The sequence below is a fragment of the Zootoca vivipara genome, chromosome 8 (assembly GCF_963506605.1).
Source record: "Zootoca vivipara chromosome 8, rZooViv1.1, whole genome shotgun sequence".
NCBI lineage: Eukaryota > Metazoa > Chordata > Lepidosauria > Squamata > Lacertidae > Zootoca > Zootoca vivipara.
In genome coordinates this window covers 1,627,285-1,734,626 of record NC_083283.1, presented here as the reverse complement: position 1 = coordinate 1,734,626, position 107,342 = coordinate 1,627,285, and the positions used below count along the sequence as shown (strand labels likewise).

The window sequence follows — 107,342 nt, the reverse complement described above, 5'->3', positions numbered from 1 at the left end:
CAGTACTCCAGGTGAGGTCTGGCCAGAGCAGAATACAGACTAGATGACCCTTGGGTCCCTTCCAACTCTACGATTCTATGAGGAAGGGGCTATTGGTGGCTACTAGCCAGGATGGCTGTGTTCCTCCTCTACAGTTGGAGGCAGCAATGCTTTTGAATCCTGGAAGCCACAGGAGGGGCGAGGGATCTCGTATTCAAATCCTGCTTGTTGGTTTCTCACAGGTTCTGGTTGGCCACAGTAAGAACAGGATGCTGGTCTCAATGGGCCGCTGGCCTGATCCAGCAGGCTCTTCTGATGTTATTGCCAGCATCAAACATAGGACTGGCTAAATGGCCTTCTGCAGGGATCAGCTGAAGGGCAGTGGCTTCAGCTCAGCTTCTGCAGGGATCAGCCCCATGATCAAGATCCTGATCTGGCTGCATCTCTGCCTGACCTGCAGCTGATGTTACTTACATGTGCCATCAGGTGTAAGGCCAGCAGGTGTGGTTTAGGGGAAGTGACCTTGTGGGCCAAACTGGCCCCCACACCAAGTCAGATCTGGCCTTTGGACTGGAGGTTCCCGACCTCAGACACAGCACAGAGTTAATCTAAAGAATGAACAGGGTATCGTCGTGGCCACTAACTTGTTCTTGTTTAGTCGTTTAGTCGTGTCCGACTCTTCGTGACCCCATGGACCAGAGCACGCCAGGCACTCCTGTCTTGCACTGCCTCCCGCAGTTTGGTCAAACTCATGTTCGTAGCTTCAAGAACACTGTCCAATCATCTCGTCCTCTGCCGTCCTCTTCTCCTTGTGCCCTCAATCTTTCCCAACATCAGGGTCTTTTCCAGGGAGTCTTCTCTTCTCATGAACTTAGATGCATCTAAAAGAGGATGCGACAGATTCAGAGAGGATAAGTTTACCTACGAGATTGCCTTGCGCAACATCTGCCCACTCAGCCGCTTCAAATGGTGGCAAAACTGGCCCTTTTACAGCTGCCACATGATACCTGACCAGCATTTGTAAGAACTTCCTCTTTTAGTAAGGCAGCATCTACCCTTTGGAACTCCCTGCTTCTTGACACCAGGCAGACACCTTCACTGCAGTCTTTCTGACGCCTGCTAAAAATATTTTTGTCGAGACGAGCCTTCCCATATGCTTAGAAAGCTGGTGCCAGTTTTAATCTGTCCCCGGCCTACTGTTGCCTTAACTTTTTAAAAGTTTCACATTATGGTGTATTGCTTGATCCTTTTCGTAAACTGCTTTGAGGGGTGGTGGTGGTGTTTACAATCAAGCTGGGTATAATTTTCACAAAATAATGGAACTCCTAAGGGTGTCGGCAGCTATACTGTCAATGCCACTGTGCCCTCAATTGGCAGCTGTCCTCTTGCCCTGGTTGTGGGTCTCCCAGAGTCCTGGGAGTCCTCTGGGACCGGCTACTCTCCGAAGGAAGGAGCTGGATTCCCTTGGTCTGATCCAGCAGCAGCTGAGCTCTTCTGACATTCTTAAGGCGACAGAAAGTTCCCGGAAAGTTTGTTTAGAGCTGCTGGGATCAGAGTGTGGACAGGTAAACCGAAGTCTTAAGACCTTGTCTTCATGCCAACTTCTCCCCTGTCTCGTGTGAGATATGATGAGAAAGATTGCAGATTATATAAGGAGTTTCAGCTTGAATCACCTTTGAACAGTCGCCTCTGGCTGACATCCAGAGGTTCCCTATGACTGGTGTGAGGTCAAGGAGCAAATTGTCCCTCCTCCCGGAGTGTTTCGGGATATTGCCCTTCTCCAGGTTGTTTTCTGCTGCTCCAGAGACGCGGACACAGAGCAATGGATTCAAACTACAAGAAAGAAGATTCCACCTAAACATTAGGAAGAACTTCCTGACAGTAAGAGCTGTTCGGCAGTGGAATTTGCTACCAAGGAGTGTGGTGGAGTCTCCTTCTTTGGAGGTCTTTAAGCAGAGGCTTGACAGGCATCTGTCAAGAATGCTTTGATGATGTTTCCTGCTCGGCAGGGGGTTGGACTGAATGGTCCTTGTGGTCTCTTCCAACTCTATGATTCTATTCCAAATTATTGGAAATGGTGAAGGTGTGGCCCCAGTGTGTGGTAGCCACAGAAAAGTCAAATTTCCATGCTAGGGATCATTAGGAAAGGAACTGAAAACAAAATATCATGATGCCCTTATACAACTCTAGGGTGCAATTGGAGTACGGTGTACAATTCCGTTCACCTCGCCTCAAAAGGGATATTGCAGAGTTGGAAAAGGTTCAGAAAATGAGCCAGGGGACGAAGTGACTCCCCTCTGAAGAAAGGCTGCAGCATTTGAGACTTTTTAGTTTAGAGAAAAGGCAAGCAAGAGGCAACATGGTAGACATTGATATCATTATGCATGGCATAGGGAAAGTGGAGAGAGAAAAGTTTTTCTTCCTTTCTCATAAGACAAGAACTCATGGACATCCAATGAATTTGAATGCTGGGAAGATTTGGGACAGTCAAACTACACGGCACCTCGTTAAACTGTGGAACTCACTCCCGCAGGAGACAGTCATGGCCACCAATTTGAATGGTTTTAAAAGAGGATGAGACAAATTCATGGAGGAGGAGAGAGCTACTGATGGCTACTAGCCAGGATGGCAATGCTCTGCCTCCATAGTTGGGGGGGGGCAGCAATTCTTCTGAATCCCAGTTGCTGGAGACCCCAGGAGGGGAAAATTGTGTGAGTCCTGCTTGCTGGTTTCTCTTTGGGGGACCTGGTCAGCCCCTGTGAGAACAGGATATTGGACTAGATGGGCCACTGGCCTGATCCAGCAGGCTCTTCTGATGTTCTTACAAATTTCATGAGAGATTTCTGGTATCTAAGATAAGGAATTCTCAGCAGGGATTCTTGCTAAACCTTCTTCCTGCCTTCCCCCTGGATAAAACTTCCATGCCGTTCACTTAAAGTACATGGCTTCCCCGAAAGAATCCTGGCAACTGTAGTTTATCCCTTGCAGAGCTACAGCTCCTGGCACCCTTAACAACCTATCAGGGCCGGCTTTAGGTAGACCCCCGGAGGCGCGGTGCCAGTAGGTAGGGCGCCGCGCGGCGAAGCCGTGCGAAAACCATGCTGCGTCCTGCGACGGCGGGGGCGCCGGAGCGATCTCCACCCCTCAGCGCCAGGGCGGCCGACCTGCTCGAGACTGCCCTGCAACCTATAGCTGCTGGGGTTCTTTGGGGGAAGCACTGTGCCTTAAATTTAGGGTGCGGCTGTGGTGTCAGTACTCAAGTTTAGATGTGGCCTGAAGGAATGTTGACCTTCCATTCTTCTCCATGCAATCTTCTTTTCCATGCATCCATTAATGCCGGCAGCCCAGCTGATAAATTGCACAGCCCATCCATCACCAGGACATCTTGTTACGTACCTCCCTGGGCTCAGCTGGGTCTGGCCTGGCTGGCAATGGGCACATGTGCCCGCAGCACAGACACACGACACCAAGCTGTTGCTGCTTGGTTGGGATTCTTAAATGTGCTGTCCCTTCCAAGGTCACCTGCATATTCCCGGAGGACTGACTTTGCTGCTCGTCTTTATATACCCGACCTGAAGAATATGGAGCTGATGATTCAGCAGGGGGAACACAGCCCAGAATAAGTAAGGCGGTAGTACAAGAATACTTGGCTAGTTTAGATGTATTCAAGGGCCAGATGAACTACATCCAAGAGTATTAAAAGAACTGGCAGAGGTGATTTCAGAACCACTGGCAATAATCTTTGAGAATTCCTGGAGAACAGGCGAAGTCCCAGCAGACTGGAGGAGGGCAAATGTTGTCCCTATTTTCAAAAAGGGGGAAAGAGGGGACCCAAACAATTACCGCCCGGTCAGCCTGACATCAATACCAGGAAAGATTCTAGAGCAGATCATTAAGCAAACGGTCTGTGAGCACCTAGAAAGAAACGCTGTGATCACTAAAAGTCAGCATGGGTTTCTGAAAAATAGGTCATGTCAGACTAATCTGATCTCATTTTTTGACAGAGTCACAAGCCTGGTAGATGAAGGGAACACTGTGGGTGTAGCCTATCTTGATTTCAGCAAGGCCTTTGACAAGGTGCCCCATGATATTCTTGTAAAGAAGCTGGTAAAATGCGGGCTAGACAATGCTACCATTCAGTGGATTTGTAACTGGCTTACTGACCGAACCCAAAGGGTGCTCATCAATGGCTCCTCCTCATCCTGGAGAGAAGTGACTAGTGGGGTGCCACAGGGGTCTGTCTTGGGCCCAGTCTTATTCAACATCTTTATCAATGACTTGGATGATGGGCTTGAGGGCATCCTGAGCAAGTTTGCAGATGACACCAAATTGGGAGGGGTGGCTAATACCCCAGAGGACAGGATCACACGTCAAAATGACCTTAACAGATTAGACAACTGGGCCAAAGCAAACAAGATGAATTTTAACAAGGAGAAATGTAAAGTACTACACTTGGGCAAAAATAAAAAAAAAAAATGAAAGGCACAAATACAGGATGGGTGACACCTGGCTTGAGAGCAGTACATGTGAAAAGGATCTAGGAGTCTTGGTAGACCACAAACTTGACATGAGTGAACAGTGTGATGTAGCAGCTAAAAAAGCCAATGCAATTCTGGGCTGCATCAATAGGAGTATAGCATCTAGATCAAGGGAAGTAATAGTACCTCTGGTCAGACCTCACCTGGAGTATTGTGTCCAGTTCTGGGCACCACAGTTCAAGAAGGATACTGACAAGCTGGAACGTGTCCAGAGAAGGGCAACCAAAATGGTCAAAGGCCTTATGAGGAACGGCTTAGGGAGCTGGGTATGTTTAGCCTGGAGAAGAGAAGGTTAAGGGGTGATATGATAGCCATGTTCCAATATATAAAAGGATGTCATATGGAAGAGGGTGAAAGGTTGTTTTCTGCTGCTCCAGAGAAGCGGACACGGAGCAATGGATTCAGACTACAAGAAAGAAGATTCCACCTAAACATTAGGAAGAATTTCCTGACAGTAAGAGCTGTTCGACAGTGGAATTTGCTGCCAAGGAGTGTGGTGGAGTCTCCTTCTTTGGAGGTCTTTAAGCGGAGGCTTGATGGCCATACGTCAGGAATGCTTTTGATGGTGTTTTTGATGGTGCTTTTGATGGTGTTTCCTGCTTGGCAGGGGGTTGGACTGGATGGCCCTTGTGGTCTCTTCTAACTCTATGATTCTATGCTGCCAGAAACAGCCAGAACATTTTCCCACTGGTGCTCGTGGTCTCCAGATCATAGCATGAGATAAAGCCAACGGCTTTGGCAGTGTTGGGAAGAGGGTGTGGGAGTCCTAGAGACAGTGGCTAGGGAAGTTTCAGGACAGATAAAAGGAAGCATTTCTTCCAGTAGCGCATGTTTAAACTGAGGAACTCCCTCCCACAGGAGGCCGGGGTGGCCTCTAACCTAGATGGCTTTAAAAGAGGATGAGACAAATTCACGGAGGAAGAGAGGGCTACTGATGGCTCCTAGCCAGGATGATTCTTCTCTGTCTCCAAAGCTGGAAGTAGCAAGGCATCTGAATATCAGTTGCTGGAAGCTGCAGGAGAAGAAAAGGCTCTTGTGTTCAAATCCTGCTTGTGGGTTTCCAGTTGCCCACTGTGAGAACAGGGTGCTGGACCTGATGGGCCACTGGCCTGATCCAGCAGGTTCTTCTTTGCCCTGATGTGCTCCCTGCAGCTTATTGCCTATACCTCCCCAGGTGGGAGCCCTTTGCCTGCTGCCTGCCCCCCCCCCATTATCAGCTGTTGACGCCAGACTTCTGCAAGAAGCGTCGATAACACACCTCGTAAATGCAGTCATGGGGCTCAGACTTTACCAGTTGGTGGAGTTCAGCTGGCAGTCACCTGAGTGCAAAGATACCTGGAGCATGGAATAAACAAATGGCGCGGTTTGAGGGTCAGCGGGTACCTAGTGCACGAAGTTCAGCCTCTCTGAGCAGATTAGATGCCTAGCAGTCCAGTTTTAAAAATCATCTATCTTTTCAGGGAGCAATCCTAACTGCCCTTTCTCTCCATCTGCAAAGCCTAGTGGGGCTTTTCAGTAGTGCCACATCTGTACAACAGCCAGGGCAGAAGGCAGAGGTGGCACCCAGAGATCTCTTGGCTACTGTTGGCGGATGCTACTTCTGTCCACTGGTAAAAGGCCAAGAGAGGCCTGCCGGTCAATGCCAGCCTCCCACCCAGCCGTTCACCCCGAAACAAAGAAGGTTGGCTTAGTTTGCTGGTTAATTAATTAATTTCAACGGGGGCAAATGCATGGTTCTATGCTTATGCAGGCACTGCCCCTTTTCGCGACTTTAACCAACATAAAAGCCTCATGACAGTGAATCTCCTCCCTTTTCTCCTCCTTCTCAATACCGGTGTGTGTGTGTGGGGGGGGGGGGAATGGGTCTACGGTCTGTCCTGTTCCTGTCCACCCTTCCCGCCTCTCTCTCTTCCTGCCTGTGGAGCAGGGGCTCTCCAGTGCTGCCAGAGCCCTGGCACTCCTTCTCTGTCTCCTGACTCACCCCTTCAGGCTCCTTGCTTTCCTGACTGCTCGGAGCTGCTTCTGATGGGGGGGGGGGGTTCTCTGTAATCCCTCCCCCTTTCACAAACATAACAAAAGCAGTCATGAACAATAAATAAAACATCAAGAAGTACACATGCAAAGTAAATCATAAGCTCTAAAACAAAGATACATAGTTTGTTTGGAGTACTGTGTTCAGTTCTGGGCACCACAGTTCAAGAAGGATATTGACAAGCTGGAACGTGTCCAGAAGAGGGCAACCAAAATGGTCAAAGGCCTGGAAACAATGCCTTATGAGGAACGGCTTAGGGAGCTGGGTATGTTTAGCCTGGAGAAGAGAAGGTTAAGGGGTGATATGATAGCCATGCTCAAATATATGAAAGGATGTCATATGGAGGAGGGTGAAAGGTTGTTTTCTGCTGCTCCAGAGAAGTGGACACGGAGCAATGGATTCAAACTACAAGAAAGAAGATTCCACCTAAACATTAGGAAGAACTTCCTGACAGTAAGAGCTGTTCGGCAGTGGAATTTGCTGCCAAGGAGTGTGGTGGAGTCTCCTTCTTTGGAGGTCTTTAAGCAGAGGCTTGACAGGCACATGTCAAGAATGCTTTGATGGTGTTTCCTGCTCGGCAGGGGGTTGGACTGGATGGCCCTCGCGGTCTCTTCCAACTCTACGATTCTATGATTCTATGATACAAATAAGTAATTTGTATTACTTATCCCCCCCACCAAACAATACCCCAGGCCAAGCAGCCTCAGCTTCTGCTGCTGGAGTCAATCAGGGACCCACCCAGATGGGCAATGATTGTGCTGCCTGCATGCTGAGTAGAGCCCATGGCTCTTTTAAAATGCTCTTGGGAGACCAGAGCAGCTCCACTTTCTGAGATTTCCAAGGACAAGGCAACTCTGGGCCTATATAAGTCCTAAGGAGCAGATGCACCATCTGGTGGTCACTACCGGATGTGACCACTTCGGTCTGTTTGACTACAGTACAGTGGTCCCTTGGTTCTCAAACTTAATCCGTTCCGGAAGTCCATTCCAAAACCAAAGCGTTTCAAAACCAAGGCGCGCTTTCCCATAGAAAGTAATGGAAAACGGATTAATCTGTTCCAGACTTTTAAAAACAACCCCTAAAATAGCAATTTAACATGAATTTTGCTATCTAACAAGGCCATTGATCCATAAAATGAAAGCAATCATCAATCTACTGTAGTATAAAATAAGACAGTATTGTTGATGATAAAAATTTAAATTATTTTTTTTCTTACCTGCACTGATGTTAGTTGTTGTTTGGATGGGGGGCTTTTATCCATTTCCGCAGTCACACACTCGATCAATCAGGAGCTGAACTGGGTTCCACACAGTCACAAAAATGAATTAACTGAAAAAGCCTCAAAAACAAAACCACAAAATAAATAGCAAAAACAAAAGCGCCAAACTTAATCTGTTCCGGAAGTCCGTTTGACTTCCGAAATGTTCAGAAACCAAGGCGTGGCTTCTGATTGGTGCAGGCACCCCGGAAGCAACAGCCGACAGCTGCATCGGACCTTCGGCATCTGAAAAACGTTCAAAAACCGGAACACTTACTTCTGGGTTTTCGGTGTTTGGGAACCAAGATGTTTAAGAACCAAGGTGTTTGAGAACCAAGGTACCACTGTGCTTACAGGTAGCTCTGGAAATCAGTTGCCCTCCAGATGGTGCTAAGACTCCAGTCCAGCTTCCATCAGCACCAAGCAGCATGGCCAGTGGTCAGGGATGATGGGAGTTGTAGTGAGAAAAACAGCTGGGGACCCAAGTTTGGGAAAGCCTGGACACAGCATCCTGCAGCAGGATTTGTCCCAGGCCAAGGGGTGAGAAGGCTGTGCCCTTGAGTCATAGAATCATAGAATTGGAAGGGACCCCAAGGGTCATCTAGTCCAACCCCCTGCAATGCAGGAATCTTTATGCTTGTGGCAGGCAGAATCTCAACAGGTGGACCATCCCGCCTGCTACGGATAGGCAACCCTGGATCAGGAAAGTAAAAATTATATACAGTTTATCCATCATTGTTGAGATACCCTTGTCCCAAGCAAGTCTGGGACTAGGTTTCTTAATCTGATAACACTCATAGTCTCTCCCTGGACTTTTGCTGTTTCAACCTAGGTGCTACCGGTACTGTACTCATCCTGCATGGCTGCTCTATAGTTTTGTTTTTCATCTTTTGATTTGTGTCTGGAGTAACAGTTGTTCTCTGTTTTAGAAATGTTATAAAATTAAAAATACCCCAAAAAAGAAGAAAAAGTGAACAGTTACATAATCAACCTATAATTACCACCACCACCTTTCTGTGAGATTAACCGTATTAAAGTCTGGATTTCCGTGTTTCTAGGTGGTTGGTGCCCAGATCTTAAGAATTGAGCGTGGGCCTCAGACTCAGATGAGGGAGTCCCAATTCAGGTTCCCTAGTCCTTCCGGCTTGCCTACCTCAAAGGCTTGTTGTGAGGGCACAAATGGGCCTGCGCATGAATGAGAGCTCCTTGGGATAGAAATGCGCAAGCAAGTAAACTGATAAATACATCTGAGTGCAGGAAAGGAGCGAGCGTCGCCGCGGGGTTGGGCTAGATGACCCTGGGCGGCGCCAGGTCCCTTCGCGAACGCGGCCCTGGGGCGAGGGGACTACAGCGCCCACAATGCACCGCGCGCCCCGGCCTAGCCTCCCGGAGGCCCCGAGAGGCGGGCCAAGATGGCGGCGGCGCCTGCTGCTCTGAGGCGGAAGCCCCGGCGGTGAGTCCTGCCCTGGGGGGGGCGGGAGGACAAGAAATATGAAGATTATTGTGTCTGTTATTGTTATTATTGATTAAATCCCCGCCCGCTCCCTGTGAGGTGGCGCGTGGTCTGGGGTCTTTCCCTCCCCCCTCCCCCCAAAATGATACCCCTCCCCCTTTTATTCGCTTTGGAGTTGGGGGGCGCACCCCATGGAGCTCAGTCCAAAGGCAGGCAACACCCTCCCCCCCCCCGGGACACGCTCCTCTGCCTGTGTTCAAACACACCGGGGGTGGACTAGATGTCCTTTGGGATCCCTTCTTATCCCCCCCCCCGCAGCTCCTGTGAGAGGCCCCTTCTCGATGGGGGGGGGGGTTGGGGGCGAGGGGCATGCGCACTTCCTCGTTTTTTAAGGTCGTGTGAGTTTTTCTTAAGGGGGAGGGTTGAGTTTTTGTATCTGAGCCCCCCCTTCCCCCCCCGTTTGCCACCCCATAAAATTAACCTTTATTATACAACAACTTACATATAACTTAAGACAGTACATACAGTTTCTCATTTAACATAACACCCCATTTAACTTCCGATTCACCTCATTGTACTTTTCTACGTTTTGTTAATCTATACACATTTCATTATTATTTTACTTTCCCATTGTTTATCAAGAAGATTTTGCTATACATATACTTTCTCTATGTTTCAAGATTCAGTCTAGGTCTGTCAGGAGATTTACATTATCACAATAATTTTTATTTACATATTTAAACATATTTAGGGAAGCTTTTAATGTTTAATAGATTATTGTATTTTAATATTCTGTTGGAAGCCGCCCAGAGTGGCTGGGGAAACCCAGACAGATGGGCAGGGAATAAATAAATAAATAAATAAATAATAAGGCATTCTTTAAATATTACCCAATCTTTGCTAACTTTCTGATTTGATTTTCCTCTTATTCCCCCAGTCATTTTTGCGAGTTGTAAATACTCTATCATTTTCGCTTGCCGGTTCGTTTTTATGGGGATACTGGCGCCTTTCCAATTCTTTGCTACTAGCCGCTATGGTTGTGTACATGAAAAGGGGTCTGAGATTTTTTAAAAATCCCTTCCTCCTCCCCCCTACCTGCCTCCCCCCCTGCTCCAAGTTGGAGTGGAAACCAGCTTGTCAGTTGAGCCATTGCCTCCCCCCCCAAAAAAATGGGGTTACTGTCTCTTTCCAGGAAGTGTTTCTTGGAGATTTCTAATCAATTTGTGCTGGATGCTTTCTTTGAGATTCTTGCATTGCAGGGGGTTGGGCTGGATGACCCCGCGGGGTCTCTTCCGACTCCACGATTCTGTGATTCTGCCAGCATCTGCTTGCTTTGTTTTGGTTTTAAAAGCTCCCCCGCCACCTGTCAGTTAAAGACTCCCAAGTGAAAACAGAATAAAGAAAGGACCAAATTTAGAGAATACGGTATTAAGGTATAACCAAAAAGCAGGGAAATTATTATGCAACAAACCAGAAGAGGAAGTTGAGGGATGTCATAGGGGGGAGGGGCTTTTTGGGTTTGGGTTTATATCTGAGATGATGTTATTGTGATGAAGATACAAATGTAAAAATCAATAAAAACTTTAATTTTTTTTAAAAAAACTCCCAAGTGGAGAAGTTGGGGCACCCCTGTCCCCCCAGATTCTCCGCAGAGGGAAGTGCAAGGCAAAGCAGGAACGTTCCAACTTCTTGCCCCCCACTTCCTGTTCTCTTGTGGCAACTCAAGAGCCTGGGCTGTTAGAATTGCAGAGTTGGAAGGGAAGGGGCCCCCCGAGGGCCATCTAGCCCAGGCAGCATCCCCAAGCTGCGGCCCTCCAGATGTTTTGGCCTACAACTCCCATGATCCCTAGCTAACAGGACCAGTGGTCAGGGATGATGGGAACTGTAGTCCAAAACATCTGGAGGGCCGAAGTTTGGGGGTGCCTGATCTAGCCCAACCATTGCAGGCAAAACATCCCTGGCAGATGACCATCCAACTGATGCTTAAAAAACACCCCACTGCCTTCCAAAAACACAGGCTTCTGTGTCTACACTGAAGGAGTGTCTTGGTCAGGCACCTCCAAACTTCGGCCTTCCAGATGCTTTGGACTACAATTCCCATCTTCCCCAATCACTGGTCCTGTTAGCTAGGGATCATGGGAGTTGTAGGTCAAAACATCTGGAGGGACGCAGTTTGGGGATGCCTGGTCTTGGTATTGCTAAGGGAACCCGGTGAGCAAAACCCAGCATGGCAGAGCACCCTTGGTTGTAGGCAAAGGCAGTAGGAAAACGGGGCAAAAATCACATCTAGCTTTTCAGGATATTGCCAGAGAGAACAGCTGCCATGAATTACAAGAAAACAAGAAAAGTCATGGTTTTCTCAAGGAACACTAGGGCCCCTATATGGCGCATGGACAACCAGCTAATTGAGCAGCTCAAAGTTTTCAAATATCCTGGCCTTATTTTCCAGTCTATGGGGTCATGGGGAGCACACCAGAAATGTCCAAAATTCTGACCCGCTTTTTCCACACAAAAGGTGGTAAACATATACCACCAGTCCTGGAAGTGTTCCAAGCTGAACCCCTGGCACAGTTATTATATGGGGCTCAGATTTGGACAGGCACTCGCCTTGGATCTTGATTCAAAACCCTAAAATCTATTTTAAATAATTGACTTTTTATTTCTATTCTTTGTATATCGTATTGTTGTTTTATTGCTATGGCTGATGGCTGACGCAAATAAAGATTCATTCAATCCCACCTCGCCCAGTCTCCCACTCCCGCTCTTCCTTGAGATTTGCCAGCCTCACAAGAAGCTGCTCTGGTCCTTCGTGACTTTGGCTAGCTCAGCCAGCCTCGAGCTCTTGCATATCCGTGTATGAGATGGCGCCCATTTCACAGATGACGCAGTAACTTCTGTGCTCTGCCTTGAATTGATTCAGACCTTGTCTTTAGGCACTAGTGAGTGAGTGGAGGGGCAGAGGGCTTCTTCCTCCACCCTCTTCACCCCAAATGGAAGCCTAAAGGGGTGCCTTCAAACAGAAGCCCCAACCTCTACACTCAGAGTAGGGCTGCTAGAGGGGAGGCTGGGCTCTCCATCCCTCCTCTGGGATTTCTGTTTTTTCATTTCATTTTATAATGTTTCTCTTCTTTGGTGATCACTTGTAGCCGAGTAAGATTGTCTTTCATAAACACGGTTTTAACAGTGAGTCCAGTTCTGGATCCACACGTCCTTCCACAGTGGGGACATTGGTTTCCGGGTGGGAGTTGGTCACAGTGTGGATTTGCCAAGCGTGCCTTCCTCTTAGCGTCTTTCTCCCTTGCGTCCTGAGTTCGAGTGCCTTCAAAGCCCGTGACACCTTTGGTAAAGGCTGTTCTCCAATTGGAGCACTCGCAGGCCAGTGTTTCCCAGTTGTCAGTGTTTATACTACATTTTTTAAACAGAGAGAACAATTGTAACTGCAGACAAAAATTAAAAGAAGAAAAGCAAAACTCTACAATAGGCATGTAGAATGAGTACAATTCTTCTTCATTTCATTTCTATACGGCTTTATATTTTATAGAAAAAAATCTCAAAGTGGTTTACAGCCCATTAAAACATCAAATCAAACAATCCAGAATAAAGCAAATTCAGGCTTCAAGGAAAACATTGCAGATCCTTCTCTTAAGTGACATTTTGCTTTCCCCTTATTTATTTACCTGCTTCATTTATATAGTTGCCTCAGCAGAAGTACTCTGGGAAGCCAGTGTTAAAATAATGAAGTCCAATTAAAGACTATCAAAGTTATCAGATTATGAATATTTGCGGACATATTGACAAGGCTGCTGAATGGCTGAGTAAAAGCCCATGATCCTTTTACCTCTCTTTAGCTACTTGGATGGTTGGTGAGAGACAACTGAGAGGTAACTAAATACAGTATCTTTATTCAGCCTTATGGAACAATTTCCTATTGTTGCTTCACTATAGAACTCTTCTCAGCCAAGACGGTTCCTTTCGGTCCCAAGGAACAGGCATTTATTACCTATAACCCACAATACACACTCAGGTTGTTTTTTTTTAAAGTACATCTGCCAGTATCGATGTATCCTGGTGGAGTTTAACAGAGCATGATGTTGCTCAGGGTTTTTCTCTGGAGACTGTGCTGCAATTGAAGTGACCCCAAGGGACTCCTCACCTCCTCACCAGGCAAGTGCCGTCGCTGCGTATTTGTAGAAGCCTGCCAAAGTGTACAAATAGGTTTTCTGCATTAAGTTATCAGTGGATATACTTTCCTAAAACATTTGAGGGTAGGTACTTCCAGTCTTTAGCTGACCAAAATGGCATTTTATCTCATTTCAAGGCTGTGGACTTGGTGAACGGTTGCCCAGATCCCTAGAAATGTGATCTTCATTCCTAGAACCATTTGAGATGTTTTGCCCTGAGCACAGGTAGCTCTTTGGAGTTTAAAATAGTTCTAAATTGTCGTGATTTCCCCCCACCTTCTAAACAGTGCCCTGGGAAACGCCCTGGGGCTTGTTGGCACTGTAATCACAGCAGAGGCAAATAACAGTTCTGCCGTGTTGCGAATGAGGCTGGATCGAGGGCTGTGCCCTTGACTGCATAATTCTGTGCCGTCCTTCCTCTTGTGAGGAACGTCACACTAAGATGCTGTGTGTCCTGCCAAGGTGGGTCTCTCTCTCTCTCTCTCTCTCTCTCTCTCTCTCTCTCTCTCTCTCTCTCTCTCTCTCAGTGACAAGGCGTGAAGGGACAGGGGCTGCTTTGTTCTCCGTGGGGTGCTTGTCAGGACTTTGGCACAGCTTTGGGTGAAAGTGCGGGTACTTCGTAGCATTGGGTGGTGGTGATTCTAGGATTTTGTGAGATAAAATGACAGCATGGAGTGGCAGTTTCTCTGATGGTGTAGTGGGAAGGTCATAGCGCGATGCGGTTTTTGGCTCTAGAAAAAAAATTGTGCAGGAAGGCAGGAAGGATTTTTAAAAAATCTGCCTTAAACAGTTCTAGGAAAATATTGTTGGGAATTTCTAGCTGGGCATTTCAGAACTTCTTCCACAAAGAAAAGGACATGTGCTCATGAGAATAAACCAGTCTCCTTTTTTTTTTTGAGCATAGTATTGGAAAGCTCTGTTACTGAAAAGGATGCAATGATCCAAACTCAGCTTTGATGAAGAAACATTAAAGTAAGGCATTCCCCTCCCCAAGACTATATTATTATTACAAGCTGCCATTAATTTTCACTTTTACAGCCCACACAATGAATCTTTTAAAGATTGCCGTTCTTTTTCTCCCTTTTCTCTTTTCACATGATGTCTGGAAAAGAAAATGTATTTTGAGGATTTTTTTTCCGGAACAGGTGGCATTGGTGCACTGTTTAAATCGGGGCATTTAAACAAAAACATATATTTTTTTAATTCAGTGGAGGTTGTGATTAAAAGTCAGATAAGGCAAAAAGAAAACCATAATTGGATGGAAAGCCAGTTAAAAGCATGGCTGATATATAGGTTAAGTCACACAGACTGCTCTGTATACTACATATGAGGTGATGATGCATATGGCTTCGCCTTTCCTAAAATAATATAGTTTTGTTTTGTAGCAAGTAGAGTGGAAAGTGTAGTTTTCCAGTCAGCTGTCTGTCTGGGTAGATAGCAGATTGCACCTCTGTAATAATGAATATGTAGAGGTCTTTAGACAATTTAAAACCACAGTCTTCCCCCCCCCCCCCGCTTGCTGTTAAGACAGTTTTGTAAGCCTGTTATGTAACGTTACAGTAGCACTGGGGTGAATCCTGACCCCCAGAGTCCCAACTCCAACTGTCCATTAGCCTGTGCAATTTAGATCCTGTCTCTGAGTGAAGATGGGGAACTGGCGACACGCTTTCCTGGGTACCATATGAGGCATCCGTATGTTAAGGGACATGAACTGTTGGCTTCCCTTCTGACTGTTTCATTCAGTTAGTTCTTTTCTGTCACTCCGCAGTGAAAAATAAATGTATGTTGGGATCACCAGAGCAGCAGAATCCTCACAGTTGCATCAGATTCCAACCTTTTGGTTCCAAAACTGTATTTAGCCACTCTGTAAGAAACATTTACAGGCTAAAGGAGAGCAGATGTAGCTTGAATGCAGATTTGGTTTAAATCAGGCATCCCCAAACTTCGGCCCTCCAGCTGTTTTGGACTACAATTCCCATCTCCCCCAACCACTGGTCCTGTTAGCTAGGGATCATGGGAGTTGTAGGCCAAAGCATCTGGAGGGCCGCAGTTTGGGGGTGCCTGGTTTAAATGCTCCAGAACATGCGTACCTGACGAGGGAGTCTGCTGCATCGCACCCATGTGGTGGGAAACATGAGCCCCAGCATTGAGCACTGGGCTGGATTTCAGATCATCAGAACAACTGCTTGTCGTAACACTCTCGTACAAGGTGCCCTATGGCCTAGAATGCTGCTGAGCCATAAAATCCCTTATCTACTTCAGTCCATCTGAGTATCAGTTCTAGGATTCTCAAACAGAAGCTCCCAGAAATTAACAGCTCAAGTTATTAGCTATTGCGTGGATATTAAAATCTTCTGCTTCCTGCCCACGTGGTTGCATGTCCTTCTCACACATGTTCATTTTGTTTTGCCTGCAAAATGGATCTTTGAAAGGCCAGCAGTAGATGAAGCACCACTGAATACTCCCCATCTGGTTTCTTTATGTCTCAGCCTAACTGACTTAGCAGGGCTGTTGTGAGGATAAAATTATATAATCGAGTGTACACTGCCCTGTCAAATCCTTGGAAAAAGAGGACATGCATTTGATAATGTTATTTTGCTTCTAGTAATAGAACTTGTTGTACGGCAGGTTTTGTTTCATGCACCTTAGCGTGTCCTCTGTCCTTCACATTCTGCTCCATTCCCGCAATACTGTACTCCATCCCACTTATTTTTGTGCAAGGCAAGATGTGGCCTGAGAGATACCCAGCTGCATTTCCCCTTGTTTTTAACCTCTGTCGTTGTTGTTGTTTAGTCGTTTAGTCGTGTCCGACTCTTCGTGACCCCATGGACCATAGCACGCCAGGCACTCCTGTCTTGCACTGCCTCCCGCAGTTTGGTCAAACTCATGTTCGTAGCTTCGAGAACACTGTCCAAACATCTCGTCCTCTGTCGTCCCCTTCTCCTAGCGCCCTCCATCTTTCCCAACATCAGGGTCTTTTCCAAGGATTCTTCTCTTCTCATGAGGTGGCCAAAGTATTGGAGCCTCAGCTTCAGGATCTGTCCTTCCAGGGAGCACTCAGGGCTGATTTCCTTCAGAATGGATAGGTTTGATCTTCTTGCAGTCCATGGGACTCTCAAGAGTCTCCTCCAGCACCATAATTCAAAAGCATCAATTCTTCGGCGATCAGCCTTCTTTATGGTCCAGCTCTCACTTCCATACATCACTACTGGGAAAACCATAGCTTTAACTATACGGACCTTTGTAGGCAAGGTGATGTCTCTGCTTTTTAAGATGCTGTCTAGGTTTGTCATTGCTTTTCTCCCAAGAAGCAGGCGTCTTTTAATTTCGTGACTGCTGTCACCATCTGCAGTGATCAAGGAGCCCAAGAAAGTAAAATCTCTCACTGCCTCCATTTCTTCCCCTTCTATTTGCCAGGAGGTGATGGGACCAGTGGCCATGATCTTGGTTTTTTTGATGTTGAGCTTCAGACCATATTTTGCACTCTCCTCTTTCACCCTCATTAAAAGGTTCTTTAATTCCTCCTCACTTTCTGCCATCAAGGTTGTGTCATCTGCATATCTGAGGTTGTTGATATTTCAACAACCTCCGTCAGAGCAGCAATATTTTAAAGAAATGTTTTAACTCTGCCTTTATGTTTGGGGGAATCAGCAACAACACATGGTCGAGCTAGCTAGCTCATTTTACGTATGTTCATGGCTTTTTTTTGGACATTCATTAAGATTGAATTTTGATTATGGTATGGCCGATCACGAAATCAGAGGCATTAATTAAAGCCACGCTGCTCATAGACAGACATCAGAAGTGTACCCATAAAAGCCTGGCGATCCAGGGAAGCTGTTACAAAATTGACACCACCCACAGGCATAGTTTCGCTTCCTCTGTTGTGTTCCTTTGCTTCTGTACACATGCCCTGTTCCCACAGTTGCGCAAAGAGCCAATTATCTTTTCGGTTTTGCCTCAAAGGGTAAAAAAGCTACGAACATACGTAAAATGAGCTAGCTAGCTTGACCATGTGCTGTTGCCGGTTGCCCCAAACATAAAGGCAGAGTTTAAAAAATTCTTTAAAATATTGCTGCTCTGACAGAGGTTAAAAACAATGGAATATGCAGATGGGTATCTCTCGGTCTGTCCATCCCCTGCCTTCTTGAGCTCTGTACAAGATCACATTAAGAAAGGAATGTCACAGGGGATGCATGTTGATTGTGAGGGATGCAGAAAACATAGTTCCTGTATAGAAAACTAAGGCATAATTCACCTCGGAGTTCTGCGCCAACTCCCCTGTGGCTATCAGGAGCTTCAGAAAAGCTGTGGTTGTGCACTTGCTCAGCTCTTTTCCATTTCATTGGGGCTCGGTCAGAAAAGGGAAGCATCCACTTGAAGTGCATCCTATTTCTCTACTTGAAAGCTTCCCCAAGGCAAGATTTAGAAATGTTTGCACCACTGAACTCTGGCGTGTATGCAGTTGCTCTAGAAGACCCTAAGCTAAAATGTATTAATAACCAAATTTAATAGCGTTAAGCTTACTAAATTAGAATCATAGAGTTGGAAGAGACCACAAGGGCCATCCAGTCCAACCCCCTGCCAAGCAGGAAACACTATCAAAGCATTCTTGACATATGGCTGTCAAGCCTCTGCTTAAAGACCTCCAAAGAAGGAGACTCCGTCACACTCCTGGGCAGCAAATTCCACTGTCGAACCTTTCACCCTCTTCTATATGACATCCTTTTATATATTTGAACATGGCTATCATACCACCCCTTAACCTTCTCTTCTCCAGGCTAAACATACCCAGCTCCCTAAGCCGTTCCTCATAAGGCATCGTTTCCAGGCCTTTGACCATTTTGGTTGCCCCCCTCTGGACACGTTCCAGCTTGTCAGTATCCTTCTTGAACTGTGGTGCCCAGAACTGGACACAGTTCTCCAGGTGAGGTCTGACCAGAAGAGAATACAGTGGTACTACTACTTCCCTTGATCTAGACGCTATACTCCTATTGATGCAGCGCAGAATTATTTGGCCTTATATCTAGGAGTTGGACGGTGGTACCCTAAACATGGGCAGTTTCTCTTTTCTGATAGAGTGGAGCCTGTTTAAGACTTCTGCCGCCTACCCTGTGATCTTAGGCATGTTTACTTGGGGGAGAGAATGCTATTAAATCCAGTGGGAGTTGTTCTCATGTAATTGTGTATCGGACTCCGCCTGTCGAAAGGTCTGGAGGCACATGGCACACCTTCGTTCAGAAGCTAAGCAGGTTTGGCCCTGCGAACAGCCTGGGTGGAAAGACAGCCTGGCAGCCCAAGGGGAGCTGCTCTGAGCTCCTCCAAGACAGAAAGGGCCATCAATGTAAGATCTAAATATTAACTCCTGGATGATCGGAGAGGACCTCTTCTCCAGGTTCCCTATCACCTGGGGGCAGTGGTTAGTTGTCAGGGGAAAGGGCCTTTTTAGCAGTGACACCCCAATTTTGAAATGCTCTCCCAATAGAGGATTTCTCCAGTGCCTACTCTGATGTCTTTCTGGAGCTGGGCGAAGACTTTTATATTTCCCCAGGCTTTTGGCTCTTGCTGATCTGTTTTGTTCTGGCCTTCATTTTATATCTTCATGCTGCTTTGAAAGATCTGCCTTGTTTCCGAATGGGAATTCTGACTGATGGGCAGGGTATAAATTTTCATAAATAAAACAAATTTATTTCCTGGGAAATAAATCTCGCCAAGTCCAGTGGGACGACGTTTGCCTTGGACCACAACCTTTCTGCTCCTGCAATTGATGGGAAAGAAGAGAGAGCTATGAAGGGCAACAGTACTCCATCTGGCTCAACCCCTTTTCTGGCTAAGGAGATGTTTTGTCTGGGGCGGGTGGGTGTTCTTTCACCTTCTCAGACTCATCTCTGTATCCATAATTGGATTGGGGGGATATGGGTTCAAGTCCCAGCTCCACTGTGGATCTGTTGCGCAGCCTCGGACAAGTTCCTCTCGGCTTTGGTTGATAAATTAAGATAGATATGTAATTTGTAGTACGGTAATTCCAAACACTGAAGGTTGGCAAGAAGAAAACTGCCTTTAAAAGTATGCATTCAGTGCAGCAGGACGGAGCCAGGCAAGGAATGGAGCAGGGCAGCTCAGAAGTGCTTGCTGTGGTTTCCCCTGCTTCCTTTTCTTCATCTTTAAAGCAAGACTGGCTTATCCATTAAGTGGTGGACCACTTGACATTGGCAAAAGTCCCCAGGCCAGGCAGTACAGCTGCACTGTTTGCTCTGTTAGGTTTTTTTTTCAGGCAGTGGAGTGGTTATTGTCAGTGGCAATGCCATGTGAGGCTTGTGAACAGGGCCGGATTTAGGTTTGACGAGGCCCTAAGCTACTGAAGGTAATGGGGCCCTTTTTATGTCCAGCTGTCCTTTGTCAACAACAAATTGTCACTGGTTTTTGTGTTGAATATATGCTATGTGGTCATTTATGGACCTCATAGGTATCTCAAGCCATTTGCACATAACAAAATATGTATTTTATCAAAGTAATTGTGGAACTGAAATACAATTAAGTATATTGTATGGATTCAAACTTCAAGAAAGAAGATTCCACCTGAACATTAGGAAGAACTTCCTGACAGTAAGAGCTGTTCGGCAGTGGAATTTGCTACCAAGGAGTGTGGTGGAGTCTCCTTCTTTGGAGGTCTTTAAGCATAGGCTTGACAGGCATATGTCAAGAATGCTTTGATGGTGTTTCCTGCTTGGCAGGGGGTTGGACTGGATGGCCCTTGTGGTCTCTTCCAACTCTATGATTCTATGATTCTATATTAATACAGTAGTGATTTTTTTGGGGGGGCAAGAGAGTGGGGCCCTAAGCTATAGCTTGTTTAGCTTATACGTAAATCCGGCATTGCTTGTGAACAAGACTAGGGGCTGGATGGGTTGTCTCTGGGGGCTGACCGCTTAGCTCCATGCGCTGTCGTCAATGGAATCTTACTCCCTCTCCACTGTTTAGCGGGAGTTAGTTGTAAGCCTGTTAAGAGCATCAGCTGCACCAAGTCAGTGGCTCTGACGTGACGACTTTCTTTTTTCTCTTGCAGTTTATCACATGGTGGAAAATAGAAGCCGAGCTTCACATCCACAATGCCTGGCAGTAAGTATGGCAACCTGTTGAAAATGTAAGGCGCTTGCACTGAGAATTTGAGATTCGGTCCTTAGGAGGAAATCTCTTCTGAAAAAGAAAAGCAGAAACAAAATGTGGCAGGTGTGATGCATCTTTGAACGTGGAGCTCTGGCTTCAGACGTTGTAACAGACGTGCTCATTGCTATCCAGAAATCTATTAACTGCCTGGATTTTAACTGCTGTTGTGAATACTCCTAGCAGTTAGAGGGCTTGAGTCTTAAGCTGCTCTGCAAATGTAGCAGTCAAAGTGGAGCTCCCTCCAGTGCAGAGCTAAAACTGCTATTTAAATACTTAGTGGAAAATAAAATGGACACTTATCGGTAAAATCTGGCTAACTTTTTTTTAATAAAGACATTCATCATAGAAAGGTCAAGAAATATATATTCCCACAATTGAAACGAAAGCTTGATGAAGAAAATAACTGGTGTGCAGTTAGTACTGAGGTTCACAATCATGCAGTCTTTAGATGTGGCTGCTATAATTAAAACATGCACAGAAATGGGAAATCCATTGTAGTGATTACTGGCCAAGATGGGCAAGTAGCTCAGCTATTTGTATTCTTGTGCATCTTTATTTTTTGTATGCCTGGATATATCTCCCTTTTAAAAAAAATCAGTCTTTATCCCTGTTTAAAGTTTTTTTTAAAAAAAAAAATCTAAGTTATTCAAAAGCTCTGGTCTAGGGAGAAAAAAAGGTTACCTCTCTTTAAAAGACAGACCGTTCATTTTCAAGTGTGACGCCCTTTTTAAAAACACCTTGTTCAGTGACTTAGAAACATCAATACTTTTCTATTCAGATATTTCTAAGATGCTTTGTGTGAGAGAAGCCTTGATCCTTCTTGCAGAACTAGTGAAATACAATGGCCTTTGATTTCAATATTTCTCATACTTTTGTGTGTGCACATGAGTACCGCAGCCTTTCCTTCTGTAGCTGGCGTTGTGTCTTGGCTGCCCTTGACAATGGATTAGAGAGAGAGAGAGAGAGAGAGAGAGATCCTCTTAAAGTACCATACGCTTTTCAAGTGTGAACAATGTATTCCTTTTATTGAGTGCAGCAGTTGATCAGCGTCACTCAGGCTAGGAAGAGAAGGAGCTCTTTCAACATAACAAACAGCGACATGACATTGACTACACAGCAGATGCAACGTTACGGAAGAAATGTTCTGTACTTCTGGAGCGTTGGCGGGCTGCTAAAGTGAATGTCAAGCTTAGGGCTAATAGCATTTGGAGGTTGCTTGCATGGAAGTGGTGAGCTCTTTCGCTTTCTCTAAAACTGTATCAGAAATGATCTTCAAACAGATTTAGTTATTTATTTGCTGTTTATGTTTATACTCTTGCCTTCCTCCAAATGGAGCCAGGGAGGCCAACAACAATTCAAACCATTCAAAACCATATTCTCACATGTATGTATGTGTGTGTGTATAAAAATTATAATTAAGCAATTCAAACACTGAAGACAGCATCAAGACCTCTCTTGATACACTGTACAGTTAGGCACCAAATGCTAGCAAAATTAAATGTGGTTTTAGGCGATGTCACCAATATGGGAGAGAATCTGATCACAGCTTCGTTCCATAAGAAGCGGGGCCTTAACTGAGAAGGCCCTGCTCAGCACCACCTCCTGGTTAACCTTGGCCATTGGTGACACTATGAGCAGAGCCTTCCCAGCAGATCTCAAAACCTAGGCTGGGGGACAGTAAGGGAGAACCTCCTTGAATTGGTTATGGTGGCCAATAGGCAAACAGTGCAGAGTTCAGTCTATCAGCATTTTGCACTTATTGCAGCCTCTGGACCATCTTCAAGGGCAGCCCCATGTGTAGTACATTGCAGTAGTCCATTTTTAAAAACGTGTAGGATGAGCATTCAGTCTAGGTCTCTTGGTTCAGGAGTATTGAAAGCCTGTGAATGCAACAAAGCAGTACATTACTGGTCTCGACTACAATAGGTTGTAGTAATAATCATGATGGAACCAGAGGAGGAGAAAGGTTATATGGCCCCAACTCATAATTCTTGGTGGGTGTCTGAGGCCCCGCAGTTCAAAAACACCCCCAAATGCCAGTATATTTTAATCATGTTTTTTTTAACTGGCTGCGCTATTCTGCAAGGTTACTCAGTTGTTACAACTTTTCATAGAGTCATTGTTTTGGAAGAGAGGGGGGTGTCTAGTCCAGGATAAACTACAGTCATACCTTGACATCCGAATGCTTCGACTTCCGAAGGTTTCGACTTCCGAAGTCGACAACCCCCGGAAGTCTTTTCTCGCGCACGGCACATGCGCAGAAGTGAGAAATTGTGCTTCATGCATGTGCCGAAGCGGCGCTTTCAGAACTGAAAACCTCGACTTATGAAGACGGCCGCGGAACGGATCGTCTTCGTAAGTCGAGGTACCACTGTATAGCATCCCTGACCCATGGCTGCCTAGCTTCTGCTTAAATACTGCCAGCAAAGAAGGGGAATTGGGCTAGATCAGGCATCCCCAAACTTCAGCCCTCCAGATGTTTTGGACTACAATTCCCACCATCCCTGACCACTGGGCCTGTTAGCTAGGGATCATGGGAGTTGTAGGCCAAAACATCTGGAGGGCCGCTGTTTAGGGATGCCTGGGCTAGATGGCCCTTGGGTCCATTCCAACTCTACAGTTCTAAGAGTCTATAAGAGCCTCACACTGCCCCAGATGGTCCATTCTTCTTCTGCAATATAGGTCTTGGCATTTAAAAGTCTCTCCTAATGTTCAGCTTCCCCATGGTTTTTATTCATTGGTTCTAGGCTTGTCCTCTCGAGCAACAGAGAGCAAGTCTGTTCCCTTCAGATACCTGAAGGTTGCTATCATGCCATCCCTTAATCTTAACGTTCCTCAAGAGAGCAATCTCAGGTACCTGAAAGGTTATTGTACAGAAGCTGCAGCAGCAGCAGCAGGAACAGGCTGCTATCTAGTCCGGTGTGCTATTTGATGCCTGTCCTCCTAGCCGCATTAAACACCCAGCCCTCTGCACCAATGTGGGTGGCTGGGTTACAGTGTGTACCCGTCTGAATGACATTTATTGCTGCACAGAACCGTATTAGCTTTATTTCTGCAAATGTTAATGCAGTGGTTTTTTTATGGGTAGTATTTTGAGAGAGTTTATTTCCTTTCTCCTTTTACCCTACACTTATTCAGCTGTAACTAATAGACTTATCTTCTTCTTAGGACAATGTCCTTCCAAAGGACAATGGAGAAATGTCCTTTCTCCATTTGTGTGTCTCATTACAAGGTGGCTAGGCTAAGTTACATGCATGTCAGGTGCACTGACCCCGGCCGTGTGGGGCCAGGCGCGCTCTTTCATTTCCAGAGCTTGGCGTTGCTGGTGCAATTGGATACGTTGGGTTCTCATGTACAGGGTCCCTTGGCGCTTCGGTCACGTGCAGGGCTAGCTAGATAAGTGTGTGCTGCCTGTACCTGAATTTGACATTGCCGAGCCTGGGCAGGAGAGAGCCGGGAAGGTGTAGAGGGGGCAGCTAAAGAAAGGTGGGACTGCAGAACTGCCAGGAGGGAACAGGATGAAGACGTACGTGGCAGTTCCTGTGGCTGAGCAAGATAAGTCCTATGACTACAATCCTGAATGGGAACCAGGCCCATGCGTGTGCCTTGGTGGGTGAATTCTTCAGAGCGCCTTCTCTTCCCCCTCCCTCCCTTGCCCCTGTTTTGTTATTTTGCTGAGAAGGAGCATTGCTTTCTCTTGAAAGTTTGAAAAAACATCTGTATATTCAAACCGTCCTCTTTCTCTTCTTAATATCTTCAATGCATGCAGTTCAGTATTTGAGCAAACCCACTGGGTTATTTCTTAGTTGAAAGGGGGGCGGCAGTGTGAAGAGAGATGTTAACATGACCCTCTTGTTCAAACATGGAGTAAACTGTGCTGTTGATTTTACTGCAGATATAATTCTAAGCTGCTTTTTGCTTGTTTCCCTACATATGTCTCCCCAGATACATATTCTCCAGGTATATAAGTCTGTTCTTACTGTGTGGACCAGTTGCTGGCATGTACCATAACTGTATACACTTAACATTGGCGTTGCTGCCTCCTTGCATGGTAGCATAGCGGTTTTCTTGGTTTGATCGAGTGTAACTGCTCTGTGTGCTGAAATCTTGGGGATTTGACCAGTTGGAAGCTAATGCTGCTTGCCCCATATTAGACAGAAGGAAGGAATTTGCAAAGGAGGAGAGGGAAGGCAACTACATACAGGAAATGACAAGTGTGCACTTTAAAATTAACATTTCTGAATTCTTGAGTGAGATGTTCTAGATCAGGGATGGGGAACCTCAGGCCAGAGGTGGCCCTCCTAACCTTTCTGCCTGGCCCTTGGAATGCTCCCCAGTGCTTTTGCTGGGCTGGTTTGTGTCCTTGAACTCCCAGAATACCTCTCTTGCCAGGATGGAGAGGGGTGGGGTGAGGGAGCGTAGTAGAAACTTGCCTGCAGAATGGAAGTGAAGCTTACCTGCACTGCTGTGCCCGCTTTCGTCTCCAGCCCCGCCCATCAAAGGCACGTGGCCCCCAAAAGGTTGCCTAAAACGGAATGTGGCCCACAGGTGGAAAATGGGTTCCCCACCCTCGTGCTAGACTACGTCTCTAGTTTGATCCGGCTCATACCCCACTCTTTCCCATTTCCGAAAGCAATATTCAACATAGTTTACATAGTCTGCTAGTGTGCAGGAACCGAGCTCTATAACTTAGGGGCTGCCACAGAGAAGGCCCTGGCCTGCCTCCCTGCCAAATCAAACAGGTCCCGAGCTTCTTGGTGGATTTTGCAAGCTGAACCTCTGCAGTGCAGCTTATTCTCAAGAAACTCTGCCTTGGGTTGCAGTCGAACTTATCCTAATGAGCTGGGATTTTGCTTTATAGCAAGGACAACCAGCAGAGTGTCCATGTTCTTGGACTACAGCGCCTATCATCTCTAACCACTGACGGTGTTGGCTGGGGATGATGGGAGCTGTAGTCCATCACCATCAGGAAGGCATCCCCATTGGGTCCCTCTGCTAGATGCTGATGCTGCCGGGCAATGTAGCTGCTATGTTTTTGGACTCTCTTTGGGAATGTGGCTGTGGCCGCTTCCACGATGAGTTCCTGCACTTCAGAATTTACCACTGTGCCATTGGTGATCAGTTTGAAGAACCCAGAAGTTAGATATTACAGTGCTGCTACCTTGGGACCAAGAGCGTATCTTTGGCTGTTTTCATGTACAGTAAGTCCACCCATATATTCAAGATCCTCCACAATCAGTTGAAGGGATCACAGACTAGAGTTTGGCTCTATCTCCAGGCTTTGAATGTAGCTTGCCAGGGAAAGACCCCTTTACAGATGAGTCCTGAGCAGGCTTTTTACGCAGATGAATTCCAACTTGGGAGAAAGGAGGGATATAGATATATTAGCATAATAATGATGTAAGACCCATAGAGCAGAGCAGAGCAGAGCTTAGTCCCAGGCAGCTGCAGCCTTAAGTTCAATTCAGCTGTTTTTACTTTGTGCAGATCTTTCCCTTGCATGCTCCATATATATATATATATATATATATATATATATATATATATATGGGGGAAATGAATATCTTGCATTTTTTTCTGCTAGTGAATTGGATACACTTTCTACCCATCTTTCCAAACTGAGTGTGGTTTTGGGAGCATGTGAAACCACTCCTTTGATTTCAAAGGATGTCCCCAAATTTTGTGTAGGCTTCAGATCTCCTTGCTGTGCTTTGATTTTGTGTTTTTGTCTTGTGCTTTTATGCTGTGAACCGCCCTGAGATCTACAGAGGAAGGGCAGAACGCAAATTTAATAAAAATAAATAAGTAATATAAAAATTTTCTGTGCACAAGCTACTGTAATAACTTCTGTATGTGCATGCTGCTTTTTTTTACGGCAGAGACTAGATTGTAACACGTACATAATTATATGTGGGCTTAAAAGTCACCACATCTATAAGCATCTTAAAGTCCATTGTCTGCCAAGGTGTATCTTGTGATCTAAAACTGGCTTAAAGCTGCACAGCTCCCCCCCCCCCCAATGTTCATGAGGCATAGGCAAACTCGCCCCCCCCCCAGATGTTTTGGGACTACAACTCCCATATTCCCTAGCTAACAGGACCAGTGGTCAGGGATGATGGGAATTGTAATCTCAAAACATCTGGAGGGCCGAGTTTGCCTATGCCTGGTCTAGGATGACTCTGGAGAGGAGCCAGTTTTCACTGCTGCCCTTCATTCAGCTTGTGCTTCCAGTTGCTGCTGTCCCCACTATTAAAACCATTGTTAAAATTCCTGAACCCACCACATCTGTGGGGACACTTTCTCACAAAAGTGTGCATGTACCTGAACCTGTGAATTGTGGATGTGGGTGTCATTGCGAGTGGAGATTCCATTTTGAAAAAAAGGGGCCCCATCTCCACAGAGTTTGGTTCTCATTGCAATTGTGGTTTTTTCCCCAGGAGTCTGCTGCTGCTGTTCTGCCTTGCGCCCCCGTTACAAACGCCTGGTAGATAACATATTCCCCGAAGATCCAAAAGTAAGTGAGCCCTTGCAGTCTGTGTTTTAATTTGGGGTGGGGGGAGGGGTTGTATGGAGTTTTGAGGTTTTTGTGTCCAGGCATTATTTTATTTTTATTTTTGGCTTTTGTTTAAAGATGTTATCTTGGTAAGGTTGGCCAGCTGGCCACTTCAGCATTGTGAAATCACCCAGGTTGTGATGATGCGAAGTCGACTGCTCAGTAAGATGGCACTAGTTGTGGGCCTGGATACAGCCGCACACGTTGTATGAGTTTCACACAATATACCGGTAGTTTAAAATGTATGCTTTGCTTGGACTAGCCTCATAAGTCTCATAAAATGAACTGCAGTAAATACCAGCTTGTACAATGCAAACCATTTGAATTTAAAGTTGTTCCCTTGAACTCTCACCTGCGCAGGATGGCCTGGTCAAAGCAGATATGGAGAAGCTGACCTTCTATGCCGTCTCTGCTCCTGAGAAGCTTGACCGGATCGGTGCCTATTTAGCAGAGAGGCTCAGCAGAGATGTTGTCCGACACCGCTGTGGGTAAGACTTCTGCTGACACCCACTTCAAATCTTGCTTCTCATTTCCCCCCTGCCAGTACTGGCCTCCTTTCCTGTGGCAAATGAGAATCACCCCAAGCAAGGAGGCTGTGTGATGTTTGTAAATGGGAAGAGGGTGGCTCCCCCCGCCCCCGCTCTTGAGCTTTCAGTTTGCCACAGAATATCAATACAGTGGTACCTCAGTTTACGAACACCTCGGTTTACGAATTTTCGGTTTACGAACACTCCTAACCCGGAAGTTAGTAAACCAAGGTGCCCAAGGCCTACTGAGCGTCCGATGCCTTCGGGGAGGCCGGGCCTTCGCTCCGATGGCTCCTGGAGGCCCGGAGCGAAAGCCCGGCCTCCCCGAAGGCATCAGAGCGAAGGCCAAACCTCCCCAAAGACACCGGGGCGTCCGATACCTTCGGGGAGGCCGGGGAGCGCTTCCGCGACTGGGTTGCAGACATGGAAGCGCTCCCTGGCCTCCGCGAAGGCATCGGAGCTGGGACTTCGTTCCGATGCCTCCCAGAGGCCGGGGAGCGCTTCCGCGACTGGGTTGCAGCCACGGAAGCGCTCCGTTAATTTGCTGCTTTAGGTTTTTTTTTCATTGTCTAGAACGGATTAATCCACTTTCCATTACTTTCAATTGAAAAGTTTGCTTCGGTTTATGAACGCTTCGGTTTATGAACAGACTTCCGGAACCAATTGTGTTCATAAACCGAGGTACCACTGTAGCAGATAATATCTGTGCAGGCCAGCTAGTAGAAAGGTTTGTGGGCTTTCCTAGCAAGCCTGTGCTCACCTTTTTGCATGCAGGTATGTCTTCATTGCCATGGAAGCCCTAGACCAGCTGCTCATGGCTTGCCATTCTCAAAGCATCAAGCCGTTTGTGGAGAGCTTCCTTCACATGGTGGCCAAGCTACTGGAGTCCGGAGAACCGAGGCTGCAAGTCCTGGGAACCAACTCGGTGAGTGAACACTCCTTGGGTGCCCCACTTGGTTCTGCCACGGTCTGGAGTCAGTTTAGTTGCCCTGGCATGGCCTTTGGGGAGCTGCGCAGAAGATATGGCTAGGAAGAGCCAGAGGGGAATGCAATTACTTCCAAACCCCTGGTTGTGTGACCAAGCTTGCAAGGCTGCGTACCTTCTTCCCTGGTTATGATTCTGACTAGCCAAATGTCGTCCCTGAGCCTCCCCCGCCCCTGACTGCATACCATGAAATGGATCATGTCCCTCTTAAAATTGAAGTGGGTGATTACTGGAGACAGAGCCTTTTCTGTGGTGGCTCCTCACTTTTGGGAGATCTCCCCTTCGAGGCCCCCCTCTGTCATTTAGGCACCAGGCAAAAACATTTCTGTTTCCTCAAACTTTTAAAGAACTGCTAACGTAAGCATCCTTTAATTTAGGGGTGGATTGATTTCACCCTCAGTTTTAATCTGGCTATTTAGTTTTGTTAGGGCATCCTAAGCAAGTTTGCAGGTGACACCAAATTGGGAGGGGTGGCTAATACCCCAGAGGACAGGATCACACTTCAAAATGACCTTAACAGATTAGAGAACTGGGCCAAAGCAAACAAGATGAATTTTAACAAGGAGTAATGTAAACCCTTGGGCAAAAAAAATGAAAGGCACAAATACAGGATGGGAGACACCTGGCTTGAGAGCAGTACATGTGAAAAGGATCTAGGAGTCTTGGTAGACCACAAACTTGACATGAGTCAGCAGTGTGATGCAGCAGCTAAAAAAGCCAATGCAGTTCTGGGCTGCATCAATAGGAGTATAGCATCTAGATCTAGGGAAGTAATAGTACCACTGTATTCTGCTCTGGTCAGACCTCACCTGGAGTACTGTGTCCAGTTCTGGGCAGCACTGTTCAAGAAGGATACTGACAAGCTGGAATGTGTCCAGAGGAGGGCAACCAAAATGGTCAAAGGCCTGAAAACGATGCCTTATGAGGAACGGCTTAGGGAGCTGGGTATGTTTAGCCTGGAGAAGAGAGGGTTAATGTTATGTTATGATAGCCATGTTCAAATATATAAAAGGATGTCATATAGAGGAGGGAGAAAGGTTGTTTTCTGCTGCTCCAGAGAAGCGGACACGGAGCAATGGATTCAAACTTCAAGAAAGAAGATTCCACCTAATCATTAGGAAGAACTTCCTGACAGTAAGAGCTGTTCGGCAGTGGAATTTGCTGCCAAGGAGTGTGGTGGAGTCTCCTTCTTTGGAGGTCTTTAAGCAGAGGCTTGACAGGCATATGCCAAGAATGCTTTGATGGTGTTTCCTGCTTGGCAGGGGGTTGGACTGTGGTCTCTTCCAACTGTATGATTCTATGAAGGGGGAATAAGAAACATCCCAAACATCAGGTGGATTACGGCAGGCCCTGATCAATGACTCCCTCGGAGACACAGGTTAGGAAGAAAGAAACCCTTCCCTCTGGCCATGGTTCTTGTGGATGGTGTGAGTTGGCTGCTGGGAAAGCCTGCAGGAGGTGTAGGTTTCCCTTTGACTGGCCTGGCACCTAGAGGACTGAGAAGACCCTTTTCCTCCTGCCCATCTGATGCTCCATTAATATTCTTTGCTTGCTTGTCTTTGAGACTTTTCTGTGCCACCTGACAGGGCTAGAAATGCACTCTTTATATTTCTCCAGCAGATCTGTTCAAGCCTTTAAATAGAAGCTTAGCTTGCCCTTTATCTTCCGAGTGAAAGATATTCTGTTCCCTCGTCATCACCGCTGCATTAGTGATGAGCCCTGAGTGCCTTCTGCTTTTGCACTCTCGACTGTTCTGCCTCTGATACCGTTTCACAGTAACAGAATCCAGTCTCCAAAGTGTTAGGAGTGTATTGCAGCAAGCCTAGGAGTAGCTGAAACGGAGTCAAGAAAGTTTTGAGAGTCAGGCCTGGTCCGAGGATAGGGACACCCGACAGCTAAGTAAACAGGACCGATGTGAGGATAAGGGTCTTGTGAGCCCAGGTTGGTTCAGCTCGAGTGCTGTATCAGGGATGCTGCAGGTCTGCCTTGGGTTACTTTTATGCATTTAAAATATTTGCATCCTCTCTTTCGATTTCAACAAAATGTACAAGGAGCTTCCCAAACAACACAAAACCTCATTTAAAACCCAATAAAACCAACATACCAAATCAATAACACAGCAGAATAGAGCCCAAAACAGCAAAGGTGCTACAAACAAACCAGTAACATTTCAAGGCAGCTTTTCAAAAAATGACCACACTACTTATTAAAAGCCTGGGCGCACAGAAGTGATTTGCTTCTACAATGTGTCCAGGGGACGTATCTGAAGAGGCTACTTCATAGATAGAGGTGCAACCACAGGAATTGCCCCATTGCTAAGTGCCTGAGCTCCAGAGGTGAGGCAATTAGAGAAGGGTCCCCAAAATAGATAGGAACTACTGGGTAACATCCCAACATTTGCCCTAGCATACTGGATTCAGCAGCAACAGCAGGCTATCAAATTATTAACCTGGTGGTTTTTTGGAAAATCAAGCTTGTTCAGCACACTCCCTGTTGCATACTATTTACCAGGTCCTGGAGCATTTCTAGAGAGTTGTCCTGATGTGGTAAAAATACCAGGTCTCGCCACATTGGAAGAAAGGTTTGCCAGGGGGGAAAGACCTGGGGTTTTTTAAAGACAAGCGGCTGCTTTGCTCTGTGGGATTGAGATCTGTGCCTTTTGCTGCCGGTGCCCTGAAGATTTGGGGTGTATGAAGAGAGGATTGCCCTCCTGGGAAGCTTTGCACCCGACCTCTTTCCCCACCAAAGAAAGGGGATGATGATGATGATGATGTAAGGGATGTTGTTGTTCAGTCATTTAGTCGTGTCCGACTCTTCGTGACCCCATGGACCATAGCACGCCAGGCACTCCTGTCTTGCACTGCCTCCCACAGTTTGGTCAAACTCATGTTCGTAGCTTCAAGAACACTGTCCAACCATCAGAAATGCTTAGAAAAAAAGATGGATGAATAACAGACATGATTTTGCTGTGTTTCCACCCACTGCATGCAATAAACTATGAATGGTGCTACTTTCTGGATAATTTCAACTGTGGCTGGGGGATTGCAGCATTTTGGGGCTGGGTGATGCCAACTTTCTGATTGCTTTGAAGCTGTTGAATCCTCTCCGTTTCTCCTTCCTCTTCTGCAGTTTGTCAAATTTGCAAACATTGAGGAGGACACGCCTTCCTATCACCGCCGCTATGACTTCTTTGTGTCTCGCTTCAGTGGCATGTGTCACTCCTGCCACAATGACCCGGAAATACGGGACGAGTAAGTAACAATGTGCGACGAAGGGATGGGAGCACTTTCCGGTATCTGCTCTCTAAATTTCCAGGCTACTGAGAATCTCTGCGATGGCAAAGCCCAGCATCTTCCCTCCATTCATGCTCTGCCAAGCACCGTCAGTGGAGTTTAATTCATATGCCCTTTTCAGAGAGTATCGAGTCTTTCTGCTGAGGCTTGCCGGGGAAGCCTCTGCCAAACCAAAATGCTCTTGTAGCTTAAACCAAGTATCCAGGAGTCCATGAAGCTCAATACCCAAATGATAGTCATCTGAGATGGGCTGTTACCCTAGGGGTGGGGGCAAACATAAGTAAATAATAACCTGAGCCACTTTGCTCTGGAAAATGTATTCATCATGTTTTTAATCTCTCTGAGCATTGAATTGTTAGAGGGAACATTCTGCCAGTTGGAAGCTAAAGAGGATGTGGAGAGTGCTGGTGGACTGGTTTTTTGGGGTTTTTTTTTGTAAGAACAAATGCTGTTTGATTGTTTAAATGTATATTCATAAATCAGCACTTTAAAGAAACACAGAAGGTGGCTGGGGCACTAGAAGCATGGCAGGAAGGATGAAACTGGCATAGAAAATGGCTTTCCTTGCCAGGGGCAGGTATGTCCATCATTCGTTGAATGAGGTTAGGGTGAAACAGGGCAAAAGAAAAGAAAAAGTCATGCTGGCTCCTGTTTTTATATGCTTGAACCTGGACCTTTATGTCCTCCTCATGTGTCTTCATCAAGTATATATGCCTGCATAGAGGTACTTGCTCCTGGGTCTCAGTAATCAGATTGGCTACCCCTGCTGCCTTTGGGCTTAGCCTCTGGGCTTTCCATCTTCCATAGAACTGTAGAGTTGGAAGGGACGCCCAAGGGTCCCCTACTCAAACCCCCTGCAATTCAGGGATCACAGCTAACATGCAGGGATCCTGCAGCTTTCCCTTCTATGAAAATGCCATTGTTTATTGTGCCAGGATCCGAATTGCTGGGATCAGGGGCATCCAGGGGGTGGTTCGCAAAACCGTAAACGATGAGCTCCGAGCCACCATATGGGAGCCCCAGCATATGGACAAGATTGTTCCCTCGCTGCTTTATAACATGCAGAAGATTGAAGATGTCGACAGGTATGCCCGTCTCTCGGGGGGGGGGGGCTGGGCCCTTTGCTGGCCCTGAGGAGGAGGGGGTGGGTTGGGTGTGGACAGGAGGTGCTGTGGCTGCGTCTTCTGTCATGGCAGTGGAGCACAATGTCAAAGCCTGGCAAACCTATCCAAGTGTGTGTGCCTGTTTTTGCAGCCGGATTGGGCCACCCTCCTCTCCAACAGGAGGCGATAAAGAGGAGAACCCAGCTGTGCTGGCTGAGAATTGCTTCAGGGAGCTGCTGGGCCGCGCTACCTATGGGAACATGAATAATGCTGTGAGACCAGTCTTTGCGTAAGCATCTGTTTACTTATGTACTTAAGTACATTTTTACCCTGCCCTTCCTTCCTAAGGAGCCTGGGGCAGCAATGCTAATGTTAAATGTAATGTAACAATGTAATGTTAAATCAATACAACAACAATCAAAACAAACTTAAAAACAATTAAAAGCAACCATATACCCCTGCAGCTTGTGATTTAAAGGTTGGCAGGAACAGTATCTTTCAGCCATCAAATGCCTGAGTAAAGAGAAATGTTTTTTCCTTTCCCTTCAATGTTAATGGTGAGGACCACAGGTGCACCACACCAGGGAGGGCTTTTCACAAATGAGGAACCACCACCGAAAAGGCCCTGTCATGGGTCAGTGCCGACTGGGCAACAGCCAATGGCAGCAGCAGCACACAACGGGGTCTCTCCTGCCAATTCTAAGGTCTGAGAGGGTTGTGTTGGAAATCTGCCGAATCTTCTAAGAGTTTCTTGGGGGCAGGAAATGCCTTTGAAATAGTTGGCAAAACTCCCTCAAGGCTGGTTTTGCTTTGGCTGCCGAAAAGTCCTGAGAACACTGTTTCTCTCAGCTGTTCTGATCTTCCATATTGCTATATAACCAGTGCTTTTTGGGGGGGGGGGATGCAGGGGGACGCATACCCTTAAACATTTTGTGAATCTAATAGGTTTGGCCTCATTGAGGGGCGGTATTTCAATATGAGTAGGAAAATGAGAGTACCCCTAAACTTTTTTTAAAGAAAACAAGCACTGTATATAACTGTCCTGTATACCTGAAGGAGCATCTCCACCCCCATTGTTTAGCCCGGACACTGAGATCCAGCGCCGAGGGCCTTCTGGCGGTTCCCTCACTGCAAGAAGCAAAGCTACAGGGAACCAGGCAGAGGGCCTTTTCGGTAGTGGCGCCCGCCCTGTGGAACGCCCTCACATCGGAGGTCAAGGAGATTAACAACTACCTGACATTTAGAAAACACCTAGAGGCAGCCCTGTTTAGGGAAGTTTTTAATTTGTGATATTTTAATGTATTTTGCTATTTGTTGGAGGCCGCCCAGAGTGGTGGGGGAAACCCGGCCAGATGGGCGGGGTATAAATAATAAATAATATGTCTGTGTCCCATGAGCCAAAAGCCAATCCTGAAGGTGTTCTTATCCAAAAGAACAAAAAGCAGCTTGGTGTAGTGGGCAGAGTATGGACTTTGACTGTGTCCAGTCCTCATTCAGGTTGGCTCTGAGCAGGTTGCCTAACCTGCCTTCCTGGATTAATATCAGGATAAAAATAGGATGGCCCTATGTGTGCAGGATACAGTGCATTTCCACTTAAATCCCCCCCACCTTCAGCTTCAATAAGCAATGCTGTATGTGATTATATGGGATCCCCCCCCTTCCTCCTATACAGACCTGCCCGTGCTCCTCATTTGAATACATCAAGTTTTGCTCGCTCATAATCCTTGCTGGTTGAAATTCCAACCAGCAAGCCAGATAGTGCAGCGACATTTGGTACAGCCATTTGCTGCTTAATACTCCTTGCATCCGCACAGCAGAGGACGGAGGATACTCTGGAACAGCCAGTGGCTGTTGCGCTTCCGTGCTTTTCTTGGGCTGAGGACTATGTGGCAGGAGCCCTTTCCTCCTGGATAGAATGGGGAAGCAACAGCAAAAAGAGGGAAGAGGGTGGAGATAATCCCTGGAAGAGAAAGCTTCTTGGTTGAAACAGGATCCTACGTTCCAAGTCACCATCTTTAAAATCCCTGGCATGCAAGTGATGATCTGGAGGTTACTCATCAGCCAGGAGTCTTTACATAGTTTGACATTCGACAATCTTCTTTGCTCGCATCAGTTACAAAGGGCAAATAGTTTGTGATTTGCCCCTTCTAATGTGCAGCCTCGACCCTTTCTTGGTCACTTTGTAGGAGTATTTTGAAGGGGGAACCTGCGATTTACATAATCATGCACCCCTCATAGCTCTTCACACTAAGAACATGTTGTTGTTGTTTTTGTAATATATTTATTAAAGATTTTCACAAACAGCAAAACATACAAAAATACAAAACACAAAAAAATACAAAATACAAAAAATACAACAATACAAGTAAAAATACAAAAAATACAAAAACAAAAATTCTAACTTATGACCCTTATTACTAATCTATTGACTTCCTCATTCCTCCTCCTTCTGCGATTCTTTACATATCATCCGTAGTAAACTCTAAATCTTATATAATTTCTAATTATTACTTAAAAAACAAAAACAACTAAGCACATGTTTTGTATTTGGACATCTGTACAAAAATGCACCTGGGGAAACATCCCTAAAAGTTCACCCCTCGTTCCAGAATGTCCCAATTCCTTTAAATACAGTGGTTGCTTATTCAAGCCAGCTGCTGCTTCTCAGAGTAACACGACAGCCAAACTAGGATTTGTCATCCGAAGAAGCCCATTGTTAAATGTTGAAATTGCTACAGGTGCTTAATAATGGCTTGTTTTTAACAGACATTTAGACCATCACAGACTGTGGGACCCCAATGAATTTGCTGTCCACTGCTTCAAAATCATCATGTACTCCATACAGGTATGTTTACCCTGTTTCTATTTCATAGTCAGCAATAACCAATTAAGACAAAGGAGGAAGTTAGGGATGGAACCAGCAGACTCTTTAACCTTCAAACTCTGTCATCTCTCACTTCTATTCAAACGCCTCTTTACAGTATAATATAGCATGGCTTATCCACTGGGTTCTCTGAAGCACCCAACTCGAGTGTTGTGTGAATGTGCCTTGGTATTATCAGTTAGAAAGGTCAACTCCGGAGTCATAGCTGTAATTTTGAAGGGCTATAACGAGCTTTTGCTGTTTCCTTCCATCTTCCCAGGCGCAGTATTCTCATCACGTGATACAGGAAATCCTGGGGCACCTTGATTGCTGCAAACGAGACTCTCCCAGAGTTCGAGCCGGTATCATCCAGGTCCTTTTGGAGGCAGTGGCGATTGCTGCTAAAGGATCCATTGGTGAGACTGGCTAATTCAGGATGGCTTAAAAACCTGGGAGTTTTTGGAAGGGCTAGTTGGTTATGGAAATGTGCAATAGATAGTGCCATGTCTAATTCTGTTTTCCCTCCTCATATATCTACTTTTCTCCCCCAGTAGAAGAACAGTAGATTATTGGAGTTTTTGGTTTTTCCCTTGTTTTTATTATGTATTTTGTGTTTTTGATTTGTTTTTTAATGATGTCCACCGCCCAGAGATCTATGGATGAAGGGTGGTATATTGTTGTTGTTTTTATTATTATTATTATTATTATTATCATCATCATTATTAATTTTATTATTTTATTCTATTAAAAATCATATTCTCAGAATCTCCTTTTGGCAGCCTTGGGGCATGTGTGCTAATGTTAATTTATGCCTTTCAAAGAGCTGTGACCGGAAGTAGCTCCAGTAAACAGAGGTGTGACCCACGTGCAAGGACTAATTGCTGCTAATTGGTCTGCAGATAAAATGCAGGATCTGTGGGCGCAGAGAGAGAGGGAGAGAGAAGGCAAGTGGCAGTAGACCTGGCAGGAAGCCTCGGGCTCTCAGAGCAAAGACAGGAGTCTCAGTGCGATTGTGAAGCAGGAGGGACGAGTGGCCTTGGGGAAGAGGGTGAGCGAATGCCAGGATATTTGTGTGTGTGATAAATGGAGTCTCGGGAAGGGAGTCCTTGCGATGGAGCCTGGTGTCAAGCTCACTGCGTTGAAGACGTGGGGGCCACAGGATACCCAGATGGTAAGGATGCCCAATGTTGCAGAAGATGCACCCTGTGGATTCTCCTCGTTGTCTTTCTGTTGTTGACTTCTGCACATTGTTTTTTTTCCCAGTTGGTGGGTGTTTTTAATTCAGCTTTTTCCAAAACGGAAATTCTTTCAAGCCTCTCTTCTCTAGCCTTCCTGCTGTCATAAACCTGGTGTGACAGATTGCTGGTTTGTTGGTCTTTTGACTCTGGTGCTAACTTGTTGTGACAAACTGATTTTGTTGTTTGATTATTTTTTTTTGTGGCTCTGGAGTCTAAACTTAATGAGGAGTAAGAGGTGCAGAGTGTCCTCGTCCTAAAGCCCTAGAACTTCCTGGCCAGACATCATGTTTTGCTCCACATGTGGGCGCTGGCATCTTTATCATGGAATTTGTACTTTGAAACTTGCATGGGGCGGATTTAGAGATGTGCAAGCAGTGCGCACACGCTGGGCACTGAGCCAAGGGCGCAGGGGTTTGGGAAGGGGGTGCGATGCTCTGACAGGGTCCTAAACTCCTCCCACCTCCTTCCCAAACCTTGTAAGTGCTTTCCCAGCTTTTGGGGAGGAGATGAGAGATCTCTAGGACCCCGTCAGAGCCTCGTGCCTCTTTCCCAAAGCCCCTGCAACTTGTTTACCTTGCTTTGGGAGGGCAGTGTGTGTGGGGGGGCTTGGCGGGAGGGAAGGAGTCAGATTTTAGGCCTTGCACAGGACACCACATTACCCAAGTCTGCTGCTGCATGCATGCAGAACTTCCTGACAGTAAGAGCTGTTCGGCAGTGGAATTTGCTACCAAGGAGTGTGGTGGAGTCTCCTTCTTTGAAGGTCTTTAAGCAGAGGCTTGACAGGCATATGTCAAGAATGCTTTGATGGTGTTTCCTGCTTGGCAGGGGGTTGGACTGGATGGCCCTTGTGGTCTCTTCCAACTCTATGATTCTATGATTCTATGATTTTAGAAACCCTCACCAAATCTGGAGGCAGTTCCTCCTGGCAGCTGGGTTCTCCTCATAGCCCCATCATAGCTCATCGGTAAGGGGCTCTGGCTTTGCATTCTTCAGTGGCATTTCCAGTTGCAAAAAGATTAGGGGAGCAGGGGAAAACACGCACTTCAGGCCACCTCTCAACCCCCCCATCTCAAAGCAAGACCCTAGACTAGACTGGCCAACGCTGAGCTGTGCAGATAGCTGTGCAGATAAGGTGCCTGGCCTGGTCAACGGCAGAGGGAAATGTGTTTGATGGCACCTTGAGGCTGGATACTGTTTGTGCTCCCCGATCACAACTGTCTGCATCCTGGCCCGGTTAAGAAGAGAGCGGTGGCCTCACACATGAAGCGGAATGCTGTGGGTATACAGGCATGCATAGAGGGGCTCACAGACACCTGTTAGAACATGATAAAGGGTGTTTTTCAAATACTGCTGCAGAATCTAGTCCAACGGGGTTGGACTAGAGGACCTTCAGGGTCCCTTCCAACTCTATGATTCTATACTCTGATAGGGAAGCTGCACATGGATATTGATGTCAGGTAAAACATCAAAACATTTACCTGATGTTTTGGAGTCTGTCATACAGTTCACATATTTCGCTGGAAGCGGCCAAGAGTGGGCGGGGTATTATCATCATCATGTTCTGTATATGGACTTTATGTATTTCTCAATTTTTATTATATGATTTATGGTTATTTTAGTGACCCAGGTGGCGCTGTGGGTTAAACCACTGAGCCTAGGGCTTGCTGATCAGAAGGTCAGTGGTTTGAATCCCTGTGACGGGGTGAGCTCCCGTTGCTCGGTCCCAGCTCCTGCCAACCTAGCAGTTCAAAAGCACGTCAAAATGCAAGTAGATAAATAGGTACCGCTACAGCGGGAAGGTAAACGGCGTTTCCGTGCGCTGCTCTGGTTCACCAGAAGCGGCTTTGTCATGCTGGCCACATGACCTGGAAGCTATACGCCGGCTCCCTTGGCCACTAATGCGAGATGAGCGTGCAACCCCAGAGTCGGTCACGACTGGACCTAATGGTCAGGGGTCCCTTTACCTTTACCTTTATGGTTATTTTATTGTTAACTGCCCTTGGATATTTGGATGATAACTAAATAGCCTTTGCTTCTGGTGTGTTTGTCGTCCTTTGCACAGGCCCGACTGTCCTCGAGGTGTTTAACACACTGCTGAAGCACTTGAGCCTGAGTGTGGATTTTGAGCTGGGCCAAGACTCTGATGGCAAAGGTAGCCTCAACAGCCGCACGAAGGAGAGCGATGAAAAGATTGTCCAGAATGCCATCATTCAAACTATTGGTGAGTCAGTCAGATATTCGCCTTAGTGGGTGTATGTTAGCAAAAAAATGAAATCCTGTGTTGTATTTTTTGGGGGGAGAGCTTCATGATGGAGCTGAGCTTTCGAATCCAGGCCTTACATATCCAGGTCCTCACCACAAGGACTGTAGCTGCGACATCAGCCAGCACACTGGTTTCATGTTGCAAAGTGCTTAGAAGGACTTTCTACCAAGATGGGACACAGTTCAGTGCTTCTGTTCTGTTTTGAGAAATTGGGTCAGTTCACCTTGGGAATAACAGACATTTGTGGGGCTCAGAATAAACCCAGCCTTTCCAAGAGACCTCTCAGAAGAGAACCACATCTGCCACTCTTCCACTTTTATAAAGAAACCAGAGGCCTTTCTATTGGGGATAGTCAGGAATGAAATACCCCAAAAGGACATCACATTCTTTTTATATGCCACAACAGCAGCTAGAATTTTGATAGCAAAATATTGGAAAACACTTGAAATACCGACGGTGGAAGAGTGGCAGATGGAAATGATGGAATATATGGAATTAGCTGATCTCACCGGGAGGCTTTGCGACCAGGGAGAAAAATCGGTGGAAGAAGATTGGAAGAATTTTAAAGTTTATCTGAAGAAGAATAGTATTGTAATTAAATAGTAAGAAATGGATTTTGAGGTATATACAATGCTGTAGTTTAAGATCTGGCTTGGTGGTAAAGGAAAATATGAAATACGATAGATAATGGTTTTGTTTGGAATTAAGAATAAGTACAATTTATATAAGGATAAAAGGATTATGAAGTAGAAATTGCTAAAGTGGATTAGCAGTGAATCGCAGTAAGGAGGATCCGAGGAAGTCGCAGTACAATGAGTAGATAAGAGGTTAAGAATATGAAATTTTGTATGTTTTGTTGTTGTTGTTTTGTTATTTCTAGTGTTTTGTTTTTATTAGATGTTTTTATAAAATAATAAAAAATTTGAAAACCACAAGGGGAGCTGGCCTGGTCTGGGTGATCTTTCTCAGCTTATTCTCTTCCTCCCCAGCCACATGCTGGCTCCAACGCTTCATTTCTGGTTTTGTTTAAGCCAGAGCTGCCTATTACACCCCACACCAGGAAACTCAGACCTAATGACTGTCTTAATGTCAAGACTGACCAACATTTAAGGCAGAATTTCCCAGTTTGGACATCAGGGAACACTGGAGTGAAGTGCTCTGAGGCCCACATGGGAGGGGAGGAATGCTTGAGCCAGACTCTCGTTCCCAGCTTCATAAACTGGGGGAGATTGTCCAAACCAGACCAGCGACTCAGATTTGTTAACACAAGACAGTCGTTATTTCAGAAGATCTGGTGGGAGGAAGACGGTGATGTGGACTCAGATTTAATCCTTGAATTTCCCGGCCTTCTCTGTTTTATGAGCAGATGGCCCAGCGTTGCCTCATCCTTCCCTTTTCCGTTCCATAGGTTTCTTTGGCAGCAATCTCCCAGATTACCAGCGCTCCGAAATAATGATGTTCGTTATGGGGAAAGTCCCTGTGTTTGGGTCGGCATCTCAGATCGTGGACACCACCCAGCTGGGGTTTGTGTTTTTCCTCTTGCTTGTTCCAGAACTCTGGCGGCAGAGCTGATGCTCTTAAAACTGTGGCCTGCCTTTTGCGGTTCCTGCTGTCTTTGCAATTCCACTGGCTCTGAGGGAGGATGATCCCTTGGTGTGAACCCTTAGGGATACAATTAGCTATAAATAAAATAATAATTGTTGTTGTTGTTTAGTCGTTTAGTCGTGTCCGACTCTTCGTGACCCCATGAACCATAGCACGCCAGGCATTCCTGTCTTCCACTGCCTCCCACAGTTTGGTCAAACTCATGTTGGTGGCTTCGAGAACACTGTCCAACCATCTCGTCCTCTGTCGTCCCCTTCTCCTTGTGCCCTCCATCTTTCCCAACATCAGGGTCTTTTCCAGGGAGAAATATATTTTTAATTATTAATTAAAAACAATTAAGAATTATTATTTAATTATTAATTAAAAATAATTATTAATTATTAATTAAAAATAATTATTAATTAAAAATAATTATTAATTATTAATTAATTAAAAATAATTATTAATTAATTAAAAATAATTATTAATTAATTAAAAATAATTAAGAATAATTAAGTATCTGCAATTGATTGTTTTTTCCCTGTATGCACATACTAAGCATTTGTTTCAGGTGTGGGAATGAGGATTACGGTTGATCCAAAGGCCTCCCAGGGAAAAAATAATTCCAAAAGCAGGGAGAGATGTGGCACGGCGTAGCCTACAGGTCTTGGAGTTCCAGACTCAAGGGGTGGCTGCCTGTATAAGGAGAATGTGTGAGATTGTTTAAGAGAGGAGGTGACCTGAGGGTGACAGAATCAGATGAACATGGCTCACAAGCCCATGAGGTCTTAATTCACTGAGGATTGTCTCTGGTCCTGCCTTTCCCTACGGGCTTCCTGCAGAATTTCCCCAAGAACCAGAACAGTCATGCAGGAATGGCGAAGGAGGTCTCAGGGAATTTGCAAGATGCATGCCTATAAGTCATTCTTCCCCTTACTTGTTGCCTTTTCTGACTCCTTCCCATGGCATGTAGGGAGCTGTAGTGTTTGCAGCATCCCTGAGTTTGCACATGTGACTGATCAGGTGGTCCTTGTGTATCTCAGCGCTAGTATGGCAGGAATGGGCCTCCAGGGCGTTCTGTCACTCCAGGTATCAGTGGGCAGGAAGCGGTTGCCGGTAATGAATCATAGCAGGAGGTTAAGAATGAGATATTACACCTGCCGTAATGAACTCAGCAGGAATGTAAGCGAATGATATCTGTGACGTGCCTCTCCTCTCTTGGAGTTGACTCCTGGAATGCCGTCTGGCAGGGAATTGCAAAAAACGTTGCTGCTCGCAATGTTCTTTGTCAGCCTGCTCTGTGTGCATCTGGGTATGGCATGCGTGGCTTGAGAGGTGGGTCTGGTAGGATGTTTGCCACAGAGCGATGGGGACTTGCCCAAACTTAGTAGCCGGCTGTGGCTCTGGCTGGAAACAACAGCAGAAGTGCAGCTTGCACTCAAGACATGCACAGCTCTAGGGAGTGAACTGAATCATGGAGCCACATTGATCTAAAGTGCAGCTCTTTTCTGCTCCCCTCCAGGGATTTGGGAACCAGGAGGATTCAGATAATGTTGCTGCGGTCTTTGCTTATGGTAAGTCTGATAATGGCTCCGTAGAGGAGGATGGGTGTGTGTGTGTGTGTGTGTGTGTGATGTGTCTGTTTTCAGTGGGTCACATGGCCTCGGCTTTTGTCATGGAGCAGGATGTATGGATAAGTTTAAATATTTCGGTTTCATTTCAGCTGTGGGTGAGAACTCTTGTTTTTATTATTTATCTATTACCCGCCCTTCACCCGGAGGTCCCAGGGTGGGTTGTAGTACTGAAACACAACATTAAAAACAACTTAAAAATGAGGTGGGTCCTAAAAATGGCGGGTGGCGCTGTGGTCTAAACCACTGAGCCTCGGAAGGTCAGCGGTTTGAATCCCTGCGATGGGGTGAGCTCCCGTTGCTCGGTCCCAGCTCCTGCCAACCTAGCAGTTCAAAAGCCCAACAGTGCAAGTAGATAAATAGGTAGTGCTCCGGCAGGAAGGTAAACGGCGTTTCCGTGTGCTGCTCTGGTTTCGGTGTTCTGTTGCACCAGAAGCGGCTTAGTCATGCTGGCCACATGACCCGGAAAAACTGCCTGCGGACAAACGCCAGCTCCCTCGACCTGTAAAGCGAGATGAGCGCCGCAACCCCAGAGTTGCCTGCGACTGGACTTAACTGTCAGGGGTCCTTTACCTTTTTAGGCAAGAGTAGAATCTCTCCCACCAACTGCCCCACTGCTAAGTTCACCCTCTTGTGGGGCACCTTGGCCCACATGAGGAAGCATGTCCACATGGCCAGTCAGTCACTGAAACGGAGGGCCAGGTCACACAGGGCACATTTCCAGGTCATGCATGGCGTTGAACAGGTGGCGAGAAGGCACCTGCTAGTTGTGCTCCCATACTCCTTCCCGAGGGCAGCTCACCTGTGGGCCTTCTGCCCTTGTTGGAGCCCAGATCCCATCAGCCCTGACTGTGGGCCATGCCAGCTGGAGCTGTTGGGAAAAGGAATCCAAGAACAGTTGCAAGAGTGTCGCAGGTTAGCTGCCTCTGCCCTGCTGTTGATGGACAGATTGAGGGATTATATTTCTATGCCGCTTTTCATTCGCATGAATCTCAAAGCAGCTCGCAAGCAATAAATAACAATATCGAATAATTAGCAAACGATCAGTAAAGCAATCACAATCTATAAAACACTATTAACAAAACAACAGCAACAAAGCCAAATAGCGTAATTGCAACAAAAGTCATGCTATGTGTAAACAGCAAGATATGATCCAGCCTTAGGTACCTGGATACACTGTGCAAACTCCTAATAAATAATAATAATAATAATAATAATAATAATAATAATAATAATAATAATAATAATAATTTATTTATACCCCGCCCATCTGGCTGGGTTTCCCCAGCCACTCTGGGTGGCTTCCAACAGAAAAATAAAACACAATAATCTATTAAACATTAAAAGCCTCCCTGAACAGGGCTGCCTTCAGATGTCTTCTAAAAGTCTGGTAGTTGTTTTCCTCTTTGACATCTGTTGGGAGGGCGTTCCACAGGGCAGGCGCAACCACCGAGAAGGCCCTCTGCCTAGTTCCCTGCAACTTGGCTTCTCGCAGCGAGGGAACCGCCAGAAGGCCCTCGGTGCTGGACCTCAGTGTCCGGGCAGAATATACCTTACGTATATTTGAACCGCTGCCGCCATTCTGAATATTGTGGATGACCAAGAACTGCATCAGTAACACTCGCTTTATCTTCAACTCCTTGGCAGGTCACCTCGGGGTACAATGCCAAAAGCATCATGACTGTTCTCTCAGCCCCGTTCCTGGACCCGCTGCTGTCCTCTTCGCTCACGGAAGACAGCGAGCTCCGGCAGCTGGTTCTAGAAGTACTACACAATCTTATCGATCGGCATGACAACAGAGCAAAGCTCAGAGGAATAAGGTACAACACCAGGGGGGTGAAACAGAGCAAAAATGCCACTTTGCGGTTAACAGCCTCAGGAAAATGCAGTGATGATCGGCACAGTTGCCTCAAAATTAACCTGCGAAATGGTTTTGCTGTATATAAACTAGGGCTGCAGTATTTAGACAAAAAGGTGCCTCTGAGATTGCAAATCCTACCTTGAGAGTTATTTCCCTGTGTGCATGTAGCATCAGAAAGGCAAGTAGTAATCTTTAGAACTTGTTCCTTCTCATATGCAGATGTGTTCAGATTTAATCAGTTAATCAGCTGATGCTTACACAGTTAATCAGTGAAGATTTACATCCAACATACCATCTCAGGACTATTTAATTGCTCATCCTCTAACATTGTGTATGCCATCAAATGCCAACAGTGCCCTTCAGCTCTCTATATTGGACAAACAGGCCAAACCCTACGCCAAAGGATAAATGGACATAAATCTGACATCAGGAACCAGAAGACAGAAAAACCAGTAGGAGAACACTTCAATCTCCCAGGACATTCTATACAAGATCTCAAAGTGGCTGTCTTACTACAAAAGAATTTCAGAAATAGACTGGAAAGAGAAGTTGCTGAATTGCAACTTATCACCAAGCTCAAAACCATGGAGGGACCTGGTTTGAACAGAGATATCGGGTTCTTATCTCATTATACATGATAAGCGATCTTCAGCCATCTCAACCCTTGCTTTTTCATGCAAAACCATTTGCAGTCGTTTGCGGTCATCAACAGCTATCAGTCAGTCAATCACCCATTTCCACCACCCTTCTGAGTGATCCCCCCTCCCCATCCCCACCCCTCCCCACCCCTTCTCTACATAAGTGCCTGGAAACTTCCATTTCACTGTATCTGAAGAAGTGTGCATGCACACGAAAGCTCATACCAAAATAAAAACTTAGTTGGTCTTTAAGGTGCTACTGAAGGAATTTTTTTATTTTACTTCGATCCAGACCAACACGGCTACCTACCTGTAACCAGATTTATTTTAATTAATTTAAGATTAATTAATTTAAGATTTATTTTAATTCGGTGTTAGATCTAACAGGGGTTCCCACTGCCTCACTTTCTCTTGTGCTCCTTCCAGAAAAAATATGGAGAGTCACAACAAGAGGGGCATTTCAGTAGTGCTTCCCCAGGGGAACTTGGCAGGCAGTTGCAATTAACATATTTTCAGCTCCTTGCAAAGACTTTTGTTTTTGCACAGGCTATTGAGCGTTGGTACTTCAGCTCTTCTGTTGGAGCATTTTTCAGTTGGCTATCTTTACAGTGATCATGCTTATTTATGATGGTGTTTCTAACTTCTCCAGTAGTAATTCTATGACTACTTTTGTGGTTCTTGTTTTAACTACTCTGCATTTTTGTTTTTGAATTATAAGTCACTTTGAGACATTTTTGGTTTAAGGGGGACATATAACAACAACAACAACAACAACAACAACAACAACAATAGCAGCAGCAACATAAATGCATGCAGTCTCATTAAGTGGCATGTTGTATTAGCAACCTGTGTTCTATTCTATATTGCTTTTGGTAAACATAGTTTCTTCTGTCTTCTTCCTTTGAAGAGGACAAATTCTGCTGTTGTGGCAGAATTTTTCATATAGGTATTTTTAAAAATGAACACTTGAGTATGTGAACAAAAGAGAGATGACCAGAGTTGTTCATGACCCACCCTATTCCTGTGACTATAATTTGTTTTAAACGGTTTTTAATATTAAAATTTAAATTGCTCTAACAGGTCCTTATGGTTAAGGGCGGGTAAGAAATGGAAATACCTGTAATAAGTTGATGGTGATAAATTGTGAATTCTCTGGAATTGAACACTAACTTGGAAAAGATGGGGGGATTATAACTTGTATCTTCCTCTCAGCACGCAATGTTTAGGGTTTTTTAATTAAGAATTGTGCATTTGTTCCATATCTAGAATAATACCTGATGTGTCTGATCTGAAGATAAAGCGAGACAAAATTTCGCGGCAAGATGTGAGCTTCATGAAGAAGGTAATTGCAAGAAGTGGGAAGCTTTTCCTTTGCTGGGTTCCTTCTGCATCCCTTAAAGCACGTTGTCACTCTCCAATGATTTGCTCTTACCTTCGCAAAATCCTCTCTACCTGCTGTGTTTCCTGAGATTTCCTTCTCCTTTGCAGCACGGCCAGCAGCTGTACAGGCACGTTTACATGGGCTGCAAAGAAGTCGACAACGTGCATAAGAACTTTGAGCTGCTCTACACGTCTCTTGCTCTGATAACGATTGAACTCGCCAACGAAGAGGTGGTGACTGACCTCATCCGCCTGGCCATTGCCTTGCAGGTACGTGCGGCAGGAAGAGTGAAAGGTCTCAGGGGGGTGTCCTTTGGCTGGAAACACGAGTTGTGCATAATAATAATAATAATAATAATAATAATAATAATAATAATAATAAATTTTTATTTATACCCTGCCCTCCCCAGTCAAAAACCGGGCTCAGGCGGCTCACACCAATAAAATGACAATAAAACATAAAAAGCAATTAATTAAAATACAATATTAAAATTTAAAATGCAGCCTCATTTTAAGTAGTCCATAAATCCAAGCCATGAGGGAGGAAAACACAGAGGTCAGACTAGGTCCAACCCAAAGGCCAGGCAGAACAGCTCTGTCTTGCAGGCCCTGTGGAAAGATGACAAATCCCGCAGGGCCCTGGTCTCCTGTGAAAGAGCGTTCCACCAAGTTGGGGCCAATACTGAAAAGACCCTGGCTCTAGTAGAGGCCAATCTAGCCACCTTATGGCTCGGGATCTCCAGAGTATTGTTGTTTGTGGACCTTAAGGTCCTCCGCGGGGCATACCAGGAGAGGCGGTCCCATAGGTACGAGGGTCCCAAGCCGCATAGGCCTTTAAAGGTCAAAACCAGCACCTTAAACCTGATCCTGTACTCCACCGGGAGCCAGTGCAGCTGGTAAAGCACTGGATGAATGTGATCCCACGGCCGGGACCCCGTAAGGAGCCTCGCCGCGGCATTCTGCACCCGCTGGAGTTTCTGGGTCAGTTTTAAGGGCAGCCCCGCGTAGAGCGAGTTACAATAATCAAGCCTGGAGGTGACCGTCGCATGGATCACTGTGGCCAGATCAGGGCGAGAGAGGTAAGGGACCAACTGCTTAAGACGGCGGAGATGGAAAAATGCCACCTTTGCTGTGGATGCAACCTGCGCCTCCATGGAAAGGGAGGCGTCAGAGGTTACACCCAAACCCAATCCAGAAGTTAGCCTGAAATGTCTTCAAGCAGGTGTGTCGGTGCCTTTCAGTGTTCTCCCTCTCCTTCCCCCCCCCACCTTAAAGGATACTGCCATCCTGAACGAGGACAACCTGCCAATGTCTCACCGCTGCAGCATCATGGCGCTGGTCGCCGCCTACCTCAACTTCCTGAGTCAGATGATCGCGGTGCCTGCCTTCTGCCAGCACATCAGTAAGGTGCGCAGTTGCGCCTTCCTTCCATCTTCCTACCCTGGGATGACCCGTTTCCGCATTCTTGGGGGCCGTCTTGTTTCTGGGAGGAAGGGGCAAGCAGTATATGTGGCTTTCTTGTTCTGTGGAGTTTTAATTGTGTAAACTTCCCTGGAATTAATCTGATGAGGGACAGGACGGCACCAAATTGGGAGGGGTGGCTAATACCCCAGAGGACAGGATCACACTTCAAAATGACCTTAACACAGGCATGTCAAACCTGCGGCCCTCCAGATGTTTTGGCCTACAACTCCCATGATCCCTAGCTAGCAGGACCAGTGGTTGGGGAAGATGGGAATTGTAGTCCAAAACATCTGGAGGGCCGCAGGTTTGACATGCCTGCCTTAACAGATTAGACAACTGGGCCAAAGCAAACAAGATGAATTTTAACAGGGAGAAATGTAAAGTACTACACTTGGGCAAAAAAAAAATGAAAGGCACAAATACAGGATGGGTGACACCTGGCTTGAGAGCAGTACATGTGGAAAGGACCTAGGAGTCTTGGTAGACCACAGACTTGACATGAGTCAGCAGTGTGATGCAGCAGCTAAAAAAGCCAATGCAATTCTGGGCTGCATCAATAGGAGTATAGCATCTAGATCAAGGGAAGTAATAGTACCACTCTATTCTGCTCTGGTCAGACCTCACCTGGAGTACTGTGTCCAGTTCTGGGCACCACAGTTCAAGAAGGATACAGACAAGCTGGAACGTGTCCAGAGGAGGGCAACCAAAATGGTCAAAGGCCTGGAAACGATGCCTTATGAGGAACGGCTTAGGGAGCTGGGTATGTTTAGCCTGGATAAGAGAAGGTTAAGGGGTGATATGATAGCCATGTTCAAATATAATAGGATGTCATATAGAAGAGGGAGAAAGCTTGTTTTCTGCTGCTCCAGAGAAGCGGACACGAAGCAATGGATTCAAACTACAAGAAAGAAGATTCCACCTAAACATTAGGGAAAACTTCCTGACAGTAAGAGCTGTTCAGCAGTGGAATTTGCTGCCAAGGAGTGTGGTGGAGTCTCCTTCTTTGGAGGTCTTTAAGCAGAGGCTTGACAGGCATATGTCAAGAATGCTTTGATGGCGTTTCCTGCTTGGCAGGGGGTTGGACTGGATGGCCTTGTGGTCTCTTCCAACTCTATGATTCTAGGAAGTATATAAATATTTTGTCAGGAGACACCTCAAGACCTTTCTGTCTTTCTCTCTAGGTTCCCACCTGATCAAACCTTCTTTTAAATCCTTCACAGGGAAGAAAGGCCATTAAGCTGTTAAATGTGCAAATTGCAAATTGACCCTTGACACATTGGCATGTTTGATGATTTTTCTTCCCCCTGAAGGATCATGATCCTGCTTGTTGACAGTCCTGTAACCCTTGAGTCTTCCAATGCATCCAGCAAAGCCAGCTTTTTGCGAGCTGTTAATGGTCTCCCTGAAAAGAGAAACAAATCTGTCTCTGCAATTGTGATTTTGTTCTTTTCTGCGGATGGTTTATTTTTATTTTTGGGTGCTTTTTAGGTCATTGAAACCAGAACTGTGGAAGCATCGTACTTTTTGCCAGAAACCATATTCAGAGACAAGTGCAGGTAAATGTTGCATGTTTTCTTAGCATTGTGGCCAGTTGGTTGACTCTTGCAAATTTAATACCTAAAGCAAACATTGAGTCTCCATGTTATTTCGCTGTTTCCAGTGCCTGAGTGGTTTCCTAAGGTATTTATTCTCTCTTGCTACATTCAAATGACGTGATAGCTTGAAAAGCATACTTTGACAGTGTGAACTGGTTTAAATTTTGTTGATGACATCTTTGTTAAATGAGTTTATGACAATCCTGATTGATTGGAGGGGGAAGGGACGGAATATTGCGGAGAGGGGAAATGGAGCGTTTGGAGGGGGGCCTGGCTGGCTGGCTGGCACGGAGCGTTCCCCTCCTTCCAACCCCCTGGGTGCTGCACATCCCACTTGCGCATTCTTAATTTCTTGCCTGAACTCCTCCTGCACTTTTGCTCTCGGCAGTCTCCCCAAAGCCTTAGACAAGGACGACAAGAACTTGTTTTTCCTGACTCACAAGATTGCGGAATCCTTGGGCGGCAGCGGATACAGCGCGGAGAGGCTGTCTGTGCCTTATGTGCCCCAAGTGACAGGTAAGCAGTTGTGCTGATTGTGACGCCTGCTCATTCACCATGCTTGTGTCTCACGTCCGGCTGGTCACCTGCCTCTTGCCATGAGTATCAAATAGGGTGGGAGGCAGAGCTCCAATTTCTGGAGGAGTAAATGTCGTTTGACTCTTGAGAGTCCCATGGACTGCAAGAAGATCAAACCTATCAATTCTTAAGGAAATCAGCCCTGAGTGCTCGCTGGAAGGACAGGTCGTGAAGCTGAGGCTCCAATACCCAACAGAACATTAAAAACACAATAAAAGATCAAGCATTAAAAATTTCCCTAAACAGGGCTGCCTTCAGATGTCTTCTAAAAGTCAGATAGTTGTTTATTTCCTTGACATCTGATGGGAGGGCGTTCCACAGGCAGGGCGTCACTACCAAGAAGGCCCTCTGCCTGGTTCCCTGTAACTTGGCTTCTCCCAGTGAGGGAACTGCCAGAAGGCCCTCAGAGCTGGACCTCAGTGTCCGGGCTGAGCGATGGGGGTGGAGACGCTCCTTCAGGTATACAGGACCGAGGCCTTTTAGGGCTTTAAAGGCCAGCTCCTACACTTTGAATTGGGCTCAGAAACGTACTGGGAGCCATGCTGTCAGAATCCTCTCCCCCTCATCCTTCCTTGGTCCAGGGGCCTCTCCTTTCCTCTGTCCTGCACAACCTGTCCCCTTGGATTAGTAATTGCAGGTGCCCAGATTATGATTTAGATGGGCTGCTTGACTATGGATGGGGGGGTCTGCCTCCCATATAGGCATGTAGGACATTGGCATGAGCTTTCCAAGGGTTCCCCTGGGACTGCTGGGCACGGGGATGGGGTTCCCTTCTGTAGGATGCCATGCAGAAGTAACTCTTTGGCCTCCTGTCCCTGCCATCTGTCACATCCGTGGCTGCCACTCAAATTATTTGTAAACTTGCACTATAACTGCCACTAAATGGTCACTAAATAAAACTACGTTAGCTTTGTCAGAATGCAGAAAATGGCGAAGAAGTCAGTAAGCTCAATGGGTTTTGTCTTCAATGTTAGTCCTGCCCAGAGCTGACCCATTGAAATTAATGGATTTAGCTAAAGCAGGTCCATTCATTTTAATGAGTACTCTGAGTAGAACTTAGTTGGCTCCTGCCCATTGTCTCAGAAGGGGCCTTTCCTCTTCCTCCACAATGAAATAAAGGCTCTTTTAAAATTTATTTTGGGTTGTCTGTGTCTGCAGATGAAGACCGGCTGTCCCGAAGGAAGAGTATTGTGGATACTGTATCTATTCAGGTGGACATGCTCCCTGGCAATGGCACAGAGGACAAGGTGAGTTTATTCTCTGCCAGGTCGTGCGATGAATCTTAAAGGAACTTCTCATTTGCCCCTTTCATTGTAGAGAGAGGGCAAGAATAATTTTGTGCTGTCCATGATTTAGAATCTTGCTCCTGAGGCTATGTTGACAATGCAATGTTCCGTGTTCGGTATCATTCTTACATTTAATTTATTTGACCTCACAACTGTTTGAACAACCCTGCATTTCAGAATTTTAGACCCCTGACAAGTAAAATTCTTGTTCTGGTGATGTCCAGTTTTTAATTTCTAATCTCAGCTGCTCAACTTCCTATTTTCTGTCATCCCCGCCCCCTTAACACCCAGACTTGTCACCAAGTAATGACTACCTATAAACAAGCTGATCTGTTCCAAATTTTGCAGACAGTCACGAATAAATAAGAACAAAGAATTGCACCCCTCCCACCCCCAAATGGTTCAGTTGCTTATGTGGTTTAAACAAACATCTGATCTTTTCTCCAGGTTAACAACATGGAGGAAATTACCTTTGAAGCACTGAAGAAAGCGATAGGTGAGCGATAAATTATTATTTATACCCCGCCCATCTGGCCGGGTCTCCCCAGCCACTCTGGGCGGCTTCCAACAAAAGAATAAAACACAATCTATTAAACATTAAAAGCCTCCCTGAACAGGGCTGCCTTCAGATGTCTTCTAAAAGTCTGGTAGTTGTTTTTCTCTTTGACATCTGTTGGGAGGGCGTTTCACAGGGTAGGCGCCACCACCGAGAAGGCCCTCTGCCTGGTTCCCTGCAACTTGGCTTCTTGCAACGAGGGAACCGCCAGAAGGCCCTCGGTGCTGGACCTCAGTGTCCGGGCAGAATGATGGAGGTGGAGACGCTCCTTCAGGTATGCTGGACCGAGGCCATTTAGGGCTTTAAAGGTCAGCACCAACACTTTGAATGTTATCGGAGATTCCTGTTGAATCATGTCAGGCAATGTGAAGGTGTGAAAATATCATTTCACATTTGAATACCATAAGAAGAGTCCTGTTAGATGAGACCAAATATCTCTCAAGTGTTGCATATTGTGTCCCGCAGAGCTCTCCCCACTCAGCTCACCCAGAACTGGCATTCAGAGACATAGTGCCTCTAAGACTCTTGGCTTTAACCTCCATGAATTTCCTGATTCCTGTTTAAAACTGTCCCGAGTTGGCAGTTATCACATTCCATCGCTTAACTAGTGCTGGGTGAAGAAGTACTTCCTTTTAGAATCATATAATTGTAAGGGACCACCAGGGACATCTAGTCAAAACCTCTGCAATGCAGGAATCTCTTTGCCCCAACATGGGACTCGAACTCACAACCCTAAGCTGAAGTGTCTCTTGCTCTACCCGACTGAGCTACCGAGGCGGTCCTGCCTGTCCTGAACCTTCAGCTTCATTAGGCAACCCTGCTGGGTTCTAATGTTTTGCGAAATAAGACAGTATGGAATCACTTTGGAAAGACCAATACTGTATCTTAGATTCTGACTTGGACCACTTTCATCTCTTGTAATAAACCTCTTAAAACTTTCCTAGTACAGTGGATCCTCTAGTTACGTACCGCTCTGCAAACGTAACTTTTGGGTTACGAACACAGCACTCAATCGCGACGTGTGCAGAAGTGGCACCTCTACAGACTTTTCGGGTTGCGGACAGACCCACCCCCCGAAACGAATTTACCAGTAATTCCTTTCCAGAGGGTCCACTGTAAAGACATGTATGCAAGTGCCTCGAAACCACAAAATTTATTCATAGAGCATGGAGCACGTAGGATGGAATTCTAGGTGTCCCCTGAGCTTAAGAGAAGAATCTCTCGCAGAACTGAACTTGAGTGACAAAAGCCTTTTGGCAGGTGCTGATAAGCTCACCCCTAAAGAAAGCCTGCACTGTTTGTTGCCCACCCTGTCGAATGCAGCCCATGACTCGCCGCACACTGTGGCCCAGCAAGTGCTTGACAGAATCCCTGGTTTTGCAGTCCTAGCCAAGCAGGAGAACTAGGAGGAGGTTCAGGGATCCCTGACGGGCTGTGCTCAGCTGGATTGCTATGTATTTTGTACATATTTTTCTGTTGTGAACCACCTTGAGATCTTTGGATGAAGGGCAGTATACAAATTTAATAAACAATAATAATTGCTTATGTGTTGTGCTATTCTTCCCTAAAGAGTTTCTGGCAGTTACTTCATTTCTCTCTCTCTCTCTCTCTCTCTCTCTCTCTCTCTCTCTCTCTCTCTCTCTCTCTCTCTCTCTCTCTTCCTTTTCCTTGCCAAAGATAACACTGGTCTTGAAGAGCAAGAGAAGGAGAAGAGGCGCCTGGTGATTGAAAAGTTCCAGAAAGCTCCCTTTGAAGAGATTGCAGCCCAGTGTGAAAGCAAGGTGAGCCCAGGGATCTGGATCTCGCTGTGTGAGCCGTAAGGAAATCTGTAGAAGAGGAGCAAGAGGATTATCTTGGAGTACGGCAGTCTTTTAGGAGTAAAGGGCTTGGAACAGACTTCCTACCTAAAATCTGCTAGATGACCTTGGCTGTTACACCAGGTGTCAGCCTTCAGGGAATCTCATCCCTCCCACAGTGTCAGCCAAGAAGCAGATAAACAAGAAGAGTTCTTACCAAGTGGTTTATTCAATATTCACAGAGACGAAGGAATGCCACCTCTCTTAGATAACGGCATTGCTCCGAGTAAATTCCCACCCCCTCTGTCCCTCCTATTCTACGCCGTCCCTGTGCCGGCTGATCAGTGCTTTCCACCTCTGAGATTTCTGTCTTACTACTCTCAATACACGCCTGGTCCTGGGAGGGTGGGGGCCAGGAATGCTTTCTAAAGACAGTCTGTCAACTGTCTCTCCCTTGATGCTGCTTCTTCCTGCTGCTCTCCCAATATTTCCCAGCTCTATGACCTTCTGCAAACCACTGCCCTAAATCTATACTGTCCTCCTCTTCTCAGGACGGTTCAGGAAGAGAGGGGGGAAGCCCCCACCATTCCTCCTCAGTCCAGTCCCTAACACCAGACTTTTCTGTGATGCTGTAAGATCTGGGGAAGGAGGGATTTGAGAGGTGGCCTGGACCTAAATCCACTCTGCATCATCTCACCTGTCATTGTAACAGGGTGTCTGGTCCCTGCAAGGGAATTTGTGGCCTACAGTACACGAGGGCAGGGTGGGGCTCTACGCTGGTTTCCTTTCTGGCTGGGTAAACTGGAAGCATCCAGAAGGCAGAACACAAACTCCCCATTAAAAGTTCACCATCAGAATTCAAGGGTGTAGTCTAGCCAGACGATAAAACACTCAAGGTGGGGGTATGAAGCAGGGTCACTAGTGTGGGTGGCTGGGGAACTTCTGTGGCCTGGGGAGAGTTCTGAGGATGGAGGGCTCTCCGGCCTGAGGTTCCTCACCCCTGTAGTAGTTGATAGGTTGCATTGAACTGGATCATAGAACTATAGAATTGTATAGTTGGAAGGGACCCCAAGGTGTTGAAGATTCATTCTCCGTGTCTGCAGTCATGGGATTGTTGTCTTATCACATGACGGTGTATGTTTTTCATTCCACAGAGTGGGACATGACAGAGACAGGATGTGTTACTGTGTTCCCTGAAGTGGGACTATTGTCCTTTGTTCATTCTCTTTGCTGTCTGATGCTAGAGAGAGGGAGGGAGCCATGTTCCAGTGCTCCGAGTGTATTTTATGTCAATAAAAGTAGATTAGCAAAAAAAACCCACACCGGATTGCGAGACAGTTTGGCCCCTACTTGGCCAAGTGCTTGCGTGTCTGCCTGAGCTCCTTCCTGCGCTCCGAGGCCTGGAATGACACAAAACCCCGTTTTTCTCCCCCGGAAAATCCCATACTCCGGAAAGGGAAGCAGGTGGTGCTACCCTCCTGCATAGAACTGCAGCTTGGAATATTTTCAGTCTTTCCAAGAAATGTATTATGTCTCCTCCCTACAGGCAAACCTCCTCCACGACCGGCTTGCTCAGATCTTGGAGCTCACCATTCGGTAAGGGAAATGGCCAGGGGCTGGAGGTGGGGAGGGGGTCCTTCCCCGGAGACACTGGGGGGGTGGTAGTGGTCGTGACCACTCTGTAGCGTTGGGCATAGTGTTTCTGTGGCCAGAGGTGCTGACCTGTCTCTTGAGTGGCAAGGAAACAACGCCACAGGCACACAGCAGCTTACCATAAGCGTTACACTTCCTCGGGTAATCAGCTCCTGCAAGGGAGGGCCTCTATGTTTGGGACCCCTGATTTGTTACTAGCTGGCACACGCCAGTGCTGTTCTCCTAGGCAGCGCCTCATGTTACTCTGGTGCCAGGCTTGCTGCAGGAGCACCGCGCTGCCAGAGGAATGTGGGAAGCCCAGAACCTCATGGTCGACATCTCCTCCCATCCCGGGGAACTGGGTTAGCAGAGGAGTGGCTGCCCCAGCGTGCCTTGGGGCTCCTTGCAGTTGAAAATGGCTCCTGCCATTATGGACCAGAAAATAATACAAATGGGTGCTATGAATGGGGTAGTCTCCCTGGATATGGATACTGCCAGGGCAGGCTCTACGGCCAGGCTGGGTGGCGCAGGGCGCCACGGCGCCGGCCCACGAGGGGGGGCGCCACGCAGCAAGCCCACCTGTCGCGCAGCAGCGCCATCGGCGACCACGCTGTGCGCTGAGCCCAGCCGCCCGCCCGTTGTGCTGGAAAACGGGGCGGCGGGGGGAGGCGGAGGGATCCGTCGCACCACGGCGCCAGGGCGCCAAAGGTGCTTAAGACGGCCCTGGATACTGCCTTAAGGAGGACAGATTCAAAAGAAGGGAGACTGCCATCCACTTTTTTGTAATGGCACTTGCAACGTGGAATTATTTATGGCTATATAACAGATGGATAAGGGTAAAAGATGCAACAAATTGAAACCTAAACATGGAACCCATGGAGGGAGGGAAGGAAGTCCCAAAGGTTCAAGAGAGCCTTGTATTTTAAAGTTTGAAGTGGCTATGTTTTATATGGATAAAATTATCAAAAACCCAATAAAAAGATATATGAAAAGAAAATGGCTCCTACAGCGCCGAGCTGACTTGACATGGAAGATTCACAGTCTCCGTTTACTAAAACAAAAACTCTGACCATTGAGATTTGCCCCCATCCCTTCTTCTTTCTTTATGATCTTTAGGAAGCAGGCCTGAAACACATCTGGTTCACTCAGCTGTTGTGTAATGCCTTGAGCTAATTGGGTCCATGTTCGGTTCTTTGCAGGGGCGTCGGAAAGGGGGGGGCGGGGGTGCCCCAGGTGCCATCATGGAGGGGGGTGACAAATGATCAAGGAACAATTACTGCCCTACTAGGGCGGTTCATAAAAAACTTTTTTTAAAATGCCTTCTCCAAAGGTCTTATCTTACTACACTAGGGATTATATAGCTACATATGAAATTTCATGCACATCAGTTAATATCTTGACCCTCCTCCACGGAAATAACTGTTTACTTGGCCGTTTTCCTATGTCGTGGAGGCTGAAATTTCAACAAAGCACGTGCCTTTGCTAGACTCTTTTCGGGCACCTGCTAAAAGCATTGTTCTTTAGGCAAGCATACCTAGATGCTTAGGAAGTTGAAGTAATTTTAATCTTAATATTTTAGCTTTTGCATGTTTTAAAGTAGGGTTGTTAATTTTTCTTGATTTTACTGCTGTGGTGTTTTTTTGTTTTGGTAAACCACTTTGCCTGCTTGTTATCAGAGGCTCAGAATCCACATCCCTTTGTAAGAAAATATGAAATAACGTAAAACCATTTTTGCAGGCAAAAAAAAAATCAATTGGGGGGGGGGGGTGGCAAGAAATTTTCTGCACCTGGTACCAGCTGACCTTCCTACGCCTCTGGTTCTTTGGGTCTGTGTCTTGCCACAGTTCCTTTCCGGTCCATTTCTGTTCCTTCGTTGAATTGCTTTATGGATTGCTAGCTGCCTTGAGGATCAGCTTGACAGAAAGGCAGGATAGGCAATTCAAAAATAAATAAGTAAGGCAAGGAGAATATCTCACAAGAGAGCCATTCTTGATCTCGCTCTGTTAATAGAGGTCCAGGTTGGCTGGGGTGTCCTGAGAAGGCTGTGTTCTCCACTAAATTGATTCTATTATTATTATTATTATTATTAAATACAGCAAATATACATAAATAAAACTAAAAAGAGAAATAGAGAATATAAAAAGAAAAAAGAAGCAGAACAAAGAATAGAAGATAGAAAAGTGAGTAACAAATTTGAAAAAAGGAAAAAAATATAAATATTTTCATTTCAACTTCTACATAGGGAGTTCAAGCCTTTTTTAAACAGCTTCGGCTTGGCTCCTTAATTCATATCTTGACTTCCCACTATCGACAACGTACTTGGTAAATCAATTTTTCCCCAGATAACTGTTCAAATGGTAAATCTTGGAGAGACGGTCTGACTGACAGTCACTAAACTGCTTCCGATAGCCGAGACGAGACAGAACCTGCTGTGAGATCTTAACCCTCTTTTAATGTCTCCTTTGCAGCCCTCCTCCCAGCCCCTCTGGGACGCTGACCATCACGGCTGGACACACCCACTACCAATCTGTCCCGGTCTATGAGATGAAGTTTCCAGATCTTTGTGTGTATTAAAGAGTCTTCTGGCCTCTGCTGGGCGTTATTTAGCATTCAGAGCATGTTGTGTAGAGTTCCTCTGTCACATTTCAGTAGAGCTTTCAGACATAGCCCTGGACTTGGGGAAGTTGGGCTGGTGTCTACACCAGAGGTTTCTTACCCTGATCATTCTGCTCTTGAAGTTAAATCTCTCTCTCTGTCAGAGTATTTCATGCTCTTTTTCTCTCTCTTTGGCGTAAAAAAAAAAAAGTTTACAAGTGTAACACGGTCTCTCTTGCCAAATCATTTTGTGTTTCGGAGAATTTTAGACTAGATGTCGAGATGTCGTAGGATCAACCGGCAAGCTCTTTGCTGGCTTGTTTACTCTTCCGCTTCTTTCGGCACAAAAACCTCAGCACCCGAAGCAATGCTGGGTAGACACGTTGCTAGTCGTAATCCCATGATACTAAACCACAGGCCTGGGGGGAGACCCCTTGCCCCTTCTCCAATCACAGCAGCAAATCTGAATGTGCCATGCTTCCTCGTGGTTCTTCACACATGTGATTTCCCACATCACACAAGCCTTGCTGTGGCAAAGAAAGGCCTCTTTCTGTACAAGCACCAAAATCTGAAATATATTTTTGATGTCTTAATGTGTCCAGTTCATGCCCTGTGCTTTTTGGGGGAATCGTATTTTTCTGTGTTGCTTTTAGAATACCTAAATGAGACAATAGATACATAGATATATATTTGGTATATAGCGTAAGAGGTTAAGGGCATTTTCAAATGGTAAATAGTTTTGTGTTTTTTTAAAAAACTAATTCTGTTTGAAATTGTAAAAGAGAAGCTGGCTATTCCTTGAAATGTTTCTCTCTGTAGTATAGTGGTATAGGCTTTTAGTGATATTTTGTCAACTGAAAGGGGGGAGGGAACCCTGAATGGAGCTTCCAGGAGAGGTTAGAATTTTTACAGTGTGCTTCCCTTCCCCTCCCCTCCATGAGAAGTAGTTGCATTTTAAAAATGCACCAACTTCTATCTGCTTTAACTTCATTGCTACATTTTCCTCTAAGGATAAAAAGCGTGAGACATTTGGCTTCCCTGCATGCAGGGAAGAGCACTTAATACCCATCACAAAAGAAACAGGCCAGTTTTTTCTTACGTCCAACTCACAATTTCAGTTTTGTTGAAAAAAACTGAAAGACATCTGCGCTGCCCGATAGCGCCGCTCAGTATGAAAACATCAGCTTGAGGCTTGGCCAGATCAGCATTTGAGCATAAAATTGGGAGGGTGTGGAGAGAGAGGTTAGCTTGACGGTGTACCAAATGCTCAGCCTTCTGTTTTTGGTTTTCCTTTTTTAAAAAATGAAGTAGGAGAGGGGCGGGGTCTCCCTCCCACCTTTTTACTTTGTCAACCTTGGGAAGCACTCGCCAGGCTCAGGCTGGTAACCAAGCCCTTCTTTTCAGTTTGACAGCGCAATCACAGCTCTTAGCGGATGACGAAACAGCCTCTTTCGTGCAGCATTCCCCTGTGATTGCAGCTGCTCCACCCTGCTCAGACCACAGGCGCCCGCTCAGACCTCATAGGACGTGGTGCCATTTTCTTGACACCCTTAGCTTCCACTTTTTGGTTTTGGAAGGTAAGATGTCTTGGCGTCTGACGTCACCAGAGTGGTGTTTTGTTTGAAGACGAAAGTTAATCTGAGGTCGGTGCGCACACTGAGATCATGCACGCCGCTGCTTTTTTTTTCTATTGTGTGACTGCCTTGTACAATATATATATATAAAAAATAAAAATAAAAGAATGCTGTTTTGATTTGCACTCATGCAGTCGGTGGAGCGTGGTGCTGAACACACCCAGCCGCTTCTTCTATCAGCTCTGCATGCAACAGAGGCCTTGCACTTCATGTCGTATTTGCTTTGCAGCCTCACCTGAGTTGTTTTCACCTGCCTGCCTTTGGTGTGTTACCTAGTGGGCACCTGCATTCCGCAAAGCAATGTTGTTCTTGCTCAGCATTTAATAGGGGAGGGGGAGAAGCAAGCGAGAGCATTTATCTTCTGAGGCTGGGCTAGCTGCAGATGCAGAACAGCTGCCACGCTGGGTCCAAAATGTTCATTCCACTGTGAATTGTACAGGCCTGGGAAAGCATTGTCTTATGCATTGCAGTGCCTTGGTCACGGAGGCGGGACGACGGATGGTTAAGAGAACTATCGCTCATTTTGTAACGGTTCCTTTAAATCAGTAAACTTTGGAGAGTGTAAGACACAAAGGCCACGATGTGCTTGTGGGAACAGTGGCGCTGTTCAGATATCTGCCACTGCTGGTATTTGTTCGTATTCTACCTTGCACCTTGGCGTTTCAGCTGACGACGTGTAAAAAGAATGTTTAGCTTTTCATAGCATTTTAGATTTAAGGCGTAAAAGAAAGCTGTTCTAAAGGAGGACGGTCAAGAGAACAACCAAATTGTCTATTTTACTGATGCTTAGATATATATTCTGCACTCTCTGTAATGAGCCATTTGACTAAATGTAAGAACACTGTGAGAATACTGTGCAATCCACATGTAAGCAATAAAATAAACCAAGTAAGTGCAAGCAAGGCTTTATTTTTCTTTCCCAGGTGTTTAATTGGTTTGTGGGTAATTGGGTTCACTTCGGGTGCAAATATAAGCTCTTTTGCATGTATCACAAAGTGCAATAAACTTACATGGAGGCAATAAGGTGAAACAACTGCCTCAAAGGCGTATGAGGCAAAAACAACAACTCTGGAATCCTTAGGAGGACTGTAGCTGAGGGGCAGGGAACATAATAAGAACGTTCTGGATCATTGGGGCTTGTAGCCATCAAGCCATCAGGTTGGTGACCAGCCCTGCCTCTTGTGGGAGGGAGTTCCACAGTTTAATTCTGCGCTGCATGACGAAGGACTTCCTTTTATCCGTCCTGAATCTTCCAACATTCAGCCTCTGTCAATGTCCGCGAGTTATGCTGATAGGAGAGAGCAAAACTTTTTCTAGTCACTTTCTCCATGCCAGGCATAGTTTTAAGAACTTCTGTCATGCAGTGCCAAATGCTACAGCCTTTCTTTATGGGGCAGTCGTTCCATCCCCCGGAATAGAGGCCAAAAGTTATTGAGCTGCTGCTTTTTTTTGCCCAAAGTTGATGAGTTTTTTGGGCAAACTAATGCCGTTTTTGAGCTATTTGTATGTGTTAATAGGAATTCTAAGGTCTCATATATATGTAAATCATATGTATGTATTTGCCTTGTAGATTTATGAACATAAGTATATAAACCACATGTCTGAAATAGTACAAGAGAACAATCCTGAAGCCATTTTGACTCTTCCAGCCACCTCAAAAATTCTATGCTGAGAGGAAGGACAAGCTCCCCTTGTCTCTTTGCTCACAAATCCTGTCTTAAGGGCATATTTGTGTATGAATAGGGTGAGCCTGTGACCTGGATTCTGGATGTTGTTGTTGTTTAGTCGTTTAGTCGTGTCCGACTCTTCGTGACCCCATGGACCAGAGCACGCCAGGCACTCCTGTCTTGCACTGCCTCCCGCAGTTTGGTCAAACTCATGTTCGTAGCTTCGAGAACACTGTCCAACCATCTTGTCCTCTGACGTCCCCTTCTCCTAGTGCCCTCAATCTTTCCCAACATCAGGGTCTTTTCCAAGGATTCTTCTCTTCTCATGAGGTGGCCAAAGTATTGGAGCCTCAGCTTCACGATCTGTCCTTCCAGGGAGCACTCAGGGCTGATTTCCTTAAGAATGGATAGGTTTGATCTTCTAGCAGTCCATGGGACTCTCAAGAGTCTCCTCCAGCACCATAATTCAAAAGCATCAATTCTTCGGCGATCAGCCTTCTTTATGGTCCAGCTCTCACTTCCATACATCACTACTGGGAAAACCATAGCTTTAACTATATGGACCTTTGTCGGCAAGGTGATGTCTCTGCTTTTTAAGATGCTGTCTAGGTTTGTCATTGCTTTTCTCCCAAGAAGCAGGCGTCTTTTAATTTCATGACTGCTGTCACCATCTGCAGTGATCAAGGAGCCCAAGAAGGTGAAATCTCTCACTGCCTCCATTTCTTCCCCTTCTATTTGCCAGGAGGTGATGGGATTCTGGAAGTACTGTAAGTATTTAGCATCTCAAAAGGAATGGCCAGGCTGCTCAGGTAAAGCAATCAGTGACCATTATCAGGTATCTTCTTGTTACAGGTAGGTAGCCGTGTTGGTCTGAGTCGAAGCAAAATAAAAAAAATTCCTTCAGTAGCACCTTAAAGACCAACTAAGTTTTTATTTTAGTATGAGCTTTCGTGTGCATGCACACTTCTTCAGATACACGTATCTGTGTATCTGAAGAAGTGTGCATGCACATGAAAGCTCATACCAAAATAAAAACTTAGTTGGTCTTTTAGGTGCTACTGAAGGAATTTTTTTAGGTATCTTCTTGGCAGACAGGATTTCTGATCACCTTCTTCAGTGATGTATGTATGATGTTTTTGGGGGTGGTCTTGAGCTACAGGGTGGGCAATTTCAAAAGGGCTTGTGCACCATTGTTCTGGGTTCCTCCTGCCTCCTGCATGTGGTGAGTGAGGACCCTGTTGCAACAGTTAATAAAGATCATGCTTTCTAGCCACTTTGCTTCTCAATATTCTCTGGCTGGCCTCTGTTATTTTCTCCTACTGATAGGGAACCCACTTAAGGACACACTACGGGCTCTGGAATACCCCATAAGGGAAAGGGAGCGGTATTTTTCTTATAACATATGGAAAATTGATCACATCATTATCCACTTTACCGCTTTGGCTCTTTAGAGTCTGTCGACTTCCTTCCGTCCCGCCTCAAGGCTTTCTAAATTACCTTTTATATCATTGCATTTAGTACGTTTTCAAATTCTAATTACACTCATTACAAAATAGCTCAAAAGTTAAATAAAAATAGAAAGGTAGAGAATTTTTCATTACAAGTCTTCAGGCAACCTGCTAATGGTGTCGATTGCTTAGAATAATCCTTCAAATACCGTATAAATTTACTCCAGGCCTTTTGGAATACTTGATTACGTTTAACACATTTCCGCCCGCGATCCCGTATGTCCGGCGACCCCCCGGGGGGTCATTTGGGCGACCCTTTTCCCCCCTGAACCCCTTCCGCCTCTGCATTGCAATATCCCTTTTGAGCGAGGCGTTCAGAAGAATTGTACGCTCAAAAACGGCCCTTGGTATGGAATGGGCGTTGCGAAAACGGGCAGCTTCCTTCCCCTGCGATCCCTAATACTGTATTAGAGACGAACCTGGCCCAAAGCGAACCCGGATTCTCCACGTGCGTGTCAGAGCTCCATCCATCGTAGATCTCTGGGCCGAAACGCGCTCTCGGGACGCCAGGCCTGATTAAACGAGTACCGAGCCCCGCAGGGGAAGGGAGCGGCGGGCGAGGCCGCCGAGCTATCGATCGGAGGCGGGGCGCCATTTTCCCGGAAGTGGAAAGGGACAAAGCAGCCGGAGCCGGGTAAGGCCTTGAGCTTGTGTGTGGGGCAGCCCTTGACGGGGTGGGGGGAGGAGGTTGAGAGAGGGGGCGCTGGGAGGGCCAGGTCTTTGGGGGTCCCTTGTCGAGATGCGGCCCCCGCCCGCCTTCTCTTATTTCGGGGTGGGGGCGTCATTGCTCTCTCTGACGGGGGGGAGGGGTGCCCGTGGACGCCCCCCCTCAGCTGGGGCAGCTTCCCCCACCGCCATGACGCCCCTTGGCTCTCCATGGGTCCGTCCGTCCATGAGCCAACCAGGTTGCCCCGCCCCCATCCCTTCTCCTCTCTCTTCCCTCCTGCCTGCCTGCCTCCCTCACAGGGCTGTTGTTGCTGCGGGGCAGAGCTGGCCTGGTCTGGAGCATCTCAGTAATTAATAATAATAATAATAATTTATAACCCGCCCATCTGGCTGGGTTTCCCCAGCCACTCAGGGCGGCTGCTTCTAGCAAAATGTTAAAATACAATAATTCATCAAATATTAAAAGCTTCCCTAAACAGTAAACTTCCTCAAAGGGAGGAGAAAAGGAGAAAGCGCGACGTCCACTGCCCCCTCTCTTTCCCCAGAGGAAGCTCCTCGGGGCAGGGACCTCTCTAGACCACACTTCTTCCCAGTTTGGGGGAAAGGCAGGGCCCGATTGAGGTTTGATGAGGCCCAAAGCTACTGAAGGTAATGGGCCCCTTTCTATGTCCAGCTGTCCTTTGCCAACAACAAACGGTCACTGTTTTTTGTGTTGAATATATGCTATATGTTCATCTATGGACCTAATAGGTATCTAAAGCCATTTGCACATAACAAAATATGTATTTTATCAAAGTAATTGATATAGAAAGGAGCAAACCAGTGATATTTTAGGGAGCAGGCTAGCAGGCGGTGCCCATGATTTACACCACAGGAACCTACACAACACCAAACACTGTTGCTGTATGTAGGTTTTATTTTATGTTTTTATCTCATGTTTTGGAAATGTAAATCCATTTTTTTTCCTTTGAATTTTTTTGGGGCCCCCAAGAGAGTGGGGCCCTAAGCTATAGCTTGTTTAGCTTATATGTAAATCCGGCACTGGGGAAAGGCTCCATTTATTGTTGAGCAACACCCCCGCGTTTGTTTGTGCACTGGAAATAACATTACCAACATCTCCTTAACCGCAACTCCTCCATAGCTGCTGAGGTCCTCTCACAAATTCCGCAAAACCAAGTTTTAGATGAGCTTGCAGTTTTTCCAAATCTGGGAGAATTGTGTACAGCTATTAACCAAATGAAAAACAGCAAAGCCAGCAGACCTGATTGGGTACCTGCCAAAGTCTTCAGAGTGGGCGGAAATGAACTTCACAAGATCGGAAAAAATCTGGGAGAGAGAAGAGATCGCGGCAGACTTTTAGGAATGCCAAAATTATCAATCTCTTTACAAAAGGTGACAGAACTGATTGCAGAAAGGCTACGAGTGATCGCCAGAGAAGTTGTTTCAGGGATATTTAGCCAAGAAGAGCTTGCAGGGTTGCCATCTAAGGGGTAATGTGTAAATTTCAGAAGTAGGGCATTCAATATTATGGGAGCAGCCTCCCAGCCGAGATTAGACAGGCTTCCCTCCCTGGTCAGCTTCAGGTGCTTGGCAAGGACTTTCATATTTCAGCATTTTAAGGGAGTTCTCTGTCCTTGGATTAATTTTAATGGTTCTTATTCTTTCCTTTATTTTATTTTTTTTAAAATTATGTAAACTACTTGGAAATTCTGAATATTAAGTACTTGGAATGCGAAATCAGCAAATGAACAAATGTGGAGGGAGGTTTAGCTGTGACTTCTTACCTGCTCTTATCACAGGCACCTTGCGTGTTGCTACTTTGGATCTCAGCTGCAGACCCTCGGAGGAAGAATGTTTCATGGAATCCCAGCAGCCCCTGGGATGGGAGGTGAGTCCAGTGCTGCTTTTGAGCTAATTCTGGGGTGGCCAGAGCAAAAGCATGGACTTCTTGGACCTTGAGTTCTTAGCCTATGATATGCAGGGTGTTTTTTTTTGAAGTGTTTTTATATATTTCTTTATAAAAATACGTATCAATTGCCCCTTCACATAAAATATCAAGGCAGTGTACAGCAAAATATGTTGGTGTGATAAAATGTTAAATACCATCAATATGAGATAATCCTAAAAGGGACTTGTGCAACTTGAAAGAATTTACAAACAGCTGAATAGGTGTCTTGGCATAAGATCTTGAAGAGATGCCTAAAAATAAATTGCAAGGATGCTGTGTTTATAACCTGTGTGCTAGGTGTCTCCAAACCCTCACTGATCTTGGGCTCCTCTTCCAAATTCTTTTGTGTTCTGGCATAAGGCAAGGAGGAGAGGGCAATCCATGGCTGTTAACCACGATGCTTATACTCTGCCTCCAAACTCAGAGGCAGCAATGCTTCTGAATACCAGTTGCTGGAAAGCACAGGAGGGCAGAGGCTCTTGTGCTCAAATCCTGCTTGTGGGTTTCCTACAAGCACCTGGATGGAGGGAAGCCCTTCTTGTTTTCTTAAGGAGACTTTCCTCATGTTCATGGCAGCCGTTTGGGAGCAAGTTGGTCTCATGCATTTCCGCCTTTTTGTTTTTCAGCCCCAGCGAATAAGCCGGAACTATATGAGGCAAGTGATGCTGTTTCCCTCGTGGCTTAGTGGCCAGAAGTGCCTTTCAAATGAGGCACAGGGAGTGGGGTGCACCCTTCCTATCAGAAGCGGTGGGGAGGGGGAGTTGCAGCGGTGGGGAGGGGGAATTTCAGGCACTCCCCAGATTGCAGGACTGCCAGCCAAAGCGCTCCTGATTTGGCAAGACTCCCCTGGGGAACTACCCTCGCTGCTCCTTACAGGGGCGTTTGGGGGCCTCCCATAGCCCAGACTTTGAAGGTCCTCGATGCCCCAACTCTTCTTTCGTGTGGTGCAAAGATCTGGTGGATCCAGTGTAACTCTCCTTTCCCTTGCAGGAAGTGAAGTTATACAAGAATGCCCGGGAGCGAGAGAAGTGAGTCCTTGCCCCAACTATACCCAGCTCTAGTGTGTCGTCGTTGTAAAGGACATGCTCAGTGAAGGCTCAGGCCACACCTCTGTTCATCTCTCTCTGCCTGGGAAGGGGCTTGATTGACAGGAAGGGGGAGTGACCTTTGGGGGATTCTGCAGTTTGTGGGAGTGGCCTGAGGGGCTCAGTCTTCTTTAGGAAAGCAAAGCTTTACAGATAACATACCCCAAAACGGTTTACGCTGCAGCTTTCTACATACCGGGTGGGCCATTTTTTGCCCAGGAGAGAGGAGGATAAGCATTAGGGGTGTGTGAGAGGCCGCTGAGGAGCTGTGCAGGGCGCTGAAACGATGGTCCTTCTGCCCTGCCTCCTCCCCTCTCTGGCTTCTGGAGAAGTTGCCATTCCTAAGATATCAAATTCTGCATTAATTGCTGTTGGGATGGATTTGGAAGGTAAAGTAGGATGCGTTATTTTTTAATCATCCTTTTACTCACTTGAGTAAGTTGGGTGTCTAGTTTAGCAGAGTTAAAAATATGTCATTCTATTCTGCATTAGACTGAAACTTTGGACAGAGCTGTGTAGCTTTCTCTAATTTTCCAGGATGCCTTGGGCAGGCTGGATCTTCGCTGTTTATCCCTCTAAATCAGTGGTTCCCAGCGTTTTTTTGGTCATGCCCCACCTAAGCATCTCTAAAATCCTGATTCCCCCACCCCCAAATTGACATACACTAGTCCCTTGACTTACAAAGTACTCGACTTACGAAATTCCGAGTTACGAATGAAAAAAAATGGCCACACGCTTACGTTTTTTTCGACACCTGAAAGGAAAGCCGTTGCGGTTTAGATGGGGTTTTCTCGACTTACGAATTTTTCCGTTTCCAATGCATTCCTATGGGAAACCACTTTTTTCGTCTTACAAAGTTTTTGACCTATGAATGTGCATTCGGAACAGATTAAATTCGTAAGTCGAGGGACCGCTGTATAATTCTTTTTACAGTGGTACCTCAGGTTACAAACTTAATTTGTTCTGGAAGTCCGTTTTTAACTCAAAGCGCGCATTCCCTACCTAGGCCTCCTGCAGCCCCGGAAGCGATTGCGTTCGTATCCCGGGACAAAGTTCGCAACCCGGAACACCTCCGTCTGGGTTTGTGGAGTTTGTAACCTGAAGCGTTTGTAAGCAGGACTGTTCGTAACCCGAGGTACCAACTGTATTCAAAAAGTGAACTCCTATTCACGTGGAGGAAGCCTAAAAGGCTCATTCTCGAATTGCCCCCCTTAAAAATCAAATTGCCCCCCTGTGGGGCATGTGCCGCACGCTGGAAACCACGGCTCTAAATAAAATAACAACACAGAAGTCTGCAATGTAAGAGTATAGAAGTATTGTTTCCTTACATAAAGTTGCAGACTCAATTCAGGCCAAAAATAGCAGTGACATAAGTCAGGGAAAATATACTTCAAAATTACAAAATGCATGGTTTCGGTCAAAGATGGGGCTTGTGCTTGGGGGAGCACAGATCCTGCATCCTTTCCCTGTGGCTGCATGATGAGAAAGGGTCTTCTTCAGGTGGGAGGATGTGACGGGGATTGTTTTCCTCTTGTTACCCTTTCTGCCTGGGCAAGCAGAGGATGTGGTCTCACAGAGTGCCCTCTAGGAATTTACAGGGAGCGCCATGTGCCTTAACCCTTTGCTCCCCTAGCAACTGTGGAATTTCATATTTTGAGTGCCGTGTCACTTCCCCACAAATGCAGGAGCCCTTGTCTGAAAGGCACGTGAGAGGTCTGCATGCCCCTATGCCCCACCCCCAAATGCTCCTGGCCTCTGTCAGAGTCTCTTTTCTCAGGGTGCAGCTGGACCTTCCTAATGGACTCGTTTAACTTTGCTCCAGATACGACAACATGGCTGAGCTGTTTGCTGTGGTGAAGACGATGCAGGCTCTGGAAAAAGCCTACATCAAGGACTGTGTCACCCCCAGCGAGTGAGTTGGCAGGCACCTGGAGGGATCTGAGACATTGCCACTCTAGGTTCATAGAATTGCAGGGGTGGAAGAGACACAAAGCGCCACCTGATTTGGCCCCCTGCAATGCAGCTGCCTCGAGATCCGTAAAAGGGGAGAAGAGATCTGGGGCAGCATTGCTTAATTCAGGAGTGGAACAGGGCAGCGCCAGTCATGGGCAGTTGTGGAGAAAAAGGGGGCAGGGCTAATGGCCCAGTGGAAGCTCAGCTGAAGAGGGTGGGCAGCCAATTCGATGTGGTTCCCTGTCCTCCCAGGTATACTGCAGCTTGCTCCCGCCTCCTAGTCCAGTACAAGGCAGCCTTCAAGCAGGTCCAGGGCCCGGAAATCAACTCAATCGATGACTTTTGCCGTAAATTTCGGGTAAGCAGTTGACGCTGAAGGGGAAAATCTGCATGAATGGCGTTGAGCGGGGTGGGGTGGGGTGTTCCTCTGGTCCCAGCTGTGCAGCCAAATTCTCATCCCTGGGTGCAAAACGGCCGAGGCCTCTGCTCCTTCATCCCAGAGTGCAGATGAAGCTGCTTTTTCCAGCAGGGTCTTGGCCAGCCTTGCGGTCCTCGAGGCGATCGAGACCGTGGCTGTGGGAGCTTGAGGGGATCCCCATGGGAAAGTTGCCCCTGTTGCCCCTGTGAGAGCCAGTATGGTGTAGTGGTTAAGAGCGGTAGACTCGTAATCTGGGGAACCGGGTTCCCATCTCCGCTCCTCCACATGCAGCTGCTGGGTGACCCTGAGCTAGTCACACTTCTTTGAAGTCTCTCAGCCCCACTCACCTCACAGAGTGTTTGTTGTGGGGGAGGAAGGGAAAGGAGAATGTTAGCCGCTTTGAGACTCCTTTGGGTAGTGATAAAGCGGGATATCAAATCCAAACTCCTCTTCTTCTGTTCTTTGTTTCCCTCCTTTGAGCGTCCCTGCTTCCTCTGTCTCCTGTAGCTCGATTGCCCGCTGGCCATGGAGAGGATCAAGGAAGATCGGCCCATTACCATCAAGGACGACAAGGGCAACCTCAACCGCTGCATTGCGGACATCGTTTCGGTAGGTGGGCAGGGGAGGGACGACCTGGAGCAGAGGGACGACCTGGAGCAGAAGGGCGTCTCTTGGAGGTCCCTTCTGCCTGATGCTCCTTGGGCTTGAACTGAAGGGTCTTTTCCCCCCTTGCAGCTCTTTATCACAGTGATGGACAAGCTGCGCTTGGAGATCCGGGCAATGGATGAGGTGAGTGAGACGAGAGGGGTGCTCCCACCCACACTTGCTGCCCTCCACAGGCCAAGGTGGGTCAGGGTGCCGCTGTGAGCACTTGAGGACTTGCGCGTTTGTTGTGGGGTGTGAGATACTACATGCTCTTCTGCCAAACTACGGGCACAGATTTCGTTGTGAAATGGGCAGCAGTTGATAGGATCCTGTCTCTAGGTATAACCACAATGACGGGATCCTCAAAAGCAGTATATAAATCTTAGGAAATGCATGCTCCCTACATGCTCACAGGGGGATAAAGCTATCCGTGTCTGGTACCATCATCACCCTGCCTTTTGACACTTGAGTGTTTTTAGGACCCAACGTATTTCTGTAATTTTGTTTTAACCCACCCTTAGGACCTTGTTTGTTTATTTCATTTTGTTCATAAAAATATTTATATACCGCTAAATAATAATAATAATATATCCAGAGCCGGTTTACAACATAAAAAGGATATAAACCATGCACAAAAAGTGAGTCCATGTCAGGGGAAAACCTGGGGTATAAATATATACCGGTAATGATAATAAGTGTGTGGGTTTTTTGTTTTTTGTTTTAAGCATCAATAAACCATGGAACTCTTAATTGGTTGCACTGACCTAGCAGAATGGAAGAGTGTTCAGGCATTTGAAAGTTGGCTCAGAAGGCCCCCTGGGGTGAAGGGAGGGGAAGCAATTGTAATGATAATGATGATGCTAGTAGGCAGGATGATGGCATGCTAGCACTTGCAGGATCAGAAGCATTCATGTCCCTAAGGGATGCTGGATTAGAGAGGACGTTGGCCTGATCCAGCTGCAGGGCTGTCTATATTCTCTCCTTCATTGGCAGTCCCCGAACGGAAGTGGGATAGCCCTCTGTCAGCAATTCTTTAGTTTAGATTCCTGCATTGTAGTGGGCTGCAGTAAATGACTCCAGATGACTCTTCTGCCATTATGATTCCATGGTTTGAAGCAGGCTTTTCACGATTTCACTATACGCTTAGCTAGCATGAAAAATGCTTGGTGATCAGCAACTGCAGCTGCCCGCCCAACACTTCCTCGAGTGCTTTGTGGCTTGGGAGGGATGGCGGGAGGTTGACCAAGGAGGGCCGCCAAGTGAGCTTCCCTCTCCTCCTCCTCCTCCTCCTCAGATCCAGCCTGACCTCCGGGAATTGATGGAGACCATGAATCGCATGAGCCACTTGCCCCCGGACTTCGAGGGCCGGCAGAAGGTGAACCAGTGGTGAGCATCTTCCCCATAGAATTAGGAGCTCTCTTTCTCTCCGCTTACCCTTTTCGATTATTCTAAAATGAAATGGTTGCCTGGTGGGAAGACTACAGCAAAGGCTGTAGCTTTTCCATCCCGGGTGGGTTGGGCGGAAACACCCGAGGCCTTTCCGTGCAGCTTCTAAACCTCCCCCAGCCTGTGCTCACTTTCCCACTTGGAACAGGGAAGAGGCCAGAGCCACCTGCCTCTCCTATGGCCCGTCAGAGGCATTTCCCAGGAGAGGTTTCTCTTTCCTTCCTCCGGTATATTGTGGAGTTGCGAGGAGGAAGGCAGGATGAGAGGGGGAAGAGACAACATGCCGCTTCTCTCCCTCTTGCTCCTCCCGGTCCAGCGCTTGATGCTTCTCGCTCTCCCCTCCAGGCTGCAAACCCTGAGCGGCATGTCGGCTTCCGACGAGCTGGACGACTCTCAAGTGCGGCAGATGCTCTTCGACTTGGAGTCCGCCTACAATGCCTTCAACCGCTTCCTGCACTCGTGAGGAGGGGGGAGGACGGCGGGCTTTGGGCCTCGTCGACAGCGGCCACATCAGGAGGTCATAGAGCCATTGTGCCGAGGATGAGAATGTACATTCCTCCCATTGTCCCTCTGAATGCAAGGACTCAAGTTTCCCCTCCTTGGGGGGTGGGGGGGAGAGAAAGAAACTCCCTCTTGTTAATGTTTAAGTTCCACGGCTCTCCTGTTTTCTCATTCATTGCATTGTATAGTATGTGTGTCCACATCTCTAAGGGTGGGGTGGGGAGGGAATCGGATAATGCACCATGGAAGGCGGCAAACAACTGACAGATAACTCTCTCTGCCACCTGAAGGGATCAGAGTTGGAGCAGGTAATGCCTGTGTGGGGCTTGTATTTATTTGAGTGTTGCTTTTGCCTCAGAGAGGCAGACTCTACCGGTCTGAAGCAAATAAAAAATCTTTCTACAGTGACAAATGGTGGCCTTATTTCTTTGATTCAAACAGAGGTGATTTGATTTCCCACCCAGAGGTGGACTCCAATACGGCTCTAAAAATTGGGACTTATTTCCCTGGTCCTGTATCCCAAATGAGCTTTTAGAAAGCAGCAGCTTCTGACTTCTTTCCGTAGCACGAAGCTCAAAACACACATGGCCTGCGCATCTTCCCCACCCCTATGGCCCCACCACCTGCCCATTCAAGACCAGCAACGACTTGAAAGACACAGGACAGACGAGACGAGGGACGATACAGCATCTTTGGGTTGCGAGGCATTCAATAAATATTGGAAATCACATCACAGAACTGCTGGGCAGCACAAGGGGGGAAAGAGCAGAAGACCTTTAGAGCAGGACAAAGGCAGACGCTTTTTCCATACCAATATTCCTTTTTCTCAGCCACCACACCAAACTCAGAATATAAAGTGTGCTGTAATTCATAATGGCAGTATTGAGTTGGTCCTATTGGAGCTCTGGGCGCACCTGTGCCGGGCAGGTGTCTAGTCCCACCCTAAGCAGCGCAATGCCAAGCTATCTCCCTTCTTGACATCCCTTGAGAGAGAGGACAGGCCCCCCTGGCACTCACCTGGTCCATCTGTGGCCCTGGACCGTGTCAGCTTACAGGAGCCCAGGATCTGGCTTTTAAGTCCACGGCCGCATCGAGCAGCACAATCCCAGACACTGGGAGCCAGCGCCTGCAAAGCGTTCCAGAGGCGGCTTCACGGGCGAGGCCTACAGTACGTAGGGGAGAAGCATGGCACCCTACAGGCAGTGACAGAAGAGTTTGTGATGCCGTGTGACTGAGCGGAGGGAGGTGCCCGCTGGACCACGCCACAGCTCCGCCACGTCCTGCTGGTCACTCCTGCTCAGATGGCGAGTGCAGAGCTGCAGCTGGGACACGTTCGAGGAGAGCTTTGTCCATGTCACGCTGTCCAGCGGCCCCCTCACAGAGCAGCCTAAGGAAGGAAGGAAGGAGAAGAACTGGAGGAGCCTCCTTTGTCCAGAATGTGACAGCTAGACTGGTGACTGGGAGCAGCCGCCGAGACCACATAACACCGGCCTTGAAAGACCTGCATTGGCTCCCAGTACGTTTCCGAGGACAATTCAAAGTGTTGGTGCTGACCTTGAAAGTCCTAAACAGCCACGGCCCAGTATACCTGAAGGAGCGTCTCCACCCCCATCGTTCTGCCCAGACACTGAGGTCCAGCTCCGAGGGCCTTCTGCCGGTTCCCTCCCTGTGAGAAGAGAGGTTGCAGGAAACCAGGCAGAGGGCCTTCTCAGTAGTGGCACCCGCCCTGTGGAATGCCCTCCCATCAGGTGTCAAGGAAATAAACAACTATCTGACGTTTAGAAGACACCTGAAGGGAAGTTCTTAATGTTTTATGATGTTTTTAATATTCTGTTAGGAGCCTCCCAACGTGGCTGGGGAATAAAGAATTTATGATGATGATGATGATGATGATAATGATTACTATGGTACTTTGAAAACTGGGCTCTCAGACTACAACAGCCCAGCCACATCCCACAACTATGGCTCAGCTTCCTGAAATTTTAGCTTTAGGATGCATTGAGGTGAAGCTTAGATTACTTAGCCTGCCCTTCATCAAAACAAAGATCCTCCTGCTTTTTCCCTGATCACATCCTAGTTTTCCGCATGCTACTTCCCTTTAGATAAAATAAATTTTGCTTTTGATTTATTGGACTGACGTCAAGAGGGGTGTCAGGACTGCATGAGAAAACCACAGGCTTGCAGGCAAAACAAGAGACAGAGGGCTAATCGAGCTGGGCCACCCAGAATCTATTGCCCTTCAGCAGTCCTGGAAGGGAGGGGCAGTCAGGGGGTGGCGGGTAAAAAACGGCTCCAGCACTCACCAGCCAAGCTGAGGAACTGGAGGCCCCGATTCCTTTCCTCGAGGGCAAGCAGCAGCGTCCGAAGACCAACAATGCCGATTTCGGGATTTGCTGACAAATCCAGCGAGACTAAAGGCAGGCAGGTAGGGAGGTGCCTGGAGAAAGAGAACAAATATGTAAGGAAAAAGAAGGTACCTTTTACCACGTGGTGGACCTGCCCCAGGATAAAAGACTTCTGGGGAAAAAATTATAATGAATTAAAAAAGGTGTTCAAGAATACCTTTGTAAAAAAAAAACAGAGGCCTTTTTGCTTGGAATAGTTGGAGATGAGATCCCCCCAAAAGATTGTACATTCTTTTTGTATGCCACAACTGCAGCTAGATTATTAATAGATAAATTTTGGAAATCTCAAGAAATGCCCACAATTAATGACTGGCAGATAAAGATGATGGACTTCATGGAACTCGCTGAGATGACCGGAAGGATCCGCGACCAGAAGGAGGAGAAGGTTGAAGAAGATTGGAAGAAATTTAGAGACTATTTAAAGAAATATTGCAAGATATAATTAACCTTTAAGGAAGTAGAGTATAGGCTTTAGGCAGTATAATAGAAATATTATTTAGGATAGATGGGTAAGATTTTTTTTTAAATGTATGGTTTTAGAAGAACCTGCTAAATGTAAAAAATGGACAATGTAGCTCAGAGGAGAGAATGAGGGAAGTCCTCACACATTGAAAAGGACAATGTATTGAATGTTAAATTTTACGTTATGTGTGTGTTTGTTTGTTTGCTTGTATGTTATCTATATATATAAAAATGTAAAAAACTTGAAATTGTCGGCCGCTATGTTCTCCGTAACCGCTTGACCGATCGTCCTGAAATTTTGACACAACGATCCAGGCCACTCCCCGGGGGTTGCTGGGGACATGAAAACCTCAAATGGAATTCCTCCCACAGTACACCCCCTCCCTTCCTGTGAAATCTAAGCCATACCCACAAACCAAATGACATCATCATCAACCAAGCAACTGAAACCACACAGGCGGCCATTATCAGACAGACTAGGCCGCTTTCCAGACTAGGCCAAGTGGAGGTAAGGGGGGGGGGCAATAGAGGGCAGGGATACGTAATGGGTCAGAACGGGGGGGGGGACACAGGGATGAAACCTGCCCTCTCCACAATATCTCACCTCGGCTTTGCAGACTAGGCCGCTTTCCAGACTAGGCCAAGTGGAGGTAGTGGGGGGCGAATAGAGGGCAGGGATACGTAATGGGTCAGAACCGGGGGGGGGGGGAGAGACAGGGATGAAGCCTGCCCTCTCCACAGTATCTCGCCTCGACTCAGGGGGACTCTGAGGCTTAGGGGGATCTGAAGGGGGGCTGTTACCCTCCATTTCACAGACTAACGCACAGCAACGCGTGCAGGGCCAGCTAGTTAGTGTATAAAATTAAAAATTATTATGAAAAAATAAAGGAGAAAGAGAAGAAATGTCAGGGGGGGGGCTCGGACAGGATAGGGAAAGCGTAGCCAAGTGCTGGCGCCCCTGACCTTATGCTGTTCTTGTCTAGGGAGCCCAAAGAGGATGGGGAAAGTATAGAGCACTTTCTCACATACTCCAGGGAAACATCTCCACATATTTCCTCCACTGTTCCTAATGGCTGTCCTAAAAAAGGCAGGCCAGAATCACTCCCACACCCAGGTCCGACCTCACTCATTGGGGAATGGGTGGAACTGGTTGCATTCTGCTCATCTACGCTGAAGAATTACAGAATTGTAGAGTTGGAAGGGACCCCCCCCCCAGGCTCATCGAGTCCAACCCCCTGCAATGCAGGAACCACTTATCTACGAGAAGGAGAAAAAGTGGAAGAGGAGTAGGAAGCCAAACTCTGGAACCTCCAAGGCTCACAGAATCACCACTCTTGATGGCCGTCCGTCCAAGCCATTTAAAAACCACCACCTTCCAAAGTGTCAAACGGCTCTTCCTGTCAGTAACGAGAGCTTCCTCAATTAATCAAACCACACCAGGGAAATGTTTTGCTCAGAGTACCAAAAAGGGAGGTGAGGAGCCCTTTACCGCTGTCGAGAATGCCCAGAGATACGGCCAAGGTTGACCCTCCCCGCTGCGGAAGACACCCACTCCCTGCCAAAGGGGTTCAAAGCAGCACAGGACCCCCATTCCCTCCCCCCACAAGCCTCCGCACCTAGCCAGCTCTGCAACAGCGCCATCGCCGAGGTGATTCCCAGAGAGAGCCAGGTGGTTGAGAGCACAGCCTTCCTGTACGGAGAAGAACGCAAGATTCAGAACGCAGAGAATTAAGGTGTGCGAGTGTCTGGATCTTCTCCAAGACCTAGTCGGCTGGGGAAACTCAAACCGCGTCCCTTCGTTTCCTCACACAGTGGAGATGCCAGGCCTTCCTCCTCCTCCCCTGTCTTTCACCAGAGCATAACGGGTCAGCTGGCTGGGCTGGCGGGCTGAGGTTCCCCAGGACGCCCACCTCTCTGCTGGGACCCGATGAACCGTACCTGCGCCAGGTACCTGGCCACTGCGTCCTGCAGAGGCTGCTGATCCCCTGGCCTGGCGCCCACTGAGCTGATGTCCAGGTGGGTGAGAGTCTCGGAGGGCAGGCTCTTCAGGAGCAGCTCAAGGGCAGAGGAGCCCAGGGCATTGTGGGACACGGCCAGGCGCCTGAGGTGCACGGCTCCTGAGGGAAGAGAGCGCAGGAGGAGCAATGCAGTTGGAAGGGACCCACACGGCCATCTGGTCCAATGTAGGGGCCACAAGGAAGAGAAGTGGGAGGGACACATTCCAGTTGCTTCATTTTGACAGGCAAACGCCACAGAAAGCGGCTTCCTTTTCAAGAGACACTCAGAAACGCCCTCGCACCGATCACAGTTTGCTTATTTATAGAAGCATTTCTGTCCTACCATTTCACAGAATATCCGGCTGGTGTACAATGTTAAAACATAAAGCGCTTAAAAAAGAAAAATACAGTTATCAAAAATAAAAATTAAAGGGCTGCAAAGGCCTTTCAGCACAAAAAGGCTCTGAGCCACAGCTTGTGGGACGTACGTGTGTGTGTGTGTCATATTGTTTGGGTAACGTTCAGTTCCCAGCAAAGCTGTCTGCCCCTCTCATCTCCAATATTTATTTATTATTTATTTTTGCATTTGCATCCAACTTTTTCTCCAAGGTGCTCAAAGCAGAATACATGATTTCCTGCCCCCGCCACCGTTTCACCCTCACAACAACCCTGTCTGTGAGTAGGTCAGGGCTAAGAGATCCTGAATGGCCCAGGGCCCGGGGTCACCCGGTGAGCTTGATGGCCAAGTGGGGATTTGAACCCTGGTCTCCCAAAAGATAAAAGCCCTTCCCAGAGAGGAATGGCAAATTAAGCTGTTGGATTATGCTGAAATGCAAAACTGACTGGAAGACTCGGGAACCAAGAAGACCTGGACTTCAATAAAGAATGGGGAAATTTTGTAATTTATCTAGGAGATCACTGTAAACAGATGAAAACACTAGCAGGATTTTTATAACCTCATGTACAGTCATACCTCATGATACGTCCGCTTCATGTTGCATCTTACGCACCGAACCCGGAAGTCCTGGAATGGGTTACTTTCGGGTTCGGCATGTCTGTAACCTGTGCGCATGCGCAGAAACGCTAAATCGCGCTTTGTGCATGCGCAGAAGCGCCGCATTGCGTCACGCGTGTGTGCAGATGCAGTGCTTCATGTTGCGGCCTTTTCATGTTGCGAACAGGCCGCCGGAACGGATCCCATTCGCAACATGAGGTACCACTGTAATGTAACAAATATTATGGACAAGATGGAAAGATATAAAATGTGGATTGTGGAAAAATATGCAGTTAAAAAGGTGTACAATGGGACCCGTGGAGGGGAAAATGGGCAGTCCAGAGATTTGTAGAAATCTCTAAACATGGATATGGATTGTTATAAATTAATATTTGTAAAACCAAAGAAAAATTATTATGAAAGAAAGATCCTTGGTCTCCCGGGTCCTAGTCCAACACTCTTTAAGGGCTAACAGAATTAACTGTGCAAAGCCAAGGCAGACCGGACTTGCTTAACTCATACCGATCACCTGACAGTTCTATAAAATCTAGCTCCACTGTCAGCCGACTCTCTTTCCTGCTCCTCTTACCTTTCAGGGCATTGGCCAGCAGGAGGCGGTAGTGCTGCAGGAAGGCGGTGGTGAAGCCGCAGGCTTGCAGCCTGAGCGTGCTCAGGACCGGGCAGGCCTGGACCAGGGAGGCAAGGGGCTGGGTGCTGCCGTCACCCAAGGGGTTCAGGCCGAGGTCCAGCTCCTCCAGGTTCTGAAACGACAAGGGGTGTGGGTTTGAGTGAGACGGGGGCAGAGGAAGGGCCAAGCCACTCGCCTTCAGATCGGGAGTCAGAACCCCGAGATGGGATGTCTCACATAGGGCCTGAAAGGGCTCCATGAATCTCAGCTTCCTGTTTTTAAAATAGCAACAGCAATAGCAATAGCAATAGCAATAATAATAATAATAATAATAATAATAATAATAATAATACAGTCGTACCTTGGATCTCAAACGCTTTGGCTCCCGAACGATCGAAACCCGGAAGTGAGTGTTCCCGGTTTTCAAACTTTTTCCGGAAGCCGAACGTCTGGCGCAGCTTCCAATTGGCTGCAGGGCGCTCCAAGCGGAAGCCACACCTTGGTTTTCAAACGGTTCTGGGAGTCAAACGGATTCCTGGAACGCATCTTGTTCAAGAACCAAGGTATGACTGTACGTTTATTATTTCTACGCCCCCATCTGTCTGGGTTGCCCCAGTTTCCAGCAAAATAGAAAAACACGACGAGACATCACACATTAAAAACTTCCCTACACAGGGCTGCCTTCAGATGTCTTCTCAAAGTCATATAGTCGTTTATCTTCCTGAGCCTCTAGTCCTCATGGTGCAAGGGTGGCCTTTACACATGGAGACGGCTCATCAAGCGAAGATCTGAAGCCTTGTGGAACTCCCAAGCCCGAAAACCTTAGCCCACCCTCTTCCCATCGTAGTTTGGGCTCCATCCTCAGCCCCACTTCGACTTCTCGCCACCCTTTAAGAACCGCAGCCCTTCCAGGTAGACATGACACTCTCCCGCTTCCCTCCGGAGCAGCTCCTCTGCCGCCCCTACCTGGAAAGTGACGGAGCCGGGAAGTCCTGCGGTCAGCCTGCGCAGCCCTTGGGGGCCCAGCCGGTTGGCCGAGAGGTCCAGCGCCTGCAGGCCAGGGAGGGTGGCGACGGTGGCCAGCAGCTCTTCCGCCGAGTCGTCGCCCAGGCCTGCCCCAGGGAGGCACAGGCGCCGGATGGAGGTCTGCAGCTTGAGGGCACGGAGGAGAGGCGTCAGGTGGAGGTGGCGCAGGGCCAAGCCTGGGACATTGAAGGATGGACCCGACTCCTGGCACTCCAGCAGCTGCAGGAGTAACCGGTGCTCCCCTGCCAGCCGAGGGGAGGGAGAGAGACACACACAGGGCACCAGGCTTCAGTCAAGGCAAAAGACTCACAAGCCAAGCCTTCAGGGTCATTGGGCCAGTCCTGCGGAACTCCCCGCCACTAGAGATTTGGCAGGCCTGCTGAAAGCATTTCTGAATTTCAGAATGCAGCCTTTCTCAATGGTTAATCGACATCTGATTTCTTTATGGTTTTAATGTACTGTATGGTTTTATGCTTCTATTGCTGTAAGCGGCTTTGATAGGGTTTTTTTAAAAAAATAATAATAATGATGATATAGCAGTATGCAAATATTTTTACAGATAAATAAAGATGGAGAATAGCTCAGTGGGTAAAGCATGGCACTCTTAATCTCCGGGTCGTGGGTTCGAGCCCCATGTTGGGCAAAAGATTCCTGCCTTGCAGGGGGTTGGACTAGATGACACTCGGGGGTCCCTTCCGATGCTACAATTCTATTTAAAAGCCAGCATAGCCGTCACAGCGACTGCCTTGCGGAAAAGGGCAAGTTTCCTCTTTGAAACCCCTTTGGGAAGCAGCCCCTTCCTTCTCTGAGCCCAACAGGACAGAAGGGGCTGCACCTGAACTGGGGGCAGAGCAGCATCAGAAAGATGCCTGCAGCCTCCTGAGGACACCCCCCCCAGGGGAACCCATCTGCCAAGAGAAGCAACCTCTGAAGGCTGCGGGGGGGGGGGGGCTCAACGACACCCAGGCCCCTCTGCAGGGGAACTTCAGCTTACCCACAGCCAGGCTCTGGCAGGCCTTGCGGTATCTCGCCACAAGGGGGGGCAGGTCCCAGGACTGCACTTCGGCCAAGACCTGCCAGGGAGAGAGAGAGAGAGAGAGAGAGAGAGAGAGAGAGAGAGAGAAAGGTCAGCAGGGGGGTTAGTAGCTAGGGCCCAAGGAAGGTGGCACTCCAATTGGGAATCCTTTCCTCATACTGTATATATATATAGAGAGAGAGAGAGAAGTCAAATGGGCTTTAGAAAGCACTGCTAATAATAAGGCTAGTGGAAGTGATGATATTCCAGCTGAACTATTTAAAATTTTAAAAGATGATGCTGTTAAGGTGCTACACCCAATATGCCAGCAAGTTTGGAAAACTCAGCAGTGGCCAGAGGATTGGAGAAGATCAGTCTACATCCCAATTCCAAAGAAGGGCAGTGCCAAAGAATGCTCCAACTACCGCACAATTGCGCTCATTTCACACGCTAGCAAGGTTCTGCTTAAAATTATACAAGGCAGGCTTAGGCAGTATGTGGACCGAGAACTCCCAGAAGTGCAAGCTGGATTTCAAAAGGGCAGAGGAACCAGAGACCAAATAGGAAACATGCGCTGGATTATGGAGAAAGCTAGAGAGTTCCAGAAAAACGTCTACTTCTGCTTCATTGACTATGCAAAAGCCTTTGACTATGTCGACCACAGCAAACTATGGCAAGTTCTTAAAGAAATGGGAGTGCCTGATCACCTCATCTGTCTCCTGAGAAATCTCTATGTGGGACAAGAAGCTACAGTTAGAACTGGATATGGAACAACTGATTGGTTCAAGATTGGGAAAGGATTACGACAAGGTTGTATATTGTCTCCCTGCTTATTTAACTTATATGCAGAATTCATCATGCGAAAGGCTGGACTAGATGAATCCCAAACCGGAATTAAGATTGCCGGAAGAAATATCAACAACCTCAGATATGCAGATGACACAACCTTGATGGCAGAAAGTGAGGAGGAATTAAAGAACCTTCTAATGAGGGTGAAAGAGAAGAGCGCAAAATATGGTCTGAAGCTCAACATCAAAAAAACCAAGATCATGGCCACTGGTCCCATCACCTCCTGGCAAATAGAAGGGGAAGAAATGGAGGCAGTGAGAGATTTTACTTTCTTGGGCTCCTTGATCACTGCAGATGGTGACAGCAGTCACGAAATTAAAAGACACCTGCTTCTTGGGAGCAAAGCAATGACAAACCTAGACAGCATCTTAAAAAGCAGAGACATCACCTTGCCGACAAAGGTCCGTATAGTTAAAGCTATGGTTTTCCCAGTAGTGATGTATGGAAGTGAGAGCTGGACCATAAAGAAGGCTGATCGCCAAAGAATTGATGCTTTTGAATTATGGTGCTGGAGGAGACTCTTGAGAGTCCCATGGACTGCTAGAAGATCAAACCTATCCATTCTTAAGGAAATCAGCCCTGAGTGCTCACTGGAAGGACAGATCCTGAAGCTGAGGCTCCAATACTTTGGCCACCTCATGAGAAGAGAAGAATCCTTGGAAAAGACCCTGATGTTGGAAAAGATTGAGGGCACTAGGAGAAGGGGACGACAGAGGACAAGATGGTTGGACAGTGTTCTCGAAGCTACGAACATGAGTTTGACCAAACTGCGGGAGGCAGTGCAAGACAGGAGTGCCTGGCGTGCTATGGTCCATGGGGTCACGAAGAGTCGGACACGACTAAACAACAAACAACAACAGACATTCCGTTGTTGCGCCCATAACCCAGGTTTAAGGTGGCATTTAGCTCCTAGCTTTCCTATCTGTTTCTAACACTGTTCAGGGGAGGTATGAACATGCTTCCTTGCCATCAGACCACTGCGCCATGCGCTTCAGTGCTGCCCACACTGACAAGCAGCTGCTCTCCAGAGAGACTCCTTTGCCCGCAGCTGAGGAATGGGGCCTTGGGGAGAAGCGCTGCCCATTTCTCCCTCAGCTCGCGGTGACCGCTCACCTCTTCGTTGCTCTGCAAAACATCCACGATGCAGTCCTGGGGGGCCAGGAGGGCCCCCTCCTTCTTCAGGGTCAGGCGTGGCAGGAGCCCGCAGGTCTGGTAGTAGCGCTGGGAGGCCTGATCCGCCAGCCATGACACAGGGCGACTCTCGCTGCAAGGAAGGAGAGGGGCTGCAGTAGGAAGGCCACCATTCACACACACACAGCCCTTCCCTATATTCCTGGGCGGCGGGGGAAAAGCCCCACCTCCAGCAAGGACTGTGGGGGATTCAGTCTCCGGCCACGCAGCTCTCATCCAAACAGTGCAGAGGGAAATATTATTTGGGGGAGGTTTGAGGGCAGCAGAAATATCCTGCCCCCTGCCTGCCCAATTTCAGATCCTTCCAGGGCCGGATTGAGGTTTGATGAGACCCCTAAGCTCCTGAAGGTAATGGGGCCCTTTCTATGTCCAGCTGTCCTGTGTCAACAACAAACTGTCGCTATTTTTTGTGTCGAATATATGCTACGTGGTAATTTATAGGTATCTATGTTATTCAGTTTTCTAAACTTTAGGTATCTAAGGCCATTTGCACATAACAAAACATGCATTTTATCAAAGCAATTGTTGAACTGAAAGACAATTAAGAAAAAGTATATTAACATTTAAATTTTCATTTAAATTTTTTTGGGGGGCCCCAAGAGAGTGGGGCCCTAAGTTATAGCTTGTTTAGCTTATACGTAAATCTGGCATTGGGTGCTTCTCCTGGTGCTTATGTGCAGAGTTTTGAAGCTGCCGCTACAAAGACAAGGCCTGGCTCAGATCCAGAGCTCTGATGAGGCAGCTCAGCGAGGGAGGAAAGGGCAAAAGGGCCAGGGAGCCCCGGCTCTCTCACCTGTGGGGCACGGGGATGAGGAAGACGTTGTCTTGCACCCGAACTCGCACCCGGATCGGGGGTGGGGGAGCAGGGAGCTGCAAAGAACAGGGGAAGAGACAGAGGGTGAGGACCTTCGAGAAATGCCTGGGTTTGGTTCCTCAGACCAGATGGGCCAGGCCTGGTCCTTCTGCCACTAGAATCGTAGAGTTGGAAGAGACCACAAGGGCCATCCAGCCCTGGACACAGCTATTTTGTTTTCAGTTCCTTTCCTAATGATCCCTAGTATGGGAATTTGACTTTTCTGTGGCTGCCACACACTGGGGCCACACCTTCACCATTTCCAATAATTTGGAATAGAATCATAGAGTTGGAAGAGACCACAAGGGCCATCCAGTCCAACCCCCTGCCAAGCAGGAAACACCATCAAAGCATTCTTGACATATGGCTGTCAAGCCTCTGCTTAAGGACCTCTAAAGAAGAAGACTCCACCACACTCCTTGGTAGCAAATTCCACTGCCGAACAGCTCTTAATGTCAGGAAGTTCTTCCTAATGTTTAGGTGGAATCTTCTTTCTTGTAGTTTGAATCCATTGCTCCGTGTCCACTTCTCTGGAGCAGCAGAAAACAACCTTTCACCCTCTTCCATATGACATCCTTTTATATATTGGAACATGGCTATCATATCACCCCTTAACCTTCTCTTCTCCAGGCTAAACATACCCAGCTCCCTAAGCCGTTCCTCATAAGGCCTTTGACCATTTTGGTTGTCCGCTTCTCTGGAGCAGCAGAAAACAACCTTTCTCCCTCCTCTATATGACATCCTTTTATGACTACAGGGCAGCCTCTCCCTCCAGCCGGGAGGGAGGTAAGCTGTGCTCCAGGCAGGAGATCCCCTCGCCCAGCCTTCTCCAGCCTGGCAGTCCCCCCCGCCCCACCCGTTGTTTTGGACAATGGCATCCATCAGCCCAGCAAACATGGCCGTACAGAGCAGTGGCTAATGGGAGAGGTTGCCCACAACAGCCGGAGGGCGCCAGCTTGGAGAAGGCTGCTTAGCTGCTTCTCCCCAGCACCTGGCGTCTTCCCAATGTTTTTAAACTGTTCCAGGGAAAACTGAAGAACGTAAGAAGAGTTAGCCTTGTTCTCACAGTAGCTGAACTGTTGCTTTGGGGAAACCAGAAAGCAGGATTTGAGCCCCCGAGTTCTCTTCCCTCCTGCAGTTTCTGGCATTTTAAAGCCGGCTAGGTTCGAGTCGCTGCTTGCTTGCCCTTTTCTGAGCCTTCTCCAACTCTACAATATCCTGTCTACAATATCCTGTCGAGGCGAAGCAACTCGAACCGTAATAGTACTCCAAATTCAGCCAGTCCAAAGATCTGTATACAGTGGTACCTCGGTTGTCGAACGGCTTGGCTCCCAAACAAATCGGCTCCCAAACGCTGCAAACCCAGAAGTGAGTGCTCCGGTTTGTGAACGTTTTTTGGGAAGCTGGGTGTCCGACACGGCTTCCGATTCAGCGCAGGAAGCTCCGGCAGCCAATCGGAAGCTGCGCCTTGCTTTTCGAACAGTTCCGGGAGTCGAACGGACTCCCAGAAGGGATTAAGTTTGGCAACCAAGGTACCACTGTAGTGGCATTATGACAGCGGCAGATTTATCCTCCCTTCTCAAAGGAACGGAATTTGCCTTTTCACAGCGGCCGCAAATTGCAGCTTCTCCCAGCCGCGGAGTCGCTCTGCTCTGCGCTGAACAATGCAGAGAGGAGCAGTCGGGAAGCCAGATTCTGTGTCGGGCGCAGGAATGTACCTGGCCATAGAGAGGGAATGAGGATGGGCCCGATCCCAGAGGAGTGCTGGCCTCTCAAGGCCCAGGGAAGCGAGACAGCTTCTCATAGTGCCACTGCAAAAGAAGCCAGACCCGCTTCTCTGACCCGCTTCTCTCCCCAACTCTTGAAACTCACATGTGTTGGTGCCAAGGGGGGCCTCTCCCCACCCCCAGGGGACCCCCCATTGATGTGGCTGTTGCCTCCTGCCCCCTGGAGGATGCTGGGATCTGCCGCACACTCTGGGCTCTCCGCCACCACCACCACGCCGGCCCCTCGGAGTCGTCCCAGCGGAGTCCTGTCGACAATATGGGTGAGGCGACTCTGCCGGACCCTCCTCCTCTTCTTGGTGGCCTCGGGGGGCTGGCGGGGAAGCCCCCCGTCGCTCTCGCCCCCCAGGCTCTCCTCCGACTCGGTCCCAGACTCGTTTTCTGGGCTCTGGCGGCTCCTTTTGCGGGAAGCGAGGTTCTGCCCCAGGTCGTCTTCCAGCCAATCGTCTCCCACGTACTCCTCCGGGGGGATCAGGGCAGGCCCAGCGGAAGACTTGGGCCGTTCAGGGCTGGGCAGGAGGCAGGGCTTGGCTCTGCCCACCCCGCGAATGGCAGCCCGGTACTCGGCAGGGGCAGCCGGCCTGGCCTCCCTCTCTAGGTCCTGGCCAAACAGCCGCTGTTTCTTCTTGACCGGCCTCAGGGGGCTCATTGTGTCGTCCTCCTCGGGCTCCCTCCGGGGACTGGGGGATTTTGTGGCAGGATCCAGAGGGCAGGGGGCTTGCGGGGACTCGGAGAGCTCTGCGTCAAACAGCTGGCTGCCCGGCGGCTCTCGGGGAGGCTGAGCCTTGGATCCTGGAGGGGTAAAAGCAAAGGCGTCAAGTTCACACCCTCCTGGCGCACGCCTCGTTCCCGAGATCTTTGGGGTAAGCTAGGAAGGAGCAAATAGATGACCCAGAGAAGCCAAGGCTTTCCCTCAAAACTGAGCGTGCTTCTTTGGCCTAAGATTTCTCATTGAAGTTGGTGGACTATGCTGAAATGGCTTAAATGACCTGAAGAGTCAGAAAATCGGGAAGGCCAAAATTTTTAATAAGGAACGGGGGAAATTTATAACTTATCTTAAAGACCATTGGAATCAGTTAAAATTGTTCAGATTGGAATATCACTTGTAGTTTAAGGGTGAATTCTGGACACAATGGAGACGTAAAAGATTTGGAGTATCATAAAAGATGCGGGAGGAAATGAGGCAGCGGAAGACAGGAGTGCCTGGCGTGCTCTGGTCCATGGGGTCATGAAGTCGGACACGACTAAACAACGACAACAACAGGACCCACAAAGGGGGGATGGAAGCCCAGGAGATTCCTTGGAATCATTTTTATGATTTATGTTTGGTATATTTCTGAAAAACCTTTAATTTGAAAAACCAAAGAAGCCCCAAAGAGCACCGCAAGGCTTGGCCCCCGGCCCAGCAACAAAGGAGACAGAGCAGGGAGAGAGAATCTGGGCAGGATAAGGAAGGGACCCAGCGCTTACGGCCGCGTCTCACCGATATGCCTTCATTAAAGCTAGGTTCAATGTTTTTCCAATAAACGTGCTGAGACATAGATTTACTAAGGGCCAAGTCTCTTCAATGTGTGCTTGTGAAATTAAAACATCTGAATCTCTACATCAGGTTATGTTTATCTGCCCTATGTACAGTTCGGCTTGTGCTAGTATACTAAACTCCATAATCCAGCCTATGGCTGACAAACCAGTTGACCTACAGCTTGCCTGGGTTCTTCAAGATGTGGACCCTTATATTACTCTACAGGTTGCTAAATTCCTAACAGCCGTCCTCTCGTACAAGAGGCGGAATGGAATGTTAGCTGATTATTTATAGTTATAAGAATTTTCTATAATGACATCAGATATTGATTTTAGCGTAGTGCCTAAATTTTTAATCATAATCTTAAACTTTTCTGTTTGAATTGTTAATATTTGTCCTTGTGAGCTGTGAATTGTGTTATATTATTTGTGGCTTGTACGAGTCCGCTGTTTTATTTGATTTATTTTGTTGTGTTGTGTTTTATGATGGGCGTAAAGCCGAATAAACATCCTTTGTTTGTTTGTTTGAAGGGACCCAGAGATCTCCTCCAGTGTTCATTCTCATGAACTTGGAAGCATCAAAGACGACAGCCTGCTAAAAACACAACAGCTTCAAGGCTTCCCGCCAGAAGAAAGGAAGACTCGGCTGGGTGAGAATTCCCAACAAAGCAAGCGGCCCTTTAAGAGTGTCCCCAGGAGCAGGCCCCCCACCCCTAGAGCCCCAGGAGCGAAGCACAGACTCACCTCGGCCTGCCATAGCTTTCTTGAGCAGGCCCTCCATGGCCTGGCAGTGCTGGCGAGTTTCTCGGTCCAGGTCCCTGCCGTAGAGATGCACCCATGCCTGGAGGGTGCCCAGCGGGGTCAGGCCCTGGCAACAGAAACGCAGGGGGGGTTGGCCCCAGTGGAAGCAGGAGCCCAGCCAGCAACCTCTTGCCGCTGCTGGGCTGCAGCCAAGAAGCCCGGTGGGCCTGCCACCCCCTTCCCTGTGGTGGGAGCAGACCCTGAAGGTGCCAGGATGCCATGCAAGGCCACTGTCCCTAAGCCAAGGGGAAGGGGGAGCTGGGAGGAAGCAGGGGCCTGTTAGAAACGTGGGTCTGTACACTTCCTCTGAAGGAGCAGGTTCGTAGCCTGGGGTTATTCCTGGGCCCTTTGCTGTCACCTGAGGCTCAGGTGACTACAAGAAAGAGGATTCCACCTAAACATTAGGAAGAACTTCCTGACAGTAAGAGCTGTTCGGCAGTGGAATTTGCTACCAAGGAGTGTGGTGGAGTCTCCTTCTTTGGAGGTCTTTAAGCAGAGGCTTGACAGGCATATGTCAAGAATGCTTTGGTGGTGTTTCCTGCTTGGCAGGGGGTTGGACTGGATGACCCTTGTGGTCTCTTCCAACTCTATGATTCTAGGTGGCCTCAAGTGGCCCAGAGTGCCTTCCATCAGCTTTGGCTGGTGGCCCAGCTACACCCCTATCTAGACAGGGGTAGCCTAACTTCTGTTGTCTGTGCTCTGGCGACCTCAAGGTTAGATTACTGCAATGCATTAAACGTAGGGCTGCCTCTGAAGACGGTTCAGAGACTTCAGCTGGTGCAGAATTCAGCAGCCAGGTAGCTCACCGGAGCAAGACGGGTTGAACATATTATACCGATCCTGGTCCAACTGTACTAGCTACCGATTAGTTCCCAGGCCCAATTCAAAGTGTTGGTTTTGACCTATAAATCCGCAAATGGCTCAGGACCGCAATACCTCAAGGACTGCCTCTTTCCATATGAACCTATCCGGACCCCAATATCATCTTCTTAGGCCCTCCTTCACGTGCCTCCTCCTTGAGAGGTCAGGAGAGTGGCAACACAGGAACAGGGCCTTCTCTGGAGTGGCTCCCTATCTGTGGAATTCTCTCCCCAGGGCGCCTTCAGTCTACGCTTTTAGGCGCCAGGCAAAAATGTTCCTTTTTAACCAGGCCTTTGGCTGTTCCGATTTACATCCTATGCCCTTTTTAAATGTGGGGCTTTGGGGGGGGGTATTGGATGTTGTTTTTTTACTCTGATTATATATATTGTGATCTTTTCTGTGGACCGCCCTGAGACCTCCGGGTAGAGGGCGATATATAAATTCAATAATTAATAATAATATGCTGTGCACTGGAGGCTAACCCTGTGCGCCCCCCCCCCACCTTGTGCTGGTGCTGCTGGGAGTTGTAGTCTTCAACTTCCGGGGGGCACCAGGTTGGGGGAGGCTGGGCTTCAACCCAAGAGCAAGATGGCGAATGCATCCTGGATGCAGAATGTGGCCTTTGGGTCCTCAATGCCCTTATCGCCCCAAGAATTGGGGTTCAAGTAGGAGACAATGAAGTGGAGAGGAGAAGGATGAGGATGGAGGAACAAAAGCAGAGGGTGGAGGGATGGAAGCAGGTCAGGATGGAAGCAGCAGAAGGCAACGCCCACAGTTTCAAAACTTGGGATTTGTCAAATGCTGCCCTCCTCCCCAGACCTTGAAGGCAGAAACCACAACACCAGTCGGAAAAAGCTGGAGCCCCATCCCAAACAATACCAGGAGGAGGGGCTGCAGTTCCCTTTGTGCATCACGGGAAGAGAGGCAGTGTGGCGCAGTGGTTAGAGTGACGGGTATAGATGCAATGAATGAACTGCCTTGCTCCCCAGCTTCCTCCTCGGTGCCTCACCTTGGCGTTCCGCAGCACCACAGACGCCCCCCTGTGGATCAGGAGCTCAGCCACGTCAAAGTGGCCGCAGTTGAGGGCGTCGTGTAAGGGGGTGATGCCCTCACATCCAGGTCCCCCCGGGTCGTCAATGGCGGCATTGTGGTCCAGGAGAAAACGCACAATCTCTGGAGGAAGAGGCGAGGGGGGTGGTCACATCCAAGACAGCCCCAACCGGCCACCAAGAGGAAAGGGTTCCCGGGTGCAGAGCACCCACTTTCGGGCTCCCCAGGAAGCCCCTTCCCTCCCCAGCACTTACCCAGATGGCCGTGGTTGCAAGCCTCGTGCAGAGGGGTCCAGCCGCAATAATCCCGAGGGTTGAGAGGGTGACCCTGAGGCAGAGCGGAGAAACGTACGGATGGTCAGGGGGTCAGAAGTTGGCCAGGATCTCTTCATTCTCATCACACCCGGGGGGAACCTGCTCCCCGCTTCCCTCTCTCCAAATGGGTGGGTGGGGGAGCCTCGCACACCCCAGGTGACAAAACCAGCCGTCAGGGAAAGAGAGGGAAGATGTTTCTACGGACAAAGGAGCTGAACTCCGTGGGCCTGAGCCAGGATCTGGGGGAAGCTAGGGGCAGGTACCAGAAGGTCACAAGAGCTTGCCCTCATTCTGACTGAAGGCATCCCACCCCAGTCCCTGCCCGCTTTCCCTTTATTTTAACGCCTAGCCAACCTGCCCCAGCAGCTCACCTTCTCCACACAGAACTGCACCTGGCGCAGGTTCCCATCGATGCAGGCGCGGTGCAGCAAAGTCTCCCCACGCTCGTTCCGCTGGTTCCACTGGGAGGAGGGAGATGCAACAGAGGAATACCTGAAGGAGTAGACCTGAAGGAACGTCTCCACCCCCATCGTTCTGCCCGGACACTGAGGTCCAGCACCGAGGGCCTTCTGGCAGTTCCCTCCCTGCGAGAAGCGAGGTTACAGGGAACCAGGCAGAGGGCCTTCTCGGTGGTGGCGCCCGCCCTGTGGAACACCCTCCCGTCAGATGTCAAGGAAATAAACAAGTACAGTATCTGACTTTTAGAAGACATCAGAAGGCAGCCCTGTTTAGGGAAGTTTTTAATGTTTGATGTTTTATCATGATTTTAAACCCAGGCAGATGGGCAGGGTATAAATAAAATAATAAATGATAATAATGATAATAATAGGAAATCAGTAACTTTCCCCCAACTACCCACCCCAGTTTCCTAAGGGAGAAGATGTACGTCTGATTGTGTTTTTATATTTTGCTGGAAGGCGCCCAGAGTGGCTGGGGCAACAGAGTCAAATGGGCAGGATACAAGTATTCTAATATTCCCAACAACCGGCTCGCTGACACCAGGCCCCTCGGGGGGATCAGCTGCTTAGTTTATTCACTTGCTGATTACAAAGCATTTCTAAACCTCTTCATATTTAAAAAATCTCTAAGCAGTATGCAAAAATGATGAAAGCAGGTACACGATATCTGGTGAAACAGGATTATAAAAACAAGAATCCCGTAAGAGGCTTCGATCTTAGGGGATCGGGGAAAGCAAAAAGAGGCGTCTTCATAAGACGTCTGAAGTTTTATTATTATGATTGTTGTTTATTACTTGTCCTTCAAACTGAGGTCCCCGGGAGGGTTACAACAATTTAAAATTACAACATTAAAAACCTTTTTTTAAAAAACTAACAATTGCCAAAAAAACCCCACTAATAATAGCAGTAGCTTCTAATAAAAAGTAACAGAAGTTCGTGCAATTGCTTCTATCATATTTCAATTTCCAGCAACTGGCATGCAGAAGCATCGCTGCTTCCAACTGTGGAAGCAGAGCAGAGCCACCCTGGCCATTGCCAGCTCTCTCCTCCCCCATGAAATGGTCCAATCCTCTTTTGAAAGCCCTCCAAGTTGGTGGCCACCCCTGTCTTCTGTGGGAGCGAGCGCCACAGTTGAACTACGCCCTGATATCTGGGCATCAGACTTAGCTGGCCTCCTGGAGCTGAGTGGACTGGGGCCCTGGGATACCTTGTTGAGCCTGCGGCGTCCAGGGACCGTCTTGTTGTAGCCCTCCAGGTCGTCCTCTCCGCCTGGAAGAGAGGGGGGAGTCCCAGAGTCACCGTCCCTGAAGCAAACCATCCCTTCCACCAAGAAACGGACACCCCCAAAGCAACACGTCTCCTGTTTGCCCTAGACAGCCAGTGGACAAAAGATCCCCTACCGCAGCTGCCTCCTCTCATAGCTACCAGCAACAAGTCTATCCATTTCACAAAAGCCTTCTAACAAGCCAGTCCACTGGCAATGAGTTCCACAGGCTGCGAGGCGTGTGCCAAGCACTTCCATCCATTTGCCTTAAGTCCTTCCTCATGCAAGGCATAGGTTTAGGAGACAAACTGATTGTTGATTGTACAGTGAACCCTCCGGATACGAACTTAATTCGTCCCGGGGGTCTGCACTTGCCCAGAAAAGTCCGTATCCAGAGGCACTGCTTCTGTGCACATGCGTGGCGCGACAGAGCGCTTCTGCGCATGTGACAAAAACCCAGAAATCTACACTTCCGGGTTTGCCGCATTCGCAACCCGAAATTACGTTACCCGAAGGTAAGGTAACCCGAGGTACCACTGCATTTATAGACCAGGCATCCCCAAACTTCGGCCCTCCAGATGTTTTGGACTACAATTCCCATCATCCCTGACCACTGGTTCTCTTAGCTAGGGATCATGGGAGTTGTAGGCCAAAACATCTGGAGGGCCGCAGTTTGGGGATGCCTGTTATAGACCATCCTTCCCTCCAAGAAGCTCCACGTGGTTCTCTCCCCCGCCCCCGTTTTCTCCCCACGACAACCCTGTGAGGTAGGTTCGGCTGACAGGCAGGGACTGGCCCGAGGTCACCCAGTGAGTTTTGTGGCTGAGCGGGGATTTGAACCCCGGTCTCACGAGCCGTAGTCCAACACTGTAACCAACACATGCCATTACCCCCTGGTCTCTCCACCCTGCGGGCAACCTAACAGAAGGGAACAGGGCTCAGCTGGGGCTCCTTCTCCAGACTCTGTGCTCTGAGGAAGGCAGGCTGGGAGGCCCAACACACCCGCCCCAAACTTCCCCAGGGCTCATCGAGCGAGAGAATTGCAAGCCTCCTTCTCCCATAAGCCACGAGGGCAACCCCCAGCCTTGCTCCCACTCCCTTCCAGGAAGCGCTCTTTGCTCCCACGATCTCTCCCCCCCATCTCTCACCGCTATCGGAGAGCTCCAGGTCGCTCTCTTCCAAGGGCTCACTGGCCTGGGCCTCCTCCTCTTCGTCCTCTTCCTCACTGATCTCCCCATTGGAGCGCCAGCCCCGAGAGCCACAGAGCTCCTGCAGCCTGGCGTGCGTGCTCGACGCCTCGGGGCGGCTGCACCTCTGCTGGCAGGCGTGGAAGTGCTGCAGGACCTGGCGCTGAGAAGCATTTGTTTGGGGTTTAAAAGCACGAGTTTGATCCGGCCTCCAAGTACACTTTTAATTTTTTCAGGGTAATATGCAACAACAGGCATTAAAATGTTTGTGTCCAGGCTTGCTTATGTTGCTTAAAGTCGACCCATTTCTAACCACCCCTCAGTGCCTCTCTTTGAGGCAGTCAGTATAGAAATCAAATTTACAACTGGAAGAGACCCCGAGGGTCATCTAGTCCAACCCCCTGCAATGCAGGAATCTCAGTTCAAGAAACCCTGATGGATGGTCATCAAACCTCTTCTTAAAAACAGCCAATGAAGGTCTACCAAGTACCAGGGGAGTCCATTCTGCTGTCAAACAGCTGCTACCATCAAAAGGTTCTTCCTAATGGTTAGTCGGAACCTCCTTTCTTATCATTTGAATCCATTGGTTCAGGTCCTACTCTCCCGAGCAGGAGAAAACAAGCTTGCTCTACCATCCGTGGGACAGATCCTCAGATATCTGAAGACAGCTATCATCTCTCCTCTCCTTCTCCTCTATTCTAAGCTAAACATACCCAGCTCCTTCCACCGTTCCTCATAAGCCTTGGTTTGCAGACCCTTGATCATCTTGGCCACCCTCCTCTGCCCACCTTCCAGCTTGTCAACGTCCTTCTCAAAACAGGCTGCCCAGAACTGGACACAGGACTCCACTTTCCTAAGAACAATTGGGAACACACTTTAAGGCTCCCTCTTGTTTGTTGACATATCACATCAGGTGTGTGACAGGGGAGCTAGCTTCAAGGGAAAGCAGGTAAGAGAGGTTTAGGGAAAATGGTCTCAGAGGTCAAACGGGGACCTAAATAGGCTTGCTCACTGGTCTCCTGACAAGACCAGAGCTAAACACTGAGATTGTTTCCTTCTCATAGGTGCCAATGGCAGAAAACCAAATTGCTGCTCCCCTGTGGAATCAGATCTGTCACTGTCCTTCCTGCCTATGATTAAATACTATGAGGCATCCACGCTAGTACCTTTAGTATTGTGGCGTCATCCTGACCCCACTGCCGGCCTCACCTGCAGCTTGGCGTCGCAGGCCTCCTCTGCGTAGGAGAGCGCCGTCTGAAAACATCTCTGCAGCTCGTCGTAGCTCTCTTTGGCCTCCTCCTTGGAGAGGGCGATGTTCAGCCACGTCTTCCCCTCCTGGCCAGGGACAGAGCAAGCTGATTTCCAGGAACTGCCTGGCTTCTCCTCCCACCTCTGCTGCACCAGTTCACTATTTATTTTGGAGCATTTGTAACCTCCTCTTCAGCCAAAAAGGCTCCCAGAGCAGCTTAGTAAAGGTAAAGGGACCCCTGACCATTAGGTCCAGTCGTGACCGACCCTGGGGTTGCGCGCTCATCTCGCATTATTGGCCGAGGGAGCCGGCGTATAGTTTCCAGGTCATGTGGCCAGCATGACAAAGCCGCTTCTGGCAAACCAGAGCAGCACATGGAAACGCCGTTTACCTTCCCGCTGTAGCGGTTCCTATTTAACTACTTGCATTTTTTGACGTGCTTTCGAACTGCTAGGTTGGCAGGAGCTGGGACCAAGCAACGGGAGCTCACCCTGTCACAGGGATTCGAACGGCCGACCTTCTGATCAGCAAGCCCTAGGCTCAGTGGTTTAACAACAGCGCCACCTGGGTCCCTCCCAGAGCAGCTTACACACAATCAAAACAAAATAGCCCCTACCCACAGGCTTACAATCTTTTTTTAAAAAAAAAACCCTTACACGACACGCAAGGAGAAAGGGACAGGGAGGGAAGAGGAAAAATCAAAGTCAAAAATTCAGGTGCCAGTTTCTAAACAGCTGTTCCTACAATGCCCAGCCGGCACAGATCAGGAGCAGGGAATGTTTGCTTGGCATCCAAGTGGGGAGAAATGACAGTAGCAGAAGTCCTGAACTGCCTCGCTTGGCCCCATCTCCGCCTTGCTCCTAGCCCCCCCTCCCCTTACCTCCAGGGGGTTCCCCTTCCGCAGGTCCAGTTCGGCCTGGTAGTGCTTTATGGCCTGGGCATGGTCCTTCAGGTCTCCAAATGTAGCGGCCAAGGAAACGTGGATCACAGCCAGCTCTTGCTCTGGGCGCTTCAGAGACCGAGCGTGGCACAGCTGGGAAGGAAAAAGACAAGCTCAAACTGCCGTGGCAAAGAGGCCCAGGGCACACACACACACACACACACACACCCCAGCCCATCGCAAGTCTGTCCCAGAGCTCTGGGAGCCCTCAAATGCCAAGTCTGTCCAGCTGGCAGCTCTACAACCCCTCCTCTTCCAGGTCCTTGCCCCAAGGCCACCCTCACCTGCTTCTCGTAGGCTTCCACAGACCGGCGATAATCCCCCGCCTTGGAGAACAGGTCGCCCAGCTGCTCGCAAAGCCCGAGGGCCTCTCGCAGGCTGCCGGCTGCCTCTGCTTCTTCCAGCTCCTGCTGCAGGCGGCTCACCTTCATGGCTGCCAGAGAGAGAGAGAGCCATGAGCTGTGAGGTCATGTGCCTCCGGGTGCCTGGGCCCAGGGAAAGCCCCCAAGGGAGCGTTGCCACTCACCGTAGCGCAGGCTGCGGCAAATGCTCTCCCGCTGTGGCGGCTGCTGGGAGCCCAGGCGATAGGCCTTCTTCAGGGAGCGCTTGGCTGCCACAAAGTCTCCGAGGCTCAGCAGCACCTGCGGGGGAAGACGGAGGGAGGATCAAGCGGGGAAGCTGCTGTCGATGGCTCAGCTCACTCTTGAGAGAGGTCACCCGGGAGGAGAGACAGACAACAGAAATGCCCAGTCAAGAGAGATCCCAGGAAGAAGAAGAAGAAGCAAAAGGCCTGAGAATGAGCCTGCTGGATCAGGCCAATGGCCCATCTGAGCCCAGCATGTTCTCACTATGGCCAAACAGATGCCCAAATGAGGAGCCCACAAGCAGGATCTGAGCGCCACGGCTCCCCCCCCCCTTGCTGTGGTTTCCAGCAACTGGGATTCCGAAGTATTGCTGCCTCCGACTGTGGAGACCAAGCAGAGCATCTGTGGCTAAAAACCATCGACAGCCTTGCCCTCCATGAATTTGTCTCATCCTCTTTTAAAGCAATCTTGGCTGGCAGCTATCATCATATTGATCATATCCTGGAACTACAGATGAAGAGCAGCACAGTAATATTTTAAAATAGATTTTTTTTAAAAAAAAATCTCCCATGTGCCAAGTGCCAAATGAGCAGATGCAGAGTGAGAAGGAATATGGGCACTTGTTAGGATGCTGTGTCCTCCAGCTTGCCTGGGAACCTGGATTCTAGCTTCGCACATGAAGAAATGTGAAGAAGTACTGGTATAATGGCGTCACGAAGAGTCGGACACGACTAAACGACAACAATGGTATAAATAGTTGACGGATCAGAGACAGGGAGGGAAATTAAAGAAGCTCAGATTACATTTTTCCCCAGCTGATTTTTCAAGCTTTGGAAAACACCATTTAAAAGTTTTCCACATTTCTAAACTGGTTCAGAACGAGAGCATTGTTTAGAAGTGCGGTTTGTCTTCCAGCTGAAGTTTGATGCGTGTTAAGTTCATGCAAATTGGCTCATCAATAGACACACCATATGCAAATTACTTGTTAACATCTGGCTCCAAATACAGTTATTGCCATGATACTCAACTTTGATTCTCACTGCTCCTTTTTTACACAGAGTACATTTTGTATGTACATAATTGGGAAAGCCAAAATAATTGATATGAGCAAGGATTTATATGAATGCCTTCCTGTGTCTTGGTCCATTGTACCATTGGACTTGTCGAAAGAGGGACCCCAAAGTTCATCTAGTCCAGCCCCCTGCAACTCTTCATCATCATCATCATCATCAATGGAAGACATAAGCCATATGGCTTCTGCACCAATCATTTAGAACCCATGTTAGAAGGGTGGAGGAGAGAAGAGGCTGAGGAGGAGATTCTGTACTTGCAGAAAGAAGAAATTGAGGGCATACAGGTGAAACTCGGAAAATTAGAATATCGTTGCATTATTTCAGTAATAAAACTTAAAAGATGAAACCAATGTATGACATAGATGCATGACATGCAAAGCAAGATATGTCAAGCCTTTATTTGTGGTAATTGTAATTATTTGTCGTTAGGTGGGTCAATTATAAATGGAATGTAATTCATGAAATGTCATAGCGATGTTTATTTTTGAATTATTGTAACTATTTGTTTTATTACTGTGGAATTTCCAAAAGGAAGCATTTGTAAAAATAAAAAATAAAATAAAATATAAAAAGTTGCATTACCGAAATAAATGCACTTTTTGACGATATTCTAATTTTCCAAGTTTCACCTGTAGCTCTGCTCCAAACAGGTGCCAGATGCAGACTGGGGGAACCTCATCCCACTAACACGAGAATGAATGGGAACCATCTTTGGAGAATGGCTCTGATGCAATTCAACCAGCTAGGAGCGGCTCTCACACAGAAGCTCCACACAGGAGTAAGGAGGAGGCAGCAGCCGCTTCCCCAGGCATCACACGCACCCCGATCCAGGCCACCACTGTCCCCGTCCCCAGGCCAGAGGAGCTGGAACAGCCCCTGCCCCCCTCCGCCCCCCTCACCTGGGCAATGCTCGCACAACACTCGCTCTCCATGTACTTCTCCTTCATCTTGCAGGCGCACTCCCGTGCCCTCTCCAGGCAGCGCATGGCCTTCGAATGCTCCCCCTCCCGCAGGTGGATGTTGCCCAGGTTGAAGTAGGCCCGGTAGAGGTCTTCATACAGTTGAGCCTGCCTAGGAGAGGAGAGGGAGAGGAAGCCTTTGACAGCTGCTTTGGACTACAGCTCCCATCGACAGGCCCAGGCGGCGCAGTCACATGATGCAGGGGGGGGCTAGCGAAAGCACAGCACACGTGCTGACGGGGGCGGGTGGACGATTGCCAGCGTGTAGCTTATCAGTTCAACTCCTCTTAGCTAGGAGGAAAGACATTCACAGCCAGGGTGGATAAAAATCAATGATTTTTTAAAAAAAAAATCAAAAAAATCGGATTTTTTTTTATTTAAATTGATTTTTTTTATTTAAAATAAAATGCTTTTTGAGGAAAATATATTACCATCCAAAGGTTATTCCATCATGAAATAAAGATTAGTTTTTTTAATTATGTAGAATAAGGTTGTATATGTTTAATTTTGGGGGTAAATAAATTCCATTAATCCATTCACAATGTCATGCTCTTCCAAAGGTTTTTGTAAGATTATTGGGCAGTTTCTCTGCCTGCAAGATATTATCACAGATGCTTGGTTTACTTTTGCAGTTCTCAAAACTGAATTTGACTCAGCAGAGATCACATGCCTCTTCTTCACAGCAAAAATGTTATAACATGAACAGAGTTGAGAAAAAGACCTTAATCCTATTGTTCTACAAACCTATGAATACAGAAACAACCCCTTCAGTGCTAAGTTTCAAGAAGTTCAGTGAATAGAATAGAAACAATATTTTTCTGTGTTTGGAGTGGACAGTATTTAAGTTTTTCATGTGTAGGCTGGGCTGACAGTCTAAGTTTCTTAAAATATATATATATTGTTTTTGTTTAGCCAGATTAGTTAACAAACATGGATGTTTGTTTAAGCAAATAAATCAAGCCTTACTGACTAGTGATTTAAATCGTGATTTAAATCAGTTTGATTTAAATCAAATCCACCCTGTTCACAGCTGGTGAAATTAGCAGGGCAGATGTTTGGCAGAGAGAACGGACGTCCAATGAACATACACAGAGAGGAGAGTTTTCCAATTCGGCACATTGCATGGCTCTGCAAAATGCCCACATGACAGGCCCTACATAAAGATCAGGGGGAGAAGGAGAGCCCTAGAGCCCCACAAGGCCCAGCCCAGCCCTTACTCAGAGATGTAGATGCTCTTTTTGATGTAGTAGGCATGCTTGGCCGGGTTCTTCAGGCTGTCGTAGACCAAGCCCAGGTTCAGGTAGAGTCGCGCCCTCATCTCGCTGGCCTCCCGCTGTGGCACTTCCCCTGTGAGAAGGACGCAGCCGGTCGTTACCCCCCTGTGCAGGTCGCAACCCACACACAATCCTCCCAGGAGCCGAGAGTGTGGCCCTCCATTCAGCTCACAGGGCACTGCTTCAGCATCCGCCAAGGCAACACGGACGCCCGAAATCTCAGCAGAGAGAGTCTCAGGACCAAGCTCCTGGCTGCAGCTCCCTGAAGGCCTCCCTTCGCTCCCTCTCGGGTCCCTTCCCACCTCCGCCAGAGAATACCTTCCAGCTGCTCCTCCAACACCTGCAGGCTGGTCATGAAGGCTTTCTCCGCCTCCTGCAGGGCCTCGCTCGAGGGGTCGCTTTCCGCCATGAACATGTACGTGCGGCCAATGGTGGCCCAGGCCCTCTGCTGCTCAATGGGGTCGGAGAGGGAGCGGGCCAGATCCAGGTGACGGCGCTGGTGCTGGAGAGAGGAACACAGAGGGGAGGGTCAAGTCCCACGAGAGACCTGGAAGGGCCTCGCAATTCTGCTTTTCCTCCTCCTGGTCCTGGGCCCACCTCCAAAGCCACAAAGGAGTCGGGAATGTTTTTCAATCCAAGGGCCGCATTCCCTTCTGGACAACCTTCTGGGGGCCACGTGCTAGGTGGGCGGGGCCAGTGGCCAAAGTGGGCGGAGTCATGAATGCTAATGTTACCTTTGTACTGTAGCTTAATTGCTACCCACACTCATGCGTTCCTCTCTATCCTGCAAAGGGATTGATTTACTGTTGCAATGGTTTATGGCTTATCAATAGTAAGGTCCCTGCGATGAAATACAGATGAGACGTCTTGTGACCGTGGAGCAAAACCATTTGGGGGCTTTAATTTTTAAAACGGAACTTCACCTGTAAATCTCAGGGTAGTTCAAAACATAAAAACACAAAATATGTACATAACCTGATCTGATTTGTGTCTTTTGTTCAGATCTACAGACCTCTAGATAGCATCACTGTGATCAACAGGACTTCAAATTTAGGCTACTTTGTAGTTTGTTGAACTGAAAAAAATCTTTGGAGCAAGCACCACTTTCAAGTGATTTTATTTGTCAAAACTGGGTGGTTTAAAGCCGTGATATCTGGGAAGAGCTTCCACCCTCCGGATTCCGGCCGCCTCCAGCCCTCGCACCTTCAGTGCTGCTTCATAACTCTCCAGCTCAGCCAGGCACTCCCCAATTTTCCGGTGGGCCACAGCACAGCCGATGGCATCCTCAACACTCTCCAGGAGACGCAGCTCTTGCCGGTGCTCGTCCAAAGCCTCCTCAAAGCGCCCTGCCAGGACAGAAGGGTCAGCGGTGGGCCTTAGGCGGCAGGCAAAGCAAGTGCCACGAGCATGCTATTGCACCAATAATAATAATAATAATTTATTATTTATACCTCGCCCATCTGGCCGGGTTCCCCCAGCCACTCTGGGCGGCTTCCAACAAAATATTAAAATACAGAAATCCATCAAACATTAAAAGCTTCCCTAAACAGGGCTGCCTTGAGATGCCTTCTAAAGGTCTGGTAATTGTTGTTCTCTTTGACCTCTGGTGGGAGGGCATTCCACAGGGTGGGCGCCACTACCGAGAAGGCCCTCTGCCTGGTTCCCTGTAACTTGGCTTCTCGCAGCGAGGGAACCGCCAGAAGACCCTCGGTGCTGGACCTCAGTGTCCGGGCTGAACAATGGGGGGTGGAGATGCTCCTTCAGGTATACTGGACCGAGGCCATTTAGGGCTTTCAAGGTCAACATCAACACTTTGAATTGTGCTCGGAAACGTACTGGGAGCCAATGTAGGTCTTTCAGGACCGGTGTTAAAGTGGTCTCGACGGCTGCTCCCAGTCACCAGTCTAGCTGCCACATTCTGGGTTAGTTGTAGTTTCCGGGTCACCTTCAAAGGTAGCCCCACGTAGAGCGCATTGCAGTAGTCCAAGCGAGAGATAACTAGAGCATGCACCACTCGGGCGAGACAGTCTGCAGGCAGGTAGGGTCTCAGCCTGCGTACCAGATGGAGCTGATAGACAGCTGCCCTGGACACAGAATTGACCTGCGCCTCCATGGACAGCTGTAAGTCCAAAATGACTCCCAGGCTGCGCACCTGGTCCTTCAGGGGCACAGTTACCCCATTTAGGACCAGGGAATCCTCCACACCCGCTCGCCTCCTGTCCCCCACAAACAGTACCTCTGTCTTGTCAGGATTCAATCTCAATCTGTTAGCCGCTAAGGTGGTAGAGGGAGAAAAACACATTTTAGCAGTGCTTTCCCCCACTAGATGTGCCAGAGCAGGATGGGGGCTTGCTCAACGGAGCGCCGGGAGTCTTCTGCGCCTCAACTGAACAGCTTAAAGGACCACCACCTACTTAAAGTAGCTGTTTAAAGCTATTTTAAAGCTGTCTGGATCTGGAAGCCTGTACAGGAGGACACTCACCATGACGAGCCAGGATCCCTCCCAGCTGGTTACAGAGGGCTGCTTCCTCCTTCAGGTCCCCCTTCCGCTGGGCTTTCTCCTTGTCCTTCTGGAGCTCTGAAGAACAGCAGCAGCAGCAGAAGACCCATTAGTCTCGTCCCCATGGTTAGGAAACATGGGTATTCACTGTGTTAATTACAGGTGAAATTAGAATATCGTCGAAAAGTGCATTTATTTCAGTAACGCAACTTGAAAGGTGAAACCAATATATGAGATAGATGCATGACATGCAAAGCAAGATATGTCAAGCCTTTATTTGTTAAATTGTAATTATTTTTCATTAGGCGGGTCAATTATAAATGGAATGTAATTAATGAAATGCCATAGCGATGTTTATTTTTGTCTATTTTTGTATTATTGTAACCATTTGTTCCTGTGGAATTTCCAAAAGAAAGCATTTGTAAAAATTACAAGAAAAATAAAAAATAATAAGTTGCATTACTGAAATGGACTGCAAGAAGATCCCATGGACTGCAAGAAGATCAAACCTCTCCATTCTGAAGGAAATCAGCCCTGAGTGCTCACTGGAAGGACAGATCCTGAAGCTGAGGCTCCAATACTTTGGCCACCTCATGAGAAGACAAGAATCCTTGGAAAAGACCCTGATGTTAGGAAAGATTGAGGGCACTAGGAGAAGGGGACGACAGAGGACGAGATGGTTGGACAGTGTTCTCGAAGCTACGAACATGAGTTTGACCAAACTGCGGGAGGCAGTGCAAGACAGGAGTGCCTGGCGTGCTATGGTCCATGGGGTCACGAAGAGACGGACACGACTAAGCGACTAAACCACAACAACAACAATTACTGAAATAAATGCACTTTTCGACGATATTCTAATTTTCTGAGTTTCACCTGTATAATGACTGACTATTGCTATCAACATCACTACTGCTAATGACAATATTATTAGGTATATGATGAGAGTCAGTGAAGCAGACTGTTGAGAGTGTGGGCCTTTGACTGGGGGGGGACGACTGAGATTCAAATCCCCACTTGCCCATCTTGGGTCACAGTCCCCACCTCTCAGCCTCACCTTCCTCACAGGGTTGTTGTGAGGATAAAAGGAGGCCGAAGTACAGAGGCCACCTTGAGATCTCTGAGGAGAACTAGGTACAAACACGGAGCTCCTGGGAGAGAAGGCAATAAATCATTAGACCCTAACAATTAAACCCTTGGTTTACCCCCTGCGATGGTGGTGGTGGTGGTGGTGGGGGCTAAGGTGGTCTCCCCGACTTAAAAATGAGTTAAATAAGTAATCCAAGCTCCCACTTCTCTCCCCCCCCCGTAACCCAACCCAACCCAACCCCCCTCCCTCCAACTAACTCTCTCCCTCCCCCAACCCATCCAGGCAAGGGTGCCAACTTGAATAAAATGGGGGGGGGTGTTCCAGTTAAGCCCCGCCCCGCATAATCGATCACATAACGTGGCGCCCCCCCCACTGCTCATTAACTTGGGGGGTCTCGAATATTTTATTGGGGGGGTGAAGACTCCCTGGGGGTTGGCCCCTCCCCCTCTCCCAGGGAAGCCCCACTCACGGCGGATCTCTCGATCCCGCGACCCCCCCATGGCCGCCGCCTGGTCGCTCTCTCTCCGCTTCCGCGCCAAACTCCCGCTCGCCCGGAGGGCTCCCCTCATTGGCCGGGCCCTGGCGCGCTCCTATTGGCTGAGCGCCTTCTGACCGCGCGCCGCCCTCCTCCTCCTCTTCGGCCCCGCCCCTCCCGCCGCCGCTCCGAAGAGGCGGGGCTCGCTCGGCTGCTGCTCTCTGCTTCTGGCTCCGCCCCCCGGGATGCCCCCCTAAGCAAGCAAGCGGACTCCCAGCAGGGCAGAAGCGCCCAGGGGTTAGATCCCCGCCCAACCAGAAAGCACCTCGGGGGACTGGGAAGCAGCAACCGGTCTCTTTCTCAGCTTTCTCCCCTTCTTAGTGAATGCTGATCTTCTGCTAATTGATGTACCTGTTGGGACTATTGAAGAGTCGCTGTCTATTGAAACAGCTCGTCATCCGGAAGAAGTACTGCCTACGTTTTGGAGCATCCATTGTCGCACGTTTACAGGATTGTGACTGTTGAAAGGCTTATTTGCCTCTGTGACTCCATTGCTATATATATTTTCTGTTTAAGCATGTGAAATAATACATGTTACAAATATTTTGTTACTACATTATTAGCCGCGTCTTGCCTGTGTAGTCTGTTTTTGCAACGTAGGGGATTTCCTTTGTTACATTTCCTTGGAATTCCAGCAGGCGGCGGGGAGAGAGAGGGAGCACAGCTGGGAAAATACATCCCCCCCCCTTAATAACTTTGAAACAAAATAAAAAAAATTCCTTCCAGTAGCACCTTAGAGACCAAGTTTGTCATTGGTATGAGCTTTCCTGTGCATGCACACTTCTTCAGATACTGTACACTGAAGCAGAAATCACCAGACCCTTATATATAGTGAGAGGGTGGGGAGGGGTATTACTCAGAAGGGTGGTGGGAATGGGAGATTGACTGATAGGTGTGGTAAACCAGTGGACCACTGCAAGGGGTGAGATGGCTAAAGATAGCTTTATCATGTATAATGAGATAAGAATCCAATGTCTCTATTCAGACCAGGTCTCTCTATGGTTTTAAGTTTGGTAATAAGTTGCAATTCAGCAACTTTTAATAACTTTGCTAAGGGTGGAGTTACAGTCATACCTGAAGAAGTGTGCATGCACACGAAAAGCTCATACCAAAATAAAAACTTAGTTGGTCTTTAAGGTGCTATTGAAGGAATTTTTTTATTTTTATTTTACTTCGACCCAGACCAACACGGCTACCTACCTGTAACCAGTCATACCTCGGTTTAAGTACGCCTCGGTTTGAGTATTTTCAGTTTAAGTACTCCGCGGACCTGTCTGGAACGGATTAATCCACTTTCCATTACTTTCCATGGGAAAGTTCGCTTCAGGTTAAGTACACTTCAGGTTAAGTACAAACTTCCGGAACCAATTGTGTTTGTAAACCGAGGTTCCACTGTAGATGAGCAGCAAAGGCAGATCCAGCTCTAGTCTGCTCTACAAGGACAGCTACCCCAGTTCTGCCTTATTCTGCTGCCCTTATGCTCGGAGAAACACATTTGGAAGCCTCTCAGGGGCATGTTGGGACATGTAGTCCTGCTAAAGCGTAGGTGCCTCGTGGAGACAAACAGAGCGGTCAGTTTCTTCTATCAATCTGAATTTAGTGCATTCGGAATGGAGAGGGCGAGAGATGCCACACGTCCTGCGTTATTCTGATGAGCTAGCCACAAGGTCCTTTCCTTCAACAAAAAAAGCAGTCTGTCCTCGTGGAAGCTGCACAAGGCCACCAACTGGTAAAAATGCTTCATATTGATTATGTTGCAAGGCTTAGGACAAGGAAGTCAGACAACGTGGCTTACGGCTAAGGTGTGAGATTCAGAGCAGGGAGATATGTAGCGGTTTCTGAACCTCTTCTTCACGTCAGAAGAGCCTGCTGGACCAAGCCACTGGCCCATCCAATATCCTGTTCTCACAGTGGCCCATCAGAAACCCAGGATCTAAGCTCAAGAGCCCTCTCCTCCTGTAGCTTCCAGCAACTGAGATTCAGAAGCATTGCTGCCTCCAGCTGTGGGGGCATAGCACATGGCAATTTTTGTGTTATTATTTCTATTATGTATTTTGTGTTTTTATATTGCAGTTTTTTTGTTATGAACTGCTGAGAGATTGACGGACAAAGTATGGTCTACAAATTTAATAAATTATAATAAATCATCATCATCATCATACTGGTTGGTAGCCATTGACGGCCCTCTACTTCATAAATTTGTCTAATCCTCTTTTATAGCCATCTAGACCGGAGGCAACTCAGTATGCTTTGCTGTGGCTGGACTGGATTGCACCCAGGGAGATAATGGAACAATTGCCAGCATTGAGCTGTATAAACAAAGGCTTCGTGCAGAGGTACGCCAGGTAGTCAGGGCCGCAAATCAATCACTCAAGCCACCTTTCTCCATGTTTATTCAGAGGTCCCGCTGTGCTCAGATTACTCCCACACCAGTGTGCATACAATTACAGCCTGCATTTATCAAGGGCATAAAGCTCCTTTCCTAAGGGAGTAAGCTATAGAGGTTGGGGCATTTTGTTTGGAGAAAAGGAGGCGAAGGGAACCTAGTTTAGAAACCCACCTGCTTAAAAGCCCTACTCAACCTGGACTAGTGAACAAGCAAAGGATTGTGATGCAGAGACACTAAACTTATGAAGGTTAGAGAGTGTTGATATTAAATTCCACATTCTTGCCAAAATGGCGTCAGCACAAAATAGAAAGGGATAGAATCATAGAGTTGGAAGAGACCACAAGGGCCATCCAGTCCAACCCCCTGCCAAGCAGGAAACACCATCAAATCATTCTTGACATATGCCTGTCAAGCCTCTGCTTAAAGACCTCCAAAGAATGAGAATCCACCACACTTCTTGGCAGCAAATTCCACTGTCGAACAGCTCTTACTGTCAGGAGGTTCTTCCTAATGTTTAGGTGGAATCTTATTTCTTGTAGTTTGAATCCATTGCTCCGCGTCACGCAACTTCCGGTCATGCGCGGAAGCGACTTCCGGCGCCGGCGTCAACATTTTCTGGTGCCCATAGAAGGGCAAAGCGGCACCAGAAAAATGGCCGCCGGGAAGAAGCGAATTTAAGGGATAATGCCGGGATTTATCAGCAAACGGGAGACCGCCGGGAAACAGTAAGAAAAAAGGGGTTTTCCCGGCGGATACGGGATACTTGGCAGCTATGGCCCAGTTGTCTAATCTGTTAAGGTCATTCTGAAATGAGATTCTATCCTCTGGGGTATTAGCCACCCCTCCCAATTTGGTGTCAATTTGGGTTGTTCCCTTTCATTCAGTCACTCACACACAATTCAAAATAGAGGCTATCCAGTGAAACTGTCAGGCAGCAGATTCAGGAAATGCCTCCTTCACCTAATGCAGAATTAGTTAGTGGAATCTGGTGAATGCTGGACGATTCCTATACCGGTTTCCAGAAAGAGTTGAACAGCAATGAATGCCACATACCTCTTACCTGATTGTGTCAGGTTAGGGCAGCAGGGAAAACTTGAACCATTGCAACTCTTCTCTTTTAGCATAAGGTTAGTCAACAAAGGTTCTGGTGGGCTGAATGTGTAGAGACATAAAACAGGTCTAACCATCGCACTGTTTAGACCTTTAACCTCCCTCTCCAAATTTTCAATCACTTCTCTAGGTACTACTGTATACCTGAAGGAGCGTCTCCACCTTCATCATTCCGCCCGGACACTGAGGTCCAGCACCGAGGGCCTTCTGGCGGTTCCCTCATTGCGAGAAGCCAAGTTGCAGGGAACTAGGCAGAGGGCCTTCTCGGTGGTGGCGCCTGCCCTGTGGAATGCACTCCCAACAGATGTCAAAGAGGAAAACAACTACCAGACTTTTAGAAGACATCTGAAGGCAGCCCTGTTCAGGGAGGCTTTTAATGTTTAATAGATTACTGTGTTTTATTTTTCTGTTGGAAGCTGCCCAGAGTGGCTGGGGAATCCCAGCCAGATGGGCGGGGTATAAATAATAAATTATTATTATATTATTATTACTGCCTCTGGGGACTCTGAGGTCTCGCAGCTAGCAGGGACCATCATAGTTCCCTCTAATGGCAAACTCAGGTGGCTGAGTACAAACAAGAGGTTGGGGCTGCTTAAAAAAACACCCAGTTGGTATTAACACACCCTGGTGAATTCTGAGGGATGCAGAAGGAAAAAATCACTTTAAAAAACTAAAGAAGGGTACCCCTTTCCCACTTTTTTTTTAAAAAAGGTCAATTAGAATAGAAGCTGCTTAGTAGTTCCCAGAAGCCACAGAATGCAGAGTGATGGATGGAAAAGAAAAAGCAGGAAAGGTTGAATTGGCCGTTTTAAGACACTTTTTGCTCAGTGGAGTCATAAAATTGTAAAGTTGGAAGGGGCCCAAAATGTCATCTAGTCCAACCCCCTATTTTTGCATGTCCCACTTGTTCTCTGCATGTGTTTGAAAGCAATTTATGCCAGGTGCCATGTGCAAAGTGCCTAGAGCAGGGGGCCCCCAAACTTCTTTCAAAGAGGGCCAGATTTGAGGATGTGAACATGTGTGAGGGCCAACCAAAGGTGTTCAGCTTTTGTTAGGATTGAAGTTGTTAAGCTTTTCTTAGGATTGAAGTTGCTGAGCATATACTGCCACGTGGGCCGAATTTAATCGACCAGCGGGCGCTGGATTAGGCTCCCGAAAGACACTTTCTGCAGGTCTGTCCTAGAGGAAGCTGCCTTGACTCAAGTCAGCAGTGGTCTATTGAGTAGCCCAATGTTGTTTCTTGTCTGCCACCAACCTTCCAAGTTGATTCCCACTGCTAAGAGGCTTGCTCTCCGGATTCATCTCCCCTCAGAACCCTCCATGCATTATTCCCAATATCCTGGCTGAGTGAGCCTCACCCACCCCCAAAGCGGGAGAGAAGAATCTTGCTAGGCAAGTCTATTCGCTGCACTTTTGCTTTCAACCTCCAAAAAGTTGCAGGCGAGCAATTTGAGTGAGCTTGGGATAACCAAGCATAGTTCTTT

General features: G+C 47.7%; 3 protein-coding genes across 5 annotated transcripts; 2 read left to right on the top strand and 1 right to left on the bottom strand.

The window, feature by feature from the left end:
• The first annotated feature begins 9,188 nt into the window (after nucleotides 1-9,188).
• On the top strand, nucleotides 9,189-61,634 carry LOC118089962 (protein EFR3 homolog A). The gene is made up of 24 exons (XM_060277540.1): nucleotides 9,189-9,260; nucleotides 20,508-20,560; nucleotides 27,046-27,122; nucleotides 27,522-27,649; nucleotides 28,463-28,613; nucleotides 31,803-31,924; nucleotides 32,902-33,051; nucleotides 33,221-33,358; nucleotides 35,836-35,914; nucleotides 36,213-36,348; nucleotides 39,233-39,391; nucleotides 40,842-40,956; nucleotides 42,540-42,591; nucleotides 44,296-44,468; nucleotides 46,414-46,489; nucleotides 46,636-46,797; nucleotides 47,803-47,934; nucleotides 49,480-49,547; nucleotides 49,975-50,102; nucleotides 51,321-51,409; nucleotides 51,896-51,944; nucleotides 53,682-53,785; nucleotides 55,347-55,396; nucleotides 57,901-61,634. The coding sequence occupies exons 2-24, from the start codon at nucleotides 20,551-20,553 to the stop codon at nucleotides 58,004-58,006; spliced, it is 2,454 nt and encodes an 817-aa protein (XP_060133523.1). The 5' UTR covers nucleotides 9,189-9,260; nucleotides 20,508-20,550; the 3' UTR covers nucleotides 58,007-61,634.
• Nucleotides 61,635-63,368: 1,734 nt separating this feature from the next.
• VPS28 (VPS28 subunit of ESCRT-I) lies at nucleotides 63,369-71,792 on the top strand. 3 transcript variants are annotated; one of them, XM_035126050.2, is made up of 10 exons: nucleotides 63,369-63,470; nucleotides 65,302-65,390; nucleotides 66,077-66,105; nucleotides 66,441-66,478; nucleotides 68,358-68,447; nucleotides 68,741-68,846; nucleotides 69,414-69,515; nucleotides 69,642-69,695; nucleotides 70,846-70,937; nucleotides 71,343-71,792. In XM_035126050.2, the coding sequence occupies exons 2-10, from the start codon at nucleotides 65,354-65,356 to the stop codon at nucleotides 71,458-71,460; spliced, it is 666 nt and encodes a 221-aa protein (XP_034981941.1). In that variant the 5' UTR covers nucleotides 63,369-63,470; nucleotides 65,302-65,353; the 3' UTR covers nucleotides 71,461-71,792. The 3 variants fall into 3 exon arrangements, with proteins under 3 accessions (XP_034981941.1, XP_034981940.1, XP_060133522.1); XM_035126049.2 differs by lacking the exon at nucleotides 63,369-63,470 and adding an exon at nucleotides 63,570-64,150; XM_060277539.1 differs by lacking the exon at nucleotides 63,369-63,470 and adding an exon at nucleotides 64,475-64,894.
• Nucleotides 71,793-72,153: 361 nt separating this feature from the next.
• Nucleotides 72,154-102,403, bottom strand: TONSL (tonsoku like, DNA repair protein). Its single transcript, XM_035126144.2, has 26 exons — nucleotides 102,294-102,403; nucleotides 100,720-100,815; nucleotides 99,441-99,583; nucleotides 98,556-98,739; nucleotides 98,181-98,310; nucleotides 96,904-97,075; nucleotides 94,874-94,988; nucleotides 94,632-94,780; nucleotides 94,288-94,440; nucleotides 93,368-93,493; nucleotides 92,120-92,321; nucleotides 90,915-90,976; nucleotides 89,621-89,710; nucleotides 89,190-89,262; nucleotides 88,895-89,058; nucleotides 86,968-87,091; nucleotides 84,791-85,494; nucleotides 82,859-82,935; nucleotides 81,988-82,138; nucleotides 80,005-80,083; nucleotides 78,951-79,252; nucleotides 77,946-78,117; nucleotides 76,304-76,482; nucleotides 75,982-76,055; nucleotides 73,802-73,935; nucleotides 72,154-72,885 (listed from the first exon to the last, which is right to left on the bottom strand). Exons 1-26 carry the CDS (start codon nucleotides 102,391-102,393, stop codon nucleotides 72,692-72,694), a joined length of 4,149 nt encoding a protein of 1,382 aa, XP_034982035.2. The 5' UTR covers nucleotides 102,394-102,403; the 3' UTR covers nucleotides 72,154-72,691.
• Nucleotides 102,404-107,342: the final 4,939 nt, after the last annotated feature.

Excerpts from the sequence above, each read along its gene's own strand:
- TONSL (XM_035126144.2), bottom strand. The coding sequence starts at position 102,393 with ATGAGGGGAGCCCTCCGGGCGAGCGGGAGTTTGGCGCGGAAGCGGAGA. Across the intron at positions 90,977-92,119 it reads CCTGGAGCTCTCCGATAGCG|GCGGAGAGGACGACCTGGAG; the intron begins GTGAGAGATGGG and ends CCTCTCTTCCAG. Across the intron at positions 89,711-90,914 it reads GACGCCGCAGGCTCAACAAG|TGGAACCAGCGGAACGAGCG; the intron begins GTATCCCAGGGC and ends CCCTCCTCCCAG.
- LOC118089962 (XM_060277540.1), top strand. Across the intron at positions 33,359-35,835 it reads GCTGTGAGACCAGTCTTTGC|ACATTTAGACCATCACAGAC; the intron begins GTAAGCATCTGT and ends TGTTTTTAACAG. Across the intron at positions 44,469-46,413 it reads GCAAAGCTCAGAGGAATAAG|AATAATACCTGATGTGTCTG; the intron begins GTACAACACCAG and ends TTCCATATCTAG.
- VPS28 (XM_035126050.2), top strand. The coding sequence starts at position 65,354 with ATGTTTCATGGAATCCCAGCAGCCCCTGGGATGGGAG. Across the intron at positions 65,391-66,076 it reads AGCAGCCCCTGGGATGGGAG|CCCCAGCGAATAAGCCGGAA; the intron begins GTGAGTCCAGTG and ends TTTGTTTTTCAG. Across the intron at positions 69,516-69,641 it reads GCATTGCGGACATCGTTTCG|CTCTTTATCACAGTGATGGA; the intron begins GTAGGTGGGCAG and ends CCCCCCTTGCAG.